The sequence below is a fragment of the Haemaphysalis longicornis genome, unplaced genomic scaffold, assembly GCF_048455015.1.
Source record: "Haemaphysalis longicornis isolate Haplotype H1 unplaced genomic scaffold, Haemaphysalis longicornis Haplotype H1 scaffold_12, whole genome shotgun sequence".
Classification (NCBI taxonomy): Eukaryota; Metazoa; Arthropoda; class Arachnida; order Ixodida; family Ixodidae; genus Haemaphysalis; species Haemaphysalis longicornis.
The window spans coordinates 97,796,615-97,940,793 of NW_027526225.1; the positions used below are offsets into that span (position 1 = coordinate 97,796,615).

The 144,179-nt window shown below is 47.7% G+C and overlaps 3 protein-coding genes across 8 annotated transcripts in view; 2 read left to right on the top strand and 1 right to left on the bottom strand.

Annotated features, from left to right (window-relative positions):
• Positions 1-9,190, top strand: part of LOC144163045 (gamma-aminobutyric acid type B receptor subunit 2-like) — a 376,861-nt gene extending 367,671 nt beyond the window's left edge. Inside the window, exon 20 of the mRNA XM_077693831.1 lies at positions 1-9,190. This exon is cut by the window's left edge and continues 3,943 nt beyond it. The gene's annotated coding sequence lies outside the window, so the exon portion shown is untranslated.
• A 25,011-nt stretch (positions 9,191-34,201) lies between these two features.
• LOC144163046 (UMP-CMP kinase 1-like) lies at positions 34,202-67,298 on the top strand. Of its 5 annotated transcripts, none has more exons than XM_077693834.1 (7): positions 34,202-34,352; positions 34,940-35,039; positions 44,398-44,544; positions 50,878-51,015; positions 57,425-57,504; positions 63,152-63,251; positions 66,889-67,298. In XM_077693834.1, the coding sequence occupies exons 2-7, from the start codon at positions 34,956-34,958 to the stop codon at positions 66,928-66,930; spliced, it is 591 nt and encodes a 196-aa protein (XP_077549960.1). In that variant the 5' UTR covers positions 34,202-34,352; positions 34,940-34,955; the 3' UTR covers positions 66,931-67,298. The 5 variants fall into 5 exon arrangements, with proteins under 5 accessions (XP_077549960.1, XP_077549962.1, XP_077549958.1 ...); XM_077693832.1 differs by lacking the exon at positions 34,202-34,352 and adding an exon at positions 34,466-34,627; XM_077693833.1 differs by lacking the exon at positions 34,202-34,352 and adding an exon at positions 34,603-34,718.
• A 104-nt stretch (positions 67,299-67,402) lies between these two features.
• On the bottom strand, positions 67,403-82,058 carry LOC144163048 (leptin receptor gene-related protein-like). Of its 2 annotated transcripts, none has more exons than XM_077693838.1 (4): positions 82,040-82,058; positions 81,229-81,303; positions 77,955-78,153; positions 67,403-74,417 (listed from the first exon to the last, which is right to left on the bottom strand). In XM_077693838.1, the coding sequence occupies exons 2-4, from the start codon at positions 81,267-81,269 to the stop codon at positions 74,304-74,306; spliced, it is 354 nt and encodes a 117-aa protein (XP_077549964.1). In that variant the 5' UTR covers positions 81,270-81,303; positions 82,040-82,058; the 3' UTR covers positions 67,403-74,303. The 2 variants fall into 2 exon arrangements, with proteins under 2 accessions (XP_077549964.1, XP_077549963.1); XM_077693837.1 differs by lacking the exon at positions 82,040-82,058 and adding an exon at positions 81,654-81,854.
• Between the last annotated feature and the right edge of the window lie 62,121 nt (positions 82,059-144,179).

The window sequence follows — 144,179 nt, forward strand, 5'->3', positions numbered from 1 at the left end:
ATGAAACTGGCACGTATGAGAGTAACAGTCATGAGAGTGAAAACAAATTGACACGTGGCACAGCACCCTCATGCTAACAGTCCGTGGAAGGAGGTTCTGATGTTACCTTCTGTATTTTTAAACTAATGTCGACGAACATTGTGGTGGGCCGAAGTGGCGGAACGTTGACTGAAACGATCCCCTAGTCTCCCACTGAAGAGTACGTCTGCCGGCTTGGTCTGGCATCAAAAGTCTTTCGAATTTTGACTTATTAAGCAAGAATTCCGCTCGAATAACACCACTGCGTCAACTATGTAGCCGTTTAGAAGCTACGATCAGCTGTATCTTTGATCAACTATTAGTTTGTCATAATGTGTCCTCCTCCTTGTGTGTACTTTTACAGAACCCCTTTCGTTGTATTATGAAATACATTACGATACAATACAACACAATAGATCAGCTATAGCTTTGATCAACTATTGGTTTGTCATAATATGTCTTCTTTACCTATGCTTTTACAGAACACATTCCTTTGTATTCTGAAATACATTACAATACAATAGATCAGCTATAGCTTTCATAAACTGTAATTTGTCATAATGAGTCTTCTTTACGTGTAGTTTTACAGAACACATTCCGTTCTATTCTGAAATACATTACATTGCAATACAAAACAATACAACACAATAGATCAGCTGTAGCTTTGGTCAACTATTTTTCATAATGTGTCTCCTTTACGTATAGTTTTACAGAACACGTTTCGTCGTATTCTGAAATACACTTTAATAGAACGCAATACAATGCAATACAACACAACCTTGCCTAATCAAAGTTGGATTCACCAACTCGAATCTCCTTTCTATGCGGGCAACATTGCATGTCACAAGTATACGTCAAACTGGTAGTTCAGTCAGTTGCAATTTATAGAATTGTTCAAGTGACCGGAAAAAAAGATTGAATTCAATTATATTAGAAAAGCACGGTAACACGGTTACGGTTTCAATACACACTACCCATACGCAATAGAAGGCTGGTGATTCTGCCCTTCCTGTGTGTTAAATTAAATGTTTTAATTGATGCTGACCATAGAACTACCCATGCCCACTTTTCGCCGCATCACAACTCACTCCCAGCCTCTGCAAGCAAGTGTTAAATATTTAAGAGAAACAGTTACGCATACTTGAATCGTCAGTTTAAAGCCACTATTATGTACTTTTATGGAAAACCCAGTATTCAAGTAGGTGCTTCGCGTTAAAAGATGAGCTCCCTAAGATAGGAAATGAGTCATAACTTCCGATAGTTGCTTAAGTAGTAGGCGTACTACGGCCGATTGCTTGGGGTAGCGTCCTGGCTCCGAGCCCCGGTACTAATCCACTGATCTCAATTAGGACACCGAGGAGAATGCGATAATATGAGACATTAGGCTCACTTATTTTATCACGAACGCGCAGTACATGAAAATAGAAAAAATCTTCGCGCCGTTTGTAGGAGCTAATTCCTGTATTGCCGTTTTATACTCTACGGGTCGTATATACGATGCGAAAGTCCGGCCATTTCCGTTATGTTCCGGTGGAAGTGTCTGCTATAAAGTGAAACTCGTTTAGTGGAAAAGGCTCCCCTTTTTTACGGCGGCATTGCATAAAGATGTGCTTGTGGAGTTTGGCTCCGTGATCGTTCGCGTCGACTGCGGTCCCAACATCGACGGCCGTCACTCTGTAACTGGGCGATCTTAGTACAGGAACAGGGCCGGATTAGGAAGCGTTTAGGCGTACGTATAGTCTCACACAGTCGGCGGATTGACTTCGAAAAAGCTATTCAAAATAACCCATTACTGCACGAAATTAGTGCTCGAAAGTGTGTACACGTGGCTACGTATATTTCTACAAGCCTCGCGCACTCGTATCGAACCATTAGAGTTAGTTAGCTAGCAGTGAACCACTTAAACCCGCCCTTGGCGTCACTAATAAAATAAATCATGAACAACCTGCCTTCAAGGTAATTAGCACTGCGGCTTTCTACGGCCCTCGAAAAAACTGTCGCTTTATGAAGGTATGCCCGAACCGGCTATGTGGTATTCGGGGCGACATTCAAATTTCGCGGGTTGTCTGATCGGCCAATCGGAGCTGGCCTCGGCAGCGAGCTTACACTCCGGCCCTGGTCCGCAGCCCTTCTTTCCCTTCCCGAAGTTGTCCTTCAGTGACAGATCGTGCGCTCGGTACCTGACAAGAGTCATGCGCTTGCCTCGACACGCCTCCTTCGTGCGGTGTTGGCGAGCGCCTTTAATTCCACGCGGCCACCTTCCCCCTCGACGGGTCACGTGACCGAGTGACGGCAACGCGGGCAAAGGCACGCGAGGGCGTCAGGGGCGAATGGGCGCATGAGCCGAAAAGGACGCGTCTGCGCACTCGTCTCCCGCTCCGAAAACCGGTTTGGGCTCCGGAAACGTGCCGCTCTCTGCGCATGAATTTCGCCCTTTACTCTATCGTTTGCACCAACCAAGCTGCAAGTAACCGGCGCGAAAGAGGCCGAAAAGATAAGATGGTCGCAGCAGAGCCTGCGTTGCTGATTATTGCCTGTCCAGCACTTACAACGCCTCCACTGTCAAAAGCTACTTACTAGTGCGATTGAAGCGGCTTCTCAATCAATGACGATTCGATACCCACGGTATAACTCGCTTGTAAGAGAAGTAGCAAATGTGTGAACGCGCGTAAATTTAAACGTAGTTAAAAGCCACAATTTGTCATCGTTTTTGATCCGCGCGCAATTTATTCTCAGTCAACCGACTTTCCAGTCGCTAGTGAGGAGTTGCACCTTACCATTAATTTACACCGGTTCTAAACCAACGCCCTTTGTGAGCACCGATCTCGTACGAGTAAAGGGGTCTACAATTCGACACAATCGTGGGGTCGATCCAGCTTCAGAGGCAGTTCAACCAACTTTCTCTATAGCGAGCAAATTGTCGTGCCGGTTGGCTGAAACAGCACTGGCTGCGAGCTACACTTAACTCCTGTGGCTAAAAGCGCACCTCGATGTCTACCATATTATTTCCACGCATCTGTCTTGGTAGCCTCTGATACTCAACTGCACCTGGCTAGAATGTCATGTTACTACCACTCTTAAAAGCGAGCGCGCCGTTTTTTCAGTGCGAAGTTAAAAACTCCTTCGGAAATGTGTGTGGGGATTCAGGAACAGTTAAAAATTAGAGAGAAAATAGATATATCGGGAGATAGAGAACTGATAAATTTAGAAAGGGGGGCAGGAAGCTCAGAAGCAGGATATCACCGCAACCTTACAGAGGTTCGCCAAACCGCGTACCTTCCAGATTTCTTTGGCGTGAGAGTGGACGCTCTTGCGTGCCTTTGCCCCGCGAGTCAAGGTGGTTATTCGCCGCATACGTGGCTCCGGTGTTTATTTTTTCTAAAGCGAGTAGTCGTGAAGCCGTTACACGTGGTTGATTACGTATAGTCAGAGTCCCCGCACCCCCGCCACGCATTGTCCCACCCGGTGAGCCCCTCGCGCGCTTCTCCATCCCCTTCCCATTCAGTAGCAGTGCGCGAATGCGGAGCGCTGACGAGCATCGAACATGGATCGATCCCCGTATCTCAGTGCGCTTCTTGAAAGGAGTGGATCTCAGTCGCACTGATGCACTCCTGTCCGCAGTATTCAGGCGGGCGCAATACGACAACTTTCTAAACTTGTCGAAAGCCTACCCGACGTTGCGTCTCGAAAAACAGCATCTACAACGTAGAAATTGAAAGTTTCGTTAACGAAAAACTTTGTTGTTGACCCCACGCAGACGAGAGAAAAACTATTTATACTCTGCGAGTCTTTTCCGTAGTATTTGTTCCAGCGTAGCTAATATAAAGAAACATGCAATGGTTGTAGTACTGCTCAAGTGATGCTATCCACTGACTGCAACTGAACACGCTGACGACTACGGGTCGCTAGTGATGACCAACGTTGGCTTATATCAAAGGAAGTCCGCTCAACAATCGCAGCCCGTTTTCTGCCGAGAAAAAGCCGCGTTTATCACAGGCTGCGTTCGTCATTAAAATGCATCTTTACAGTCGGGTCGTTGGCGGTTCTGCAGACTATGAGATGTCAATTCAAATTTCTTTTGTAACATCGTATAGGAAGAGGAGATTACGTGCTGTTGAAATTTCAAACTCGAGCATAAAAGATACACGCCTCTTCCAAGCCGTGTATTTGCCCCATTTCAGAGTCTAATTAAATCGCTAGTAACAAAAAAAAAACACACGCTTATTTAGAAAAAGTTATTTCAGGCTGAATTTTTTATTGTCGTGAAATTCACTTTTTTTTTTTTTTTCACTAGGCGGGACAAATCCTACTGGGTGTCGGAAAACTTCCGATGAGGTCGGTATCTGATATACCGTCTCACCTGATTGGCTGTGCGGGTTGAAACGTCACGAAAAACAGTGCGGGTAGATAATCACGCGATACCGCATGAAAAACATCCCCAGCGGGAGTTTTCCCGCACCCCGTAGGACTTTCGCCTTGGTTGCTATACTACTTCACTCAATGAACAAAGTTGCGCAATGAGCAGTTACCGCTGTTAAGTTGTGGTTCAAGCTCGTACATGGTTACGGAAACATTTTGAAAATCTAGGAGGCGCTAGAAATCCTCATTGTGTCTTATGACGAAGGCCCCCGGTCTTTAGCCGTCGGGATAATTGTCGTTAAGAAAACGGGAACCGCGCTGAGTGCTAGTGGCTGTACAACCATACTGAATACTCAGTAATATCATTCTCCTTCATGATTTTTTACATCAAGCTGAAAATAATGTCCAAGCCAACGGAGGAGGATATTTAGCGTGCGTTGAGAATGGCTCACTCGAAGTTTTTGCGTAAAAATATGTACAGACCTTTATAACGTTCGCAACTAAGGAATTTCTGAATTTGTCCATCACCCGCTTGATACGCTTGTACCACGGCTATCAATGCATGTCGGGCTACCCCTGATTAACGCAGACACTAAAAAGTTTTATAATATTGCGTATGTGTATACTGTTGACAATTATACTTTAAAATAGTAGCTCATACTGGCAAAGCTATGCGAGTTCCTTCGGTGAAGGTCAATCCCAACTGGTGACACATTTTAGCTCGTAAGAGCGGAAAGAAAGTCTTCCAGGTCGGTAGACGTACTCTCTAACTTGACAAGGTGTTGTTTAGAAACAGTAATTATCTTGTGTTCCACGTGACTAAGCCTAATCAGCCTGGGAAGTGCAAAAAGCCTCCAGAACTGTGCAGCAGGTAGGCTTTGCCTCAAGAGATGTGTCAGCGAGGTGAAACCATCGAGTCAGTGACCGATGTGTCGCGACGCCTGCTTCTGTAATTATCTCAATGAGAAATTGAGCATTCGCTAATTATTTTGCATTTACCTACGTCTTTATGGAAAAAAAGTGAATATTTCAAGGTCGTATCATTTTACACTCTGTGACAGTTTAGCTTAAAAACAAGTCAAGTCAAGTCAAGTCAAGCCAAGACAAGCTCTTTTATTTCCAAAAAAGGCTGCGTTCCAGTTCGCGGACAGCTTGGTAGGCAGCTTACGAAGCAGTCTAACTACACTTCTAAAGGAATAAGAATTGGAACGTCGCAGAGGTCCCGAACGCAACACCAACGCAGGCGGCAACCTCGTAGCAGACACGTTGAGAACGCAAGCCGCAGGTTTCGTAAATAACATTGCCGGTATAATTACAAACATTACGGGGTTTAAAAATTAAACAAAATCATCTTCACCACTAGTAAATCATACTAAATATTTCAATAAAAGAACAAGTGCTTTCTTTTACAACATTAATACTCAAAAAGGTGGCGCTGGCGTCAAATTTACAACAAAACGTTGTTCTGAACAGCGTACAACTGTAAAGATTTTCGCCAGAATTTGAGACGCTTGAAATATTCCCTCAAAGCTTTCTGGTAGAGCCACTGCATTTTTATCTCCCTCAAAACACAAGAATTTGATGTACTTTCACCGACGAAGTGCAGTAGGAAATATTTAAATGTGTTCCCACCAACCAACTTCAGGGGGCGAAAGGGGAGCAAAAGCGAAAGTAAAGGCAGCAATCGCACTCAGGCATTTAAGCGAGGCACATAGCAATAAATTCATACCTCAGACTTCTCAAACAAGGTTGTCAACGGAATGCAACTTTCCATTTTATCATCTCTGGTTACTCCTCACATTCATATGAAGGGGATGCTTTTTTTTTACTTTTTCGCAAGAAATCTTTTCGAAATTGCAAGGCGGGCAAGGATGACCGAGCGGAATCAATCATTTTCCTTTATTAAGCGAATAACACGACAATCTTCGCGAAAAAAACTCCATTCTCACTCATTCCAATCCATCTTTCCAATTCTCACGCACCGCGGAAGTCCACATTTAAAACTTTGGTGTAGGTGTGACGTCACTCGATTTCACCGTCTTTTGAAAAAGACAGCACTCATTCGTGACAGCAATTCTAGCACATGATTATAGCGTTCCGTAATCATCCGCAGTTATCGATCAGCTCTTGCAAGCCGCCTGTAACCGGAACCACCTCGAAGAGACGATGCCTCCGCACTCCTTGACGACTCGCTTGCGCCCCCATTGGTCCTTGCACGGAGGCGTTCGCTGGCACCCTTCCGAGTTATACTAGGGGCCTTCGCAAGTAGGCCTTCGCAAGTAGGTGGCGTTGGTGTAGCGTATAGTCATCGCCGAGGCAGTGCCCCCCGTCTCCCACCTCCTTTCTGAGCATGTACAAATTGTCAGGCATGGTCGCGTTATATAATTGTATATGAAGGGCATACTTATACACACGCAATGTGTATGCATATACATACAGACGGACGACCATATTGCTTTTTGATTTGTTTTGTTGCGTTTGGAAGGCTCGAGCCTGTGGTTGCGTAATGGTTCGCAAGTGTAGCGCGTACGGCGCGTTTCTCTATAGACGATAATACGGAAGCGCGTGATAAACCCGCGTTGTGTAAGAAGAGAGGGAGAGAGAAAAGAACGCAGCCACCCTGTACATACGACATGGCCCAAATGTTCAAGCGACGCCTTTGATACGGTGTACCACCACCTCGTCCGAACCTAGATCTCTAATCGTTCTTCGTAGTGCCGGCAGAGATAGGAAGCTGCAGCGAAAAGCGCAGTGCACGCGCATGGTATCGTTGCGTTAGTAGAGCGTTTTAGCTGAACGCGCATCCCGTTTTGCGAGCCCGCTGAGCGGAGCAGGAACGCATCTGCGCATGCGCGTCAGTCTTTCTACTCCCCTCCACGGGCAAGTGGAACGCAGATGCTAGGAGGGCAGCGTGTTTTACCCGGGTGTGTTTCGCGTCTCTCGTGCCGGCGGCTGAGTCGAGAAGCAAATGCGCATGCGTCGAAGTGGCGTCCTCGACATGCAAAGTGGCCCACGCCGTGCCGTAGTGTCGGCAGCGAGAGGCGGCACACGCTTAGCTGGAACAGTCCGTTAGCTTGTGTCATGAGCGTTGTGTATGCGACTGGAGGCAAGAGGGAGGCCATGACTTCACCCGCCCCTAGTCCAGTCGCGAAGTCTGTTGTGCGTTTAGACGCGCTCCGGATAAAAGTGGACTCGTGGAGATTTATGCGGCGTGTTGGAACCGCTGACCCCGATGCTCAGCTGTCCTGTGTTCCGTGCTGCATCCTCAAAGACTCAGGGCTTGTGGAGCAGTCATTGGAGTTTTTTTTCCTGTCTGTTTTCCTTTGCATCTGCAAAAGCAGCGACTGCGGTGCTTTCCGAAAGCCAGAAAGCTGTATCTTGCACTCTATGCGCTACACGCGATGGTAATTTGTTTCAGGCTTGGATCTGAATAACACGAAGAGTTCCAGTTGCTCTTTTATTGCACAAAAAAACTATCCATAATACGGGCAAACCTTCAGGAGACGTAAGGCTTATAGGCGCTAAGCCATCGTTAACGATTACGCCCTTCTGAGCGGTCAGAATCAAAACAGCGCTGAGGGTCCTGTACAGCCGGTAGCCTGACTAGACAAAGTAGGCACTGTTTTCAGGCCACCCTTTGTTGTACGCCTTGCATGTTATCACCGGCTGAACGCGGGGTCGACCACTCACTGTGGGGACTGTGCATTGCGGAAAAGCTGCACGACTTTCGGAAATATCGGTTTGCCTGCGTTGTTCGAATCACTCGGCGTACAGAACATGGAAGTGTACATTAAATTTGCTGAGCAGGAACGTCAAAATTCGCCAAAGTCTAGGAGAAATCAAAGCGCTTCTCGAGGGATTGGAGGCTACCTGCATATTGGGATGTGCGTGCTACCACGCGTCTTTACCCGGGTGCGTTTTGCGTCTCTCGTACCGGCGGCTGAGTCGAGAAGCAACTGCGCATGCGCCGAAGTGGCGTCCTCGACAGGCAAAGTGGCCCATACCGTGCCGAGCAAAAGTGTGTGTCGAAGCACCTTTCGCTCCATAACATGCACAGAGTCAGCTTTTGACTCTCGAAACGGGACTGCAAAGCATAACAGAAAGAACTGACAAATCTCTATTGCGAACACTGTTATTTCTTTTTATTTTTTTTTACGCGTCTCTGAGTAAGAGATAACTGCTGCCCTAGAATCTCACCAGCGACAGCATTAATAGGTGCGTTTAACTTCACAAGTATCGGCATCGTTTGTGATTCCGTAGCAGAGGAGCCTTGAAGAAACGGCGCCGGCGGTTCGACCTTGCTCGGGAAAGACCACAGCGGTATCTCAACAGCATTGCAGAAGCAATGCCCCACGACGTTAATCATAGGCATACAGCTCCAAGAGTAACGACGTTGTTCATGGACGCAGCCATAGTTTTCCAATGGCTTTCAGCGCCAAAACAAACGGTAATGATGTGTTCAACTTTGTCCACTGCTGCGTATAGGATCTGTCACCCTCCATTGTTCCCGACATTTGGTGGCGGGTGTTGTTTGTGTTGTTTGTGTTTAATCATTGCGAGACTCAGGATGAGAAACTTGCCTTGAGCGGTAGAGCGAGCTTTCATTACAGTACGAAAGTGTCTCGACACAGCCATTTGGGTTGTTTATTTGTGCTGTACACGAACGTCAATAAAGACTTGGTTGTTGCGACAAAACTGGCTGGAGGACAGCAGGAAGACTTGGGTGAGATCAAGTATCGTGTACCACTGTTAGCACAAAGTACGCGGGGAAGATAAATGTACATAGATAATAAACATCACGGAAGGTGACGGACCCGCCTGCTTTGTCCTTTGAATGCCTCTTGCGAAAAATAACGCTCCTCTGGTGCGTTTTTGTTTGGCAGAAGAGGAAGTACCGAAACTTACGTGAGTATTAAAAATTTCCGAGTAGGTCAGCGTGATGCGTACTCCAAAGCGGATGGAAAAATAGAAATACTTTCTGGTGACGTCTGCGCAGGTAAAGGTCGCAGCTTTCCTTGGTTGCGTCCTTCGCTTCTTGGGCACACGCCGACATATCTCAAGGATTCTTCACATTTCATTGAGCTTTTAGGAGGTGTCACTATCGACGACAGTGAGAGAGATGGAGATAACATTTTAATGAGCTCCAATGTGAGAGTGGAACCCTAGTCCGGGAATCCATGCCATAGCCGTTCTGGCCCGTGTCACCAGGAGAGTCTGGTCCTCAGGCTGACAGCTGGTCAACCATGTCTCACAGCTCATGAAAGGAACGGGTGAAGAGGGGTGGTAGGGAGGGGTTGTTAGCGCATTCCAGAATTGTATGCTGAAGGGTACCTAGCTGTGGACAAAATTTGCATAGAGCGGTGTACTGTGTGGGAAACAATCAATTCATTCGAACCGGGTGTACGTACGTCCCTGCTTGTAATTGTCGGAGTGTTCGATGGTGTTTTTGATGTGGAGTCAATGTTCACATGTGGGCCCGTCGATTACGCAGTGCGGTGTTGCAAGGATCGACTCGAGAACGACGCATCTGTGCCTTCACGTTCGCCAACTGAGACGCAAGACTTAGGTCGCCTCCTGGAATTCTGCATAAAGAACACACATTCTATTTTCAACGGACAATTTTGCAAGCAGCAGTTTGGAACAGCGATGGGAGCTTCTGTTTCCGTAGTCTGTGCAAATATTGCCTTAGAGGCACTAGAAAATTCTGCGCTACGCTCGTACAAGACGGCTCCAAAATTGTTTGTCCGCTACGTAGATGACTGTTTTTTGTGTGACCGACCGCCGAGACGTATACCCTTTCCTTGAGCTTGTAAGATCTTGAGTTCCAAGAAAATAATGGACAGATTGCCTTCCTCGGCGTACTATAAGACGGTCGGCCAAAGGATTTACAACCAGTGGGTATCGAAAGCCGACCCACACGGGTCGGATAACCTGGGGTTCCACTCTGCGCATCCTATAGGCCAAGAACGCTCCGTTCCCGCTTCACTCTTCTCACGCGCATCGTTAATCTGCTCTGAGCCTGGTCTGCTCAATCAAGAGCTAGCCGGGGTAAGGAAGGACCTTCGATGCAACGGCTACCCTTCAAAGCTTCTGAGGACTCAACAATGGCGGGCTTCAGTTGCTTGCTCTGAAGGGGTTCCTGAAGAAGACAGGCAAGAACGCGCTGCCGTCCCCTACACGCAAGGTAGCAGCGAAGCTCTTGCAAGGGTGTTTGGCACATATGGCGTTAAAATTGCACATGTGCCAACTAACAGGCTTAAGCAAAAGTTAGTATGCTTGAAGGACGTTTTCGAAAAATCAAGATTCCCAGGGGTTGTATACAAAATACCGTGCAAGGATTGCGACGAATCCTACATAAGTAAAACTGGAAATTTTAAAAGAATTCGGCGGCTCCAGAATGATGCCAAAAAAAGGCAATGCATGCTTGAATGCCTTGGCGGATCATCACCTGCTACTAACCACGTCATCGATTGGGATTCTGCAAGCAACATCGCATCAGAGAAGCGCCTATCGACACGACTACTTTTAGAAACCGTACATATTCAAACAACTAAAACACGATTAACCGGTCGATGGGTAATCTCCCCGAGATATAAATGCGCGCTCTGCGCCAACGAACTTATAAATAGTCGCGCTCTTTTACACCCCCTCTTCATTCTTAACAAAGGACCCTTAGGGGCCCCGAAACGTCTTTATTTGTTTTTTGTTGTTTTGGCAAAGTGAGTGCCGGTTCTTATTTCATCTCTGAGAACTCGTGACCATCTTGACTATTCTGTAAGTTTGCCCGTCTCGCTAAGTTCCGAAATGGAATATAAAGTGGCCTAAGAACGAAAATGTTCATGTAAGTACACCCCCCTACGAAATTAATGCATGCGGCAGACCGAACTAACAGCTCGTCTACACGTCTGAGTTTGTCCCAAACCCCCGCCGAGGTCGTTCAGTGAGTATGACGTTGTGCTGCTGAGCCCAAGGACGAGGGTTCGGTCCCGGTAGCGGTGGCTGCTGTTCAGATGGAGGCGATAGGCTAAAACGCCGGTGTCGAGATTTTGGCACACGTTGAAGAGCCCCAGGTGGTCAAAATTGATCCGGAGAGCTCCACTACAGCGCGCCTCATAGCCCAGGGGCGGTATTTTCGCGTTTTGTCCGTTTTGTGTCCGTTTCAAAAGTGACCATTTTAAGCAAGCCCTCATTGGCTCAAAGCGAACACCCGGATGTGGCGTCATGCAAGCAAGGCGGAGCAGCTATGAGCCGCGGCTTCTCGGAGCAGACGATTTGGAGGAGACGATTTTTCGTCGCCTTGTTGTTGGTTAGCTGGCGGAACAATAAACACGCAAAAGAGAGTTTAAAATAGGTTTAGTCGTTAAAAATGTGTTTACAGAAACAGTAGCGCAAAAGTCAACCCAAAGCGCGCCTACAACTGGGAGTACGTCACAATAAAACGGACGCAAAGCGGACGTTTTCAAAACGGACAAGCACGAGAATACTGCCCCTGGAGTAGCTTCGGTGCTTTAAAACCCACAATCGGTCTGTACCAAGCGATATTAGCGGCAGTTCTTGATGATATTCGAGCTTGTACACGCCGCTTCCAGAGTGGAAAGGCAGAGAGGAGCGACGTGGCGTATGCGCGCCAGCGTAGTACGCATCCGGGCTGGCCGGACGGCTGGACATACACGTCCGCTCAGCGCGGCCTGAGTCAACAGACCAAGCAGCAGCGCTGGGTTCGCCGCCGTCTGCTCGTTCCCAGACGCACATCAGTGCTACGACTGCTCTGTCGTCGGTCGGTCGGTCGGTGGCAGTACACTACGAGTGGTAACCGTATACGACCGCTACCTGCTCGCCAACTCAGCCGTACCCCGAGGACTCGGATTTCGTGAGGACCCTTCGTTATTCTCCATCTCCTTTGTTGGCGAAGCATTTGTCGCCAACCGGGTGGTTGTTTCGTTCATGCGCTTGCCCAAAGTTTGCATTGTTAGGCGTAAGAGATATCGCAGCAAAATCGTACCGTAAATAAGTTACTGATCACCCCAGTCGTACTGTATTCGACACCAGGGGTGGTATTCTCGAGTTTTGTCCCTTTTGCGTCCCTTTCAAAAGTGTTCCTTTTGGCGAGCCCTGATTGGCTAAAAGCAAACAACCGGACGTGACGTAACGCAAGCGCAACAAACTTACTGCAAACGCCCATTGCTTAACCGGAAGTACGTCACGATGAAAGGGACTCAAAAGGGACGTTTTCAAAAGGGACAGTTACGAGAATACCGCCCCAAGGTCGTTTTTATAAGTACCGCTTAAAGCAGCGGCCATATGTGCGGTCTCTTTGAGAATGCAGACAAGGATATTGCCAAGCTTGAGATTACAATCATGGCTAAGCGCGTTACGAATAAACTCACTTTTACCTATTGAGCGTTGAAGTGGCCGTACAGCAGTGTTCAATGGAATCCGAAACAGCGTTGGCAAAAGTGACAAGAAAGGGCAACGCATGGCTGTGTTGTCTGTTAAAACTGTTTTGAATTCTGGTGAATATACGCCAACAAGTCGTAATACCCGTTTTTTCCAAGCTTTTTTTTTTTTTCAATTGTTTCATTCTTTTCACTTCATTTCTTTCGCGCCTGCAAAAATTACGAAAGCTACAGCCATCGACAGCATAGAACGGCACTACTCGGTTATTTGGTCACCACAGGCGATGCATTTTTTTATTATGTGGCGTGCCGCAGTGGCCCAAGTGGCTAAGGCTTTGTGCTGTTGAGCCCAGGAACGCGAGTTCAAACCCGGACGGGGTGACCGCTTTTCAGATAGAGGCAAAAAGTAAAAACGCCTGTGTGTCGATATCTGCAGAAGGTCTGGCGCTCTTTGCCAAAGTTGGCCTTGTTGTGCCAGTAAAATCCAATCATCATCATCATCATCATCCTGTCCAGGAGGTAAGATTAATTCATAGCATCGCAGTACACCGCATCCATAGCCCAGGGGCGGTATTCTCGTGTTTGTCCGTTTTGAAAACGTCCGTTTTATTGTGACGTACTTCCAGTTCTAGGTGGGCTTTGGGTTAACTTTAACGCAACTGTTCGTGTAAACACATTTTAAACGACTAAACCTATTTGAAACTATCTTTTATGTGTTTGTTGTTCCTCCTGCGAACCAGCAACAAGGCGACGAAAAATCGTCTGCTCCTAATCGTCTGCTCCGAAAAGCCGCCGCTCATAGCTCCGCCGCGCTTGCATGGCGCCACATCTGGGTGTTCGCTTTTAGCCAATCAGGACTTGCTCAAAACGGACGCTTTTGAAACGGACACAAAACAGACAAAATACGATAATACCTCCCCAGGTGTAGTTTTGGCGCGTAAAATCCTCAAATTTTGAATTTTTAAAATCTCTGGTGTGTTTTGCTGGGACGATATCTTTGAAGCGGCTAACGACTTAACCCTGCAAATGTAAGGAACCCGACCGACATCAGCTGTATGGCTGCTGTAATGACACCGAAACCATTTGAAGAATTCGGGGAAGGAAGAAAAAAAATATCCCCACCCAGCCAAGAATGCTAATTGTGTTTTATTTTCTCGCAGTCGGCGTCCCATTTAAGTGCGTCTTCGCCTACGCTTATATACTTTTTTTTTTTGTTCAATACGCTTAAGCTGTGCTCATAGGCCCGGCATCAGGTTTAGATTAGGGCTGGAGGTTGGGTGAGGAGGTGTGAAAATAGAGCAGCCCACTTGCTCCTAAATGTCACAGTTCGAAAATAAAAAATGAAGTACTAAGCTCGCACTGACGCGTAAAACTTGAAGGTAGCGAAGCTGTACGGAGCCTTTATGATCATCACGACGGTTTAAGCCCCCGATTGCAGCCGATTTGCTTCTCCTTCGCTGACGCAACGACCTTTACTCCATCATTGTTGCTGTAAGTGTGAGCTTCTGTTATTTTTTTTTCGAAGTAATAATTATTTTACACTACATTGGAGGGGCGTACGCTATGACGTGTCTTTCTCGCTCCGAGCAAGGGTTGCCACGATTACGGCGAACCCTCTAGTTTTTTGTTGTTTTGTGTTTCAAATCTTGGCCAATCTCCCGAGGTGGATATGCTTGGCTGGACATACGTGCCCTAGGGATGCTGGGCTGTGGCCGCGAGGCACGAACACACAAGCTCTTGGCATTTACTTGGTTTTTGTTAACTGCCGAGCGGTCGCCGCAATCTTGACTAGCGTGCGCAGGGGTCGGTGGGTTTTGTTAACCGCCGGGTGGTCACCGTGAGGCCCGCGCTCACGGGCGCACGCTCGGGAATTTCTGGGCATTTTTAACTGCGGACACGAAAAATTGCGATTTGCTAAACAGCTTCGCTGTTAAAATAGGTACTTGAAAAATTGATGGTAGCGCCAAATTCGCGGAGTCTTCGCGTAGACATTCATGGCCCTATAGTTTTCTTTTAGTGAACATTGTTTGATTTTTATCGCGTTGTGAAGCGGTGGCGAGAGACATTCGCATTTTCTTGACATGATACGAGTTTTCTGGAACAAACAAAATTACTGAATATTCGTTCCAGCGATTTCACTGAAGAAAAGAAGGACAATGCAGTACATGAAAGGCAGGGAGGTTAGCCGGAGAGGAGTCCGGTTGGGTACCCTGCACATGTGAAGCGTGAAAGGACGGATTTAAAGAGAACTAAAGGGTTTATAAAAAAAGATGGGAAGTGGAGCTTGCGGAGCAAGAGAAGAACTAGTAAAGGTAAGTATACAAAGACAAAACCACGGTAGATAATAATGCCTAAAACTAAACAGGTAAACTGGCCAAATTAACGAATGAAAGACGGTACACACTGTCCCTCAACTGTTCAGACAAGCCTGTGGCCTTTTAACGGAATAAGGCTTTTGTGGCCTTTTGGGACTGCGATGGGCAACGCCTTCGACATAAAACTCTTGTCGAGCTTCCGGAGTGCGGTTGACAGGTGCTACCTGTGCGTTGCAGACCGGGCACAGCGGCCCAAGTGGTCTGTTGTTTCATCGTTCACAGGATTAGAACTGGGTCGGCAAGAACACCACACTTTCGCGCTACAAGATACGGCAGTCTATAGATGATTCCGAGGGTTAACGGTGCTCAGCCAATAACGACACTGCACGCATCCTGTGGGACTGCCCTCGCTTTGCCGACTGTCGACAACGAGCCTTCAAAAACGTAGGACTGGCAAGCCCAACCAGCCTTAATGGTTGGTTTCATCCAAGTCATGTCAATCAGAGCGAAGAACGGTGCCTGCTCACCGCTCTACGAAACTCCTTCGAGACATCTGGTCTCCACCATTTCCTTTAGTTTTGTACCCCATTGGATGTATTATACTTGTTCCCCAGCTCCCATTACCTACCCGCCGCGGTGGCTCAGTGGCTAAGGCGTTGCGCTGCTGAGCACGAGGACGCGGGTTCGATTCCCGGCCGCAGCGGCCGCTTTTCTGATGGAGGCGAAAAACAAAGCCGCCAGTGTGGACGAGATTTCGGCGCACGTTAAAGATCCTCAGGTGGTCAAGATTAATCCTGAGCCCTCCACTACGCCGTGCCTCATCGCCTGTTTGCATCGGCGCGTTAAACCCTACAAACAACATTACCTAACCCCTCTCCCCTAGGCACCAATATTCGCTAATCCGTAACATGGCATCTTTGTATCCCTTGTACAGAGGGCAACACACTTGTCTATAACACAGATTTCGTACTTATAGGCTTATCTTGCCTCGGCCGAGAAGCATTTGAAGAAAACTATTGTGTCATTTTGAAGTCTTAACCCTATATTTTGACCTCAAAATTTTTTTGTGAAAAGTTTGAGTCCGCAGTTTTGAGAGGTAGCTAGTTGAAGTTGAACTCAGTGTTATAGACAAGGGTGTTGCGCACTGTACATAAAATAAATGCGTGTTACCACCACCATCCGTGGTACACATGTTATAAGCAGGCCTGTCAACCATGCCGATAGTGAAGGAGTAAGCATAGGTGAAGCATAGCCACAACATAGCCACAGCATAGCCACAGGTATAGTAAGCATAGCCACAGGCAAGAGAGTATGGGCGTCCGAGCGCGGCATGTTTAATAGGTAAGTGGCGCTGCAGAGCGCCGTCGAGCGAGTACCAGCGCAGGTTTGAAAACTCCGGCGTATTTCAAAGAGCGAGCGTGATTTTGCGGGCGTCTGAAGACAGTGACCTGGCATAGTCAAGGTGCGATTAACTGGATTCAGGCCAATTTGCACTTTCGTGGGCATAATGAGCCGCTTTATCTGCACGTTCATTCCGGGAAATGCCGCAGTGGCTTATGTGAGCCATTGAAAAATAATAATTTGCTCATGTCTGACTAGGATGTCATACTCCCGACGGATCTCGGCCACAAGCTGTTCGCATAGGCCGCGGCAGACAGCAGACTGCAGGCTGTGAAGAGCTGACCTATAGTTGCGGAGGACAGCCCACTTTTATCCGTAGCATTCTTTGCTACGGATTAAAGTGGGCTGTCCCCCCCCCCCCCCCTTCAGCCAGGATCATGTAACGCTCTGCATTTCCACAAAAATGCAGATATGCAGACTTGCAATCGCTATAATAGCGTAAATGTAGGTAACTGGTCGGACGAAATTTTGAAAAACTAAAAAATAAGAAAACTATAAAATGATTACAGAAAATGGCGAACCGTGTGGCGCCCTGCATTTCCACAATGAGGCAGATTTCGCGACAGTTCCAAATGTATAATCGTTAGGTAACTTAAACGGAGATAATTGGTCGAACGAAATTTTGAAAAACTAAAAGAATAAGAAAAATATTAATCAATTACGGAAAATTGCAAACCGTATAACGCCCTGCATTTCCACAAATAATGCCGGCTTCGCGAATGTCCAACTTCTAATCGTTATAATAGCGCAAATGGAGATAATTGGTCGGAGAGGATTTAGAATACCCCAAAATCTGGCTATAAAAAACTCGCACTCAAATCAAGCGGCACAAGAATGCTACGCATTAGTAGATAATTCTCCGAATTTCTGCAGATTTTTTTCGGGCTGATCCTTGCTTGATGTACAGAAGAGCCTCGCGAATAAATGTGGGTTCAGATGCGGGTGACGTACTCCGACGACGGTGCCACCTCTCAATGCGCATGAAAGATGACGATAAGGTTTTTAGGAATCATTTTGCCCTAAGAGGTGTCCGGGACAATTTGTTCCGGGACCATTTGTTCCGAAACCATTTGTTCCGAGACCATAAGTTCCGGGACCATTTGTTCGTAGTTTGAAGTTCGGACCATTTGTTCCGGAACCATTTGTTCCGGGACCATTTGTTCCAGGACCATTTGTTCCGGAACCATAAGTTTCGGGGCCATTTGTTCCGGGACCATTTGTTCCTACAATTTCCAACTTCTCGTGCCTACGCAGAACGCAAATGACCGAACGTATACCGCGAATTTGAAAACTCAACAGGAGTCGGCGGGAGGCCCCCAGCCAGGAAATGGTTCTTTGGACAGCACAGACGCGGTGTTTAGCATTTGTCAATATGTGGCTTTCCTTTAGGGCATAGGCGGTGACTACGGGGAGGCTCGGGGGCCCGAGCCCCAGCCGGGATTTCCTGAGGGGGGACGGCGGGGGGGCTCTGCCCCTTCCTGGCAATGCTGACCTGCCCTTACACACCCCTTACTCTCCGAAGTGCCATTACGAATGCCATTACCAGTTGACATTTTTAAACAGTTGCCTCTACGTTTTCACTTGCAATTTTATTGGGGCTAAAGGTTACTGCATCATTGAATTGGCGCATACGTGGACGGCTTACTTTCAAACTTTTCATGTAGTCCTTCGACGTATCACCATAGGAAGACGCATTAGAGGCATGTATGCGTGCGTGCGTGTGTGTGCGCGTATACATATAATGTGTGTGTATACATATATGTGATGGGTGATTTCATCATCATCACCATCACGTGCTGCAAGTCTGGGAGGGGGCTAGCACCCCCTGGGAAAATGAAAACTCGCCGCCTATGCTTTAGGGAACGCTGTAGGGAACGTTTAAATTATCAGGCACGGTTGACCTGCGGGCCCAGCGAGGGAGAAGCCTTTCATATTTTTGTTTTCAAGCGACGTCCACCCAAGTAGGTACATAAAAAAGTGTCCCTGTAAAGACGCAGGCGTAGCCTGTTCGCGTGAGATAAGCCTTATAACGGGCCTCGTTGGGCGACCGTATTTTACTTGTTTGAGGAACCGGGCGTGTCCCCTCTAAATATGGATTGTTGCATATTAAGATATCCGCGTCGCATGGCCGCTACGATTGAGGCCAAGCGGGCTCGTTCAAAGGCACACACCGAACTCGCAAAAAATTGATCCCGGTTAGTTGCGGCAATAGAGATCCTCCGGTGCATCAATAACCGCGTCAGATTTTGGAAACCTGCTGGAACTCCCAATGGGGAATTGTCGTATAGTGAGTAAACATACTTTCCAGTCGCTAATCTCTGCACATACATGTCGACATGTTCAACGTGTCCGTGCAGAACTTTACAACTCGACGAACTCGAGAAGTCATCGTCGTTGCATAACTCAGTAATAAGATAATGTCATATACGTACCTCATATGACACCAATCATAAATGTAGACGATCGCTCATCTTCGGCATGAAGTTTGTTCAATGGTGGGTCAGCCCTGTGCCGTGGACCTCAGGAACAGCTGCTTGCCGAGATTAGACTATTGTACGAACGTGCCGCCCAAGCGGGTCATGACATTGCCTTCCAGTGGCGTCCCATTCATTGCAGCTTTGTCGGAAATGAAAGTTCGGACGCTGCCGCCCGCTTGGCACACAAAAAAACGGATACCATATCCATTCCGTTATCCAGGACGGACGCAGCTAGGACTCTCCGCAAACTTGCCCGGGAGACCACGCTACCCAAATGGACTACCGAAAAGTTCACGAGCGCTCTTATCATTGCCCTGGACCCGCATCTTCAGCGTCCCCTTCCATTAAATGCTTACTCCTATTTGATTGGAACGGCAGCCAGTGAGACGTGCGAAGTCTGTGACACATCAGAGACCATATATACGACATGTCCTATGCGAGTATACACGTTTTTCGTCGGAAAGAAGGCAACTCTTTTAAACTCTACGGAAGCTAGACTCTCGGTGCTCGTTGTCTAAGGAGAAAATTCTGGGCCACTGGCCTTCTCCGTCATCTACGCACAAGGCGACAAAAGCGCTCCTGTGTTTTCTAAAAGCGGCGGACTTGCACAGATGACCGTAACACAAAAGTCTACCCTCTATGAGTCTACCCTCCTGAACTGTTTTGTCTATGGTGTCCTACCGCTGGGCACACCACTCCACGCTCTGTCCGTACCTTTCCTCTTATTTTTCTATTTTCCTCTTTTTCCTCATTGTTCCCCTTTTCCCCGGGAAGGATAGCATACTAGGCCGTAGCCTGGTTAACACTCCTGCCTTTCCTTCACCTTTTCTCTCTCTCTAAATGTAGGACGTAGTTTCCCTTCCTTCCCTTTCTATTAACATCCCTTTCCCTTTCAAAAAGGAAAAAGAGAACGTAAAAAACGGTAAAGTAAACACAACAAGCTCAGAAAAAAAAAAAAAAAAACGAAGGAAGCTCTCACTAATGCGTAAGACTTCAAGGTAGCGAAGCTGTACAGAACCTTCGCGACCATCACGAAGGTTTAAGTCCATGATTGCAGTCAGTTTGCTTCTTCTTCGCTGCCTCAACGACCTTTACTTCATCATGGTTGTTACAAGTGCGAGTTTTTTTCATTTTTTTAAGTGATAATCATTGAACATCACCTTGGAGGTTTCAATGAAGTGTTGCCATGATTACGGCGAACGCTGGAGTCTTTCTCGTTCCGAGCCAGTGTTGCCACGATTACGGCGAACGCTGGAGATCCTTTTTTGCCAATCTTGGCCAATCTCCCTAACTGGGTATGCTTGGCTGGACAAACGTGCGCCGGGGACGCTGGGTGGTCGCCGCGAGGCACTCGCGCACGAGCGCTCGGCATTTTCTTGGTTTTGTTAACTGCCGGGCGGTCGCCGCGAGGCCCGCGCTCACGTGCTCGCACTCGCCAGTTTCTCAATATTTTTAACTGCGGACACGAAAAATTACGATTTGCTGAACAGCTTCGTTGTTAAAAGGCCCAAACAAAACATTTATTCGACTTTAAAAACATCGGAATGATGTTGTACCCGATGTGGCTTTTTGATTGTTTACTCAGTTTTTTTTTTTTTTTTGCCAGTGGCATTGCAAAACGGCTGATCGTCGTGGAAAGAACATAAACCAAAGCCGAGTATGCGTCAGGCGACACAAAAATAATTATTGGCACTCGATATTTAAAGGGGCCATGAAGACAGAACAGAACTCTGCTCCATATTAAAGGACTAGCCTTTAGCTAACCCGTCTCCATTTCAGCTACAAAAGGTGTTTTTAACCGAAAAACGGAAGATATGTTCAAAAATTTTCAATTTCGTGCTGCAGTGACGTGGTGACGTCACAGTGACGTCACAGATAAATATTCGGAAAGTGGATGGGAAGTCACCACTGGTTCATATTTTCCGTTAATACCTCCATTATTTTTGCGAAAATCGCGATAAAATTGGTGTCGTTGGTGCCGAGACGCAGCAGTCTGTCTGATGAAACACACTTGTATTTTGTCCTTATGTACCCAAAATGATAGGCACAGTTGGCGACCTCATCCTTTATACCCCCCCCCCGCTCGCCCTCACGTTCTCCATAATGAGGTGGAAATCAGAGGAGGAGCATATGATTCACGGACTCGTTCCTGCTCGTGCTATCGCGGAGCCGACCACTTGCCCAAGGCCGTAACTATGGTTACCAGTAAACCGGGGAGGCTAGAAGGGTTTTGTCGTTGTGGTAGCGCGAAGTGTGACAGCGGCCCAGCGCCACGAAAGAAGAATCGGTGGCATGTGAGCGCCGTAGAAAAATTTTCCCTGGGTGGGGCAGGAATTGGTCCCACCGTTCCACTTTTCGTCGGTATTTACTCTGGCTCCGGGTTTATGTGCGCAATAACAGGTAATAACGCCACCGGGCCCGATGCGGCGAGAGACGCACACGATGCGTGGATAAATCCACAGACTGCTTATTTCACACGGCGGACGTCGACATAGCGTCGGCCGCAGTGGCGGGTAACTGGCAACGGCGAATAACAGATCCTGGTGGCGGGATAACTCCAATCGAGAATACAATTTGAAGCCATCACAATAAAAATAAATCTACAGCTGCGGCAAAACTTCGTATCACAGCAGAGTGTAATCGTCGGTCATTTTTTTCCTTCCTCATTTACTGACTATGCGTTCTTTTCGTTCCTTTTCAGGACATCCGAGGCCACAGGGGAACCTGCGACTGGCAAGATGGTGGCATAGTTGTGTAGTTCTGAGCACCCAGCTGTGCTTCATCGAGCCAGTCCCCGGTCACCCAAGAGCACCGCCTCGCCTGCAGCAAACGTTGTAACGCAGCCGTGCCTGCCACACGGAGGACTCACCGTTGGCGCTTCACTTCGGATTTTGGGAAACGGAGAGAGAGAGAGAGAGAGAGAGAGAGAGATAGAGAGAGAGAGAGAGAGAGAGAGAGAGAGAGAATATTTTTATTAAAAGGGAAGGGGAAACGGGGTGGCGAGGGAGGGTAAGAGCCGTCTCGTTCCAGGCAGCTTGTGGTGTCCTTCATGATGAAGCCCGTCATGCTCCTCTGCTCCTCCAACTTGGTTAGTCAGCCCACGGCCGCTCGATGGGACCTAGTTCCCATCAAGCGGCCGTGGTCAGCCACTCTCTAGCGTGTTTTGCCCTAATTGGCTTGGTGTCTGGGCAGACCCACGGGATGGGGGTTTGATCCTGCGGTACCTTACAGCAGTGATTCTCAAATGGGGGTCCGCGGACTTCAGGGGGTCCGCGAGAGCATTTGAGGGGTCCGCGAAGCCTCCCTCGAAACTTTCCCCCCGCCATTCTTTTCTCGATTTTGCCAGCACCGGCTTGCAATTCAAAAAGGTGGCTTCGTCGCATTACATGTACGTTTAGTTTCTACACGTAGCACATATTTGAACACCTCATTTTTGCACAACTCACTAGCTATGAGAAGGAAAAAAATACAGACCGAGTAAAGGCAGCGTATAGGTATTTAGAAGAATTTAAATTCAAGAGGAAATTGTTTGACATTATGGCCCGCTTAGTCATTAAAGTCAAGCAGAAAAGGCGGGCATTGGATAAGTCTGTGGGCGACGTGAGCTGCAAGCGCAAATTGTTTGACATTATGACACCGATCAACGTATGCTCCATCGTATACGGTCCCCCATCACTTTCGGAAGACCGGAAGGGGTCCCCGGGGCAGTCATGGCTGAGAACCACTGCCTTACAGTATGCACAGTTTGGGAGGGGTGTGTCTTTGTGGTTTTTGTACAGGTGAGGTATACCTGCTGTGAGAAGCGTGTTTGTCTGGGCTTGTCAAAGGGTAACCTGCTCCTGCCTGGTCAGTCTGGGGTGAGGTGACGGCAGAAGTTTCTTATCGGGTAAATAGGTCTTCAGTGTGAGGGTAGGAGGACTAGAGTTCTGCCCTTGGTCACTGATATCGGGCGCCAGGAGAAGAAGTGTTGCGCGGGCGAGCAGATCAGCTCCTTCATTCCACGACATGCCAGTGTGCCCAGGGATCCAGGACGCCCTAACTGATCCTTTGATGGGAGAAAAAAATTCAGCAGAAATTCAGAGGATTATACCTACTAATGCGTAGCATTCTTATCCAGCTTGTCTTGAGTGGGTGTGTTTTACAGCCAGTGTTTTTGTTTTTTTCTAAATATTGTACGACCAATTATCTCCTTTACGCTATTATAGCGATTAGAAGTGGAACATTCGCAAAATTCGCATTATTGTGGAAATGCTTGGTGTTACACGCTTCGCCATTTGGCGTAATTATTTTATATTTTTGTTATTTTTTAGTTTTTCAAAATTTGGTCTGACCAATTATCTCGATTCACGTTACTATAACGATTACAGGTGAAGCTTTCGCGAAATCTGCATTATTGTGGAAATGCCATGCGTTATACGTTTTGCCATTCTCCGTAATTTTTTTAATTTCAAAATTTCGTCCGGCCAATTAAATCCATTTACGTTATTATGACGATTACATGTGGAGCTTTCGCGAAATCTACGTTATTGTGGAAATGCAGGGCGTTACACGGTCCTGGCTGTGGGGGTACTCGGCAAAGAAAGCTACGCATTAAAAAGGGTAACGCGCTTGGATGGCTGGTGTTGTGGCCCAAAAGAATGCATGCTTTTTTTTTAATAAGCGAGGGGGGGGGGGGATTTAATGCGAAAGCAATAAATGGTCCTGCAAGCTTAAAAGCTGTGCCGTGCGGCGTTCTAGTAGCGAAACGGTTCCTAAAGTGCAAAGAGAGCAAAAGTAGAGCGAATAAGTTATTATTCTTGTTTCAAAACGTTTCTTCTGAAAAGGGGGTGAGGAGGGGGAGAGACAAAGTTGTGAGCAGGGGGTGGCCATCCTAGTCCGGTAGGCCGCGAAACAAATGAGTTGAAAACAGACTTTCGGACTGGATGCGAGTCGACAATGCGCATTGTCGGCTCGCCCACTGTGGCTCCATGGTTCTAGCAGACTCAAAGGGGACATAGTGAATGCGTTGTGGCCTTCTACTTGGAAAACGTCTACAATCAGTACCCGCGGCTCGGCTTACGATGAGTCTGACGTTGCTTCGCACGTACTATTAGGCCTAACTTTAAAGTAACAGCCACACGTTAAGGCTGGATGTAGGCGTAAACAACGTACCCTCTCAGGTGGACTGGCCAGTGATGATGACCGCTGCCGTCAATGTAGCTAATGACCGGTTCACCAATTCTTATTTGGCTGGGTATACTACTGCCCCACACACTGCCCCTGTACTGCACCACACACACTACTGCCTCACACTGCTTCATACACTGCCCCACTATTGCCCCCCCCACACACACACACAGTTCTCATTTACCCACTCAAGGGGATTGGCCAATGGCAACGGTCGTCAGAAGCTCGCGGCCGATTCACCAATTTTCATTTGACTGCCACGTCAACCTAAGCGACAAAAAAATTTCTCGCACGGCATCGACTCAAGTGGATTGGCCAGTGAAGATGACAGTGACCTAAAAATGTTCACGTCCGACTCACCATTAGCTGCTATGTCAACATACCAACGTGTTCCCGTTCTTGTTTGCTACAGGATACGGTGGCGCATTTTCTCACCCCGTTCTTCCTGCCATAATCAACAAATTCAAATTTTGGTGGTTTTTTTTAACAGCAAAGCTGTTGTAGCTGGCCGTAATGTATGGTGCATAACGCGTCAAAAAAAAATACCAAGAAAATGGTGAGCGCTAGTGAGCGCATGCCTCGCGGCGACCGCAGAGCGTCCCCGGCTCGCGCAGTGCTTTTAGCGGAAAAAAAAAAGAAAAAAAAAACACTGGCCGGAACACCCAGGAGCTCCTCGCGTTGCTTAGCAACCAATAACGCCACAGCTGGCGCAACACCTGCTCGCGACTCCAGAAACGCCGCGCATGCGTCGTGCACGTACGCGCCGCCGTTGCGCCCCAGCTGCCGTCACGCGCTTCCGCGCATGTAATGCTTGGCATGATGAACGTGACGATATGGATACATATTACGATGCCTACTACTAGCACAGCGCAAAGCCGCAAAGCGACGACGGAACATATAAATAAAACAGTTTCAAACTTCTACAAATGTGTGGTCATGTGTCCTTTGGTGCTCACGTAGACAGAGCTCCGGCAGCTTCCCTATGGTGCAAGCCTTGCACGACGTAGTGCAAACTTCGCCAGTTAAATTTCGTTTTACGAATCTGAGCTGTGACACGAGCTGCTGTGGACCTCTACAGATTAATTTAGATCTAGCGATCACCAGGTGAGCATTAAAGAGCGCCGAAATATCGACGCACGGGAGTTTGTTTTTCACCTCCATCAGGAATTGATTGGTTGCAGGGTTTAATGCAGTGACGCAACGCAGGTGATGAGGGGCGCCGTAGTGGAGGGCTCCGGGTTAATTTTGACCACCTGGGGATCTTTAACGTGCGCCGAAATCTCGTACACGTGGACGTTTTTGCTTTTCGCCTCCATCAGAAAAGTGGCCGCCGCGGCCGGTGATCGAATGCGCGTCCTTGTACTCTGTAAAACAACGCCTTATCTACTGACACCTTGCTACATATATAGCTGACACTGGAACTCGTGTTGCGACGTGTGAGCGCCCTTTCAATCTTTTTTTATCACTTTTAAAGCCTCCTGGCATGACTGGGACGGATAAGAAATCCTCGAAAGAAATTTGTGTCACAGGTGTGACTGCGTAGGCCAGCTGCGAACTGTACGCGTTCTCATTCTATACTCGGTTACAACTCAAGAACGGCACCACGTCATGTAGTGTATCACTCCGCCAAAGCGCCGGACCCGTTACGTCAGTGCGCGCGCGTTTTGAAAGGGGTTTGCTATGAATGCGTGATATCGTCTGCCTTGCCTCACGCAGTTTGTTTGTCGTCACTGGAGTCGTTTATAAGCATATTAAGTCCAAAAAAATCATGGGAACGGCTCACGCCATGTTCAAAATATTCCCAGTAACGCCCTATACTTTCGCCGCGCGGAGAAACATCCGGCTACGGTGATAAGGCACAGCGGCAACTTCCGGTGCCGTTCTTATTAATTAAGTTGTCACCGAGTATAGTATATAGGGGGTACAACAGTGGTGTTTTATTCCTGTATTTTGGAGAGAAAACTAAGCGAGCTTATCAGCGCACTGCGACAGGGGAATTAAAGTATAATTTGCTGCTCAGTTCGCTCTGTATTTGCGCATTTTCTTTTTTTTTTTACCATTTCTCTTACCCCCCTAGTTTTGTTTCGGAATTGCACGATGACCTCAATTTTGTTACCACACGACACCCCTATGTTTCGCTATTTTTATTAGGCGATTTCAATTTTCCGTCAATTTCATGGACTGCTGTACCTCCGAAACGCACCCCGTCCTCTATTCAATGTACCGAATTTTTAGACCTGTTCTCTTTATTTTCGTTGTCCCAACTAATTTTCGAGCCAACAAGAGTCTCAAATGCAGTCGCTAACACCCTTTATCTAGTCCTGACTACTAACCCCGAACTCATTCCTGAAGTATCATACTTACCTGGACTTAGTGATCACCTGCTTATCTCATTTGAAGTTCGAACCTTTGTCACAAAAATTATCAGCAGAACCAAACAAATACGCGATTACCGCAATGCAAACTTTGACATTATTAACGCCGAGGTTTCACGATTTATTGGCCCTTTCTTAGATCACTTTGATGAAAGAACGATTAAAACGAATTGGAACGCTTTTAAATATAAAGTATACGAGCTGATAACCAGATACATTCCCTTGCGCAGTTTCCGTGCTAACCCAAATGCATCATGGTTGAACACCTACCTTAAACAGCGATCTAATCGTAAGAAACGTTTTTCAGGGCAGCTAAGCGCTTTCCTTGCGACCAGTGATGGGCTTTTTATAAACTCGCTAACAACGCCGACGAGTTAAAACGCCGTACAAAAAATAATTATCTTCAATATACATTGCCCTCTATGCTTCCTAACGATCCTAAAAATTTTTGGCGCATGAGTAATCCCCCAGAGCGTAACAGTATACAGCTAGTCGATTCCAGTGGCCTTTCTATACCGAATGTTGGCTGTCCATCCGTACTTGACGGTGTTTCTCCTAAAAATTTCGTCACCTCTGCTCGCGATTTACCTTCCTGTGAGACCGAATATCACTACCCGCCAATGAACCCTAATCATAATTGATCCACAAGGTGTTGCCAAAATTATTGAATCATTGAAAGTGTCTTCAAGTCCCCGCTCTGACCTTATCGCTGCAAAATTTCTTAAGAACACTGTACTGCATTCCTCTGGTTATTTTGGCTCATATTTTTCAGCAGTCACTAGACAGCCATACGGTCCCTGCTGACTGGAAGGTCGGGAAGGTGGTGCCCATCCATAAGTCCGGTAAAAAAGACTCGCCTAACAATTACCGACCCATATCGCTAACCAGCATCCCATGTAAAATCTTAGAACATATCTTGTACTCCCACTTAATAACTGTTCTTGAAACAAATTCTTTTTTCTCGCCTTATCAGCACGGTTTCAGGAAGGCTTTCTCTTGCGAAACGCAGTTACCTTGTTTCACTCATAAACTTCATATCATTCTTGACGCGGTTCATGCGCAGATTGCCTTTTTCTTGATTTTTCGAAAGCTTTCAATAAAGTATGCCATAAATCTCTTCTCTTCAATCTTAGCCAACTTAGCATAGACAGTAACACTTTTTTGTGGATAGAACAATTTCTTCTGAACCGCTCACATTACGTAACGTGCAATGACCAAGAATCACCTCCTAGCCCTGTTCACTCTGGGGTGCCGCAAGGCTCGGTATTAGGCCCGCTTCTTTTTTAATGATCTACGTGATTGTGTTTCATCTAGTAATAACTTATTTGCTGAGGATTGCGTTCTTTTTTTGCAAAATAAGTAACGATAACGACACTAACGTGCTTCAGAGTGGTATTGACGCGGTATCCGCATGGTGTAACAAGTGGCACATGTAACTAAACACTATTAAATGTAAAGCTATGCGTGTCTCACGGATTTCATCTTCTCCAGCCCTTTATCATATCAACAATGTACCGCTCGAAGCCGTAACGCAATATCGCTACTTCGGGGTTCCCATAACTTCGTCGCTTTTAAGGTCAATGCATATTGAACAAATAATTAACAACGCCAACCGCATGCTTGGATAGCTTCGCCGTAACTTTTTTATCTGCTCCTATTTCCCTTAGGACACTTTTGTACACATCCTTGGTAAGATCTAAATTAGAATACGCTGCACCAATATGGGATCCTGGCACTTAAATTTTAATCACATCTCTCGAACTCGTTCAAAACAACGCTGCGCGATTTATTACAGGCAATTACAGCAGAGCATCCAGTGTAACATTCATGAAAAATACTTTGCACTTGCCTCAGCTTACCCATCGTCGTCAGTAATTTCGTCTTTGTTTATTTCATAGAATATACTATCGCAATCCCTACTTGCGTTCCGTCTTGGTTTCTGCGCCTTCGTGTGTTTCTGCCCGCATTGATAACCGTCATAAAGTTGCAATCATGCGTCCTGCCGTACAAAATCTTGTTCTCAGTCTTTCATTCCTCGCACAGCATATGACTGGAATCACCTTCCCAGACCAATCGCCGCCATTGAAAACCATTAACAGTTTCGCATAACTTTAGCTAACATTGTTACTTCAGGAATCACATAGACCTGTTGTACACTGCCTTTTTGCGGCATTGTATGATCTGTTCTTTTTGTGTTTGTATACCCCACTACCCTCTGTAAGGCCTCTGGCCTTGAGGGTAAAATAAATGAAATGAAATAAAATGCGTGAGCGTCACTCATGGCTCAGTTGGCGAAAAACACGGCGTCTCCGTATCTGCGTACGCAAACTGCCCAGCCGGAAGGTTGTCAAAAAAAAAAAAAAAGCGTGACTGGACCATGTCGGCTGAATTTCGATCAAACTAAGCAAGTTCTTAGAGCTTTGATGTTGTGATATAAGACTGTTCATTGCCACTGAAAAAAATGGCCACGTATCTGCTCCTTTTGTTGCAAATGTCGCATAGTCGACTGGCGCCCCTGGCAAGTAAAGGCCTCCCTTCTGTTTCCTGCTCACCTCCCATGCTGTTCCTCTCCCGTCTCGTTCCTTCCCGAGATAACACGCTAAAGGTTTGATCAAGTCAATTTAAATGTCCGCGTTCCACTGCTCCAAGTGGGGTGCCTCTATGCCAGCGCTGCCGTACGGCTGTGACGCACGTGAATTGAGGCACCCTACTACAACGTTTATAGATCCACGTTGCCCTTTTCCACCAGCGTTCCAAGCGGAACGTGGATCCCACAACCTTTCGTTGCTATTGTCTTTTGACTTCTTAAATGCCGCCGAGAGGTACCACTGGCCAGAGCAGGCGACGGTTTTCTGCCGTTGATGTGGTATTTCATTTGCTATCGCAAAAACCAAGCATCCACGAATTTTTAAATAAAGGACCACTGCAAATATCACTCATTCGCGCAATGTCTTGTTCTTGCTCAACAATGTTGACAAGTATCATGTATGGACACTGACACTGGACTTATACGTTTAGATTTGGCTGTAAGTATATAAGAATATTGCGCAGCATTCGTTTCACTTTGGCCTGGTGGCTTAGTCGAGTCATACACAGACAGACCAAAATTTATGCGCGTAAGTAGCCCAAGAAAGTTTATAATCTTTAAAAAAAAAAAAAAAAAAAAACGTCTTCTCGACAATGCATTGGTGCAAAGTCGTGAAACCGACTTTAAAAGAGCTCGATGTAAAGTGTGGTCTCTGCAAAGCTTGCTTTTCCTCATTTTCTGTTGAATGGAGTTTATATTCATAAATAAACACTGAGTTCTTGCTTTGCACTCGGTAACCCTAAACTAAGCCGTATAGAAAGCACAGCGGCACTTAATTCAGCGACGTGGCTGAGCCAGAAGTGACGGTTACGCTAATCTCATAAGAGAAAGCTTAGGTGCAACCGTAGTTTTGCAACGAAAGCGTTAAATGGCCCATTTAGCCGCAAAGTCGCATAACGGCGTGCGTAATAGTGAAACAGTTGTAAAATGGCCCATGGGGCAGGAGAGTTGAAGTAAACAAGCAAATGAGTTGGAAAGCGAATTTGGGACTTTGCGGGAACCGAACCCAGTGCCTCCGGAATGCGAGTGGAGCGCACTTCCCAACACCAATTAATGCGGCTCCATGGAATGGGTATACGTTCGTGAGGGCTGTGCGGCAAGTCGCCTGTCTTCGACGGGAATGCCCGAAGTAGGATACTGCGGGCAGCGGCGTGAGCCGCTTCATTCCCTGGAACGGAGGCATGACCTGGGGTCTAAGCCATAGTTTTTTTCGCGCCGCGAGTGTATGTATGCGTCCGGTCGATCAATGGCGCGTGCCATAGTAAAATGAATATCCCTGTGTTGCACAGATAATCATCATCATCGACAGCCAACTAGGTCACTCAAATGGACCTTCAACCGCTTCTGTCCTGCGCTTCGAGTCCACAGTTTACTTCCGAGCAAAGTGCCGTATTTAATCCCTCCATCATGTTATTGCCCTCCCCCTTCTTATAGACCCATCTCTTGGTATATCCATTCCGTTACCCTAATCGGCCAACGGTCGTCGGTTCGTCTCACTACATGGCTAGCCCAAGTCCATTTCTTTTTATTTATTTGAACTATGATATTTTCTAGTCTGGTTCGTTCTCTGATCCAGGAAGCCCGTTTCCTCTCCCTTAACTTTAATCCTATCATTCTTCTTACCATGGCACGCTGGGCCGACCTAAGTTTGCTTTCAAAGTTGTTTAGTGAGGCGTCAAGTTTCCGCTCCTAATGTCATCACCTGCAGGACGCATTGGTTGTGTATAGTAGTTCTTTTCAGTTTTAGAAGTAGCTTACTTTTCATTATTTGGGAGTGTTTGCTGAGTGCACCCCAGCCCATATGCCTATTCTGTGCCGGCATTCTTTCTCGTGGTTGGAAGTTGGGATCAGCAGACAACCTGACCGAGGTACGAGGTATAATCTTCTACTTGTTATAGCGTTTCGTTGCATTGGCTGAACAGGGCACTTTCGGAATGTTTATTCGTCATTACTTTAGATTTATTCATATTTATTTTAAGCCCTACGTTCTTTCTGAATTTAGTTCCTCAAGCGCATTTTTTGCCGGTGTTGTGCAGACTCGCTTAGCAAGACTGGGTCGTCTACACAAACTAAAATGGTTCAGATTTTCTCTTTTTATTCCTAATCTCGTGTTTTCACGCAAAAAACGAGACACAGGTGGAGACGAGACGACAAGAGCAGCGCTGAACTTCCAGCTGGTTTTGTAGTGATTGAACACAAATATATACAAGCCGTCCAACCAGAGGCCATCTTCTGCGCATGCGTATAGATACCAACTCTTGGTCTAAGAGTGTGATGGAAGCCATGCGGACTGACAGACGCCTCCAAATGTGTTGAAATTCGTTCAAATTCTATGGATTCTTTAGTTTGACCAGGTTGTTAAAGCATTTAATTTTCTCAGAAGAAAAAAGGCGCTCGGACCAAAAAGAATGCAGATATACCAGAACATTACTGAATAATCGCTAAAACACACAAAAAAGGGCCCCGTTTGATATTTAACGCGAAAGTTTTGGCTAAACATAGAGAGAGAGAGAGAGAGAGAGAGAGAGAGAGAGAGAGAGAGAGAGAGAGAGAGAGAGAGAGAGAGAGAGAGAGAGAGAGAGAGAGAGAGAGAGAGAGAGAGAGAGAGAGAGAGAGAGAGAGAGAGAGAGAGAGAGAGAGAGAGAGAATAAACTTTAATTAATCCAGAACATGCTTGAGAGAGGCGTCCTCATTCCAGGATGCCTTGAGCTCGGGCCGCGTCGACAGCCCTTTCGATCAGGCGCAGCTGATCTTCGAGGCCGGAGCTGGCCAAGGCTCTCTCCCAAAGCTCTGTGGAAAGGTGGATGTTAGGGGGGTCTAGGGTGGACTTGTCGCAGCCGCCCACTATGTGTCTGAGAGTCCCAGGCTCTCCACAGAAGCGGCAAAGGGGAGAAACGTGTGTCCGGTCAAAGAGGTGTAGTCTGGTGGGATGCGGGAAGGTGTTGACCTGCAGGGCACGCAGTAACCTTTCCTGATCTCTCGGTAGCGATTTGTGTGGCGAAGAGTAGGTTTTACGGGACAGCCTATAGTGTTGCGTGATTTCCTGGTAGGTGACAAGAGGTTGCATGCGCTCGAGCTCGGCTTCACCAGCGCTGGCTCGGCGGGTCAAATCTCGAGCCACGAGGTTGGCGATCTCGTTGCCGGGGATTCCGCTATGAGCTGGTGCCCATACAATGCTCACTGGTCTCGTTGGTAGTCTCTGATTGATTAGTCGAAGTGTTGTGACCTGCAAGCGATCGTTGGCAAAGTTGCGGCACGCCTGCTGAGAGTCTGAGATTATAACTTTGGCGTCGCTTTGGCTAAGCGCAAGCGCTATCGCCGTTCCTCGGCTTGGAGAGGGTTGTGTCCGGGAATTGAGATGCTGCACCTGTGCTGCTTATTTAAAACGACGGCGGCTGCCATGGCTTCTCTTCCGGGGTAACAGGCTGCGTCTGTGTAGGCGGTAGATGGTGCATCTCCGTACAACCTAAATATTGCCCGGGCTCGGGTGCACAGGGTGCACATTGCGTGGTAAGACGGGCACTATGAAGTGTTTTCTAATGGAGTGGGGTTCGTTTCCAGTAAGGAGAGGTGGGTGGCTGAGTGGGGCCGACAGCGCCAGGCGTGAGAGGATGAACCTCCCCGTTTCGGTTGCTCCTAACCTCAATCTTTGGCTAGACAGGTGCGCCTCTATTAACTCCTCGGCCGAGTTGTGGATGCCAAGTCGGAGTAGTCGTTCGGTTGAGGTGTTTGCCGTGACACCCATGGCTTGCTTGTACGCTTTCCTTATCAGGATGTTTATTTTCTCGAGCTCTGTGGCTTTAAGCAGGGCGTAAGGTATAGCGTATGTAATCCTAGATACGACGAAGGCCTGAGGTATAGCGTATGTAATCCTAGATACGACGAAGGCCTGGACATAAAGAGCGTTATTAAAGAAATATCAGGGAAAGGCAAAAAACTACTGCGCGAGTTCCCCTACAAGCTGAACGTTACGTAAAATCGCCAGTTCATATCCTAATCCTAATCCACAAAAAGTGGGAAAGGAGTCTTTCTGCTCGCATTTAGGCTATGCATTCTCCGAAGCCACCGGAGGGCGATGGAAAGATGCGAAAGGACTGTTTCTGGACTGACAACAATAGCCCGGAAAAGACGGAGGGGGGAAGGGGGAGAGGTGAAGCACTCGTAATGTTTCGGGGGTTTTCTAGCTCCGAAACATATGCTCCCTGGATACGCCCCTGCACGATGAAGAATGAGGTAAACGTCGCTGCTGCCACGGTTGAAGTGAGCTCAAGTCAGTGAAATAATCAAACGATAAGATAAACAATCAGATATGAATTAGATGAGGAATTATGGTAGGAGTGATAGAAAGTATGCCCGTGCACACGAAATATATACCCGTTAACTTCATACGACCATCTTCTAATGAGTTCATGAGGGGGTTTATACACCCCCAAACACCCCCCCCCCCCAAAAAAAAATGATTCCACAACCACGAGCACCCCCCCCTCCCAGGAGGATTTCGACACCGCCCCGAAATCGAAATTCTAGATTCTAGATAAACCCATGAGTCCATGCACATGTTAACGAAAACCACAGTGCACACTAGGCGAAAACTATAATTTCAAAATGAAAGCAAGTTCATCTTATGCAAAAAAAAAAAAAACAAACACACACATAGCCTTCAAGATGAACAAATTTCATCACAATCAGGCAGATGGAAAACAGTAATTGTCCGAGACTGCGTAGTTCGGCTGCGCCTCCATAAAGATGTTCATTATCTCCCTTTTTACCAAGTACAAAACTAAAACTTTTGAAATATTTGTTGCTGAGGACTTCTAAAAATTGCTCACGCCCCACACCTGTAAGCAAAGGGAAGCCCCTTAGAGTAGTGCGGGGAGTGCTACCACTTATCTGCCGCATATATTTTTCAAATTACGCGCGCGTCAAGGAAATAATATAGAGATTTTTTTTTCTGACTAAACCTTGCTATTAGCTCTCAATAAAAATTTTGTTTGCTGAAAATTTATGTTCGTGCAGAATTTATATTTTATTTAAAATTAGTTTGTAATTATAGTTCTCAGTTTGGCCGCCAGACTTGTTACAATCGCATGTCGCTGGTGTCGATCACTCTTCAACTTTCGGTCTGTGAGTTTAGTTCATTACTGCACCACCTGTTTCGTTACACTTCACAGTCTTGCCTAACTGAATTTGCTAGACGTCGACCCTAACAATCTCCGATACGTCAAAGAACCTACACGTCGACATCTGTTGATTCATTCGTAAGTTTCAAGGCCGTTCTCAACGTCGATCATACCCTACACGACCGAATTTCCGTTCGTCTGTGTACCATGTATCTGTGTGCCGGTACCGGGCGCCTCTAGTGATTCGCGGTCACCGTCGCATGGCTCGATGAACGGATTCGCTCTTTTTCCCCGTCTTCCGTTCGTCTTGGGATGCGCGGTCCTATCACCTGCATCCAGCGCGCGCTGCACACCCCTCTGGCACATTTCATACGCTCGGCGGGATTGGTGACCACACGTGTCAGCGAGGCGTGGTTCGTATTCTCTTCCAGTTTCGTAAAACGTAGACATGTCAGCGCAGCCCTCCGGTCCCATGCGTTTTTCTGTCCAGCTTGACTTACAGATGTGAGCCGATTAACTTGCCGCGCGAATCTGCAGGGCTACGTATTTCGGCTTTTAGTGTAACAACGGACATTCCTCTGGTTTCTGTTCGCGCTGTGCGGACGAAGCGATACAGCGTGCTTTCTCGAAACGATCTTCAGCATCGCATGAATGGGAACTCTTAGCGAACATCGCCGTGCATTGGTTGCTCGCGCTCTATCTGCATTTCCTGTCTTGATTTGCAGGGCCGTCTCACGTTCAATGGCTGAATCCAAGCCGTCCGTGGTTTTCGTTCTTGGGCCGCCCGGTTCGGGCAAAGGGACGCAGTGCCAAAAGGTCGTTGAGGTATGCGACACTTCATGACACGGTTACTTTTGGGCCATGCCTTTAATGTTGGTTGTGAATACCCCCCTCACTTTTGCGCTCAGGCGTTGGTAGACATTAATTTTGTAGCGAGGGGAGGGGAGGGGCTGAGGTTGATAGAAACTGACCGATACATTGAACATGCAACATGCTTCATCGAATACAAAAAGGAAAGGAAAGCTTAATTTACGTGGCATTGCGAAGTGGAATATCGAAAATGCGCGGTATTTCCGCGAAAACTTTTCGGGGCCGGTAAAGTGCATACTGCTTTTGGAGAACACATGGCCCACTCACATTTACTCTTTGTAGGAGCAGGACACCAAGGCATGTTTGATTTCTTCAAAACCTGTTTTCCGACATTTTGTGCATGTGGTCAGCTCTGCCACTGTTGAACATGCTTGAAATCTTGCTATGCTTCCCACCTTGCTATGCTTGATGATCCGAGCGTGGAACTAAAGCCGAAAGCTGGTTGCTGAGTAAAGAATACGTAGTGCTAGCGAACATTGAACAAGACTAAGGGAAGAACAGACGAAACACACTATATCGCGGAACACGTGCGAAACCCATCTAGCGTGTGTTTCGTCTCTGCTTCACTAAGTCCTGTTTGATGTTTGCTAGCGCTATGAATACCTTAGTTATGAAGCATATGGGAATGCTAACTAGCTAGCAATTGCAGCTGAATAAAAAATTTGGAGAAATTTTGCTACAGAATTAACGCCAAGACCATTACTTAAAGGGACCCTGCAACACTCTTTGAGCAGTGCAAGTAAACCTGCGCGACGTTTAGATTACACTGCCAGAAATACCTGAGCCAGATATTACAAGTGCACGTGAAGCAGTGAGCACGCAAATCGCTGAAAGACGCGGAAAAACCAACCGCGCTCCCTTCAGTTTTCCTCATTATGCACCCCTGGCATGGCCTAACTGACGTCATTGTGGCCATGGTTATCCTATCGGCTGTTACTGGTCGACTTTGTGGCTTAATTCTCGCATTTCCTGAGATGATTTGCCGTCGTCGGCGCTGTGTACCAACCTCTTCTATGCCTGAACCTGTACGCGCAGTTCTGGCATTTCTTTCATACTTTGAGTGCGCGCGGAATTTGAGTGACAAACTCCATACTCCCCTTTTAATGAGACCACTCGACAACAAACATTTATTGCTTAAAAAACGCCTTACCTGCCTGAGCGCACGCTTGCGAGCCGGCAGCCATGCCTGGTTTTTTGTGGCACCAGAGTGGGAATAGACCCTTTCAGGTTGCGGAGAAAAGGAGAAAACACCCCGGCCTGTGATATATCGAAGGGCGCCGAAGAGAACGCCGTGAGCCACCCCCCTCTCCAAAAGAGATTACACACCTTTCGTCGCATTGTCCGCGGTCGAGTTGGAAGGGAACAATTATGTGCGACTTCTCGCCGCGCGTAGTTTCGGTGATAGGATTTTCATTATTCTTGCGAGAGGAGATTGCTGAGACAATAGACTTTATCTCAAAATGTATTCTGAGTAGTCAATGGTAAGTGCTGCTGGGTTCCTTTAAGGCAGCCGGCATTGACCATAAAGAGTTTGTGTGCTTTTGCTATTTATTATGTCAAAGTGTTTTCACATAAGAGGCACAGGAATTCAGTTGATTTCAGACCTGTCATTTGTAGTAGAGGATCTTTCTTATCAGTAATCCCTGTATCATTGTTTCACCGTATTTTCAATTGTGAGATTACTAATTATTAACCAAAATGTTTGCAGGATCACTGGGTAACAAAGTGTATGGTCAATTGTCTCTCATTGGAGATCGTGTAACGACCCAGCCTTTATGTGTACTTGCTTCATTCGAGTGACGGTTCGACTGTCGGGAACTAACCCCAAGGTGTTCAACACTGTTTACCAGACGAAATTTTGATTACATTTGTATTTTTCTAGTGCCCGAAGTGCTGCTAGGGTAGTTGCGGAATTACCTTGTGTGAGCCCACCCTGACCCGTCTAAATGCCATAAACTAAGAAAACCAACACAACCGCAAGATATCTATTCAACTAAAATACTTTTTCATTTTGCTGTCGTACCAAGTGTTCCTAGGAAACTTGGAAATTTATAGAAATAAGTCAATAAAATATACCTCTTGTGGAGCTAGTTAACTTGTAGATGCAAATCGTCCTCCAAATGTTTGCGAAGTAGCCAAACTTTAGGGAGAAAAATGAGTCGTGTCACTCTGCGAAGGTAATCCATACCAGAAACTGAAGAGGGGCAACCGCAACTTGTCTTGACGACAGTACCACTGCTTCGAAGGGCTGTAGGAAACTAGGCAAACAAACTCGTAAAACATCGACAAAAAAAAGTTCGTACGAATGTACACAAGGTGGACGCGGGTTTCAGAGCAGCTAATCTTTGAAAAACTATTAATATCTACCTCGGAGCGAACTGATTTTAAAAATAGTTCCTATTGATGACTAATCTACCCAAAATGCTTATCCGAGGGATGAGACACATAAGCTTGAGGTCTAAATGGTGTTCGGAATGGTGTAAGGTTTTAATTAGGACTACAGGCTAATAGCACGCAGACCAAAACATTCCTTTTCAAGCGCCTTGCGGTATAGAACGCCTCGTGCGCCAGACACTTGCCTATCTGTTTGCAGACGCAGAAAATGCAATGAACCCTAGCCATTTAAAGGTTCACTTTAAAACTGTTCTGGCCGTGGGACTCTTTGGCAGCGACATTAAAGGGGCCACGAAGACAAAATACAAGTTTGTTTCATTTGACAGATTTGGAATTTGATAGCACTTGTTGGGCACTAAAGAGTGCTTTATTCACTCAGGAGTTAATTTAAAATGGTAATTATACCGCTAAATTGTATGTTTCGTGACATCAGCGATGATGTATTCAGGGAAGGGCCTTAACACAGAAGTTAGTACAGTGGACTCTCGATAAACAGAACCTCAGGGGACCGAAAAAAATGAGTTCCACTTAACAGGAGTTTCGTTTACTGAGAGAGATGTGCAAAAGTGCAAATTTATGTGTGTGCACAGTCTTAAGGGCATGTCATGGAACTGTAAGCACTTGAAGGTAAATGTGGCTGATAGTTTTTCAGGAAGCAAGAAAAGTACAAGATTTTAAGACACAACATTCACAAAGTTAAGACACAACATTCGCAAAAACTAAAAAGCTGGAACCGGAAAAGGCTGATGCTATTGGCCGTAGGTTTGACAAGAAGTTCCATTTTCGGTTCCGTCTACACTGTGAGGCGGAAATTTTAGTTCCGATTACTGAAAGTATTTTTACTTTGTCTGAAAACAAAACCAACCAACATAGAGGCTACAGTTTTGTTTAAGCTGCAATCCCGTTTAATAAGAGATTTCCGTTTATCGAGATTGTACTGTATGGGTACCGTATTTTCACGCGTTTCTGCGTATAACCCACCCCTGCGTATAACCCGCACCCCCACTTTCTGTCGACAAATAAAAAAAAAATATATATATATATATATTTTTGCTTTTTTTTTGCGCCCTCCACTACGGCGCGCCTCATCGCCTGCGTTGCGTCGGCGCGTTAAACCCCACAATCAATCAATCAATCAAAAAAAAATATATGCCCGCGTATTGCCCGCATATTTTGTGCATAAAAGGGTGGGTCAAAACTACTACTCAAGCAACATCGCACATTTGTTTACGCAAAAGAACTTACCTAGCTGACTACGTAACTAGATTTCTTGCCGCTTACATTTTTTCAGGTTGGTATATTGTTAAGCTGTGGGTGCAAAATAAGCACGGTTAGTGGGATAACAGTGGCTTAGTCGCTGGTACTGCTGTAGGGGCATCATGGCCTAACGCGCATTGCGGGGAAGCTGCACCAAAGGAAATACCTCGCTTATAATCCGCACCCCTACTTCACCCCTGAAATTTTCGCATTTTTGGTGCGGGTTATACACGTGAAAATATGGTACTACGGCTGCTGTGAATGGGGTAACTGACAATTGTTGCCTTGTTTACCGTTTGCCTTCATGGATGGCGCGGTGATACTGATGATACTGCCCAAGGACCAGCCCGCAGTTGCTCTATTTTTGATTGGATTTGTATCTGGCTTGCTTTCATTACATTTTATAGAAATCATTCATGAACGATCGGGTATGCTAGGCAAAAAAAAGTCACGCAGGTGGCGAGGTCGCTTTTGCCAGTTGGGTAGTGGCATGTTCGACAGGTCCAACACACTCAGCAGCTGTGCAGCTTTGTGCAACTTCTATGTTTACGTGTTCGTTCGAACTCTGCTTGTGCCCATGATACGTCATAAGTTCAGTCCGGAAAAGTAGCAGGGGTGTCGCATGCCTATTCTGTCTTTTTCTCTATACAGTCGAGCCTTCCTATATGCCTCGAGCGCGGCCTGTAGGGGCGCCACTGAAATCCCCCTAGCGGCCCGTTTCGAAAGCAGGAGCGGGAGTCCCCGGCCCGCTCCCCCCTGTCGCCGTTGCTTTTGGGGCTCGTTCAAGACAGCGATTTACCGTTTGTCCCCGTTCGAAATACCGAATAACGTGGAGCAGGCACTCTGTTTGCAAGCCTGGTGGGTTCACGAGAGTATAAACGTTTATGACGCGATCTTAGAAAGATCTATATGAGCGCCGGGCGTGTGACAGGCCAGTGTCCCGAAGCGAGCATTTGCATGCAGCTGATTGCAATTCCGCTGCCCTGAAATTTAGTGGCAGTGTCTCTGTAAGCAGTGTTTCCTCCGATGGTCATGTTGCGGCCATACACACTATGATGTAAATCGACTTTGTGCACTACAAAATCTAGCGGAGCACTCATACCTGACAGCACGCAAGTTACGCCTGCCAATATCACATATCAGATATTGCTCAGTACCCTGAACAAGCCAATCCGGCATAAATTTCGCAAACATTGTACCAAAGAAGTACGATGGATAATGCAAAATTACACTCCGGAGTCAGCACACGACGACAAATTTAATGCTGAGTCGTCTTGTCCCGAGGTGAGCGCTCGCAAAGATTCATCTGTTACATTTATCCTCCACGAGAAGCGCGAAGATGGGCTTATACAGTAATCCGCGTCCGTGACCAAACTCTTCTTCGAAACACCGTCATATGAGTCATGACACAGGGAGACTGCAGAATCTAGCATAAACCGAAATCAGAGACCCTTATCAGATACCACACTCTTCCAACGAGCCCGTGTGTACGAGATTTCGGCGCGCGTTAAGGCTCTAGGTGGCCAAAATTAATCCGGAGCCCTCCACTACGGCGTGCCTCATCGTCTCCGTTGCGTCGGCGCGTTAAACCCTGCAATCAATCAATCAACTCTTCCAACGACACCTCGTATCGCTTGTGAACTGCCTACCCTGTATTCTTCAAAAAATGAGTCCACCGAGTGATCAGCCGTTTTTCAAGGCGAAAAACAAACGAAAAGTGAACACGCCGCTTGTGTGTGTGATTACTAAAACGTTCATTCGTTGATTTCGCTCCGCATTTGTAAACAACGATAGTTGAGCGTCCTCCTCCTCACCCCCCCCCCCATGTCTAGCCAAATATCAGAGCATTTCGCATCTAGTTGGTCTGGTGAATACTACCTTGCTCAAACAAACGTCTTCAGCATTTCAGAAGCTGCACTCGTTTTTTTTTTTTTTTTTTTTCATTCTCGTACGACTATTCTATTTATTCCTTACTTGCAGACCATTCATTTTCCCGTGGTTTCATTAACATATACCTTGGTTCTTACTATAAGGCATGAGTGGGCACATATCTGACTTAACATTTTCTTTTCTGTACTTAACCTTTTCGCGTGGCTTATATTAAGGCACAAGTTTTTGTCAGCTATTGGGTTATCACGTCCCCGAAACATATTTTTCTACAACGTACATATTCGAAGCAAAGCCGCATTTGTTGTCTGCGCTGCAAAACGAACCAACCTCTTACAGTGCCAATATCAGGTCTAAACGAGGCGACAATAAATAGAATTCACTTGTGCTGGCGTGTCCGAAGGTGACAGCGGTGATATGCTGCTGCCATCGCAGACGCCCGCAAGAGCGGCCAAGAAGCGCGCAGAACCGCCTCCCCGGGTAGCTCTTGTTGGCGTTAGAGCGCTCTACCAAGACGCAGCTGTTTTTTTTTTTAAGTGCCCTAAACGTGCAGTTAGCTTACAGACGTCACCATAACAAGTTGTTGAGAGCGCGGAAAGGCAAATAGAAGCGAAAGAAAACCAAAACACTGCATGACCACCTATCAGCCACGCAGCGCTAATCCCGCAAACGCCGCGGAGAAGCTGCGGCAGGCGGCGCAGCGATCGCGAATCTCGAGGCGTATAGAGTAATCCGCGACCGCGACCAAACGCTTCTTCGAAACATCGTCGTATGACACAGGGAGACTGCAGAATCTAGCATAAACCGAAATCAGAGACCCTTATCATATACGACACTCTTCAAACGAGCCCGTGTGTACGAGATTTCGGCGCACGTTAAGGATCTTCTGGTGGTCAAAATTAATCCGGAGCCCTCCACTACCGCGTGCCTCATCGTCTCCGTTGCGTCGGCGTGTTAAACCCTGCAATCAATCAATCAACTCTTTCAACGACACCTCGTATTTCTTGTGAACTGCCTACCCTGTATTCTTCGAAAAATGCGTCCGCCGAGTGATCAGCCGATCGTTGAAGGTGAAAAACAAACGAAAAGTGAACACGCAGTTTGTGTGTGTGATTACTGAAACGTTCATTCGTTGGTTTCGCTCCGCATTTGTAAACAAACGATAGTTGAGCGCCCTCCTCCTCACCCCCCCCCCCCCCCCCCCAATGTCTAGCGAAATATCAGTGCATTTCGCATCTAGTAAATACTACCTTGCTCAAACAAACGTCTTTAGCATTTCAGAAGCTGCTCTCGGCTTTTTTTCGTTTGTTTTTCATTCCCGTACGACTATTCTATTTATTCCTGACTTGCAGACCATTCATTTTCCCGTGGTTTCATTAACATATACCTTGGTTCTTACTATACGGCATGAGTGGGCACATATCTGACAATGCACAGCCTTTGAGTGTACTTAACATTTTCGCGTGGCTTATATTTCCATAAAAGGCACAAGTTTTTGTCAGCTATTGGGTTATCACATCCCCGAAATATATTTTTCTGCGACGTACATATTCGAAGCAAAGCCGCATTTGTTGTTTGCGCTGCAAAACGAACCAACCTCTTACAGTGCCAATGTCAGGTCTAAACGAGGTGACAATAAATAGAATTCACTTGTGCTGACGTGTTCGAAGGCGACAGCGGTGATATGCTGCTGCCGTCGCCGACGACCGCAAGAGCGGCCAAGAAGCGCGCAGAACCGCCTCCCCGGGTAGCTCTTGTTGGCGTTCGAGCGCTCTACCAAGACGCAGCTGTTTTTTTAAGCGCCCTAAACGTTCAGTTAGCTTACAGACGTCACCATAACAAGTTATTTAGTGCGCGGAAAGGCAAAGAGAAGCGAAAGAGAACCAAAACACTGCATGACCACCTATCAGCCACGCAGCGCTAATCCCGCAAACGCCGCGGAGAAGCAGCGGCAGGCGGCGCAGCGATCGCGAATCTCGAGGCGTATAACGAAGTAGTATCGGGGCAGTGAATTAGTTCGTTATATCCGATTTTCGTTGTAACTGTAGAGGTAAAAATCGGCTCTAATAAATCAGCAATCTGGCTCGCGCAACAATCCTAGATAAAAAAAACTCATCGTTCTAGGCTCCGAACCCTCTATAAACGAGGTAGTCCTTATCTGTCTCCTTGTGGCATTTCAAACTAAACAGACCGGGACGTGAGATTGGGAAATTACAACAGAACAAAGTTCGTTAGGCAACAAGGCCTGCGTCCTTTTTTACTTGAAGGGGGATGTGGCCTTCGCTGGGTGGCTTTTCGCAGTCTGAGCGGAATGAAGTTTTTCACACTGTCCATGCAATAAAGGGCCTTTTTTACTTCTGCAGTTTTTCAAGCTACTAAAAAGTGATTGTTTTGTCCCACTTTTTTTTTAGTATTTTGCTCTTAATATGCTAGCTGTTGAGTTTCGATCCTCGTGGAAACCAAATATTTCTTTGTTATAGCCGATATTGCGTGGCTCTTGAGGTTTCCATTTCGTTATAAAAAGAATAGGTGTCGTTGAAATGAAGCGTGACCTTGAACACTGTTGAATGCAGTAAGAAAAGCGGTTTCTTGATGCACCGCTTGGAACTAATTTTACAGCTTATTAAACTTTGGTGTTTGAAATGGGCATGCGAAATTGTTCCTTGCCATTGGTGCCACCAAAGTTTAACGAGCTGCAAAATTAATTCCGAGTGGTGCATCGAGAAACCGATTCTCTAATAGCAGTCACCAGGGTTCATAGTATTGGAAAACCTGAAGATTACAGTTTCTTAACTAACACTGTTTTGTCTGTTGTTCCTCCAAAAATGACTGATTACCTCTCATTATCTTGGTAACTGATGGACTGACTAAAAAAATAATGGCATATTTGAAATCAGTGGAAAAAAAAGCAGCGAGGCTGTCGAGTTTCACAGAGTTTACTTAACAATTAAGGGAAGCTGTTTTAAGAGCAGTGTCCCCCCTTAAAATTAAGTGCTGTTTCGCTTCAGGACGGAAAGGAACCAAAAACCACCATTTCCCAAATTTATACCCCTGTCACACGGCAAATCTAATGTCATTCAAAGTGAATGACATTAGCTGTTAATGACATTCGGTTTGGCCGTGCAGGTCTACACGGTAAAACAAATGTCATTTGATTGCGATGACGAGGATTGTTAGCGAGCTCACAAAGCCGCAAAATTATATTTCAAGTGCATCTAGAATGTTTTCGTACGTAATATCTTTTTAAAACATGACAAAGGATTATTTTCTAAACATAAAAATAAGACAATCGCCGGTTTAGGTGACATAAGTAGACATCGGAAGCCGAGACAAGTCTGCGAAAAAAAATCCATATTAGGGTAGCGCGCTCATTTGGGGCGAGATTTTCTTCTTTGTTAGTACTTGTTTGTCTTTCTTTATTTGAAGAACAACATGAAGAGAAAAATATGTTTTCCAGCAGTTTTTAGAAGCAGTATTCGTTGGTTTATTTCTTGTCTAGTGACGCGCCACTGCTGTCGAGGCTACTCATTTGGCCGCTAACTGATGTCCGGGACCCCAGTTAGCCGCTAAATGTTATTCGCCTCAAATGTCATTCGGTATTCTCGTGTAGCACCGAATTAACGACATTTAGAGCAAATGACATCTGCTCTAAATGTCATTAGATCTGCCGTGTGACAGTGGTATTAGAGTCGCAAGATGCCGCTGTAGAGGATGGGGGGTTTGCTTAGTTACGCTCATTTCTCAGTGCTGCGTGTTTTTTTTCCGCGCTGCGCAGAGGTTTGGCTACGAGCACCTGTCTGCGGGGGACCTTTTGCGGAAGGAGCAGAACACCGCGGGCTCCCAGTATGGCGACATCATTGCCGACCACATCAAAAACGGCACCATCGTGCCAGTTGAGATCACCTGCAGCCTACTGGAACGGGTAGGCCCCTACACTCCTTTTTAAGTGCAGAGCGCTTTAGGGGCTCGCCTTGTCACCGTAGCGCGCTCGCTGGACCCAAGTAGAGCCACACGGCGTTCCATCGTCGCGGCGTAACCCAGAGACTTCAAAAGTTCGAAATTTGTGAACTGCTGGCGTTTGTCATGCATCTCCCCGTTGTTTAGAGCAAAGAGAACTGCAGGTACATTTGAAGCAAAATGTGCATAAATAACCGGCAGCGCCCGCATTCATTCAGTCAGGAACGCTCAATGGGTTGGTTTTTTTAGATACCGTATTTTCCGGTGTATAGGTCGCGGTTTTTTTCTGAAATTTTCGTTGGTGCGTCTTATCCACCGGTGCGACTTATGTATGGAAGAATTCCGGTTCGCGGCGGCCGCGCGTGGGCAGCGCCCGTTAGGAGACACAGCTGTATGGTCAAAATGAATCCGAAGCCCACCGCTACTGTGTTTCTCATAGCCCATTGTGTTTCTCATAGCCCATATGTTGCTTCAGGACATAAATCAAATAATTAGCAGTTTATTCCAGTCTAAAACAATGATAATGGCTTGCGACAACCGCGCGCCACTTTCTGCCATGCGCAGTAACTACAGTTCAGAATAAATTCAAAGTAATATCAAACTGGGTAGCAAAAATAAAATGCAGCTTATAAATTATCACAGAGAGTTACTCTGAAGGAGGTAAACGTGCTGCTAATTTCTAAAATGACAGCTTGCTGATAAGTTTCGATTTTCAGGCCGCTTCCGGTCGCGTCACTTCCGTCCGCCATGACACCTTTATTGCGATGATTTACGACAGCACGCAAGAGACGCGCGACGTTTGGAGAGGTGGCCAAATGGGTCTCCGACTCTTGGGACTCCATTTCTACAAAAGCAGTTGTAGCCGGGTTCATAAAGGCCGGAATGATCCGTTCCGCGAGTGGTGACGATGTTGGCAAAGAAGATATCAGTGAGTCGGAGGGTGATAGCGATGTGCTGGCGGAACTCCCACTTGAAGTTGCTGAATTGTTTGTTAGCGAGTCTGAGGAAGAAGACTTCGATGGTTTTGCCTAACGCCGTTTGTAAGTACATGCCATCTTTGTGTATCAATAAACCATTTTTGAGAACTTTCTGTCAAGACTTCGGATGGGAGATGCACGTGTCTAGCCCTCCTCAGCGTGCGATGCGTTGATAGGCGGCGGCCGCCGCAACCATGTACTTTCGCCGCTCTTTCTAACGATCTGATTCACTGTGAGTTTACCTAATTAACAAGTGCGTCTTGTACACCGGTGCGTCTTATACACCGGTGCGACTTATATACGTTTTTTTCCGGAAAAACTGTCATTTTGAGGGGGGTGCGACTTATACAAAGGTGCGAATTATAGACCGGAAAATACGGTAGTAGACGAAAAAAAGTGGCAGTGCAACGCCGGCACGTGCGGGACGAAAAGCAAGCGCAGAAAGAACAGAACTCCTCCCACTGGCGCAGTTTCAGGCAGGGGGTGCACGAGCACTGCAAAGGCGGGAAATTTGAATTGCATTGGGTGGTAGCAGTGAACGGATAACGGCGTTACAGCCCATTAGGGCGAATCGCTGCTCTGCACTTTTGACGGCTTTTACGTTGAGTGGAACGCCTCTAATTTTTTAAACAGGAATCGGCCCTGAGTTCAGTTCATTGCAAACGGTCATGTACCCCTGAATATCTTTACAAACTCCATGATGCACCTCCATTGCGACTTACTGCCCCTTTACTCGACGATAGGTTGCACCTTATTAGGTGACCCGCCACAATGGCTCAGTGGCTAAGGCGTTGTGCCACTGAGCCCAAGGACTCTGGTTCGATCCTGGTTGCAGCGACCTTTTTTCAGATGGAGGCAAAATGCAAAAACACCCACATGTCGAGATTTCGGTGCGCGCTAAAGATCTCCAGGTAGTCAAAACTAATTCGGAAGCTGTCCACTACAATGCGCCTCATAACTAATGCACCTCATAGCTTATTTGAGCAAAGTGGGCGTTAAAGATGGTGTCAGTATGATTCTAACGAGGCAATCTTTCGAATGAACCAAACTTGTGTTTTGTCTGCATGGCCCCTTTAAATCCAGCTTACATAGTGGACTGTTCCCATGAACAGCTGGTGCACAGGCTTACTAATGGAGACCACTGCAGAAGGTTTTGATACCGTGTGCGTGCCATGTCCCAAGCACTATCAATGATAGCTAATGGCCGAGATGTGCGCAGGACTGTGGGTGCTTCTACAATTTTTGAGGCAGCTCATGACAAACTTGGAACAATTTGGGGGCCCATTTACAAACTGAGTGAAGAGCATTCTTTCTTTTTTTTTTTGCCGTAGAAGAGCATGTTTGCCTTTCCTAGATCCAAGCAATCATTTGTACGTGCATGGGTGCATCACAGTGTGCTGTCATTACCCGGTTGGGTCCCAGTCCTGCTTGTCATAGAAGGACTGGCCCTGTTCTGTTTAAAGGGGCCCTGAAATACCTTCCGCCAATGTGTGGATGTACATGTAACCAAATAAAGCAATGTATTAGCAATCTCCTCCCGCAAGAATTTTGTTGAAGCGATGAGTATTAGCTGAGAAATCGTAAATGAAAAACCGCTCATTATCGTCGCGCCGCGTTTCCTCGTCCTTTCAACTTACTCTCCGCTGTTGACGGCGAGCGAGCCTTCCCTCCCATGATGCTGCGCTCCTCCGCGGTGACGTACTTCCGCTATTGCGCTGCTCACACAGCCGTCTGCTACGGGCGAGCTTTGTTGACACCATGAATCCCGCACTCCGTTCAAGGCTGGAAAAGCGAACGAAAAATCTGGTCCCATGTGTGCGGCGGCCTGGCCTTGCCCTTTCGCGGTGTATGTTGCTGCAGAACTTTGCTACCGGCGGCACGCGACTTTTTATCGGCGGCGAACTCACAGCCGCATGGGGAGGATCCCGCGCTCGCTCCCTTGGATGCACAGCGCACTGCTTATCCAAAAAGCGCCGTATCAGATGTGGCCCCGCTGGTGCCGGGTCTTATTTTGTGGCGGTGGTAATTCCTGCCGGCGGCATGTGAAAAAGACATTTTAAACCGATACAGAACCCGTGCACAAAACGCCAGTTCAGCTTGGGGCGACGCGTGGTGGAGAGCGGCAATGTTGGCAAAGCATGCTCCGCCGCGGCTCTGAGCTTTCTAGCGCTGGAGCGAGCACCATTTCTTTGACAATATCAAACATCGGTTGCCCTGGCAACAAGGCACAAACCGCTCTGGAAGTCAGTTATGGTTGCGTGATCCCGGTTCAGCTCGGAGCCCCACCTCGCGGCATATGGGCACTGCAGGCATACTACTCACTCCCATTTGGAAGTGCGAGATGCGTTTGGCATTACAGGAGGCGATGGTGTGTGTGTTGTGGACGCCTTTGTTTCGCGATGAAATGCGACATTGTGCTTCTGCGACTGGATAGTGCTTCCCATGGTCTGGATTATCTTTCTCAAGCGGCGTACGACGCAACCTCGCATGGGGTATGGGCAGTGTGCATGGCTAAAAGCCATCTCGGCTTGTGCGCCAGAGTTAAGTGACTTGCTGTTCGTCCCCGCAAACCGCGCGCGATGTGAGTGCCGAATTTACGAGGGGCAGGAGGAGGCAACCCATCGTCTGTCAATCGCGGTTCGGACTTGCAACGCATGTTGTGACGTTGTGTTCGTTCGAAACGCATCTCTGGATTGTTTGGAAGTTGAATAAAATGTATGCGTCAAACCCGGGCATTCGGCTCAGGGCGTTCTCTGCGATTGCAAGAAAGAAGTGCCTCGGGGCTTCAACGCTTTCTTTATGACGTACTCAAGTAAGAGAATATCCATGTCGTGTTATGGCCCTGCTGCATTCAATACAAACGGTTAAGCGTTTGTTTACACTTGTTTCGTTTGTCGTAAAATGTCCAAGCACTCCGGCACTACGCTGGCAGATCAGCCGGCGAGCCGACGCTGAGCAGACGACTCATCTCTTTGCCGGAAGTGCGTGAAAAAGCCGCCCAATAGCAGGATGTCTAGCTCATGACGAACATCTGGGAATTGATGACGTAGACATGTGAAGATGGCGGCGTCCAAAAACACGAAGGGAAAGGTGAGAAAAAAGCGACAAACTTTTCAACAAAAGTGTGAGCTTTCCGCTGCGCGTAAAAGAATAATACTTGGCACAGATGATGTTGACGACCCAATCTAACGATTGCACTAGTCAATTAGTGTGCTCAAAACGCCTTTCAGGGCCCCTTTAAGGGGGCACATGGGTCTTTGGGACGGAAAAATTGCCCAGAAAAGCACTTTTTTAGGTACGTTTTCTCTCGATTTGCTGAGTTTTTCCTGCAAAACTTCCACACTGGGAACAGTACCAGTTACTGATAAAAGCCATGGAGGCCCGATCTCAACAAGAAAATAACAAATAATTCCTCACTTTTTTGCCGCGAGTGGTATTGCAGTGATAGTAAATGCTTGAGAAGTACATCCCAGCTTGTAGTGCAGCTATGAAGATCATTGCTTTTGCACTGTGAGGCTGAATGTTTAAACCACACAATGTGGGAAGCAGATTTTGTATTTTATGTTTAGGTAGTTGTTTATTTAGTGGTATTTTTGATTGGTTAGCAGGAGTGCTTCAAACCTAGAAGTTAAAATTGATGTAAACTTGTATGTGATTGCAAAACAAAACGAAAAAAAAAAACAGCTTCCCATATTTCATTTATGCCTTGCTGGTAATTTTTCGTTAAATCGTTTTTTCCCTATTGTTCTCAAGAACAATCAAGGAAGATTTTTAATTATCTCTGAAACTAATTACCTCAAATGAAAACTAATTGGATATTTGAAATCAGCTAAAAAAACCAAGCAAGGCCATGAAGTTCCATCAAAATTAATCGGAACGCAAAAAAAAAGCTTGTAAGACCAGTGTGCCCCTTTAAAGAAGCCACCCGCCGCGGTGGCTCAGTGGCTAAGGGCTGGTGAGCACGAGGTCGCAGGTTCGATTCCTGGCCGCGGCGGCCGCTTTTCTGATGGAGGTGAAAAGCAAAAACGCCTGTGTACGAGATTTTGGCGCAAGTTAAAGTTCCCCAGGTGGTCAAAATTATTTAGGAGCCCTCCACTACGGCACGCCTCATCGCCTGCGTTGCATCTGCGCGTTAAGCCCTGCAATCATTCAATCAACCCTTAAAGAAGCCATGAAGACAAACACAAGTTTGGTTCATTCAAAAGATTGCCTCGTTAGAATGGTACTGACACCACTTTTAACGCACACTTCGCTCGAATAAGCTATACAATTAGGAAAAAAGGGAAAGGCCATGCGACCCACTCGCACATTTCCCGCAACAGAACCTGTGATGTCATACCAGCCAGCTTGCGATTGGTGGAGGCCGGCAAAAGCAAATGCAAATTAGGCAGAGCTTATAAGCTTGCCGAACGGGCTATTTGCGCTTAAATTTATGCTACATTGTTTTTAAAAGCAGTAAGAATGGTGGGACCGACAGTCGAAGTTATGAAAGGACACGTAAACATAGAAGTACTAATGTGTACTGCTCTTGGTGCTGCGTGAACTATGCTTGGTTTAGCTGCACAGGACTGCGGGGCTTTGGGGTAGTTTTAGACGACACTTGCCAGTTGACGCAAGCAACGGTGTATTACGTGACCATATTTGTCGAGCGAGCACTCTGTTTCACGAAACGATTAATTTCTCCCTGAATAAAAACAAGCCAGGTTCAAATACGGTCAAAAACAAACCAGAGACAGAAAACGGCTTGCCACGGTATGGTGGCGCCATCTAGGTTCATGACTGTAAACAAGGCTTCCCAATCGGCTGCAGAGTGGTCGGTTCCTGTGATGTCATTGCAAACCACGAAAACACACGATTTAGTGGGAAAATCAAAATTTTAATGTAAATTGGTTAATTTCTCAGTGAATAAAACATCGTTTGCATCTGGACAAGCGCTGGGGACACTATTTATATATAAACACGAAATCTTTCAAATAAAACAAACTTGTATTTTGTCTTCATGGCTCAAGAGTGGAAGTGTTTGTCTCTTCTGTGAAGTAGCGTCACAGCCAACCTGCTCTTTTCTCGGGGCGCAGTGGCACATAATCCGCCCCACACATTAGTGAGAAGCGGACTGATATGTGAAACGTAGGCACACGTTTACGTGTGGTTGTCATCGTCACACTTCAAGGTCCCACCAGCATTTCTCAGAAGAGAAACTACAGCCCTGAATATCTCTCTGTGAGCGTTAGTCAAAGCTCATTGCCTGGTCCCTCCACTCCGACCTTGTCGTTAGAGAAGGATTGTGTGCATGTGGTTGACGGGTGTGTGCTTTCTTGCAGGCCATGAAGGAGAGCGCAAACAGCAACTTCCTGATCGACGGCTTCCCACGCAACCAGAACAACCTGGACGGCTGGAACAGAGAGATGTCGGACAAGGTTAACCTCCGCTTCGTGCTCTTCCTCGAGTGCCCAGAGGAGGTAGGTGGGGAAAACACGTTACAGCAGTTGCCCAGCACCGGCTGACCACTGCTGGGTATCGGCTCTGCTTCTCAGGGTCGCCCTAGGGCACCTGCCAAATCTTTCCGTGTGGCTGTGTGTCAGTAGTTCCAGTATAGCAAGCTCTAGCATTGCAAGCGGCATGGCTGAACGCTTTATGCTCTGCCGTATTTACTCGTGTAATGAACCCTCCCCTCCCCCCACTTGTCTTCTTCAGAATTTACTTTTTTCTCACTTTGAGTAAAAAATGCAGCAGGGCTATGTTATTATCTCAGCATGGTTGCTGACTTAGACCATCACAGTAACTTGATATCGCGCTACAGTACGCGCAGAAATGCTAAAAATGCATTCCGACAAAAAGAAACCTGAACAGTGGCAGGAGACGTGAGCGCGAATGTCGAGGCTCGCAATTTAAAAACTGCGCGCTTGCGGAGCGCCACCTGCTGAACGCAAAACAAACCTTCTTGCGCCGTAAAAACGTTCCTGCGTGCGAACACAGCACAAAACGTACTCCGCACACTCCTTCCCTGCTCTTTGCTGTTATGGCTGGTTCTGGCGGCGTGCGAACAAAGCACTAAGCGTACTCCATACTCCTCTGCTCTTGAGGTTCCGCGACTTCGCCATTACGCTCGTGGATTTGTTGTTGAGCTGTGTTTCGACCTTTTTTGTGCTCCTAGTGCGTGCCGTACGATGGGCTAGTACATGAGCTACACAGCCGGATTTGAACTGGTGGAGCATGCGTTGATGCACATGGAAACCGCGCGGCTGGGCAGCACTACGTGAACACTACGGGCGAAAATGACGTTTTTGGGTGGGGAACAGGGATCGCCGTGTGTATCGTGGGTCCAAAGAAGGGAAGTTTCCCGGTGTTGGAAAAGAAATTTTGGAGTGCCTTGATGGCACGCAAGACGGTGGGCTGTGGGCCGACAACAAATGTGAGGCGGCAAGCGACTTTACTAAGGAGGACAGCTCCATGGCGAGTAGGGGCCCTCTAGCATGTTGCGAATAAAAAAGAAACTTGATTACATAATTTACTACGTGTTTTTACGAAAATGGCAAGGCTCTGACAGTGCTTCTCTTTGCAACTTTATTGTATGAAATTTCAACCTTTAAAACTAGCAATTTTTTCCGGCATAATGAACCCTCCCCCCAAATTCATTGAAAAATTTCTGGAAAAAAAAGTGGGTTCATTACGCGAGTACCGTAATTACCCGATTCTAACGCGCACCCGATTTTCCTGGCAAAAAAACCGAAAAACTTGAAGCTCCAATTGTAACGCGCACGGAACTTTGTGCGCAAGAAAAACGAATGCGAGAGAAAAGGGCGATTTATTTCTCGAAGTAATCTCACTCATCTCACTCCTCGTCGCTCTCCGCTGACCACAACATCTCGTCCTTGGTGCTGTCAATCGCGTTCGCTATGCCACACTTCTGAACGAACGTTCAACCATGGTCGATGGGATCGTGGCCCACGCCTCGCACGCCCATCCCGCGAGCTTCTCCAGAGGCACACGGTTCAGCCGACCGCTCGTTTTGAACGTATGAGAGCCGCTGCTGCCATTGCTGTATCAAGCGCGCAAGTAGAACGATTTGACGATTTGTGTGAACGCCGATAGAAAAGCCTAGGCGTCTGTGCTTCCTGCGTCCGAAAACTCGTTGCTAAAAGCTTTGGCGCCATCTTGAGATGGCGATGGCGATGGGTGGGACGAAATTTCCGCTGTTTCGGCAGTTTCGGTTTCGTATCCGATTCTAACGCGCATGCGATTTTTCGACCTATTTTTCCGGAAAAAAAGTGCGCGTTAGAATCGGGTAAGTACGGTAAATACGGTATATTAAATGAAAGTAAGATGCTTTCAAAGGTAGCTTTGACTGCAAGAGGGCAAAGCCTCCTAAAGAAGCACCTGAGGCAGGTCCTATTTGTTCCCGAATATTTGGAGTTCTGCATAGAACTCCAAATATTCTGAAAACTACCGTATTTTCCGGTGTATAAGTCGCGGTTTTTTTCTGACATTTTCGTTGGTGCGTCTTATCCACCGGTGCGACTTATGTATGGAATAAATCCGGTTTGCGGCGGCCACGCCTGGCCAGCGCACGTTGAGACACAGCTCTATGGTCTAAATGAATACGAAGCCCACCGCTACGGCGTTTCTCATAGCCCATATGTTGCTTCAGGACGTTAAACCAGAGAATTTGCAACTTTTCTAGTCAAAAACAATCATAATGGCCTGCAACAACTGCGCGTCACTTTCTGTCATGCGCAGTAACTACATTGCAGAATAAATTCAAGGTAACATCAAACTTGGTTGCAAAAACAACATGCAGCTTGTAAATTATTACAAAGTTACTCTGAAGGAGGTAAACGTGCTGCCAATTTTTAAAATGACAGCTTGCTGATAAGTTTCGAATTTCGGGCTGCTTCCGTTCGCGTCACTTCTGTTCGCCATGACACCTTTATTGCGCGGATTTACAACAGCACGCAAGACCCGCGCGACGTTTGGAGAGGTGGCCAAGTGGGTCTCCGACTCTTGGGACTCCATTTCTATAAAAACAGTTGTAGCCGGGTTGATAAAGGCCAGAGTAACCTGGTCAGCGAGTGGTGACGATGTTGGCGAAGAAGACATCAGTGAGTCGGAGGGCGATAGCGATACGCTGGCGGAATTCCCACTTGAAGTTGCTGAATTATTTGTTAGCGAGTCTGCGGAAGAAGGCTTCGATGGTTTTGTCTAAACACCGTCTAAGTACACGCCATCTGTGTGTATCAATAAACCATTTTTGAGAAGTTAGTTCTGGCTAGACTTTGGACGGTATATGCACGTCTAGCCCTCCTTACCGAGGGGTGCGTTCACAGGCGGCGGCTGCAGCAACCATGTACTTTCGCCGCACTTTGTAACGATCTGATTCACTATGAGTTTACCTAATTAACAAGTGCGTCTTGTATACCGGTGCGTCTTATACACCGGTGCGACTTATATACGTTTTTTTCGGAAAAACTGTCATTTTGAGGGGGGTGCGACTTATACAAAGGTGCGACTTATAGACCGGAAAATACGGTAAAGTCATGCTTAATAACCCCGGGAGAGCACAGCGGCTTGAGATAGGTGGCGAGGCAGTGGAAGTGGTAAACGAATATGTCTTCTTAGGCCAAGTAGTGACCCCGGATGCCAACCATGAGGCAGAGGTAATTAGAAGGATAAGAGTGGGGTGGAGTGCATTCATGGTAGGCATTCTCAGATAATGAATGGCAGCCTACCATTGTCCCTGAGGAAGAAAGTGTATGGCAGCTGCATCTTGCCGGTACTCACTTACGGGGCAGAAACTTGAAGGCTCACTAAGAGGGTTCAACTGAAATTGAGCACGACTCAGCGAGCAATGGAACGGAAGGTGATGGATGTAACCACGGAGCAAGATAAACAGGAGCGCCGACTTTGCTCTCTCCGACGGGCCATTAATGTCCCTCGTTCACGGAGCACAATGTAGATGGCGCTAAAAATGGCGCAGCGATCCCCGTGCTCTGGAGCTGCTGAGTTCGCGGGCACGACGGCGAGGCGCATTCCGGCTGAATTTGTCGTCTGCTTCGGAGGCGGTTTGTCTGGCACAGCTTCGCGTCCGTTGCTAGCCTGATTATCTGGTTTGACAGCACTTCCTGGGTAACCGGTATCTGACAGAATTAAGCTTTTGTACGGCGAAGATACGTTACGGATTTGTTTGCAGAACAGGAATACGAAATGTAGCGACCCCATTCAGACATCTGGCCGCTAGAGAAACGCTTCCTTTTCCGCACTTCGGGCCACGAATGGCACTACATTCCGTAAATTGGCGAATAGGAATTCTAGAGCCAACTAGTTCTAACGTGCAAATAGCGATTCTATGCCCTCCACCTTCTCACCACTTGTAAACTAATCTTGCTGGCTCAAAATCTGAATGAATGCTAAACAGAGAGCTCACATGCCGAATTTTTTCAGTACCTCTGCTCGTATCACACGGGGATGCAGCCCCGAGCTTTTTTTCCTCTCCTTTGAGACTGCATACGACAGCACGCATTGCATTATGCCTACTGTTAGTACTGCATACCACGCTACTGTATAGCGCACGTCACTCCAGAGAATTCCATCCACACAGTCGAAAGCAGCTTGCTCCGTGGTGCAGAGCACACGTAAAACGCGGAGTGTTGCGTGAAAAATTATGATTGGGGCTAGGTGGTTTTGAAGGCAACACTGAGTTTCAAATCAACCTAATGGTTTGAACTGCATGAACAGCTGCTTCTTTCATTAATTCAGGCTAGTTGTGAGTAGTGCCAAAACAACCACGCCACGGGCACGCGGGGGACGCTTCGAGAAATGTTTCCGTATCACAACTCCACTTAGTACCAATATGTTCTGTACCACTACGCTTTTTCGACACACCACTTGCCTTCTCCCACCCTCTATAATTTCTGAATACTTGCGACCCCTCAACTGGTTGTGCAGCTGTTAATTACGACACGTAGATACGACATGCAGGGGCAGGTGTACATTCAGCACATGTTACAAATTTAATTTAATTTAAATTATTTTAAATTGAATGTAATTTTATAAAACACACAAGCACTTCTTATGAGGCAAGGTAGGTCATTATCCGGCTTCGCTCTTTATTCTAGAACAACTTTATTTTCACAAACCACATCATCAGAATACGTTGCTCAGCAATGCATCTGGCGGTATGCGCTGGCGGCATCGACAAGATTACACGACCGCACAGTGACAGTGAACACCGGGCCGTAAGTTACGACGCCGGTTGAAGCAAAGATAGCGTTCGAAATACCTTGCTCGCGCAATGACGCTGACAGCGCCTTTCCATATTCATGGCCAGGCGGCAGCCATAAATTTCTTGTGTGGAACTACATGCATCATTGCCGCATGCCTATGTCGACTGCGGACGTATAAACGTTGCGTGTGTGCAGTCTAAGAAGCATAAATCGTTAAGCGTGTGGCAGGGTAGCGGGCGACCAAGAAAGAGCGATTTTAGCGCTGTACCGCTTTACTGTAAGCTGAATCGGGCTACACTGCATATTGCAGTGTGCGATATTACTCTGGCTGATTTCTTGTGTGGTTCTTCTGAAATCGTCGTCGTACGATTTCATCTTAGATCTCCTGGGTTATATCGATATTCTTCAGTCCGCCTTGATTATTCCTGACTAAGCGTTCCCTGTTAGAGAACAAGCAGTCGTCACATATGTGGCGGTGTGCGATTACTCCGCCACTCATTGCGGCCTCGCACCGTGATTTAGATTTGCACGCGCGTCTCAGATGTGCCCACTGTTTGACATGTTAAAAGACGGATGTCGCGACGAAGGGAAACAAGCCGCTGCGGAAAGCAAGCTAGGGGAGAGCAACGTGCAAAGGCACAACGACGAGAGGGGCACGAAAGAGGAAGAGAGCAAAGTGAATGCTGGGCGCCCGGTGGCGTAGGGACATTATCGTCCCTCGCAAATGATTTTTTCTGGGCCTCAGTCGGCGCTCCTCTTTATCTTACTCCATGGATGTAACGTTAAGGGACAAGAAGAGAGCGGAGTGGGTCAGGGAACAAACGCGTGTTAAAAACTTATCAGTAGAAATTAAGAAGAAATGGGCTTGAGCAGGGCATTTAATGTGAAGGCTAGATAACCGTTGGTCACTAAGGGTAACAGAGTGGATCCCTAGAGAAGTCAAGTGTGGCAGGGGGTGGCAGAAATTTAGATGGGCGGATGATATCAGGAAGTTTGCGGGGATAAATTGGTCGCAGTTATCACAGGACCGGGATAATTGGAGATCCATGGGAGCGGCCTTTGCCCTGTAGTGCGCGTAGATAGGCTGATGAGATAATGATGATTTGGAGTTATGTCAACATAGAAATATAAACCGAACGGTGGCCGCTTTTCTGGTGGAGGCGAAAAGCAAGAACGCCCGTGTGTACGTGATTTCGGCGCATGTTAAAGATTCCCAGGGGGTCAAAATTAATCCGGAGCCGTCAACTACGGCACGCCTCATCACTTGCGTTGCGTCGACGTGCTAAACCCTACAATCAATCAAATATAAAACAGAACTGGTTGATAGCAGCACTAAGTCCAGGGAACCCTACTTTTATGAAGTGGAAATTAGAAATGAATTGCTATTCCACTTGCATTTGCCCTGCACCTAAAGAGCCACGTCTGTGCACCCTTTGTGCACAGCACCAAGATGTTGGTGCTGTGTTGGGGCCATTGGTCATGTACTGAAAGGGAGAAACAGTTCAAAACTGGCAGAGCTAATCATTGCACTCCACGCGTGAAGAAACGTAGAAGTAGTTCAGGAACACTCCAGGGTTTGTTGGTGCGTAGCTAGGTCGCACCTTGGATGAGATAATACTTACACTGTCAATGTTCGGTGCCTTTGCAGATCTGTGTGGAGAGATGCCTGCAGAGAGGTCAGGCCGGCAGCGGCCGTACTGATGACAACGTTGAAAGCCTTCGCAAAAGGTGAGTGAGAAAAGAGCCACGATTGATTCAATTTTCAAAGATTTGGTAAGAGCACAGTACTGTATGATGATTTCTCATGAGTGTATTCACACCTTCGCGTTATAAATACCGTATTTGCACGAAATAACACGAATTTTTTCCCCGCAGTTTGTGCCTCCAAAACGCCTCTCGCGGTGTCTTCGGACTTGAACATAGTGCAAGCTTTTTTTCACGCCTTTCATTCTTCAAGTACCTGCCACATAAGCCATGAACCCACTGCTCTGCCCCCGGATTTTTTCCACCGGGAGCTCGCTGCTCTTGGTGTCAACTTCGGCGCCAGCTTCTCCCGATAACGCCATTGGCTACGTTGTTAGTGGTCACATGACCAGGCAGTCTGGTCTGGAGGCGAGAGCTAACGCGTGTGCAGTGCAGCATTGGCTCCTCATTATGCTTTGTTTTGTTCGTACTTGCTTCCACCTTTTGAGCCGCTGCTATGAACAGGTGAAATTAGCACACTGCCACATTTAAGAAATGGGCGATCCTGCTGTCTGCAGAGCAGGGAAATTCAAGTGCGGCATGACATCTCGGACGAAGCGAGTTAACCATTCGTAGCATCTCGGTCGCCATGTACAGGTCAGTTGGGGTCTCATAATTTGTGCGGTTTGAGATAGGTGGCGAGGCAGTGGAAGTGGTAGTAGAATATATCCACTTAGGCCAAGTAGTGACCCCGGATCCCAATCATGAGGCAGAGGTAATTAGAAGGATAAGAATGGGGTGGAGTGCATTCGGCAGGCATTCTCAGATGATGAATGGCAGCCTACCATTGTCCCTGAAGAAGAAAGTGTGTGACAGCTGCATCTTACCGGTACTCACCTACGGGGCAGAAGCTTGGAGGCTCACTAAGAGGGTTCAACTTAAATTTATGACAATCGGCGAGCAATGGAACGGGAGGTGATGGATGTAACGTTAAAGGGACACTGAAGTGATATGTAAACATTGCGGGATTACTAGTGCAAATTGTAGTCCGGAGTCCCCAGGCCATGTTTCGACCACTCTAGGCGCGTTTATGCGATTTTATTTAGTAGAAAAACTAATTCGAAAATGCTGTCCTCCTCTCTTTACGCTCGCCCATTTTCTGTGGCGTTTTCGTGTGACGTCAGGAGGGGATAAGCTGGCAATTGGCTGCGTTACTGCACGGCTCCCCGGCCTTCAGACAGAGTCAGTCGGCCCAGCGTTTCGTCCGCCGGCCGCCGACGGGTCGTCGCAATTCATTCCCTCAGTTGAAACGAAGCCAGGACACGTTTGTGAATGGAAGAATGTGCCTTTCTTTACTTGGTTAGTTTGTACACTGTATCTAGCTCCAAGTCAAGGTCGCTTCACACAAGCGCACATGCGACGCTTCGCTGACTGGTACGCCAGTAGGAAAATATAAGGCCTCTTGAAGGCGGGAGAAGAGTCAGCGAAGTCAATATAGGTACTAAGGAAATAAAATCAACTGATATTTTTACCGTACAGCGTAAAACTAGGGCGCGGGAAGCACTTTTTTGCGCTGGGCGAACAAGCACAGCGGTCAGCAGCACGACTACGCATCTGCGAACGCTTTTCCGTCTACGAAATGCAATTGCTAGACGTGAGCTACTGTGGAAACTCGGGCGACGCTTACTGCACGAGCGCAGTACAACAAATAGTCACCTAAGCTGCTTGAAATGCCAAAACTAAATAAAAGTGTAAACCGGTTGTACAATATATACCCTATATTAGCAAGGCCTTCGCATCCCGCTTCGTGGCTCAGTGGTCTGGTGTGCTAGGTATGTCACCGCAAGTGTTTTGCGAGTCGCGAGTTCGAATCCCCGCGGGTACGTGCTTTTTTTTTTGTAACTCAACTTTTTTGTTTTCCGCCGATGTTTTCTATATTGAGTTCACCTTTTTTTGGGCCGCAACGTTCATGGCTACACGAACTAGTTCACAAAACGCGCGCAGGCTGGCACTGGCGCGCTAGCGAGTTCTCGTTGGCGTGCTGTTGCCATAAGCACCGACTGCTTGCAGGCAGTGGGCGCAGGCCAGAATGAACAGACCCTTGGCCTGGTGCGAACACGCTTTTTACGATACAGGCATGAGGGAGGCAAGCTCCAAATACGGGGGAAAAGCGCATGACATTTGGGCGTCTGCGGGTACGCGGAGGGCGTTCATGCACTGCGTAGGTATCGGCTAGTGAATGCTACGACTACAAGCCGTCCTGGGAGGCTTATCTTGTGCATTTTACAGCCGACAACATGGCAGAAGCGCGGTACGATGATTACTGAGATATTGAGAATGCCCATCCAACAACGCCATTGGTTATGTTTTACAGAACCGAAACCGAAACTTGTTTAATTGCTAACCTTGGGCATTGTCCAATCACGGCGCCCCTCCTCCTAACGTCAAGGCCTTAGTTGGTGCGGCCGCCGCAAACCGCGCATGGTAGTTTTTCTTCTTTCGCGCTTTGTAAAATAATTACCGATTTGTCAACCGGATAAACAATGAAAAGTGTGCTAATTTGAGCCAGTCTATGCAGTGCAAGCAAAAACGGGAGCTTGACAAATTCACTTCAGTGTCCCTTTAAGGGACAAAAAGAGAGTGGAGTGGGTCAGGGAACAAATGCATGTTCAGGACATACTAGTAGAAATTAAGAAGAAATAAACGTGGGCAGGGCATGTAATACGAAGGCAAGGTAGCTGTTGGTCATTAAGGGTAACAGAGCGGATCCCTAGAGAGGGCAAGCATGGTAGGGGGCAGCGGAAAGCTAGGTGGGCAGATGAGATGAAGAAGTTTGTGGGAATACATTAGTTGCAGTTAGCACAGGACTGGGATATAATCGGAGATCTATGAAAGAGGCCTTTGCGCTGCAGTGGGCGTAGACAGGCTGATGATGATGATGATGGTTTGTGGTCATATTGAGCAAAATGCAGTTGGTCGCATGCTTGCGGTAGCCCGACTAAAAGCTCGTGATAACCCCTTGCTTCAGGGTTTGCGCAATTGCCCTGCAGTCTGGTAGCAAGAAGCACAGTTCGATATTCTTGAGCACAGTGGCAGTGTGGCAGACCAGGCAGTTGTCCAGGACGAGGCAGATCTTTCAGTTCTGGTTGCCCAGCTGCTTGTCTCACTCCCGCAGCCGTTGCAGGAAAATTTCTGTAGTCTAAGCCTTGTGGTTGGACTACAGAACCAGCTGCAACCAGCCGGCACGCGCCACAAAATGACCGTTCTTCATGATTAGGGTTGTTCGTTTCCGGGAAAAAACCCGATTTTACCCGAATTTTACACTCGGAACATGTTTCAGGAATCGGGTTAACCCCAATTTCTCCCCAAATGGACCTTTTTAAAGTAGCAATCTGCACAATCGTGTGCTGACGGTTCGCCGCTTTTAACCAGCACTTGCTGGAAGCAAGCCCCGCAAACATGGCTTTTCAACTCATTGAGTATTGGCATGACTCTACCGCTTGCTACTGCAGGTTGGCAGATGTGGCACTGACATTGTTGTGCCTAGCTCATGGAAGCTGTGATGTCAAAAGAAATTTGTTCCGGCTGAGATACGTTCAACGATCGGACATGTCTCGAATGGAGACCAACATGTTGTGCGTACAGATGATAATGTATGTAAAGAAGGATGTGTACAAGGTCTATTGCCAGCTTTTAGTGAATGAACGGTCATCATTACTGATTCATTTCAAACAAATGCCAAATTTCAGAGGGTGTTTGCTAGAAAGCCCTGATGGGACCCTCTCCCCGATAACCAGCTTGAGACAAACACCAATTTTAACGCGTTAAAGTTAAGAAGCTCGTGATACCTTCTGATAAAATAAACAGAGGGTATTACTTAGTACTTCTCTAAATTCAACCCGGAAGAACCCAAATTTCGGAATAATTTTACAAAAAAAAAAAATTACGCCCACCTCCCCTTGCGGGAACCCTGGTGTGATGCGACGCTGAAGGGTGTTCCATTGGCGTCGCATCAAGCAATCGTCTGGTACGGCAAGAGAGCAAGCGCAAGCGCAAGCGCGGACGACCGTCGACTAAGAGACCGGCCGGAGCGCGGCTCTCCGCTTCTATGCGCAGCGCGCCCGAAGGAGAGGAGACCGCGGAGAGAGAGAGTACTGCACATGCGCACAGTGCGCAGCCGCGCGCAGCGCGACCGCAGATGTTGGGAGAGAGTGTTCGCTATCGGAGAGAGGAGAGGAGGCGAGCGGAGGAGAGACGCAGCTGTGCGGACGCGGACGACGGACGCACGCAGGACAGGGCCGCCGGCAAGAGATGCTCCTCTCAACGTCGCATCTAAAAGATTTCTCCCTGATTGCCAGTTTGAAAAATACCACCCCATTTTTACCCCCTGGTTTTAAAAAATATAAAACCCGACAACGAACAACCCTACTCATGACGCACACGAAATCCCTCCCTTTACGCTGCAACAGTGTTGCACTTACAGGAATGCCGCATGCTCGTGCATCCAAAAGCCACCTGATGACCGCCTTTTCTACATCTTCCAAGGCGGGGGCTCGCAGCTTCTTTCTGTCACCTTTCTGTTACGCCTGTGCAACAGCACCGGTGACAGCGTCTTTGCTGCTCAAAATCATCGGTAGTGTGCTCAACACTATGCTGAAACCTTCGACCACTTTTTTTTTGCACCACACTGTACGGCTTTCAGCATAGCCGCCTTCTGCTCGATTTATATCATTTTGCGCTTCTGTTTGTCGTTGCCGTCGGCCATCTCCTTTCTGGCAGCGGGAGCTCTCACGATCGAACCGATAGAAACAGTAACTTTATGCCCATGCAAGCAACGTCAAGCAACAACAAAGCTGCAGTCGGCGGCTTGGCACTCCCCACGCACACAGTGGGTCCATAAGAAAGGGGAGGTCGGGGGACGCGCACGCTCGCGGGTGTTGCCAGGTGCTTGTAGCCATTTCAGCACAATAGAGTTGGCGGCCCTTAGGGAATGCAAGTTTTTTGAATTGCCAACTCCGTGATGGGACGTAAACTGTGGTGTGCTATAAGACATTGATCTGACAGGTACCAAAATGGTTGTTCGTAAGTGCTCGTTGCGGGAAAAAAAAAAGTTCGTTATACCCACTGCGGGGAAATTTTACCTTCATTAGAACGAGGTCTTAAAGGCCAACTGCACTCAAAATTTCAACCTCTTAAAAACGTTATTTTCCTATAGTCTGCCTAAAAATACTGCAAAAAGCTCTGTGAAAGCGGGAAATTTGATTTGCATTGGGTGCTAGCAGTGAGCGGATAACAGTGCTACAGCCCATTATGGTGAGTCACTGCTCTGCACTCATTTCCGACATCTTTCACATTAAGTGGAACGGCTTTAATTTTTTTTATCTAAGTTTAGTTACACAGTAATCTCATAAACTGCAATGGTAATTCTTTTTATAACACTTGTAAGAAGCCTACTAAATTTTGAACAAAACACGTGTCGGCAATATTAATGTCACTTCCTGAATTGCCAGTGGCCAACACTACTGTGTGGTTGCATCGGGGAGCAAAAGCCAAGGCTTGAATCCTTGTCATGTCACTTTGACGTGTTGTCTACAAACAATATGGTTCATTTGGTTAGCTGCCTAACGAAGCCGGCCAGATAGACTGTCTGGTCTGAGTATTTGACGAAGATAGCCGGGGCTGTTGTGTGCAGGTTCCAGACGTACAGCGACGCAACGCTGCCGATTGTGTACTACTACAGCAAGCTCAAACTGGTCAGGACGGCCGACACGAGCTGCAACGACCCAGACGTGGTAGGCATGCCTCTAGTCTTGCTTGCCTAAGGAAAATGCGGAAAGTGCTTGCTAAACCAAAAAAATGTGGCTCTTCAGCAGTACAATACTACTTGGTGCGGGAAAGTGGGCAAAAAAGGGGCAGTTATTTTGTTGGTGTGTACGCGGTTAAGGGGGCACTGGATCTTTTATCAAAAACTTTATTTTTACAGTTATGTATGATGATGAAAATTGCGGGGCGCATGTAGTTTTTAATCTTGATTGTAGATATAAAATTTGTTTGTGTGTAAAATGGCAGAGTTCAAAGCTAATTGGGTTTTTATATTTGATTTTTTGACAGCCATTGTAAAAAAAACTGCCAGAGTGATGCAGCTGAACAAGGTAGTAGTGAACTGTGCACAAGTCAAGGAGTGCAATAAGACTAACGGTGTCATTCTATCTGATCTGTAGCAGAAGTTACGACTGTTTGAAGTTTGGGCTTGGAAGGCCGAACCGGTTTTTCTGGTTTCCACCTTTCAAGCCCAAACTTCAAATGGTTGTAACTTCTGCTACAGACCAGATAGAATGATAATGTTAGTCTCATTGCACTCCTTGATTTGTGCACATTTCACTGACACCTTGTACAGCTGCATCCTTCAAGCAGTTTTTTTAAATGCGAATGCATTTCTTAGTCGGGGGTTGTCGTGCTCCGTCGGCGTGCGCCTGCATTCCTCCAGCGCGAGCGCACGTGAGCGCGCGCCTCGTAGTTCTGCCTTCGTCGTCGTCGTCTCGGCGCGGCGGACCCGCGCCGCTACAGTCTTTAAATGCGAATGCATTTCTTAGTTGGGGGTTGTCTTGCTCCGTCGGCGTGCGCTCGCAGGTGTTATCTCTCCGCGCTCCTCCTCGCCCCTAGTAACAGCTGTGGCGCGCCTAGCAACCGGAGCAGGTGGTAGCTCGGGCGGGAGTAGCGGAGGGCAAGGGGAGAGGAGGAGCGCGCTCGGGCGTGTGAGGGCGCTCGCATCGCAGAGCTCGGCGGGAGAGAGAGCTCGCGCGCGGGGCGGGCGTGTTGCGCGGGTCTCTCTCTCCTCTCCGCGTACCCTCTCTACATAATAATTACTCGCACCGCACTCATCGGTGCACCCAATGCATTCGCATTTCCGCACGATCCCCTTCGGGGAGGTGGGGGGGATTTTTTTTACCAGAGCTGTCAAAAAATCAAATATAAAAATCCAAATAAATTTGAGCAGTAGTGTTTTACACAAATTTTATATCTGCATTCAGAATGAGAAACTATGTATGCCTCGCAATTTGCATCGCCATAACTGTAAAAATAAACTTTTGTGGGTTAAGACCAGTGTGCCCTCTTAAAGGAGCCATGAAGACAAAATACAAGTTGGGTTTATTAGAAATACTGCTTAGTCCCGGTAACAATGATACCAATATCATCGCAATCTTCGAACAAATAACGGAAATATTAAAGAAAACGTGTGAAGCAGTCGCAACCCCCTAGCCAATTTCCCGCAACTTTTCTATGATGTCACGGAACCTTGTTTGTGCGATTGGCGGCCACCTAACTGACTTGTCGCGACAACAAATGACTGTACGTCTGTAATGGGGCCTCTAGTTCCATTTGACCACATCACTTGAATGCTAACGTGCAGTTAACGCACTGAAAATTATGTTTTATTGTTGGCCCGTATGACGTCATTCTTGCTCATAACATGTCACTGTGGCGCAAAATTTGAGTTTTTAAATACTTCTCACTTTTTTCGTTAAAAAAACATCTTTTGTGGCTGTAATGGAGCTGAGTGAGATACTGAATCCTAGTTCTTTCATATTAAACGAAGTTGTATTTTCTCTTCGTGGCTTCTTAACCATGGCACTCATCAGTGATGGTGAAAGGTGGTGAAGGCTATCGGGTTTTGATGAAATTCGCAGTAGAGTGAACAGACACGCCGCCAATTTTTTCAAGATGTACTTTTATGGTAAAAGAGTGCTGCCAATGAACTGTCCGTGGTGAGTCCAGGATAGATAGTCAAAGAACTTCATTATTTCAGGTGTGTACCTAAACGGGTCACGAAGCTGCTTTTGGCACAGTCAGCTTCGCTGCTACACGTTGCACGTCAGTTATTAGACCACAAAAAAAATTATTAGGCTAAAAAAAATGCGGTTAGTTTTTCTCGGACTCTGGTCCTTGGGAAATTTGCGAGAAAAAGTGAAGGAACTTCGAGGTTTCACCAGTCTGTACAACGTGGCAGCCAATAGTGGGCTTGCACAGTGTCAAATACAGCTTCCCTTGTGGCCCCATAACAATCAATATTCCGCAGGTATTGCTTGTCATCAAAGTGGTAAAAGTTTGGATTTGTAGCATCGTCTGTTGGCCCCAAGTCCATCTTACACAGGGGGCTGTGAACATCGTTAAAGGGAATGGATTTGGAGGGGTTGGAAGTTTTGAATCCAATGAGGAGTAGAATCTAATGTTACTTCTGACCTGGCTGACAACAAAGAATTTGTAAGACTCTAAAAAGAGTCATAAGGGTTGCCTAATTACTTTAATAAATTGAAGTCAAGAGTGTGTGGACCATGATTTGAGTGTGTCCAGTTTACGAACTTTCTCTCTTTTTTATTTTCGTGGGAAAAGTTTATTCAGCAGTGCTGTCTTCCTTCCGTTATCTTTATGGTTAGCTTCACATTACAATAACGTCGGCTGTAACAGCATTATGGCTTGGCGGATTGTGACCACTTCTAACCTGTGTGAACTGTCCACAAACAAGTAGTTAAATGTTAACCAATACAGGTAAATGTGAAAATTCTACAGTAGCTACAATGGTGCAGGCTTTGTAAAGCTACTATGAGTACTCGATCATGGATAAAACCAAGAATGAGTACGGTCTCCGCAAGCCGTACTCGGAATTCTCACTTCTGTGCTCGCAGTCTCAGTCAGGTGGTTTATTTCTGAATTTTTATGGGCTCAACAACTTTCTCAGAGAAAGACTCGAACTATTGTGCTTTGTACAGGGTGGTACGATGATAATTGGAACACTTTAAACTTTTTCCCTGAGCGAACCGCCGCTCTGCTCGCACTCAAACTTCACACGAAATTCGCATTTTGCAGTCTGTTTTGTTTGACACTTGGAGGAATGGGGGTACTTACCTGTACCAATCACAATAAAATATTCCAACGGTTCATCATTACCAATAATTTGTTTCCTCACCAGCTTTCACATTTCCTGATCGTCTGCTACCTCATTTGGCTCCTTCCTGCCGTAAATCCCTATCGTCCGTTTCGCTCTGCATACCCCAGGGGGCGCCTCCGTTCCAAGAACAGCTTGCACTCGCTCGCACGTTCAGATGGGCCGCCATTTTCTCACAGGCGAAAATCGTTTTTATTCTTTTTTAGAATAAACAGGTAAGTACCTACTGTCGTTGTTCCCAGTGCCAAACAAAATAGACCACAAAATTCGACCTTCGTGTGAAGTCTGAGCGCGAACAGAGTGGCGGTTCGCTCAGGAAAAACGTTTGAAGCGTTTCAATTATCGTCGTACCACCCTGATACGCATATCCTTCAAAGTGTGTTACTGGCAAAGCAGAAGGCTGCACCCTTGTTTGAAACACTAATCGTTGAAACAATCCGTTGGAAGGCTGTGTTCAGTGAATAACTTCACTGTTCCCATTACAGGTCTTCGAAGGTGTCGCAAAGCACTTTGAAGATGCCAAGTGAGACGCTGACGCCTGTAGCTTACCGGTGAAGCTGCCATCGCTGCTGGCTTGCTTAACAGAGATTTTTTATTTGTATACATAAGACTACCGCAAAGTATTTTAGGTTCTTTTGGACAAGTCATGTGGCACTCCCAGTTAAGCCAGTGCGTGTGCATGCTTTAAAATAATACGTGGTGTCCAGTTCAGGGCTCATCTGCACTTTGTGTGTTTTTTTCCTCCTTTTTGGTGTGCTTTGCATTAACCCATGTGAGATTCTGTGAAGGACCAAACGAACATTGTCTGACGCCTCTTTCTTATCCGATGGCATTATTTGTACTTCGCAGTAACCAAAATAAAGAAGCTGAGAGGGCGGCAATGCTGGAAATATAAGCTATGTAATGGCTTGTGTTCCTTCTTTGCTAGTTAACCCCTTAATTAAGGGCTTATGACGACCTAGGCTCGTCATGAGTGGTCGCCACTTTTTTGCCCATGACGACATAAGATACGAAGTTTATTCGTCCAAATAAAAACATACATGTGCATATCCAGCCAGCATAAGCCCTGAGGCTTGTGTGCGAGGCTTGGCAGTATCGTCTGAAAGCAGTTAACCCAAAACCAGATAATCAACAGGCAAGAAATACAACCCAGTACATAAGCGTACAAGTACAAAAACCAGAAAACCAACAGGCAAGAAATACAACCTAGAAAATGAGCATACAAATACAGCCTAGAAAGGGAAATGTTCTTTCTTTCAGAGAACACAACAGAAAATAGTAAATTACAATCTGATCTTATACAGGAGACAACAAATTACTAACATTGAAAGGAGCAATCATTATTTAAACTACAGGCCATACAGTCATCCTACTTTCAGACTAGTCACACGTTTTCTTAGATATTTCTTTATGTCCGGAAATGACCTGTGGTCGTCATGGGCCTTTCGCAATGTTCCAAGAGGATTTTGGGCGAGCACAGCTCGTCGAATGGTGCTTTTTTATGCGAAGCATAGATGGCAGCACAGGTTTCGTCATTGGCACTTTTATCGGATGAGAATTTGCACACTAGATGGCAGAATGCGTGCCTTGTGTTTACCGTGCGTTAAAGAAACATGACCCTATCGGTGCTCGATTGTGGAGCGGCTTTCTCCTGCAAGCGTGAGTGATGAGGATGTCGGTGTCATGCTGGATTCAGGTGGAGACAGTGGTGAGGGTTTTACAGTGTCTGACTCTGAATTTATTGCGGAATACACCTCAAATGCCTTAAGTATGGGGCATTGCACATAGAGCGAGGAATGACCAATAAAACATTATTATGCGTCGTAAACCCTTTTCGCAGAGATTTCCGCTTTAGAGATGTTACTGAAGCATTTCACGCCATAACAAAATTTGGCAATATTGGTGCATAATTGTGCTAAAAGAAAGACTACCGCCTATCCTCTTTAAAAAGAACTCTTCCGATGGTTCGAATCGAACCTGTGTCTCTCGCGTTATGAAACCGGCGTCTATCCGGTTGAGTTATCATCGCATTCCGGGCGCACAGAATTTCCTTTGGGTTCATAGCGCGGGTGTTGGCTTTGGACTTGGCCGCGGATTTTAGCGGGTGCTAGCGTGGTCCACCTTGGGATAGATGTGAAAGCCTGTGGGCAGAACGATTTGGGCCTGCCAGTCTCGTGGAGAACGTTCAGCGGCAAGCTCGGAAATAAACGTGAGGTGATGACTTAAGGAGCGGAAACTTGCCGTAGCAAACGTAGGTCGGCTCAACGGGCCGAGGAACAAATAATGACTGGATAATCACTTAGAGGCAGGAAACGGGCCTCCTGGATCAGAGAAAAAACTAGGGTAGAAGATGGTTTTGGAAAAAAAAAGAAAAAGAAATGGACTTGGGCTGGCCACGTGGTCAGATGAAATGACAGTCAGTAGACTACCAGGGTGACAGTGGACACCGAAAAACAGGCCTAGAAAAAGAGGAAGGCCGATTACTCGATGGCGGGACAGAGTAAGGAAGAGTAAGGGACAGAGTAAGGAGCGGCACAAGGCAGGAGTGGTTGGAGGTCGATGGAAAAGGCCTTTGTCCTGCAGTGGACCTAGTGGGATGATGATGATGATGCAAGAGCATAGCCGGGTGGCGTGTTTCCAAACGCTTCGCTGCACAGAGCACCCACGTGACATGTGCGATGTCACTGCGCGCACTATTCTTTTGAGCGCCTGCTGACGCCTTGGGTTCGAGCCCCAGCAGGTCTGTCTCATTGCTTAATTTTTTTAACAAATTAAATTTTTTTTCTGAACTCAAACCTACGCGTCTTTTTTTGTTAATAATACTGATTTGGTATGTTTTGCATCGCTTTAGATTTGGGATGCAGCCAATGACCACGTTTAATTACCGTCTGCATCACACGAACAGACATGTCACGTGGATTCTCTGTGCAGCGAAGCGTTTGGAATTACGCAGCCGGGTCTCCGGCAGATGGAGAGAGGCCCCAACACTGCTGTTTCTCCAGCCTTGCACCACGAGTAAAAACTGCGCCAATTTTTTTTGTTTGAACTGTTCATTGATTGTATACGCCTCGAGCGCGGCCTGTAGGGGCGCCACTGAAATCCCCCAGCGGCCCGTTTCGAAAGCAGCCGCGGGAGTCGCCGGCCCACTCCCCACTGTCACCGTTGCTTTCGGGGCCCGTTCACGACTGAGATTTACCGTTTGTAGGCGTTGGAAATACATATTTATGTGGAGCAGTCACTCTGTTCGCAAATGTGGTGTGTTTAAGAGAGTGTAAATGTGTGTGACGCGATCTTAGTCTCGTAAAGTCGGTCTGTACAAGCGCCAAGTGTGCGTCACAGGTCGGCGTCGCAAAACCAGGATATGCATATGGAGATGATTGTGATTCCACTGCCCTGAAATTTACTAACAGTGTCTCCGTAAGCATAATATCCCCAGATGGTCATGCCATGGCTATACACTACGATGTAAATCAGTCTTGTGCGCTTATATAACCTAGTGGAGCGCTCATACCTGACAGAACGCCAGTTATGCTTGCCGATATCATACCTCAGATATTGATCACTACCCTGGACCTAAATTTCACAAACATTCTACGAAATAAGTACGATGGATAATCCAAAATTATACCCGGGATCACCGCACGACAAAAAAATAATCCTGGGGCGTCTTGCCGTGAGCTGAGCGCCCGCAAACGTTCATATGTTACATATATCCTCCGCGAGCAGGCCGGAGAAGGGCTTCTACAGTAGTGCCTGATCGCGACTAAACGTTTCTTCGAAGCATAGTCATATGACGCAGGTAGCCTGCAAATCTAGCACAAACAGAAATCAGAAGGCCTTATCAGATATCCCGCTCTTCTAACGAAACCTTTTATCAGTTTTGAACTTGTATACCTCAAAAAATGCGTTCGCCAAGGGATCAGCTGTTAGTTGAAGTCTAAAAACTAGAGTGACGTGAACGAGTAGCATGTGTGTGTGATTACTAAAACGTTCTTTCCTTGATTTCGCTCCGCAATCGTACACAACGATACGTAAGTGTCCCCCTCCCCTCCCCCCTCCCCATGTCTCGCGAAATAGCAGTGCATTTCGCACACTAGTTGGTCTTGTAAGTCCTACACGGCTTTAGTTTATACGAACGTCTTTAGCATTTCAGAAGCTGCACTGAGGTTTTTTTTTTTTTTTTTTTTTTTTTTTCCATTTCTGTCCGAGCTATTTTGTTTCTTCCGTACTTGCAGACCATTAATTTTTCAGTGGTTTAATTCACTTTTCTTGGTTCTTGCTATAAGGCACGAGTGTACATCTTTCACGACGCAGAGGCTTGGAATATACTTAACATTTTCGCCTGGCTTATATTCTTATAAAAGGCACAAGTTATCAGGTATTGAGTAATCGCATCCCCGAAATATATTTTTCTACGACGCATGTATTCGTAATGAGGCCCCATTCGTTGTCCGCGCTACAAAACAAAACACACCTCTCACTGTGCCAGTATCAGGTTTAAGCGAGGCGACAATAAAATTCACTTGTGCCGGACGTATTCGGAGGTGACAGTGGTGGTGTGCTGCTGCCGTCGCCGACACCCGTAACAGCGGCCGAGAAGGACACAGAGCCGCGTTCCCGGATAGCTATTGTTGATGTTTGAGCACCCTACCAAGACGCAGCGGCTTTTGGAGTGCCCAAAACATACTGTTTACTTACAGACGTCACCATAACAAATTTTGTAGTGCTTGGAAGGGCAAAAAGAAGCGAAAGAGAACCAAAACACTGCATGAGCCCCTATGGGCCGCACAGCGCTAATCCCGTCAACTCTGCGGAGAAGCGGCGGCAGGTGGCGCAGCGATCGCAAAGCTCGAGGCGTATAGGTGGCATTCAACTGAATTTACTGTTGTAACAGTTAAATGCCTTGGCCTCACCAGTTGCACATTTTTGTGCAGACGCAACACGTTACTTTTTTCATGTTGCGGACACATTTCGAAGGGGTGCTTTGTTTGCACATGTAAAACCAAAATTAGTAATTTTGTAGCCTAATTTGTATCCAGATTGGTAGAAATGCATGTCCATAGCAGAACATTTTACATTGACAAAGCACCCGCCGCGGTGGCTCAGTGGCTAAGGCGTTGCGCTGCTGAGCACGAGGTCGCGGGTTTGATTTCCGGCCACCGCGGCCGCTTTTCTGATGGAGGCGAAAAGCAAAAACGCCCGTGTGTACGAGATTTCGGCGCACGTTAAAGATCCCCCGGTGGATAAAATTAATCCGCAGCCCTCCACTACGGCGTGCCTCATCGCCTGCGTTGCGTCGGCACGTTAAACCCTACACTCAATCAATCAATACATTGACAAAGCAACATCGGTTGATGGTAAGAGGACTGGGAGAAGCTTCAACTGTATTCTTGCAGTACAACCAACAGTACAGACTGGCATGCACTGTTTAATGCATGTGTTGCAAGATTTTTGCATTTTGCGTTCAGGTTTCTGGCTGTCACTTGTATTGCATATTGTACCAAAGTGCTAATGGAGTGTAGCAAGGCTTTCTTACATCACTGACCTTTTTCTTTTTTTATTCTTTCGTTTGGCTACTCCAATAGCCGTCGTAATCGAGTGATTTGAGCCACACAATAAGCTAGGTACGGAGGCACGGGTCATACCTTTGAACGGCGAAGCTGTTCAGCAAATTGTAATTTTTCGTGTCTGCAGTTAAAAATAACCAAGAAATTGCTGAGCATGTGCACATGAGCGTGGACCTCACGGCGACCTCGCAACCGCCCAGCGTCCCCCGCTTGTTTGTCAAGCCAACCATATCCACTTAGGGAGATTGGCCAAGATTGCGGTGGCCGACCGGCAGGTAAAAAAACCAAGAAAATGCCAAGCGCTCGTGTGTATATGTGAGGACTCGTAACTCTGTGGCTTGGGCGTGAGCTGCTGAACAAAGGAATTAAGTTTGCTCTCTCTCTTGTGGCGACCGCCCAGCGTCCCCGGTGCACGTTTGCCAAGCCAAGCATACCCACTTAGGGAGATTGGCCAAGACTGGCCATAAATAAAAAACTCCAGCGTTTATTGCAATGATGCAAACACTTGCTCGGAACGAGAAAGACGCGTCATAGCGTACGCTCCTCCACTGTGATGTCCAGTGATTATCACTTCCAAAAAAATTGAAGGAAGCTCACACTTTTAGCAACAATGATGGAGTAAAGATCATTGCGGCAGCGAAGAAGCAAGTCGGCTGCAACCTTAAACCGTGGTGATGGTCGCAAAGGTTGCATATAGCTTCGCTACCTTCAAGTCTTGCACGTTAGTGTGAGCTTCCTTCGTATTTTTTTTTTTGTTACGAAATGAGCAGCCTTCCCCGAGTTTTCATTTTAAATTTTAATGTATCAGCAAAATAAAAACCCAAGAGCCACAGCCCAGTCTTGCGTCACAAGGACCATGCTTCCATCCCGAAGGATTAGTTTGTGGCTAGCATAGATAAGCAATGGACTGTAACACAAAAAATGCCTCCCTGGCCTGAGCGATAAATAATGAGCTGAGCAGTGTGCCCCTGGCATTTCAGTGCAGTGAATACTACTCTTGAATACAAGCCTCGTCGTTTACATGCACAAAATTTTATTAAACTAAACAACAGTACAAGTTGTGCATGTCTACAGCATGTTATAACGGGAGCACAAGTTGCTCCGAGAAAAATATGCTCATTAAATTATCAGACACAACTCGCAAAAACGAAACATCAAAAATGTTGGTGCCACCATGCGCATAGCAAATAAATGCTGATAAACAAAACTACTGGTGCTAAACTCCACTCAATAGCAACTACTTACACGTTGTAAAAACATTGTAGCATTTGCAAGCATTGCGACAGATTTGTAGCATAACTTCACAAAAAAGGATGTACAGTCGAGTCACAAATTCTAGAATTTGGAAGTTACTGAAATCACAGAACAACGGATATAATGGAACTTCATTGGTCAATTTGCAAGGGGAACTGGAAGAAGGAGATAAAGCATGTGACAAAACTCGTTCGGAACGTACTGGTTCTAACTAAAAAAAATTTAAAAAGTGAGCTCTGGCTGCTGGTAACAACCAGACAGACTCTGTTGTGGCAAATACGAAAAAATATTTTTACAGGTCTCGCCACATCAAAGCTGGTGTCGCACATGTTCGCAGCCATCTTGGCATTAGAGTTCGCGTACTTGAGACCAACTTCAGAAAGGAAGATTCAGATCTAATAGGGCATTTTTCGTGCTCTACAACTAAACCTTGGCAGTTACTTTGGTTCCAGTCACACACTTTCTTCTGCACAACAACACATTAACGTTATTTATCTTCTCTTCTCTGTCATCAGCCTGGTTAAAAAAAGTTTGCCAAACTGCACAAAAGCATCAGCGACCCATTTGCCTGGCTAAATTAACCCCCCCGCTTGCTTGGCCAATCCCCCTCAGTTTGCCAGAACAACTCGCGCCACTTATTTTTGGGCTATCATCATCACCACCATTCCGCAACATCCACTTTAGCAATGCTGTACAATTCCAACCAAATCAGTTCAGATACAGCGGCTTGAGATTGATTTAGGCACTATTTTTAAAAATCGGATGTTCGCGCCCTACCAGCCGTACAGCAATGTCAGCTTCAAGATGGAACAAACACGAGACATTGACACCACAGCAGAGATCACCACAGGACGAAATCCCAAGATAACAGCAACAACTCCCCGGACATACAACCGGCGTTGTTTCTTCCACGTCGTTCTTGTCCCATTGGGGCAAAACCGGGGGGCAGGTGCGTAGGGGGCCGATGGCAGGGATCAGAGGTGGGCGAATTTATTCATACACTATGTACAGCGTGCGCCACTCAAGTCCACTGGCACAGGCGCACTGGACAGTTCCGCCGTCGCAACGCCCTGCTCGCTTCACCACATGTTGTAGTCGACCTCGTCGTTGTCGAAGGCCAGGAAGAAACCGAGGATGGTGATGAAGACGACGACGTTGCCGGCCAGAACGAGGCCGCACGCACTCCACTGGATCTGTGCGGGGAAAGGGAAGAAACTCGGTGGCTAAGGCATCGTGCTGCCGAGCCCAAGGACGCCGGTTCTATCCCGGCCACGAAGGCGGAAGGCAAAAATTCACGTGTCGAGATTTTTTCGGCGCATGTTAAGGGGGGCCATGCAGACAAAACACAAGTTTGGTTCATTCGCAAGATTGCCTCGTGAGAATCATACTGACACCACTTTTAACACACACTTTGCTCAAATAAGCTATACGATTAGTAAAAAAAGGGAACGGCCATGCGACCCACCAGCTCATTTCCTACAACAGAACCTATGATGTCACATGCGCCCAGCTGCGCGATTGGCTGAGGCCGGCAAAAGCAAATGCAAATTAGGCAAGGCTTATTAGCTTGCCGAAGGAGCTATTTGTGCTTAAATGTACTGCATATTTATCTGACAGCGGTAAGAATGGTGGGGTAAACAATGAAAGTTACGAAAATACGCGTAAGTATAAAAGTATCGACGCGCACTGCTGTTGTTACTGGGTGCACTATGCTTGTTTTGGCTGCACAGCAGTCCGCCGCTTTAGAGTTGTCTTACACGACTCTGGCCGATTGGCGAAAGCGACGTTGTCTTGCGTGACCCTGTTTGTCGAGGATACCCCGTGTTTCACGAAACGATTACTTTCTGCTGTCACAAAAACAAGCCAGGTGCAAATACAGTCAAAAACAAAGCGACGGCAGACAACGGTCCATGGATCAGTATGGTAGTGCCACCTGGGAGGACTGACGGCAAGCAAGGCTGCAGAGCTGAATGACGCAGTGGAAGTTGGTTTGAATGCGCGCACTTAAGACTTCGCTGCTGACGTCCCGAAAACACACGATATGGCGGGAGAATTTGATTAATTTCTCAGTAAAGACGGCATCATTTGCTGCCGGACAAGTGTTATGGGCACTATAAAACACGAAATATTTCGACTAAAACAAACTTGTATTTTTTTTTGTATTTTGTTTGCATGGCCCCTTCCAAGATTCCCATACAGTCAAAATTAGTCCAAAGCCCTCCACTACAGCACACATCATAACCAAGGTGTAGCTTAGGAGTGTTAAATCCCAAAATTTCAATGATAAGTTGCACTGCGCAATAAAAGAGTAAACACGTGATCGAAGCAAAGTACAAGTCACGGCAGGTGGGTGTTGCACACCTCACTTCTGCTTCATAGTGTAATGCTCCAAAGCTACGGGCACGACTGGTGTTGGATGTTACGGCCAAATGGACCCCTTTCTTCAGTTGTAGCAGAGGTTAACTGCAAAAATAACTGGTTACAACTTTTTTTTTAACGGTATTTAAACATCCAAAACAAAAAAACAAGACACTGACCAGTCCAAAAAATTGTTCCTAACGTTTCAGTTTCTAGTATGGAAGCCTTGCTCACAATGTTTTCCCTTCCGCGACGGAAGCCACGACTTCAAGGAATAGGACGGGAAAAAATCGGGTTCTGTTGCGGGACATGAGCTGACGGGTCGCATGGCCATTCCCTTTTTTCCTAATTATGTGGCTTATTTGAGCAAAGTCTACGTTAAAAGTGGTGGGTGGGACTTGGCAAATTATGGAGCAATAAATTTGGTGTCGCCACAAAGGGCACTCCGCAGGGCTTGGTAATCTCACCATTACTCTTCAATTTATTAATTATAAACCTACCTAACCACCTAAATGCCAAAAACTTCAAGAACTATTTTTTTTTTTAAACTGGTCGGCATTCTTTTTTTTTTTTTTTCCTTCAAATATACACTTTTGGTTAGACGGAATTCTGTCACACTCTTCAATTCATTTGAGTGCTGTTATAAACTAGTTCGACTGCATAGCAATGCATACGTAGTTGGTACCCGAGTTACTTAATAGTATGCACCAGTTGTGAAACTTCCCCTAGGACCCATGTATCAAAAGCCAGTCGGCAATTGGCCCGTGCACTGAGGCAGCATGAAGCAAGTTGACTATCCTGTCATTTCTTGGCAGAAAGTTAAAGTAGTACTAAAGTGCTTCCAGCTGATGTTGTAAATCAAAGGAGGAGCCATGGAAGAAAGATTACCTAAATTCATCATCATCATCACCAGCCTATCATGCCCTCTGCAGGGCAAAGGCCTCTTTCATAGATCTCCAATTATCCCAGTCCTGTGCTAACTGCAACCGATGTATCCCCGCAAACTTCTTGATCTCATCTGCCCATCTAACTTTCTGCCGCCCCCTGCAACGCTTGCCGTCTCTAGGGATCCTGTTACCCTTAGTGACCAACGGTTATCGTGCCTTCGCATTACATGCCCTGCCCATGCCCATTTCTTCTTCTTAATTTCTACTACTATGACCCTAACATGTGTTTGTTCCCTGACCCGCTCCACTCTCTTCTTGTCCCTTAATCTTACATCTATCGCCTCCCGTTCCATTGCTCGCCGAGGCATCCTCGATATATCTTAAGTGAGCCTCCAAGTTTCTGCCCCGTAGGTGAGTACCGGGAAGATGCAGCTGTCATACACCTTCTTCTTCCGGGACAATGCTAGGCTAACCCTATTAATGTTTCCTAATTTGAAAAGCAAGCTTCATTTTATTGATTGCACCCACCACTATGGCTCATTGACTAAGATGTTGTGCTGCTGAGCCCAAGGACACAATTTCAATTCCTGGCCGCAGCAGCTGCTTTTCCGATGTAAACGCAAACGTCCATGTGCTTGAGATTTCGGCACCCGCTAAAGCTTCCCAGGTGGTCAAAATTAATCCGGAGCACTCCACTATGGTACGTTTCGTCCCCTGTGTAGCGTCACTGTGTTAAACCTCGTAATCAATCAATCAATCAATTTGCATTATTGAGTTGTGCTATTCAGTAAATGCTTCGCAACGTCCAGCTTTTGTCCCCTAGGTGTTGCAACAATGACCCTCAGCTTCAACAAAGCAGGGGCCCACACCGCCCCAATTCTTAAAGAAGCCATGAAGACAAAATACAAGTTGGGTTTATTAGAAAGACTGCGTAGTCCCGATAACAATGATACCAATATCATCGCAATCTTCGAACAAATAACGGAGATATGAAAGAAAACGTGTGAAGCAGTCGCGGCCCCCTAGCCAATTTCCCGCAACTTTTCTATGACGTTACGGAACCTTGTTTGCGCGATTGGCGGCCGCCTAACTGACCTGTCGCGACGACACATGACTGGACGTCTGTAATGGGGCCTCTAGTTCCATTTGATCGCATCACTAGAATGCTAACGTGCTGTTAACGCACTGAAAATTACGTTTTATTGTTGGCCCGTATGAAGTCATTCTTGCTCATAACACGTCACTGTGGCACAAAATTTGAAAGTTTTTAAATACTTCTTGCTTTTTTTTTTCATTAAAAAAACATATTTTGCGGCTGTAATGGAGCTGAGTGAGATACGGAATCCTAGTTCTTTCAAACTAAACGAAGTTGTATTTTCTCTTCGTGGCTCCTTCAAGTGCAGTGTCGCAACCGGCGTATAGTAAAGAACCCCGGGTGGTGCATGTTGCGCAATGCTTGTAGTGAAAGGAGGCTGTCGCTCTCACCACCGCGTGGGGTGCCGCCGGCGACCGTGCCAGCACCAGTGGCAGGCCAAAGGCCGAGATGACGATGCCCGTGGTGATGAAGTAGGCCAGCTCCTGCGCCGCGCTCGAGCTCGCCATGTCCTCCTTGTAGCGGCGAGCAATCAATGTCGGCAGCGGCGACAGCACGTAGAAGAGGACCACGAAGAAGGGGTACCAATTGCTGCACGCACGGCAACATGGACACACCAGGCCTCAGTTTCGCAAAGGGGGGGCACACATCATAGATCAACGTTTCAGGCTGTTTTTATCCACATTTACTCGATTCTAACCACCCCCTTTTTTCCCCAAGATCGCGATGCTCAAAGTGCTTAGATTCGAAAAACCAAAATTACCTGCCCCCCTCGCCCCTTTTTTTCCGTGGCCATTTCTGGACAAGACGGGCACAAGGAACAACGCTTTACTTGACCAATATTCAACCGAAAAATAGATACAGACAGTGAACCCACTGCTTAACGTCTGACACTCAGTCGCCACCCTCACTGCCACTCGAGTCCTTTGTGCAGCTTGGGCCGCCACTTTCACTATCCCCCAGCTGGTGATTTATCTTGTGATCCATTGAGGTTGTTTGTAATTGAAAGCTTAAAGGGACACTGAAGTGAATTTGTCAAGCTCCCGTTTTTGCTTGCACTGCGTAGACTGGCTCAAATTAGCACACTTTTCATCGTTTATCCGGTTGACAAATCGGTAATTATTTTACAAAGCGCGAAAGAAGAAAAACTACCATGCGCGGTTTGCGGCGGCCGCACCAACTAAGGCTGTGACGTTGAGAGGAGGGGCGCCGTGATTGGACGATGCCCAAGGTTAGCAATCACACAAGTTTCGGTTTCGGTTTCGGTTCTGTAAAACATAACCAAGGGCTTTGTTGGATGGGCATTCTCAATATCTCAGTAATCATCGTACCGCGCTTCTGCCATGTTGTCGGCTGTAAAATGCACAAGATAAGCCTCCCAGGACGGCTTGTAGTCGTAGCATTCACTAGCCGAGACCTACGCAGTGCATGAACGCCCTCCGCGTACCCGCAGACGCCCAAATGTCATGCGCTTTTCCCCCATATTTGGAGCTTGCCTCCCTCACGCCTGTATCGTAAAAAGCGTGTTCGCACCAGGCCAAGGGTCTGTTGATTCTGGCCTGTGCCCACTGCCTGCAAGCAGTCGGTGCTTATGGCAACAGCACGCCAACGAGAACTCGCTAGCGCGCCAGTGCCAGCCTGCGCGCGTTTTGTGAACTAGTTCGTGTAGCCATGAACGTTGCGGCCCCAAAAAAGGTGAACTCAATATAGAAAACATCGAGGGAAAACAAAAAAGTTAACTTACAAAGAAAAAAAAAAAAAGCACGTCCCCGCGGGGATTCGAACTAGTGACTCGCAAAAGATTTGCGGTGAATTCCTAGCGCCCCAGACTGCTAGACTACGGAGCGGGACGCGAAAGCATTGCTAATATAGGGTATATATTGTACAACCGGTTTACACTTTTATTTAGTTTTGGCATTTCAAGCCGCTTAGGTGACTATTTGTTGTACTGCGATCGTGCAGTAAGCGTCGCCCGAGTTTCCACAGTAGCTCACGTCTAGCAATTGCATTTCGTAGACGGAAAAGCGTTCGCAGATGCGTAGTCGTGCTGCTGACCGCTGTGCTTGTTCGCCCAGCGCAAAAAAGTGCTTCCCGCGCCCTAGTTTCACGCTGTATGGTAAAAATATCAGTTGATTTTATTTGCTTAGTACCTATATTGACTTCGCTGACTCTTCTCCCGCCTTCAAGAGGCCTTATATTTTCCTACTGGCGTACCAGTCAGCGAAGCGTCGCATGTGCAGCGCTTGTGTGAAGCGACCTTGACTTGGAGCTAGATACACTGTACAAACAAACCAAGTAAAGAAAGGCACATTCTTCCATTCACAAACGTGTCCTGGCTTCGTTTCAACTAAGCGAACGAATTGCGACCAAGCAATTTTTTTTTTTAACCTCCTTGATTGCGACGACCCGCCGGCGGCCGGCGGACGAAACGCTGGGCCGACTGACTCTGTCGGCCGGGGAGCCGTGCAGTAGCGCAGCCGTGGCGCAGCCAATTGCCAGCTCATCCCCTCCTGACGTCACACGAAAACGCCACAGAAAATGGGCGAGCGTAAAGAGAGGAGGACAGCGTTTTGAATTAGTTTTTCTACTAAATAAAATCGCGTAAACGCGCCTAGAGTGGTCGAAACATGGCCTGGGGACTCCGGACTACAATTTGCGCTAGTAATCCCGCAATGTTTACATATCACTTCAGTGTCCCTTTAATAAATGACTTGGCCACAACGTCAACTCGCGCCCGCTTCCACGCGTCTGAAATCCACCTTGCAATGGTTGCTTAGATTCGCATGCATTTTTTTTTTTTTTCCAAATTTTTCCCAAAGGCCGGGGAGGGTGCTTAGAATCAAGGGGTGCTCATAATCGAGTAAATATGTATTGCTTCCTAATGAACTTTCAGCTGTGAGTTCAGCGCTGTGCTGTTGTTCCTTCCTCTGTTGTCCTGTTTCCTTCCCGTTGCTTTTAAAATGTCGAACTTCAACCAACTAGCCAAACTTGTCGTCCTTCTATAGAGCACCTCAGAGATTTGTCAGTGCGGCCTTGTTGATGAAATAAAAGGAAAGTACAAACAGGCAAGGGGCGCAACAGAGGCGAGACAAGCAACTGCTGTAGTATCCCTTTGCCACATAGTTATCACCATGCTCTTTTCATTGAAAAGCTGTGCGATCTGGCTCCAGCAATGTTTCTGAAGTAACACCCGGTGTTGCTGCAACCTAGGGCCAGGCAGCAACCTGCCAGGTGTTTGCTAATTTAGCTGACGGGTGGCAGACAGAAGGGAAGCATGTGTAAGTGATCTAGTTGAGTTGCAGAAAGCTCCGCAACCTAACTAGCTTCGAGCTGAGAAATAGTCTCGTCACCTACAAGGCATTATTATGCAGGCCTGCAGAACGAGATTTAAATAAAATTTTAGTTCGTTGTGGAACCACAGCATCGCAGCAATACATTTTTATCGCGGTGGTTTTCTGCAGTGCCAAAATTCTGAGCTTTGTTTATTTCCCAGTGTAACTTTTTTAAGCGGTCCCTGATTGGCTGAAGGCAGATGAAAAGACCTGATAATAGGCAACCAAGGGTAGGTTTCTGCGCAAGCAGACGATTGGCAAGCGGAAGTACACCACCATTGAATACACATTTCGAAATATATTCTTTAAAAATGAAACTGGTCGTCTTGCTCACCTGGGCTGTGGCAGTGCACAACCCAGCACCAGTAGGGTCATCCCCACTGACCCCAGGAAGGCAAGGGCAACAAGTCTGGACAGAAGATGGAGAGGTCAGGGTTATTCACAGTTTGTCATGGACAACGGACAGCACAATGGTCACTTGAGGCTTAGTATAAACCTTATATATGTTCATTTGTAGCCAGCAGCATCACTTGCGAGCCTGCAGACAGCTAACTTACAAGCCACTTGACCTTTGTGGTGTACTCGCACTTAAATGGCCCTGTCGAACTCGAAGGTCCTCCACTTAAATTTAATGCAAAAACGCCTTAAATTAAATTAAATTAAATTTAACGCCTTAGCCTCGGGACCATGTACACCACTCTGCTAAAATAAACTACAAACTTCTATACTTTCGGGCGTCCAATTAAGCTCAGCACCAACCTTATCCATACTTCCATCTTCCAACGCCCACTGGTCGTACTGTTCGCTGCTTACGGGTTTGAAATTTACTGTAATCCGTGCCTCCCTACGCTGCGACTGAACTTATGGGCACTTTGCAAATTGTCCGTAGAAACACCACTTTTCCTTCCTTACTGATAGCAACGCAACGCACAACGACAACGGCACGCCTACAGTTAAAACACGCCGCGGCTTCGGAGGCAACGATTTACTATTTTTCTTTTCCAAGAGCTTAAGGTGTATGCGTAGATAGATAAGGTGCCCGGCCAAAAAGAAAAAAATAAGTGCGCACTGTGTCTGAAAAGCAACGTCAAAAATGCGTGTGACTCATCGAATTATTACGGTAAAAAAGATAGAAAGTGACTTACGCTGTCGGTTGCACCCAGTAGAGCGAATGCAAATGAAAGGCAAAACGGGAGAAAAAGTTTCAGTTAGCAATTTGTCATATGAAACTAGAAAAGGCGAGCAGTTTGGGGGTAACAGCAGTTCACCTGTCAGGCGACAACCTGCCCGCAACATGGCCCCAAAACGCGATATAACAACAAAATAACAGAAAAAATAATGAGATTTGGAGCCTTCGTCCTCAATCAGCGATAATAAATCAGGCTCATGTGAAGCAACGCATTATTTTTCTTCGAATGTTTGACACCAAAACAAGCATCGCGTTATTGATCTGCCTTACAGAAAGCGCTACGGCGCCAGGCAAATATTTCCCGTATTCTTACGAGTTTTATCTTAAAATGCGGTGATCTCAAAAAGATAAGCGTGCAGCATTGTTCTACTCTGGCGTATGCACTGATAAGAAGACAGGAAAATCGCAAAACGAAAGCGCTTGCAACTCACGCTACCTTTGATGCCCGCCATGGAGGAAAAAAAAGCTTTTCTTTCCTCCATGATGCCCGCCATGATGGTAACTGGCTTCGATCGGCGCTCCGCAGTTCGTAATTAAACAGTTTCAGAAATTAAACTTTTTAATGACGCAAATTCAAACCTTGTTATTTTTATTTTTATATTAATGTCACTTACTTAATATTTTGATAACTGCCGCACATTTTGTCCTAAATTTGCAATGCCATTGGTGTCGAGGCATTTAGTGCCGCGCGCCATCATACGGCCAAGGCAGCAAATACATTCTGCGCCGTGATTAGTGACACAGCGGCAGGCTCAAACAGATGGTAGAGGTCCTACTGCTTTTCCAGCCTATGCGTCGGGTTGGAAAGTAGGAAATCGTGCAGAGGTTGTTGTAGTCCAAAAGTTTGCGGGATGCTGTGCACTTGCTGTCCTAAATTTGATTGGGATGAAGCAAGTTTGCGAAGAGATTCTGTGGTTCAACTCAGTGGCGCACCTACGGGGGGCCCACCGAGTCGACAGCCGAAGCTGAACGGGCGAAGATTGTTGTCCCGGAAGCTCTTAGTTCAATATCAAAAAATATTTTATTTCACTGGCATTAAGAAATAAAAGAAAAAAACAGGAGTATAAAAGCATTTATGACTGCGCTGATCAACTTGCGCATAACTTGAAGTAGTTTAAGAAAAAGAACGAGAAAACTTATCAGCCACAGAAAAAGTGTCTGTGGGTGGGAATCCCTGGGAGGTTTAAAATAATCAGTAGCTTCCCCTCCCCACGGCGCACAATTGTAGGGCCACATTACACCGCTTTCTGAACTTTTTTGCGCAACTGCAGTCACGAGATTTGAATCATTCGTCGACAAAAAAGAGAGAAAGAAAGGACAATTAAATTTTATGTAGGTTGGGACCAAGCTATTATTGTCGAGCTTGCTGCCATCTGACCTCAAAACAAATAAGAAGATCAAATCGATTTTATTTTATTTTATATCTAAAACAACTGTTTTCTTTTTTTCAATACTGATTCATTTGTGTTTTATATTTATCCTTGTCAATTTGCCCTGTGTGTCGTACATATGTTAATGCCAACATCATATCCTATCCCCCCTATACCCCCTATATCCTATATCATATACCCTATATCCTATCCCCCTCTGGCTCTGACGTCAGCTTAGGGATTCGCGCCGCTGTCGTCTACTACACTCCGCTTGTGCGGAGCAGCAGCGCCTGTGCTCAGAATCGCCGGCTTTTATGCTTTAGTGCATTAAAGAGCGTACTTCCAGTAATGCACTTTTTTTTTTTTTTGCCAGCTTCTGGCATCTCTGAATAATTTCAAGCTGTATAGCGCACAAGTTCGCAACACACAAGGAGAGAGAGAACAATTTTCTTCAGAGCATCGGGGAGACGATCGTTTTCAATTCGTCTTTTCTAGCTTATTTACGAGGTTCAGTGCTCAAAGCTTCTAGATAAGTATTCAAAATGCGTAGGCTTCCCTAAAGTATGTTTGAGATGCGCTTATGAAGACTCAACGGTCTAATGCTACGCACTAAACAGGAGTCCCCTACACGCTGATCACACGGCAGGAAATAAAGCGGCTGTCTTCTATTTCTTTCATTGTTGTTGGCTTGTATCAGATGAATGTTTTTTTTTTGTCCAATGCTTCTATTTTTCTGCACCGCCACAAACGCCTTATTAGGAAGTTTGGGGAGATTTTGAAGGCTCATAAAGTTTGTGGGAATATTTTCTTCAGGCTGTACCCATACATAACGTTCTTCACAAATTGGCTTTCGTTACGCGGTGGCGTGCTAGAAGGTGTCTATCCGCAGCGTGTGTTTATTTGCATGCAAGTAGAATGAGGAAGTTTAATTGTGCTACGCCACCGCGAAACGGCGCAGACAACGTTGTCCAGAGTACTCCAAGGCGGCTTTTGTGCCCCGAATTTCAATACTAACCATCATTATCATAACGAACTATTACGGTGTTGACGGCTTCATATACTCGCTCACAAACGCAATAAATAGTATAGGTGCCGGTTTCCACTATAAAAATAATCGAAACCGATAAGTATGTCCAAGCAGCTCTTCATTGTTTTCCAACCCTTCCAGGCGTAAAGAACAAATCCTGGACTACTCTGGAGGGCATGCTATGAATTGAGGAAAATTACTGTTACTCTCTTGTCCTGGACTGAGGACCCCGACCACTAACCAGCTAGATTTCACCGTTAAAAAGTTTTCTCCTACCTCTCCTCCTTCTCCTCCTCCTCTTCTTGGGTGCAGTTTTACTATACGATCTGAATATTGAAAAGATATGACTCTGGGAAATGTACCGAAATATCCCTCCAGGTCTGACTAACATAGTCTTACTGCATTTTTACCGTAGAAATCCTCCATACTGATTAGAAGCCTGGTATAAAGTCAGCACGCGTTTATACGCACAGTAGGTTATTTGGAATTCAACCTACCGTTTTGGCGGCCCATAATGCGTGTCGGCATACTTTCATGCAGTGACAACATAAAGTGATGTGATACAATACTTTCGAGCTTTCGGTAAGGATGCGAAAACTATTTTACTTTACATGCGATTAAATGCCTTCTGCCAAAGCCGAAAGCCCCGAAGGGCTGGAATTTGCTTTGGTCTTGAATTTCAGCTGTTGTCGGTTATTAGCAGCTGGCTGTTCCCTTTGTTCCAAAGATTGCTGAATACATAAGCTGACGCCTAGCTCCGACCCTTCGCGCTCCGCATAGGACCAGCTTCGCAAGGAATGGGGCGACGCCGGCAATATTTCTTCCGCAGCGGTATCTAAAACTACAAATCACGCCTTGAGCTAGTGTATGCGATTTTAAGTCTACTGTTATGATAAAAAGTAATGCATACGCAAAGTGTGCTGCGGACAAGCATCAGACGTACACCGCGCGCAAAGAAACCGCAGGGAGAGCGAGCCCGAGTGAAGCAGACGACAAATGCGATAATCCCTAAGCCGACGTCACGGAGGCGCGCTTCGCAGCGCCGCCCGTGGTCGCGCTCACCGCCAATAGCCCGTGTTCTAGATGTTCTAGATGTGCTCCTGGTTCCTTTGAGCGACTCGCAGAAATTATTCCAGTTTTGTCCGGATAGTTGGTCTCCCCATTCCTTTGCTTGTCTCGTGATTTCTTTGATTCTTTGTTTGAGTTTCCTGTTTTTCTTTTGATTCCATCTTTTCTTGGGGCTTCTCCTTGCATCCCACAGGTGAGCTAACTAAATGGTTGTCTGTGTTTGGGGTCAGTTCAGTTCTCTGTATGTTCTTTGTGGAGTTCTTGTGTTTATTTTTAAGGTTGTTACACGAGCTGCTAATTTCCTCAATTTTCGTTTTGTTTTCTTCCATTTGCATGGAGTCTCTTCTCTATTTTGTAGCGTAAGCTATACTGGCTGAGGTTGAGCAGTTTCGCGTGGATATTGAAGGGCCGCTGTGTGCAAGCGCGAGGAGCATTGGATTTGATCGAATTGGCTTGGATTTGGATTGGATTGGATTGGATTGGATTTGCAATTCAATTGGAGTACGGGTGCGTAGAGAATTGAGTCTGCACATTCGCCAGTCTGCGCATTCCAGAGGAGTGACGTCGTAGCCGTGGCGGACGCACTGGCGCCGGCGCGTGCCCAGCTGTGAGCCTCCGTTGCGCAGTAGCCAAGTCTGACGCTGCGCCGGAGCCGCTTGACAGCCGTTTCGCGTGGCTCCTGGAGAGCCGTGCTAGAGTGTACTAGAATAGCCTAGGTCACTCTAGCCGTGCAGCGGGAGGAGCCATGCGCGAGGAGCAGTGACTGGACTGGACTGGACTGGACCGAACCGGACTCGACTGGCTGGACTGGACTGGATTGGATTGGTTTGGAAATCGTTTTAGCAACAGTAAGCATGATAATCAGCTAATCCTAGACAACCAGAAACCTAAGAATAACCAGCTGAACCTTAGCTCACGCTACGTATATCTTGGCATATCCGGGCTAAGCCATTGCTATTTTTTTTTTTTTGCGCGGCCGCTTTTCCCGCTTACTCTCGTAAAAAACTACCCTATGAGCGTTCCTAACTAAATGAACGCGGGCTGCCGGTTATATACGCAGACTTTGCCTGAAATGTACCTGCAGTTTTCTTTGCGCTAAACAACGGGGAGATGTATGACAAGCGCCAGTGTTCACGAGGTTCGAAAGGTTATGACTATTTATAGGGGCTACGCCCACCTCCCATCGCGGGAACCCTGGTGTGATGCGACGCTGAGGGGGGTTCAAGCGCAACGGAGAGCAACCGTCGACCGAAAGGCCGCCGGAGAGCGGCACACCGGTGCGCAGCGCGCCCGAAGGAGAGGAGACCGCGGAGAGAGAGAGTACTGCGCATGCGCAGCACCGCGCGCAGCGCCGCCCACCGGCGGAGTGAGAGCGCGCTGGGCCGCACACCCGCATATGTTGAGAGAGAGTGTTCGCGTCGGCGCCTCTCATCCAGCGGCCGTGCCAGGGTTCCCGCGAGGGGAGGTGGGCGTAATTTTTTTATTTACATTGGACGCGAAAACGCGCCGGAGACACGAAAAGCCCACTGAGCGAGCCGCACGGCCGCTGTGCAGGCGGCGGCCACGGCCGCGAAGTGGCCCAGGCCGGCGCAGGTAGCTCGAGTGATAGCTTGTTACCGCTGCACGAAATTGTACCCAAGTTCCTTTCATGGCAGCTTATATGAGAAAGGAGTTAATGATGCGATGGCGGGTTGCATTAAAAATTGTCATCTTCACCGCTTACGAGAGCGGCAATCGAATATCCGCCGCAGTGCTAAGCCGAACACATCTGTAGGCGGACGTGTAGGCAGACCGGCCGGCTGCTCCCAGCGCGCGTCTGCCACCCACTGCTTCGAGCGTCGCGCGTCGTTATTTAGCCGCGGCAGCATTCGCACTCGCAGCGCCAGCGTCACGTCCACGGTCGCTCTTTAATTAAGCGGCTCATGAGATCAGTACGTGGGGGCATTCGCAGAAACTGCCGGCGATACGGATTCGACAGTACTACGGCAGCTCTGCTTTGTGATATCACTCCGACGGTCACGTTGTCAGCTTAGTTCACACAAAATCCATCGGTTTGTGGCACCCGTTGAAACCGAAACTGCGACTGGCCGCATTGAAAATGCCTCTAATTAAACAACCGTCGCACGCTGAAGCAAATGAGGTTTCTACAGGTGATAAGTAGGTCACTAGCTACTTATCGCAACAACAAAAAACAAGATGCAAAATTTTTGTGTCAGTGCCCCTTTAAACCGCGTTGTTTTCGAAGCCTCAGCATGACTCTCTGACGACGGCTCACCAGGCTGTACTTGGGTCCGTTATCTCGCCGCGCCGCCTGATTCCGGCCGTCGCTTGACATCGAGCGTTAGCGAGCCCATAAAGTCGACAGCACTTAAAAAGCGTTACCGGGGTCATTTAACAGTCATCACGACTGGGAGGAAGCTCTGCACAGCAGCCGCCGGGAGACCCAGCTGCGGCTGGTCCGCCGGCCCCTGGACGCGCGGACACAGGTCATCATCATCAAAATCAGGATATCTACGCCCACTGCAGAGCAAAGGCCAATCCCGGTCCTGTGCTAACTGCGACCAATTTATCCCCGCAAACTTCTTGATCTCATCTGCTCACCTAACCATCTGCCGCGCCCTGCCCTGCTTGCCTTCTCTAGGGATACACTATGTTGCCATTAATGACCAACGTTTATCTAGCCTTCACATTAAATGCCCTGCTCAAGCCCATTTCTTCTTAATTTCTACTGATATGTTTTTAACACGCGTGTGTTCCCCGGCCCACTCCGCTGTCTTCCTGTCCCTTGACGTTACACCTATCTTTTTCCGTTCCATTGCTCGCTGAGTCGCCATCAATTCAAGCTGAACCCTTTTAGTGATCCTCCAAGCTTCTGCCTCGTAGGTGAGTACTGGTAAAATGCAGCTGTTGTACACTTGCTTCTTCAGGGACAATCGTATACACTGTCATTCATAATTTAAGGATGCCTGCCGAATGCACTCCACCCCTTGTTAGGGCGGGAACCGGTAGCCCGCCCTCACAAGGGTCGCTGAGTTTAGGCAGCTGGCAACAGGGGCACCGACTGAAGCGCACCGCTGAGACTCCAACGCCTTGGGTGCTGGGCGTCCCACAAAGGGCTCAACAACACAAAAGTACGCCTATCTCTCTCTCTCTCTCTCTCTCTCTCTCTCTCTCTCTCTCTCTCTCTCTCTCTCTCTCTCTCTCTCTCTCTCTCTCTCTCTCTCTCTCTCTCTCTCTCTCTCTCTCTCTCTCTCTCTCTCTATCTCTCCCTCTCTCTCTCTCTCTCTCTCTTTCTCTCTCTCTCTCTCTCTCTCTCTCTCTCTCTCTCTCTCGTTCCGCCGTGTTCGCATTTTTTTCTTCATGAGTATGCTTCACTGCGCGAGACAGAATTTGGGAAACCCAGCTTAATTTACAAAGCCCATCCTAACATCGATCTCCTTAAAGTCGGCTTCACCTATAAACGCGCCTATTTGGACGAAGACGTCTTTATAGGCATCTTACGGCGAAATAGGAAGTGTCGGCGGTGAACATGTTTCCGAAGAGAGAAAGTGTGTCAGCTGTGTGCCACAGGCCGGATTAGAATCCAAGAAATCCACATACCTCGTTTGGTTCTTTTCCGACTCATCCCGCCTTGGCATGCATGGATGCTACCCTCTAACCCAGGAGGCAGGCCCACATTGAAGGTCTTTGTGCACCTCCGCCAAGCCCGCCACCGCCGGAAGACCGTGAAACACCCTCTTCCTCCGAGGACTGATAACTCCGCGGCTCGGACTTGAGCTTCTTAATAAAGTGTGCTCTCCTGGCTCTCTCTCTCTCCCCCCCCCCCACTCTCTCTCTCTCTTAGCAGCCACACCCATTCCGTGTATTGATTTGATTGATTGTAGGGTTTAACGCGCCAACGCAACGCAGGCGATGGGGCGCGCCGTAGTGGAGGGCTACGGATTAATTTTGACCACGTGGGGATCTTTAACGTGCGCTAAAATCTCGTACACACGGGCGTTTTTGCTTTTCGCTTCCATCAGCAAAGCGGCCGCCGCGGCCGGGAAATGAACCCGCGACCTCGTGCTCAGTAGCGCTATTCTAGTTCACTCTAGTAGCGCGACGCCTTAGCCACTGAGACACCGCGGCGGGTAGCCATTCCGAGTAAAGAGCAGCGCACCGGCACATCAGTGGACCAAGCCAATCCCCTTCTCGCAGAGGAAGCGGCTGTTGCTTTGACGGTCAGCGAAATTAAAGTTGACACCACGGTTACTCTCACCATGCTTGTCGCAGCTTCTCCTCCTCAAGACCACTCTTGAAATCCTGTAGCGGAAACCGCTAGCAAGACTCGTCATGATGTGGGCGACCGCACTTTTTAAAATCCAAGTTAACGCGAGGCTGCCCATCTCACAAGCAAAAGGAGTGCGTCGGCTCCCTCTGTTTTCGCACGGAGAGATTACCGTGAACTATAGACTACAAAGATATTGTAGGAAAGGGAGCCGTGGACTCGGTGATGCTGCGGTTCTCCTACATTTATTCACGTGCGTAAGGCCCGGCCGGAGCTTAGAGTGGCGATGGCATACGACCGCCCCTGGAGCGCATCCGTGTTCGATCTCTGTGTCGCGTGGAACCGCTGACGCCGCCGGGCAAGCACCGCTGATGATGATGGTAGGAAGCTGTTCATGATGAGGACAGTGGCGCTGCAATCAGATGATGATGATGTGCCACTACAATATCAACCCGGAAATCCCCCCACCCCCGAAACAAACAACCGCCCAATAGCATTGAGGAAGTCCTTCGCAACCTACAAATTAATTTATTACAGGTTCCTACACCGCCCGTAGGGCATTATTGTAGGGGGTTCATTTCGAACAGTATACCGTACATAATTGTGTCAGTGTGAGACAAATAACAAATTAATACTTATCCACACCCTGAACGATATAATTATGTAGCCGGCACTCTCCATCGCATTATCTGTCCCTCTATTGGGGAGCTCAAGACTCTCTCTCACATGGTGGGTTGCTGCGCACTAAGTCCACTTGAACCCACGCCCCTCCCCTTCACAATTCTTTCCCACTCATGAGCCGTGGGACAGCTCCTTGGCTAGCCCTTCCCCTGACGCGTCTAGCGCAAGCTTCGAGAGAGGGCCAGGAGAAGGGACTCGTGCCAATGGACACTTGGAATGAGGAGGCCTCCCTAAAGACTCTTTCCCAGGTGTCAATAAACATGTTTATTCTCTCAACACAAACGCAGCGGAGACAAAATAAAGGCAGGAAAAAAAGAAACAAAACGGAATGAAAAGACCAGCAGTAAAAAAGTGGAAAGCCACGTGGAGTCAAAGAACGAAGGCGTGCACACGGGGAGAGCAGAGGAGGAACCTCACTTCAAGAGGGGGTTCTTGTAGACAGTATTGGGAACCCCGTCAATTTCCAGCTGCTCGTAGACCCAGTTGCGGTTGCGGCGGCACTCGACGCCACACTTTGCAGAACCGCACTTGGCGCAGGGGAAGTGGCAGCCCGGGCAGTCGACCTGCAGGCAGTCGCAGGCGTCCTTGTTGGAAGCGATGTGAACGCCTTGGTCTGTGTAGAGGGCAGCAGACCGATCCACCGAAGTCCCGGTGACGTCCTTGGTCTTCTTCTTGACTTCGCGCTTCTCGCGGTGTCCCGAACCAAGGAAGTCGTTGAGCTTGGGATCATCCACGCGCAAATGGCGCAGCTCCCGCTCCACCGCAGTAAGGTTGCTCTTCTTCCGTTTCCTCCTCCCCAGACGGTCGTACTCGACTGCAGAACTGCTCTCTCCCTGCACCAGAGCATTCTCTGCATCCGAACCCTGCTGATGCTCGGCGTTACCTTCCTTCTCTGCGCCTTCAGTTGTGGTTGCGAGTTTCTCCTGTGTCGCACGCTCGTCCTCGTTGTAGAAGGCTTCGATTTCCGGGTACTTGTTGCAGAAGCCTTTCAGGCACTGTAAGCACACCGTACGGCCAGGCTTTATTGGATACTTGCCGCGGCATGCCAGCGCAAATTGCCGTGGAACGAGCCATTTCGGCGACGAGGTGCCTCGCTTGCTGTGCTTGTTGTGTGGGTCAAAGCAAGGCGTGCCGTAACCCTCAAGGTAGAGGTTCTCGTGATATGCGCAGATGTTGTCAAACGCTCGGCCCAGGGAGGACACCAGGTCCTTTGCGGTGGACAGCGGCAGCGCACTGAACGCTCTGATGGAGTTTTCAAATGGCTCCGAAGGGATGTGGCACAGGGAACGTGTCATGATACCCACAGAGCAGCGGGTCACCACGTCATTCATTCTTTTGGCCCGCTCCTGGTACTTCTTGGAGCAAAGAACGCGGGTGAAGGAATTGCCCTTCGACGCCCCATCATGAGACGAACCTTGCCGTTTCTTGATTTCATCGACGCACAGCTGGCAGAGACGCTCGCCTTCTTCCAGGGTGACAACGTCGCGGCACGATTCGGCCAAGAGGCTCGTCACCTTGACCAGGCCTGTCGGCGCCGATTCGGACCCGTGTAGGTGAAACCGGTCCAGGCATCCCTGCTTGTGCCTCTCCGTGTACAGGTAGAACTTCTGGTGGTGGCAGCAGATAGTTCGCAACGCGCCGGTGCCTAGGTGAGCCGCGATCGAGTTCTGCTCGTCGGCGGGGAGATCGCTAAAACTCTTGATTCCGCTCTCGGCCGTAAGAATCGACTGATGGCACTCGGTGTTGGTAAGCAGCCCCACAGTGCACCACGAATCGGGATCTTCTTTGTCAATGTACAACGCCGGAGGGGCGTTTCTGGAGGACGCCATATCGGTGGTCTTGTCTGGGGACGCTGTCGACGGCCGGCAGCCGCAGCTGAGCTTGCGCTGTTGTCCAAAAAAAAAGACGTTTCCCACTCACTTGATGCCGGCTTGTCTCTGCCTGGACTCTAGGGTAGATGTGCTTCTTTTGCAGAAACAACGGGCGAAGGGCCGGTATCAAAAATCAAGATGGCACCGAGCTGAGCAGTCGTTCCTGTCTCGAACCAGGCGACGGCAACGCTACTGTTCTTGGTGAAGACACGTCACCTTGTCTTCTGCGCCGGCTTCCACACTGGCTTCCACGCTGGCTTCCAGAATGGCATGATCTTGCTGACGCTGGCGATGCCGTGTCCGCTGCAGAATCTCCCGTATCCACGTCTCGTGCCTGACTAGCGGTCGATTTTCCTACGCCACCCTCAAGATCCCTTTCCCTCCATAATTAACGAAGAGCAGTGGGAGGGAGCGCTGGGCAGCTCGGACCCAGAGGTCCAGATACGTGTGGTCACCCGCGCTTAGAACGTCGCCGCTGACCTCAAACCGACGGCCACACCTCTACCAACAAACCCGCTTAATCCTCAATAAAGTGATTCCTCTGTCTTCCTACGTCACTAAGTATGGCACGTGACCAACGTTAGTGGCCCTTACTAGCGTTGCTCGTATTCAGGGGTCGTGATTAGCGTTTAGTAGCGGTGATTACCTAACGCGCAACTAAGGAAATTTAGTCGTGCTTGGGGCTGTTTTGGCAGTGAATAAATATGTCTTCCACTTGTGAGTACCACAGGGCTATATACTTCGGCCAAATTTTAAGCGAATATCCGCGCCGCAACGCGGATGTTCGCTATATCAATCTAAATCTTCAAACAGCGGCACGTATAAACGCCCCTGCGGGCTAAGACAACCACGAACAAAGTACATTTCGAGGCCGAAGCGCCGCGGCAATAAGCGATGGAACATACGTATTTTTTGGCGTGCACACTACAACCCAAAGTATTAATTCAGGTGTCGCGCGCAATGCGTCGTTGCCTTGGGCGAAGGTAAAGCAACTTGTGCAGTTTTCAATCAACCGGTGAGTTCAAGAGAATGTGTCGTGTGCGCCGCTATAGTACGATGGAACGGCTTTAACTCCCACATGCCAATAAAAATCGAGAAAATCAACGCGAATCCTTATATTTATAGTTCCCAGGAGAAAACCCATAAACGATCAGGTAAGAGCTCTGACAATCTTAGTGTGAGAAATGCGCTATGGGATGGTAGGAAACCCTTTTTATTGCTTTATTTGGGTCATCAGCAATGCACACGGATTAGGGAAGAATAATATAGAAGCACAAAACACAAATCACAAAGAACTCTACTTCAAACGCAAACGAAGTTTCCTCGTCATCATGGCAAATTTATTCCCCACTGCGTTTTCACTAAATTTTGCCCGCACGCTGTCTAACGTTACATATACAGAATGCTATAGCAAAGTGAAAAATGGAGCGAAATCTTCCATACAAAGTGACTGTTACCACCTACCAAGAAAGACCGCGCTACCGTCATGAGTTCGACTTAAAACTATTTATTTACGGCGGCAGTTAAGTTGGCCACCGACAAAGAAGACCTTCGGCGCTCCACACGCGCACTTATTTTACCGTGTGGATCAAACCTCCCTGGTGGGCTCACCCGCCGTGAGGTGGTGGCGCTACGAAGGATTCGCGTCGGGGCTGCTCTTACGCCAGCTGTCACCCACACCTGGCCCCCGAATCGACGGGCTCCGTTTGGCCGGACATGTCCATTTTGCACCACGTCGGCATCGACCGCAGACATTCATCATCTTCTGTGGACTTGCCGTGGCCTCCAACGCTCCCGACAGCAAGTACTAGACTCAACCCAGGCCGGCCTCCCGACTACAGACGTTGGCTCTTTGGGCCGTATCACCGGAGCCTTTTAGACTTTCTCAGTGAAAACTTCCTGTTTACGTACATTTAAACACACTCGCCTCCACCGTTTTATGCTGCAGAGCAAACTTTCGCAAAAAAAAAAAAAAAGGTAGTATACGGAGACAATACTTGAAAACAACACAAAAGCTTTTCACGTTACTTTTCACCAACCTGAATGTTCGCGTAAGTATCCAAGTAATCCACGCATTGACGTCGAGCTCCGAATATGCTGTCAAGAGAAGGCTATTTTCACAGCAACGTGAGTCACCCGCAGCACTCCATCCGCACCCAGGGTAAACGAGAAATTTCCATCGTCCGCAATGAAGTCTTCGTCGGTTTACGCTTGATTCATTTATACGAACAGGGGCTGGGAGATGCGCCTTTGCCGCCACGGTCATTACCTCCAAACAACTGGCTCACACTGACAGCAAAAAACACAAGCTGAAGAAACAGAGCCACACTGATCATCGCAGTAAAATAAGGCAATGGGAGTGCTAAACGTAACCGCACAGAAGAACCGAAAAACTGTCTCTCTTGCGACAGCCGCACGGCTCTAACGGTCGCCCCGTACGGATCCATCTGGACCGTCCCTGCTGCTGCAAAAGCAGGCAAAAACGGAGGCTCATTCCACATCTGTATGGTTAGGTGGTGTTAGGCTTAGTATTAAACTCTATGGTGTTAGGTTATCCAAATTTTCGTACCCGCGCGAGCCAAGCCTAAGACAACCTCCATGACGTCGCCGCCGTACAGGGCGGAGACAACCTTTGAACGGTTCCGTGCCGCCGCTATTGGGTCAAAGTGCTCAACGCGTTGTTCTTTTCGTTTCCTACAAGACCCAGCTATGCCTGAGCACGAGGTCGCGGGTTCGATTCCCGGCCGCGGTGGCCGCTTTTCTGATGGAGGCGAAAAGCAAAAACGCCCGTGTGTACGAGATTTCGGCGCACGTTAAAGATCCCCAGGTGGTCAAAATTAATCCGGAGCCCTCCACTACGGCGCGCCTCATCGCCTGCGTTGCGTCGGAGCGTTAAACCCTACAATAAATCAATCAAAGACCCAGCTACGCGAAACCAGTGAGATGATTCAAAGTTCGCGAGTGAACGGCGTTGCCGCGATAATTTGAGCGTGGTTTTGATATAATACTTTGCTGCGGTGGCGAGCGAGTGACCCAAAATGGCGGCGTCAGCGTATACATTTCTCCACCCTGTAAAGCGTCTGAGCGTGATTCGAAGCACCCTAGTTAAACGTCGGTTCAGTGTTCCTCCTGGTTTGTTTGGGCCGACTGCTTGCCGCGGTGCACAGAGCAGACGCCGAACGCCAGCCAATTCACGGCGAATTTGAGCGCTATATGAGATATTCGAATGGTTTACCAGCTTCGTAAACTGCCACTCCGTGCCGAGCATTGTGGCGACGACAGGGGGCACAAAAAGCCACAGGCATGCAAACACACTGATTAGAGTAGGAGTAGACGTGAAGCAGCTGACGAGGAAGGGAACGAAACCGAAACAAAAAGATGTTGGATGGTCAGGCACATATTTAGCCGTAGCCACAGCCACTGTCCCGTGGCAAAGGGGAATCCACTATGGGGAAATCTAGAAACCGAATGCGCAGCGTTTGCTGATACTATAGTGAACTAGAATACTTGGGTAGTGGAAAAAGCGGCCGCCTCCGAGCGTGGCTGGCCCAAGGAGGTTGTATAAAACTTCTGGAGTGGAGGCCGCCCATAGCGGGCAACGCGGGGAGGTGAAGCTGGGCGAACCGTTCGGCGGCCATATTGCCGTGGGTAGAAAAGGCGCTGCGCCGGCAGGGACGCTGAAGTGCGGTCGCGTTTTTTTTTGGCATTACATGGGAGAAAACGATGGTAAGCTAGTATATCGATTATGATATTTGAGGGCAGACTGAATTTTGCCTTACGCGTAAGGTTTTGACGTAAGATATGGTTCAAACAGCGAGTTCGCCTGTGTATATCTTACGGTGGTCAACAGAGCAGTCGATGCGGGAAAACGCGCAGCGCTATGCTAAAGGCACCACCCCTGATTTTATTTCAATAAACGTTTATTCGGTATAGCTAAGGCGATAGACCGCCCCCTTAACATTAAAATTACCTCATGTTGCGCGCCATGGCAAGAGATTCCGCGTTATAATGTTACTATTAGCCGTGATTCCACGCTGTAAGTGCGGGACACGCGAAAGCGCGCTTATTTGACGCTTGTTTCTTTTAGCGGCGTGGCTAGGATTAATGAATGCTTATTCATTAATGATTAATAAATAATAATGCAGTAGCGGTTCGAATGGTTTTTAAGCAGTACTGCAAGAATCATATCCATCAGGATATTGCAATCTTTATATGTAGTGCAAATGCACGTTTTCTGGTTTAAAAAACATGCCCAGTTTTGCCCTTGCCGAAGACCAAATTAAGCACGAGCTTTTGATTGATTGATTGGTTGATTTATTGATTCATTGTGGGGTTTAACGCGCTGACGCAACGCAGGCGATGAGGCGCGCCGTAGTGGAGGGCTCCGGATTAATTTTGACCACCTGGGGAATCTTTAACGTGTACCGAAATCTCGTTCACACAGTAGTTTTCGCTTTTCGCCTTCACCAGAAAAGCGGCTGCCGCGGCAGGGAATCGAACCCGCGTTCTAAGGATGAGCAGCACAGTGCATTAGCCACTGAGCCAACGCGGCGGGTCTATTTCCAGCTTTTCAATCGTATTTTGCGAAATGGATTTGGCACACATTGAAGCACATTAAAGCAGATTTTTTTTATTATTATTCGGTGTGCACTTTACAGAAGGCATGGGACTCGCATTGACTTTATTTTTCAAATCCAGATGGTTACTTAATTGGATGCACGACTACATTAACCGCGCACGTTGGTACGATAGTAGCGTGCTATTGATAAGAAAACTACTCGCAGGAGGTTACTCAATCACATTCACAACCTCGTTGACCGCGCAAGTTCGGACGCGAGCAGCGTGCTATTGATAAGAAAATCGTGTGGACGAAGAACGCGGAAGAGCATTGCGGTGCATCAAAAACTTCTACGAAACAGCGCTAACGAGAAACGTCAGTGTATTCACGTATGGCCGGATGTAAAGGAAATATATTAAACAAGAGTGCCTTGATTTTTGGCGGTAACTGCCTTAGCAATACTCTGCATTTAAATTAGTGCGGAAAAACAATTTGCACCCCACATATTTACAAACATGTGATTTCGCGCAGCCAAGCGACTACATGACCACCACAACTACGAGCGAAAACATTCGCATATCCGCGTAAACAAGCGCGTACGGTATGCTCAGTAAGCGGACGGCAGGTGCTACGGAAAATTTTCCCTTTACATCACGCACAAACGGCGGGCAAATGTGCACTCATAACGTTATAATACTAATAATGCCCTCGAAACCCAAAACAAACAGATACCCTCCGTACTTACAGATGAAAGGTGATCCCCGACGCTTTCTTCGCGCGATTAGCGCAGCCGAACGCGACGAACGAGCAGACCATTTCTGCTTTCTACACCTTTGGAGCATCCATCCGCGAACGAGGATCGAACGAACACGAGTTCTACTCTTTGGCAAGAGAGAACTCGGAAGAACGACACATGGGGCAGAAAAAAAAGTCATTGTGTGTACTGTTTATTTTAGTTGTTAGCGTCCAAGAATGTAAATAATTACCAGATGTATGCGACCCCGGCGCACGCACAGGCGACTTGCGAAGCGCTTAACTAGAAACACGGAGAGGGGAGCATAACCGAAACCACATGCGGCGAAATGAACGCGCGCAAGAAAAGCTCGGTGCGCTTGAAGGTAGCCGCATGAGAGAATAAACTTGCAAAACAAAGCAAAAGAAAACAAAAAAAAGAACGGAAGCAAAAATATAACGTAACCCCCCGCAAAAACAAGTACATTATGCGACGAATGCAATGCGTCTGCTACCGCGGAACGAGTTTTCTACCCACGGCAAGATGCCGGCCGTCGGCGTCAGTTTTCGAGCACCATCTCCACTCCAGAAGTTCTATACAACCTCCTTGGGCTGGCCTCCGCGATTTGCTGCCGGCGGCGCGCCGTCTGGCGCCGTTGCTCCGGCCGTCCCATTCGGCGCGGAAGCAAGGGGAGCGGTGTAATCACGGCCTCCGCGATCGGCTTCCGGCGGCGCGCCGTTGCTCCGGCCGTCCCAATCGCCCGGAGAGAGCGTAATTCCGAAGAGGCCGTTTTGCCGTTTTCCGCCGCACCGCGGCGCGCGGAGCCGATGGTTGAAACGAAATGCGTGTATGCTGCAGCGCTCCTCGAAATGGCGTTTAGTCAGCTTTCGCGCGTTGTATCGGAATAAAAACAAAGTATACCTGATGTCATGGATGCAAAACGACTCATAGAACCTGAAAATGCATTTATTTTAGGTAGGATTGCAGCTATACGACTTCTTTAATTTGTGCCGCATGACGCCCTCGACACACGGACAATATTCGCTGCTGCCAATAGAAAATTTCTGGCGCCTAAATAAAGTTCAGTTCGCTTTATAACGTACTTAACGCGTTATAACGAATGACGTACTTTATATAATCTGCATGGTCAATGCAGTTCATTAGAGCGTCATACCCGTGACGAATTGTTGTGCTTTTATCTAGCCTTTGAATTAATGGCTGTTGGGTAGCAGGACCCATCCCATTTTTAGGATTAACACGTTTAAGGAGTGTTACCATGCGCGATAGCCTCAAGGATGCGGCAATCTGTTTTACACATGCGCGTTAAGCAAGTTACGGTTTCAATTTCAGTCGCAACAAATAAAAAACTTGAAGTCAGATGTACCCCAATTTTATTGTATCTTTAAACCAAATTCGGTGGCCACAGGCAAGCCCAAAAAGAAGCTGCAGCTGTTTTCAAAGAGGCCCGTTCTTCCTCCATGACATAGACTAGTCCGTATGAAAAAAAAAAAATGCTGGCGAGAACAGTGTTTGCAAGATCATTTTAGTTTGACAGCACAACCTACATAAAACTCCTCCTAAGATTTTCTGCGTTGTGGGGTGCAACCGAATGCCTGTAAAGCTGCTTTCTTTGGATAGTGACAGTGCACCTTTTATTTAGAGAAAACTGAATAAAGAATTATGAATCTTACCATCGTAAACGGCGGCTAATTGGCTTAGCTGAGTTGCATGCCGCAAAAAAACGAATATAAATTAAAATCTTGTAGTAAATTTAAAAAAGCATGAGCGCAAGAACATAATCAGTAGGTTGCATAGCAGGTGTACCCTGAACGAGGTATCAAACAAAAATATATAAATTGTCAATTTCTAAAAATAACTGGCAAAATTCAAACACGGCGTCAATATAAAAATGCAATGACTGCTCTCGATTGTTGTCTATAACCCACCCTATGCGGGAAAAAGATAACGGCTGTTCCAACAAGCAAGCACCGGATGAATCTGTCGCCGAAAAGTTTCCGCACCCAAATGTCCGCGCACCGAAATGTCCGCACCGAAACGTCCTGCTCCGAAATGTCCTGCACCGATCAAATCAAGCCCAACAAGCAAAACGCGATTAACTTTTCGCCGTGAAGGGACATATCTTGGTTTCCGAGCTATTCCTCGAAGCTTCTGAGACAAGCGGACTTCATGACCTGATCGTTTGGTTGGTCAGCTCAGCAAAAATAAAGCTTCAACACAGTTACGCGATTCCGGCAGCGAAAACACGCAGCAACTCAGGCCCCGCAAAGCCGTGGAGAGGAGTGGGTGCAAGCTGCCAAACCATCGGCTAACACCGCCACCGCGCGGCGCGTTGCGGAGTAAGCCAAATTACAGGTTTTTGCTGGGGGACGCGCCGAATGGGACGGCCGGAGCAACGGCGCGCCGCCGGCAGCCGATCACGGAGGCCATGGTGTAATTTTGCTAACTCCGACACACGCCGCGAGGCGGCGCCGTTACCCTAAGGTTGAAGCGAGGCTCGTCTGACCGACGCTGCCTGCGCTTTGAGTTGTAAATCAGCCTTCGTTGTCGTGTCTTCGGGATAGAAAACTCTCAATATATGGTCTATGTATTTTGACTCGATCCTACAAGTACAAAGTTGTTTAACGTACATTGTTTAACACCCACGATTGCCTTTGCACGCAGCTTTAGTGGTCGTTTGCTTGAAAGGCGAATGCCATAGCCAAGGGTTACACGTATACACGTATGAATGGTATAGGTTACGTCTAACAAGGGTCGCTATTGTTAAGGGTTGCAGGCTGGTTTATCCTTCCCATAGTACGGTTTTTACCCTGATAGTTTGGTCAGGCACCCCCTTTCCTGCAGGCATATGACCTTTGCTGTATACGAACTGCCGTGAGTTCCCCCGTTTGGGGTGGTACCCACGGCAATTCCACTGCCAGATTATATACTTTGGTTATTCAGTGCCATATTTCTATGCTCGGAACGAGAGTGAGAGAGTGCTTTATTGATATAGAAAGTGGAAACGAGTTGGCGACTGCCAAGGGCACGTACGCCCCATCGTCTGCTAGATGAGCGTAGCATTAAAGCCTTTCGTCCTGCACGATTCTTCCGTCACGTTCCCTCGTGCGTCAGAAAATTGTCCCGCTATCGTAACTACCAACTAGACCCCAGTGGTGCTGTGGAGAGTAACACACGTTAGCCGAAATAAACTGATAGCGATAACGCAGGCGCTGAGATTAGCCACCACCATTCTTCGCATCAGCAAAGTTGCGCATGCGCAGACCGGGTCTTTTTTGCTTCAGTCGCCCTTACCGTGCTGGTCGTGAATATCGTGCTGCTGTATGCTCCGTTTAGTTTTGTACGCGCCTGTAGATTTCGGAAAGCCCCGAGCAGCTTGAGGGGACGTCTTGTCAGCGACCGGCGGAGTGTGACCATGACTCGGACGGGGTGCTCAACGAACGAACCTCCCGCTGGACTCTGGGGGTTAGGATGCAAGGCGGCTTACGCGAGACAAAGTGCATCGGCAGTGCTCTGTGGAAATAGGCGCCTGTGCAGTGTGCATTCGGCAACCATCGGCAGTGGAACTGGAAACATCTGTGGCGGCCGCCGTGACATCCTGTCGTTAACCGAGGACACCCAAAGCACCGCAGTCTTCAGGCTTCCAGGTAGGTGATGCCTTTTAGCGCACACACAATTCCCACAAGAGATGTTTCTTTTAAGCAACTGTGCACCCATACGCGTTGCGCGCGCCTTAAAGGCTATTCCGTGGCATGATTTTATGCGCGCTAGATTCGTCAGCGTCCCCTCAGGGGGACCTTGAGTAATCTTGGCGACGGTATTGGCGACACCACGGACCCCGAGCACCCAAACATAGGTTGTAATTACGACGTGTTTAGAAGTGGAGGGTAAGGAAACCACGAATGATGGCGGCCGGATTCGTGGTCAAGCTCGGGCCGATGAGCTCCCTGTCTGTTGACAAAGCAGGGAGTTCCCGGACCTCTTCAGCTACTAGGGTGAGGCTGCTGAATAAAGTACCCCCGTTTCCTGGTCTATACTATAGGGGATGGTACTTTCTAACACCTCCCCCCCCCCCCCCCCAAACGCAATCGGTTCCTGAAAAGGAGCTGCACCGAAGTATCTTTTCCCCCTTTGTCAACCTATATCTTTCCTGAAGTGGATAATTACTCTGTATTTCATGTCATAGAATCCCTCAATCCCTCTTGCATCGAAGTCAGTCTTCTTGATCGCAAATTATCTTGAAGCTATAATTGAAACATCGTATAAGGCTAAAAATCAAAGTAATGATGAAGTCCTTGTCGGGGTAAACGACAAACAGCAGGCCATAAAGCTCCTAGCTGAAACTCGAATGTTTGATCTGGACATCAGGGTCACACCCCACCGGAGCCTCAACAGCTCGCAGGGTGTGATCTCTGAGCCAGGTCTGCTGAAAGAAACGGACGCGGATCTCCTTGAGGGCTTGAAGGATCAGGGTGTCACGGCCGTGAGGAGCATCACCATCTGCTGAGACTACAAGGAAATTCCCACCCAGCACATCATCCTGACCTTTGACAGCTTGGCACTTCCACAATATATAAATTATGCAGGATTTATCCGGTGCTCGATCTGTCCTTACATGCCGAACCCACGGCAGTGCCAGTGGTTTGGGCACCGTAGAAACTCCTGCCGTGACCGAGCAACCTGCGCAAAATGCGCGGGCGGCACAAGATCAGCCCACTGACAATTGTCCATCCGACACTCCTTTTTGTGTGAACTGCCGGGGACCGCATGCGTCATACACCCGCACTCCTGAAAAATTACAATTTGAAAAAAAAAAAAAGATTTAACTTCAAGATCACCGAGAACATCACCTTCCCAGAGGCATGAAAGAGGTTCGCCTTTTTCCCTCCGGGGAAGTACGCCGACGCAGCTTGCCGGGGGGTAGAGCGGCGTCTGGTTTCGGCGACGACCCAGGTCAGCGTGTCTGATCTGGGCCCGCCCCTGCCCGCTGCTGGGTTGTCTACTTCAGCCCAAGCAGTCACCACACCACTTCCTGAGTCAGCAGCGGGTTTTGAGGCAACAGTATCTGTCGGGACCGATGCCGCTCCTGTCCCTGCTTCCCGGCCTCCAGTACACTGGATGCTGCCGAGGAAATGGGCACTGGGGGCCCCGCATGGGCTCCTACCCCCGCCGCACCACCCGTGCCACCTGTGGCGTTCCTGAGCCCTCGGCGGGTGCGGCTCCAGCAAAGGGCACATTAAAGGGGCTAAATACAAGGGGCCCGGTCCGTCGGGCACCGCTAGGACATCCTACGACGAGATGGACGTTGGACCGTTCTTGCCTGCGTCGCAGCGGAAGGAACGGGTCCCTTCGTCAAAACCCACAGAGAAGCCAGAAAAACCCACTGCGTGAATAACAGCCCCGAAAGACCTTACGTAAATTATGCCGCTCCAGTAACTTTGAACACTTAATAATGGGAAGAGAAAATATTGTTCAATGGAACTGCAGAAGCCTTCTTAATATTCTTGACTATGTGTACGAGACTTTGCATGCTAATCAGCCAAGTGTTATGCGTGTCCAAGAAACACATCATAATTCCAATAAGACAAATTTTTTTGAATAGTTATATGGTATTCAGAAAGGACAGGGATGGCTGCACACACTCTTCGGGCGGTGTGCAATAATCGCCAGGAAATCCTTGGCATGCCACCGTATCACTTTGAAAACTCTCCTTGAGGCTGTAGAAATTTGCACAATATTTATTAGGTTGATAACGGTAAGCTCCATTTACGTTCCTCCTGATTTTTTTTTTCGAGCTCTGACTTTGAGACGCTGGTTGACCAGCTTCCCAAGCCATACATCCTCACATGCGTCCTGAATGTGCACAATTCTCTTTGGGGTTCTTCTCGCACGGATGCCCGAGGTCGCCTGATAGAGAAGTTTCTATCTTCTGGAGCATGTCATTCCAAGAAGAAACAGCCTACATACCATAACATAGGACACAACACATACTCATATCTTAACTTGGCTAGTGGTTCCGCAGTTCTTTCCTTGTCGCGAGTGGGGCGTGGGCACGAACTCACACGGTAGTGACCACTTCCCCACTTCACTAACATATATAGGTAAAGGCACAAGCAGGTCATCTTCCCGTAATAGGTTCAATAAAGCAAGAGCAGTCTGGAATACATTTACAGAAACATCCAAAGTACACCACACATCCATAAAACACCTACACGTGGGAGAAGTTATCCAACTCATGATGGCGCACATCCTCGACGCCGCCGAAAAGTACATTCCCCACGACTATGGCGCCCCGCGCAAACAAAGGATTCCGTGGTGGAATGAGGACTCTAGGATGGGGCGAAAGGCCCAGAACAAGGCCTCTGGTACCCTTCGTCGGTACCCCACGTGGTATAACCTCCCGCTGTTCAAAAGAGCAAAGGCGTTTGTAAAACGTGTGCGCCGTGAGGAAAAACGAGATAGTTGATGCTTATACACAGACACGCAAGGTATGGACACGAATACGTAAACTTAAAGGACAACAAACACACAGCCTGCCTCTGGTGAACACAACAGGGGATACACTCGAATAACAAGCTGACACACTTGCACAACACTTCCAACACGTGTCCAGTTCAGCACATTAGGCAAATACTTTCATAAAACACGATCAGCCCAAAGGGATCCTTTACTTGATAACGACAGGTCAAAAAATTCTTATAACTCAGAATTTTTGCTGCATGAGCTGAGGGCTGCGCTGAGCACGTGTAAACCCTGAGCTCATGGCGCATACAACATCACATTACAGTGATACAGCCCGTACACGCAGACACACTTGAAACACTCCTACACCTATACAATAAAATGTCCTTCGGGGCTCATTCCACAATCTTGGAGGGAGGCCATATTAGTGGATTTCTTGAAAGATGGAAAGGACACGTCGGCCCCCTCAAGGAACCGTCCCATAGCCCTGACAAGCTGCCTGTGCAAGCTCCTCGAGATTATAAACCGCAGGCTCGTGTACGTCCTTGAGTACAATGGTCTTCTCGAGGGCTGCCAGGCAGGCTTCAGGGTGTGGCGATCGACGAACGATCAACTTGCCGCACTTTACTCCTACATCAAGGATGCCTTCACGCATGAACAGTATTGTGTAAGTGTTCTTCGACCTCGAGAAAGCCTACGACACCCCTTGGTGTTATGGGAACCTCAGTGACCTCAAGTCATTCGGTGTTTCGGGTAACGTGTTAAACAATCTTGTTAGTTACTTGTCGGAGAGAACCTTTCGAGTGAGAGTTGGTTGCGCACTCTCAAAGGTTCACGTACACGAAAATGGCGTGCCGCAAGGTAGAGTGTTGAGCTGTATTTTTTTCATAGTTAAGATGAACTCTCTTGGAAAGGCATAGCCACCTACAATTTCTTATTCAATGTATGTAGACGACGTCCAGATATCTTTTAACTCAAGTAATATGTTAATCTGTGACCGCCAAGCCTAGTTTGCGGTGAAGGAACTTGCCAGCTGGGAAGGCAAGACTGGTTTTAAACTTAACCCTGGTTGTGTTGTGTTGGCCAGAACGCGTGGGGTTCATCCCGACCCAGACATTTCTCTTAATGGCGTGTCTATTCCTGTGTGCAAGGAGCACAAGTATTTAGGTGTTTTGTTTGATCACAAGCTCGCATTCAATCCTCACATCAAGGAACTTAAGCATAATAAAGGTCTGAAAACAAGGAATATCCCTAAGGTTCTCTCCCACCAATTATATGGTGCCGACAAAGAACTCCTCCTGCGCTTGTATACTGCTTGAGCTGGGTATCGATTTGACTATGGCTGCGTGGCGTATGGGTCGGTGACTAAAATCGCATTGCGAATGCTTGACCCAGTGCTACACTTGGGTCTTCGTCTTGCGTCGGGTGCTTTCCGCACTCGACTGTTCCAAAGTTTGTATGTTTAGCGTAAGAAGTGGTGCCTTGAGGACCAACGGACGTACATGCACCTGCTTTATGCTTTTAAAATCTCATCGCTGAAAACACCGCCCTGTTTATCCTGTCTTTAATAATACATCTACATCTCTGCTGTTTGTAAATCGCCCATCCGTTCCTCTGCCCTTCTCGTTTAGAGAGAGAGCGAGCTTCGGATCTCAGCTTAGCGAGCTTCGGACCGGCGAACACAATAAATTATAGTTCTGATTGGCAGTTTACCATGCACGTGGCAGAAGATTGTAAAACATTTCTCTCCCCTTCCGCCAAGGTAACACAAGAGATAAAGTCAAAGACTCAGAAAAACAAAGTGCAGCCGCCTGGTGCGAGTGCAGAGGTCGAAAGAGGACCTCTCCACAAGCAACGCACTCTTATGCGAAGGATGAGGGCGGGTTGAAGTAGGCATGAGAGAGGAAAAAGACGCGGGAAGAAACATTCATTCGCAAAACGACACAAACGCAGCTTGGAGGCCGTAAGCTGTTAGCAGAATCCGTCGCCTGGGCCGGTCGCACAGATGTTCCATGAGGGACACGCGGCCCGCGGCTCCGCGGCGTCGCTTTGTCTGGAACGGCTGCCGGCATCGCCACGGTGTCGGCACGCTGGCTTGGAGTCGCCGTCAACCAAAATAAATGGCTCAGCTACGGCGCACATGCGTGGGCTCCGCACCCGTCATTATGCCCCTGCACCGAACCGAACCCCACTGAAGCACGGGACTCTCCACTCAGGAAAGCGAGCTGTGAGCCAAAAAGGCCGAAGTAAGGCAGGCGAGATTTGTTGCCCTTCGGTTGCTGAATTGATGTCCCCACAGCTCCATTGCTTTCGTCCAAAGTTAGAACAATGACGCCTTCATGTTTCTATGTTGGTAAAGTAACAACAGATATCACCCAGCGAAATCCTTCTCTTCACGTGCGGATAAACGGATTTCCGTCGATGGAAACCAAAGTTAGATCGAGGGACGTGTCGTAAGCGATAACTGGCGGTTGAAATTATTTTTTAACAGGTATAATTACTCCTCCTTCTCTTTCACAAGGAGCGAGCTGTCCTCGCGAAAAACTGCAAATTGCGCAGAAAAGTCAAGTTCAGTGTTGAAACTGACTTTCGAGAGCCACGTTTCCGTGCCGATTAAAATGTCCGCTGAAAATGAATACAAGGAGGCCCTTAAGTTATCTGGCTTATTAAAAATTCTCTTGAAATTTGTTAGGAGCATCGATGGCTCGGACTGGAGCTGCGATTACAAGAGATAGTTTGTGAATCCGCAGGAGGTTGGTGTGACGAGGATACAATCGGCACTGTCTTGTGGTTTCGTTGCATCGAGACTGGGAGGTGAGTTCATGTCTTGTGGTTACCTCTACAATGCCGTCAGGGACGGAATGCTGTCGAAACACTCGATTAAAAACGTGCAAGCAGTTAAAGCGAAACGAAGACATTCGCTTTCTTTGTGGTTATGTTATGCGAAGTCCCTCAGCCTTATACGGGCTATCTACACACATGGCAAAAAATCTTTATGAATACATACTTTTGGGAACTCGAAGTTCTTCAGTTTCGGGACATTCCGCAAGAGAGGAATTTGACTGTATACAGTGAAAGCTTGTTAATTCGAACTTCAATAATTTGTATTTATGGGTAATTGGAACTGCATGATTTGGTCCGGCCGAGCTCCCTTAGAAGTATATGTACAATACTGCCCGTTGATTCGAACGCGCGTAGGTTCCGCCACGAATAATTCGAATTACGCGCCACCGCGACGGCAGCATGGTGCCTCGCCCCCGGCTAGAGAAACGCTCCCGCTGCCTTCACACGAGGCTGCATCGCCTCTGGAAAGGAGAGAAGAACGGAACGAGAGGCTGAATCGAGCAAAAGCAATCTAAAACACCAATAGCGGACATTTTTGTGAGAAGTTTCTTTCAGGACTACGTCGAAGTGGACGCGAGATCAGGGTGCTGATGGATGGGTTAGACGCGCTAAACCTGTCGCTGCCAAAGATCACGGGGAAGGGGCGAATTATACGTGAAAAGGAGGCGTTACACTACATTCATCTGTTACACACACAAAAAAAGTGCTGGCTTATGCATTCAAAGATTAGAGGCAGGCTGTTCAATCGCTGACTTTTTCACGCCACTAATTGCTGACATGCTCTACTGCACCTCCATGGTATTGCGCAATTTCTGTGCTACACTCGCGTTAGTTCGAACTTTCATTAGTTCGAACTTAGGTGGCGACCTCTTGCAGTTTGAATTAACGAGCTCTTACTGTGATTGTTTTATCAGAATCTGGGCAGTCTTACCTACGCGGAGGATGCGTTCCATGTCACCGGCTTGTACCTGGAGGTGCGTGGAAAAAATTCTTGAACTGTATCTCCTAGCTTTCCTTGTCGGTGTATAGAGGGCGATTAACTATTAGGTTGTTTCTCGTCATCCTGTTATCGGTGTAATCTACTACATGAACAAGTTCTTCATTTATGGGAACGTAAAATCGCAATCACCGACCAAATCAGAATAAAATGTTCGACGTTCCGTAGCTCCTACAAAGAACCCGTAGGGGCTCCGATACGTCACATTTTAGGGGCGAAGCTCCTCTTGCTCGGTCCCTGTCCCGTCCCTCGTTGCTGCTGTACACGGCACCACGATGATGATTGTGGCAGGATCCCCCTAGGGATTGGCCAACCAAAGATTGGCCGAAGAGGTCAAAACGTTCATCACGTTCGTTGCTACCCAACAAGGAGGAGAGGAAGAAGAACAGGTTCTCGTTCGTCGCCTGCGAGCGCAAGACACGTACCGGGGGTACGCGACACAAGACGCTCTGCAGGAGGCGACGGCCAAGGGGGATAAAATTTCACACACCGAATTCGCCAACTTACCCATGGAGATTTTCATCGTCCCAAACAAGCCCTACATGGCGGCGCCCGGCGTGGCGGCGCCCGGTTTCGATCCCTTGACTCTCTGGCCGCGACGGGAGTGCGCTACAAACCTAGAAGCGAGCATGGCTACGAACGCACCTTATGTCCTTCATTCATTCAGATGGTGCGCGCCGTCAAGAAGACCTATAACAATAATTCACGGTTTCACCGATAAGCATTTTAGCTTCGCCCCTCTCATCATCATTCACTTCGTGGAGATGGCGGGATTTTTTTTTTATTTTGACTTGGTCATTGGCTATGACTTTACACTCCCAAATATGACCCGTAACTAGACGAAGTTTCGTCGAACACTTGACTAACACAACTAGAGACAGCTGGGATACGCGGCCAGCAGTATGCAAAAGATACAGTTCGAAAAAGATGGAAAGGCTTAATTCCTACCTAGACCTAGAAACAGGACTTAGCAATGCCCACATGGTATGAATGAAGGTTTCCTTCAAGCCACGTGCTGGGAGGAGGGAATTAAGTGCTGTCTGGCACGACAGGGCAAAGTGTTTCTTTGAATGAGGCCCCACAAGCGTTATTCAGACTGAAAGAGCGTCGGATGAGCCGGGGGGAATATGCGAACGGCCAGGAGATTATGCGCAGTTATTTCCTTAAAGCGAAACAAGCTGTCTCGGGCCGATCGGGCTTCGTGTAAGGGGACGGGGCTTGGGCCTGCTCGGACAGTGAGCTCTCGGACTGCTTTTTTCGCTGCCTGCTTGCCCCCAGCCCAGTACGGGCAGAAGTGCCGACCAGCTCGACGGAGTCGATCGGTAGGCGATTTTCAAGAAGAATTTGGAGCACCTAAGGAGAGATGTCCCCTCTGAGAATGATTTTATGGGTGTTTTCGAATGAGAGATCACGATTGGGATGAGGCGGGGTTGCAGCTGCTTTAGTGCTAGGGCGATTGCCCTGCCTCCGCTGTCTGGATGCGTATTGTGAGGGGGGCGGAGTCCATGCTCGTTCATCCCTCCGTGATTGGTTGTGCATACTGCAGGGAAGAGGAGGGCGGGTGAGGGAGACTTTAGGATCACTTATCAGTGGATCACACAGATTTAATGCATGCACAACCTGTCGACCAGTAGGTGTGATAGGCGTTTAAGTTGAACGAGTCTATGGGGCTCTGTTAATTCTTCTGCAGTGTTGTATATGCCCAGGTGTTCTAATCTAACAGTGGGAGGAGTGTGTGAACTAACGCCCACCCGATGCTTGTTTAGAGCAACAACCATGTTGTCGGCCTTCAGCCAATCAGGGGTCCCTCGGAGGGGCCACAACTCGGAGTGCCGCTACATGATAGTACCACTTTCTAGTTTTCTGTCTGTGGCCTACCGTTCTGTCGGTTTATCCCCGTGAGTTGTCGGTCAGATGCCCTCACTCCTTGTCCTGTCTTGTGAGATACACATCTCAGTGGCAGTAGTACTACCTCATACTAGCTCAGGGGCCGTATTTAATTCTCTCCCGGTTTCATTTATTTAACATTTCTATCGTAAAAAGCATTGTGTATGGCCTGTGAACTATGCAGCAGGGGCCGTATTGTTTTGTTGCAGGGTCTTGCAGACATTTGCCCGACCCACGTCCGCTGCCCCGCCCCGTGGTCACCGGAATGGTCCTGGAGCTCCAGCTTCGGCATGGTATAGATGTAGTGGAGATCGACATCCCCGAGCCTTTCTGGGTGCACTCAAGCACTGACCGCCATCCTCAGTGGAACACAGCCTGTGTACTCCCCGAGAAGGCCATACACCTCTGCCCACTGCTGAAACGTTACTTACCAGCCAAGCGTTCCCCGGTTGTCAAGCATCGCGCTGTTTCATTAATGGTTCATTCACACTCATGTAAATAGGAATCTATGGGAGGAAAACGGACAGTCTCATGATGGACTAGAAAAATAAAAACGTGTATATTCGTCAAACCATGTGTGTGATGTGTGTTTTCACGTATATGCTGGACCTTTCATTTTGCTTTCAATTTACTGTAGAATTCAATACACGTCTGTGCATACTCACGGCTGTTAACTGGAACCTTTCCAAGAAGCTCCTTTTATTTCACTGTACTGCTAGCTACCACTGTACGCTACCAGGCAGCTTTCATTTCCTAGAAACACCTTTCATTCCACTCTGCCAGGTATATAATTTAGCTTTGCTTTCATTCTGCCAGCTAGCTAGCTTTAGCTTTCGACGTTCAGGCTGCTAACACGAAGACAAGCTAGCTTGCTTTCCTTTCATTCTACTAGCTAGCTAGCTTGCATTCTACCAGCTTTGATTTTGCTCTGGCAGCTGCCTAGCGAATCTTTCGACGTTAAGGCTGTGAACACGAAGACAAGAACAAATTATCACTGAACATTTCATCTTTTATTTCAAATCCAAAATTCGCCGGCGATCCGTCCAGGTGTAGTCAGGAAGCCCAGGAACACAGCGGCACTGCGAATTGTGACAAAAATTCATAACGTAAGCATTCCTTGCTGAGTACTGCAACGCAACAGAATAAATACACAAAATGACAAGGTAATACAGTCGTAACCTAGCAGAGGAAATGGTCGTCCTAGGTGCTCTAAGCATGCAGGTGTACGAGGAAAACTACGCACTGCCAGCAGCAGGCGGAAAGGCTGGCGAGCGGGGAAGTGCAGGAACGAGCAATAGAGCTGTCTCGACGTTATAAGCACACGCAATAAACAGGCGGCGTTGGCCCACCGCTTTGACGTCACTCGCTTGAGCCGTGCGCACGCGCTTTCTGCGAACTCTGCCTGCCTCCTTTCCACAAGCTGTTCACCTCACCCAGCTGGCCGAGTGGCAAGCACGTTGGACCGAGCCGCCCGAATGGTCGAACGGGTAGCGTGCCGAGCTAGAGAGATGGGTTCGATCCCCATGGGTTTTCACCCGATGCCCATACCTGTACAGAAGAAAGAGCCGCGAGTTCGTCTGTTTCCTTAGTTAAGGAAACAGACGTTAAGGAAATACGTTAAGGACTCATACGAGGGAGGGGAGAGCAGTCACTCCAGAGTCATTTCCTCGCATGCACAACAAGAGGAACGGACCTCATGTGCCGGCAACATCGCTTCCTATCAAAGTCTAGGCGCCAACCAAGGTAGCTGGGACGGAGCCTACATAGCCACGTCGCCCACGGCAGTGCATCGAGGCGAGGTCAGCGACCACAGGGTGTGCTGGGCCATAGCCTCCTTTTTTATGGCTGGGCAGAGACGGTCTCCCGTTCGAACACTCAGTGAGGTGTAAAAAAATTACCCCCACCTCCCCTCACGGGAACCCTGGTGTGATGCGACGCTCAAGGGGGTTCCATTGGCGTTTCCGTTGGGTCGATTATCGAATTGCGTGAAACGCGTAGTGAACGTGAATTGCGTTTCAGTCACATCGCTGGGTTTCCGCGAGGGGAGGTGGAGGGGAGACCGCGGAGAGAGAGAGAGTACTGCACATGCGCACAGTGCGCAGCGCGCCCGCAGATGTTGGGAGAGAGTGTTCGCTATCGGAGAGAGCAGAGGAGGCGAGCGGAGGAGAGACGCAGCTGTGCGGACGCTCGCAGGACAGGGCCGCCGGCAAGAGATGCTTCTCTCAGCGTCGCATCTAAAAACGATGGTCAGGGACCCGCCAAAGGTCAAGACAATAACGCCAGGCTCGAAGAGGAGCTTACGCGTATTCAACAGATGTTGGAGAAGGTTACGCGCGAAAATGTAGCCTTAAATAAACAAATAGCCCGTATAAAGCACAAACACGCCGACAAAGCGCTTGAACAACAGCTGAATTCGCTAAAATGTTCCGTAAAACATTACACATCGTCAAAGTTCAACGCTTCCCAAACGGCGTGGGGTTACGCTAAAGAAATACCGAAGGGCAGGCAATTATGGATCGCTGCGCAACAAGAACGTTTGACTCTTATTACAGACCAGGCCTTTCCCACGCGCGTCGGCAACAGCGTTACCGCACATACCACACCGGATCTGGCTTTTTTTTTTTTTGGGGGGGGGGGGGGGCTGCAACAATACGCAGGAAAGTGTGGGCAGCGACCACTACATCGTTCCTACGAACCTAAAGGCTTTTTATATTCGCGATATAGAGGTGGGACCGTCACATGCCCCCCCCCCCCGCGCGAGGGACTCGAGTAAATGCAGAGCATTGGGGGTGGTCACGTGGCGTAGGTTGTGGTCCTACCTTTATTATTATCCTTTTCTTTTCTTTCTTATTATCCCTCTCGGGAGGGCAGTCGGGGAGGCGTGTTGCTTCCGCGCGTTGACGGTGGGGAATGCCTCTGGATTTAGTCGGGTCCCTCTCCGTGGGCACTCGGGGGAGGAATGCCTTGGAATCGTTGTAGTAGTAGTAGTAGTAGTAGTAGACGTCGCTTCAGTGCACGCAGAGGACGACCGCCTTGTGGTCGCTGAAGTGGACGGTCAAGGGGTCCGGGAGTAGGGGTTGGACGCACAAGTGCCGTAGCGCGCTTATATTCGTAGCGCGCGCAGTAGAGGGAGAGGAGGTAGCACCTGCTGCTGCAACGCCTCTTTCAGCACCGGAGCACGCGCATGCGCGCCCGCACCTGTTGTTGAGCGAGGAGCAGCGGGGGAGGGGCGCACGTGCTGGCTGGCTGCGGACGCTGATCGCCAACGGACGGGTGACATTGTGAGTTAAAGAAATGCTCTGCATTTCAAAATTCAGGCGGGACCGTCCAAACTAACAACAACAAAAAAAGAATAACGAATTGGGACGTGCTTCGCGCCCTTCGGCATACATAACAAGGAACAGGAGACGATGTAACGGAAATCGCATAGGCGAATGGACGGCCCTTCACCTAGTGCACGAGCACAAAGGTACGGAGGCAGAAATACTTACAGCAATCAAGGACAGGTACGTTGGGACGAACCCTATGATTCAACTCAAACATTACTCGGGAATAGCCAACCCAACACTACACCTCCCAAACACCACTTTCGAGGTTCGCGCTGCAAACACGACTTCCCCACTTTGTCCTGACGGCGTAACGGTTCGCACTGCAATACACGACTTCCGCACCTTGTCCTGATGGCGTAACGACTCAAAAGCGATTCGAAATCTAGACGACGCATCTATCGAGGCACCAACCAAACATGTGAACGGCTGTTGGGAGACAAGCCGCATACCACACCAATGGAACGCGGCTAAAATAGTCATGATACCGAAGCCTGGAAAAAAGCATGTGGTGTTAATTAGAATAAATGTCTACACGCACGAAAACGGCCTGTACCCTGAGACGATGACAGGTTTTCGTGCGAAATTATCGACACAGGACGTCATATTACGGAAAGGCTGGCGAGCGGGGAAGGGCAGGAGAGAGCAAAAGGGAAAGGCCTGCTTAGCCGTTCTAAGCACGCGCGATAGACCGGCGGTGTTCGCCCACCGCTTTGAAGTCACTCACTTGTACCGTGATTACCAGATTTCCTCCCTCCTTTCCACAAGCTGTGCACCTCACCCAGCTAATGGGTTTTCGCGCACTCTTTACCGAGCCGCCCGGATGGTCGAGTGGGTAGCGTGCCGAGCTCGCTCGCACGCAGGCAGCGCTAGAGAGATGGGTTCGATCCCAGCTGCCGCCTGCTTGGCTGTTCGGGTGTGGCGGACAAGGAATAATGCGTGCAGTGGGGAGGGCCTTGTTTGGCCCTCCCCGTTTGCACTATTATTTCTCGCTGTCCGCCCGGTCATCCAGCGGCCGGATGGCTGTCCCCCCCGCGGGGGTTTCCACCCGATGCCCGTATCTGTTCGGAACAAAGCCCTCGTCCACCGCGTTGCTGTGGCTTTAGTTCTCGCATCCAACGCTTTCCGCAACACACGGCTGCATGTTTGTATCTGCAAAGAACCGCGAATTCATTTGTTTTCTTGGTTCACATACTCGTGACACGGCCGTGCGTTTGAGCAAATGCGACGTCTAGGCATCGCTCCAGGTGAATCGTAAGACCGCGTCAGGAGTACGTAAATTTGACGCGGTCTTACGATTCACCTGGAGCGATGCCTAGACGTCGCATTTGCTGAAGCGCACGGCCGTGTCACGAGTATCGTGAACCAAGAAAACCGGCGAACTCGTGGCTCTTGTTTCGCTTCCAAAAGCAGCTAACCTGTCTCAAAATGCGATACCATCACCTCATACCTTCATTTTTTTTTTCTTTCCAACATCGCATGTCACCCTGTACTCGAACAAGCTTGCCGCACTACCGGGCATCCGATGTCACCTTTTCGAGACCGTCGTCCGGCATGTTATGCGAATCACAGCTCAAACGCCAGCTGGCTAACTGCTCGAGACGCACGGCATTTAGCGCGCGCAACAAGTGCTAGAACCTAGACTCGGGAAGTCGGTCAAGGACAGGGAACGGCGGTCGATACACGGCCTAGACACTTATAAACTCCAGACCACAATTGGCGCTAGTAACCCAGCAATGGTTACAGATCACTTCAGTATCCCTTCAGTATCCAGCAAGTGGAGGACAGGTAATCGCGCATACTGTTGATGTGACGCGTAGTATAACGTAGACTCCACTTTTAGGGGTGAAGCTCCTTAGGGGCTAGGGTTGTTGGCATCTCCGATCGTCGTCATCGCCGTAAGTGTCGCCGTAATCGTCGTTTCATGTAGTCACGGTACTAAAACACCGGGAAACCAGTTTACGCCTCGCGTTGAAACGTAACGCGCACTAAAAAACACCGAGATACTCGCTTACGCTTCGCGCTAGAGCGCTTCGTAACTCATCCTAAAAAACACAGGGACACTCGTTTACTCTTCGCGCTAGCGAGCTTTGTGCTTCAAAGCCAACAGACTTTTACAAGAAAGATGCATTCCTCTACCCCCCCGGTTTCATCACCGTTGGCAAAAACGCCAAGGCACCACGAGTACACTCATACAGTGCTTGCTTCGCCACTCCCTATGTCTCACATCAGTGGAAATGGCACAAGATTTTTTTTTGTTGCCACCATCTCCTTTATCACATCCCTCTCATCCTCCCTGGTCTTTCAACGCCTCTTCCCGCTCCCCCCGCGCTGGGTTTTATGCAGGTGTGCTCCCCACTGAGCTCAATAATATCTCCAGTGTACTTTGTTTTCTTCTTTTCCAAGGAATCACTTCTCTCTCACGGCGCACTCGGGCGAATGTCGCGCCCCTGACTGCTTTTCTGTGACGAGAGACACGCCAGCGGGAAGCTGAACGCGTTCACGCATTCCGGTCTTTGCTAGGGACTGTGCCTCTCGCGTTCCACAAGCTGACCTCGTCGTAACGCAACCGTCTGCCGTACACGCTTTCACATGTGGACAGGCGTTCACATTTTTTCAGGAAGCTTCTTTTTTCCTTTTTGTCGCTTTCCTTAGAAATGTTTACTTGCTGTATTCACCAAAACATAAAAGAACGAACCTTAAGTTTAGTAGTATACATTTGTGGTAGGAATAAAGCTCTTGGATGGCAATGTCCCCCTGAGGGGCGCGCGGTGTCAGGACTTATTTATCTTAAACGTTTTCGTGGTAAATATTTGATGGAAGTTTCAAGCGTAGCGCATATCCGCCCGCCCGCTAAATTTTGCCATGCCCTTGTTTGATTCCAATTTACTTGTTACTTTTCTTCGCATACATTTTTGTTGCTACAGAGATTTATTAAAGTCTTCTAATATGATACTCCTTGTTACAAAACCAGCTGCGTCCTTTGAAGGAAACTTCGAAAGTGCACGAAATCTTTTATTTTTACGAAACAAAATTCTCTCGAAATTGTTTTGTCCCTTTACGTAACATTCACATCTTGCAGAAGCAGAAAACTAAGGAATGCGGGAGTAGGCTGTACCACAAACTAGGAAAAAGAAGGAGTGGGAAGAAAGCGAACATGAGAGGGGTATTTGGGAGAACAGGGATATAAGAAGGCATATAAGAAGAAAGACAGAAGACAGATATAAGACGGCAGACGTGGGGAAGGAGGTAGAATACATCGAGGAAAAGGTGGGAAGAGTAAAGGTCGAATGATGCACACAACTACTTATTACTTTATATAATTAATGCGAGAGCAAGAGGGGAGTGGAGGGGGGAGCATTTATTCAGTTTTTGTTCTCTCATCTCGCTAACTTACGTAGCAAAGGCGGCCGCGTGCTTCCGCTGTTCTGGCAGTTTTCTGAATCAGGCTTTGTTGTTCCTTGACGTCCGATCTGCTCAGCAAAAATTTTAACAGCCCACCTGAGCATTTTGTTGTTTCAGTTAGATAGCAGTTCCGCTTCGGGAGCTAGACTGACACTAGCGTTAAAGCACTACGTTTTACCCGCTATATCACCGCGCCCGGCTGATCTCTAATGACATCAAAATGGAGCGTGGCCCGCACAATACAGTAAGTATCATGAACCTTTTGTACACTCTGAGCATATCGGTTGCACAAAAGCATCTAATGATCAATATGGCGGCTAAATTATCTACCGGGGAGAAAATCGCTTATGTGTTAATAAAGTCTCCTCTCGAATCTGTTTTAAGTCCACCCACGAGACTGATATGCGAAGTTAACGCCGACTTCTACTGTTTCGTGTCTTCTATAAATAATTTACTGATTTTTTAGGATTTCGCAGTCCATTACGGGTGTAGAACAGTCATCTTAATGGGTTTGTTTACAAACAGCAATGGAATGGAATGGATGACTTTATTATAGGAGACAAACAGCAAAAAAAAAAATATATCTTTCGTATGACCGCTGCACCTATGCCCAATGTTCACGTATGACCTACTGGATAGGCGTGACAACTGCCCTTGCGGGTTCAGAAAGACTGTTACGAACAATTGGTACAGCAAAGAATGCGGCAGGAATGCAGCCTTGTTTTACGAAAGCTTGACTGCATTAAAGCAGCGTTTAATGGAAAGCTAACTTAAAGGGGTCCTGCAACACCTTCCGCCGACGCATGGATGCACATGTAACCAAATAAGACAACGTATTAGCAATCTCCTCCCGCAAGAATTTTGTTAAAGCGATGAGTATTAGCTGAGAAATCGTAAATAAAAAACCGCGCATTATCGTCGCTCCGCGTTTCCTCCTCCTTTCAACTTACTCTCCGCTGTTGACGGCGCGCGAGCCTTGCCTCCCATGATGCTGCGCTCCGCAGCGGTGACGTACTTCCGCTATTGCGCTGCTCAGACTGTCGTCTGCTACGGGCAAGCTTTGTTGACACCATGAATCCCGCACTCCGCTCAAGGCTGGAAAAGCGAACGAAAAATCTGGCCGCATGTATGCGACGGCCTGGCCTTGCCCTTTCGCGGTGTACGTTGCTGGCGGCACATGACTTTTTATCGGCGGCGAACTCGCAGCCGCACGGGGAGGGTCGTGCGCTCGTTCCCTTGATGCACCGCGCACTGTTTATCCAAAAAGCGCCGTATCAGATGTGGCCCCGCTGGTGCCGGGTCTTATTTTGTGGCGGTGGTAATTCCTGCCGGCGGCATGTGAAAAAGACATTTTAAGCCGATACTGAACCCGTTCACAAAACGCCAGTTCAGCTTGGGGTGACGCGTGGTGGAGAGCGGCAACGTTGGCAAAACATGCTCCGCTGCGGCTCTGAGCTTTCTAGCGCGCTGGAGCGAGCACCATTTCTTTGACAATATCAAACATCGGTTGCCCTGGCAACAAGGCACAAACCGCTCTAGAAGTCAGTTACGGTTGCGTGATCCCGGTTCAGCTTGGGGCGACACCTCGCGACATATGGGCACTGTGGGCATACTACTCACTCCCATTTGGAAGTGCGAGATGCGTTTGGCATTACAGGAGGCGATGGTGTGTGCGTTGTGGACGCCTTTGTCGCCTTCGTTTCGCAGAAGTACAACGTCGCGATGCGACGTTGTGCTTCTGCGGGTGGATAGTGCTTCGCATGGTCTGGATTATCTTTCTCGAGCGACGTACGACTCAACCTCGCATGGGGTATGTGCAGTGTGCGTGGCTAAAATCCATCTCGGCTTGTGCGCCAGAGTTAACCCAGGCGGCACAGAAAGTGTGCCCGAAGACCGGCCCGTCTATGGCCGCTTTCTGGCATTTTCGGCCAGCATCCAGGTTCTGGCAGCCACTGATCATGCGTTGAACGGCCAACATTCGGCAACCAGCGCTTCGGTATTTTTCCGTCCGCCCGTGTACGGACGCACAACGGCAGCTAACCGGCTGCCAGATATTCAGTTCTCTTACGGCTGCCGATGTTGAGAAAGAGAACGGCCGAAGTACGGCCTTAGGGCATCCGTTTTTTCTTCGGGAAGCGGTAATCGGCCGAAGCACGGCAAGCGACCGGCCACAGAATATGCGTATTCTTTCGGCAGTTGGTGTTCGAAAGGAGACCGGCCGGAGCGCGGCTGCCGTGCATTCGTTGTTTCAACGGTGAACCGCGCGTCCGGCGGTAGAATATCCGGCAACCAGTGTTATGAAGGATACCGGCCGACGTACGGCCCCAGAATATACGTTTTTCATTCGGTTAGCTGTCCTCGGCCGAATTACGGCAAGCAAATGGCCACAGAATATTTGGCAACCGGTGTTCAAGAGGAGACCGGCCTACGTAAGGTATCTGGTTATACGTCATTTTTTCGGCAAACGCCATACAGCCGAACAACGGCACGCGCCTGGGCGCCGAGAATTCATGCACAAAGGAGACCGACCGGTTTTTTCCTGGGGGGAGAAAAAGCCGTTAGTGAGCCGAACGACGGGGACGCGTTTTTCATCCGCTCCGTGTTTCTACGTTTTAAATGAACGAAAATCGTTTGTCAAACAGTAATGACAACTGACCACACTAAACTGACAACTGACTAAACTAAACTGACTAAACTAAACTGACAACTGACAGGACAACTGACCACAATAAAATGAACACCGATCATAAAAACTCGATACAATGAAAGGTGTGAACGTGTCGTCCGTTTTGTTAAGTTTTCCCAGTAGGTTTCCATTTTAGTTCTGGTTTCGAAACACCATGCCTGTGACGGGTCATTACGCGTTGGCCTACTCGAACTTCAACGCGTCTCTGCTCAAATGTTATTTAATTTTATTTCACTTTATTACACAGCCTGCCGTGCAAAAGGCTTCGTGCCAGGAAGCCAGGGTATACAGACGTGGTAGTACACTAGTGGGCTCAAAAAATCTACAGACAGAAAAATTAAAGAAACCGAAAATTATCCAAGAGGTACTCGTGCAATTTTCAACGTTTTTACAAACTACCGTAAGAACATGCCCGACTGGACGCCAACAATAATGTGCGGCAGATAGCTCATGTCCTTGTAGCGGCAGTAAATATGTTAAATGAGACTGCTCGACACTAAATTTAGCGCTATTTTTTTTTTACAGAAAGCAAACTGCCAATACAAATTTACACATTTCTGGCGCGACGTCTGAGCTTCTAACAATCTCAGCTACTTCAGTTTGAATGTGTAGCATTAACATTGTAAGCGTAGTATTTTCTTAATGAACTAAACTATTTGGCGAAAACACGTAGGCGATATTTTGCTCGCATTCAAGCACTGAACAGAAGCTTGCAATGAGGTGACCAACACTGCATAGGTATATTCCAAATGTGGCCTGATATTTGAAAAGTAGCTCTTTTCAATCTTTTCTGCACTTTATAAATAAAGAGTTACAAATATATGTATTCTAAATATCTCATACAGGCAGTGAACAGTATGCGAATTACGCGTGAGCACTGACGACAAAAACGTGACCGTGTATTTGCTCACTTCGCTGAAAATGTCGTTGAAAGACGATAGTCTTCTGATTCCCCCTGCCACGCAAATGCATGCCTTCTCTCCCCGCCTCCCCCCCACACACACACTCTTCCCACTCCCGCTGCGACCCTACCGCGAAAAACACGGAAACAATTTACTAAATTCAATTAAATTTTCCCACATTTGACTGATCGCGTGCCATCCTGCGGAACCTTTCCTTACTGTAGAACATGGAACGTCGTCGAGGTTCAAGCTCGCTTTGTACTTTTGGAACAAAATATTGCTTTCAGCGCGTAGTGTTTTTATCTATCAGCCACTTGTTTTTAACTTAAAAATTAAAGCCGTTCCATTCAACGTGAAAGGTGTCGGTATGCAGAGCAGTGATTCGCCATAATGGGCTGAAGTTCCGCTTTCCGCTCACTGCTACCACCCACTGCAATTCGAATTCCCCGCCTTCGCAGTGTTCCCGTGCGCCCTGCTTGAAACTGCGCAAGAGGGAGTTCTGTTCTTTTTGTGCTTGCTTTTCCTCCCGCATCTGCCGGCGTTACACTGCTACTTTTTTTTTCTTAACAACACAGCCCAACAGAAACAAAGGTGTCTGAGTAGGACAGGTGTCTGAACACGAAGCTCAGAGACCACAATAACAACGTCCACAAAAGTGTGAGAGGGCACTTAAGCATATACTGCCGAGACTGCAAGGGCACCACCGGAAAACGCACCCCGAAATTTGACGGACTTCAAGTCATTCAGCGTCATTGTGACCAGATGACAAGGGAAATTGTGAAGGCTGCGGAAATCTCTAGGCTACGCGGAGATTGTGCAAGCACTCCTCCCAATGCACTGTCCACAAAGGAACTCGATTATCTACACGTGCGAAGCGAAGCAACATAGCTAGCCATCTCAATGTGCACACACGTGGTTAGTGCGAGGGGGGTGGTAATCGTTTCGGGGTTGGTTTGCATCTCACGACCGCGATCCAGTTGATTTAGATTACTTATCGAGTCGAATGTTTTATCGTAGGTGAGTGCATGCGTGTTTATAAATATGGCTTGTTTCCGTAATAAAAGTTCAGTTGGAAGTCAGCGCTCGTCGTGTGTGCCTCAGCTTAAGTCTTTGTTTATCTTGCGCTGTGTTGTTAAGATGAATCACCAACTCGCCCAATACTACACTCTGCTCCATTTTTTTTTTCTCTAACAATCGTAAAACCCAACCCAACGAGTGTTACGACCTAAATGAACGCGAGCGCTGCCGGTAAATTACGTATATTTTGCCTCAAATGTACCTACAATTTTCTTTGCGCTAAACAATGGAAAGACCTATGACAACCGCCAGCGGTTCACGAGTTTCTAACGCTTATGGCTATACAAACCGCTTGGCTTTCGAAGCTTCTGGGTTACGCCGCGACGACAGAACGGCGTGAGTAGATCTACTTGGGTCCAGCGAGCGAGCTACGACGACAAGGCGAGCGCCTAAAGTGCTCTTCACTTAATAAAGCTGCAGATACCATTTATTTTTTAGTGTTTTGCCTCAAATATAGCTATTGTTTTTTTCTTTTCTGCAGAGTATTGACATGTATGAGTCGCATTTCCATATTTTTTTGGTTTGGAAAAGTTTTGTCTATATAAACTCCTACTTCAAGATTTCCTTTTAACTTTTCCCCGTCTAGCTGAATCGAGGAACAGACCGAAAAACTTATATACAGACCGAAATTTCTGCGTTTAGGTAGCCCAGGAAGGAGTATCGTCTGATACATCCATAATCATTCTTTTGAGCCATTTTGAAAGTGGTTTCCACTTGCCTGTAAAGCGTGCTTTGTCTGCACGACCTCAGTGTAGGGGAAGAAGATAACTTGTGTGGGCAGATAAAAAAAAAAGGACGGGCAGTTAACTGGAGTACTTCGTTACTGGAGCTTTTTCTCCTTCTATCTTGTCTTGGCAGACCACAGCAAGTGTATAGCCTCAACTTTCGGCGTCGACGTTTTTTCATGCGGCGTTTTCATGGCCCGACGCAAAATCATTTCTGCCTTGTCAAACAGCGTGAACACGAAAAACAACACAGAGCATAAGTAGATAAAAGAGCATTACACCGTTGTTTAGTAACCTTTCCGTAGAAGTGGTTTATAAAAAATTAATTAGGAATACGGGTTACGAAATGACGCCAAGACATGCGTAATAAAAGCGCAACAAAAAAAATTGGCAAAGCTGGCACGAACTCGCGCATGGCTTGAACCATAGCGAAGCTGGATGATGTCTTTCTATGTAAGCACTGAAGGACACAACAGCATGCATTGTATTAGGTTTTAAATTGTCTGTTAACATGTTCTGTCGTCGCTTTTCACTGTGGTAGCTGTGGTAATCGTCATATCCATCCATATCGTCGTCTTCCGTAGGCGTTACTGGCGGGACCGGATAGTTTTGTCCGCATGCTTTCACATTTCTCCCAAAGTGGAACGCGTCAGCACTTCGCGAACTGGGAGAGTTATTAGCGCGAGCTGTCTGGTGCTCGCACTTTGAGGCGCGGACATACGGGACCTCTTTTCTTCGTGTTTTTTTTTTTTTTGCGACGGTCACGCGCAAACCTAAACGACGCTCACGTTCGTGGTACACAGCGGTAGTAACTATTACACGGGGTTTCCTTATGATGCCGCACACCGCACACATTACGGCCAGCAGCAACAGATTTGCTGTTGAAAGAAAAGATCAAGGAGAAGAACGCCTCGTGATGGCATGAGTGGAGCGCATCGCAAAAAGAACAAAACAAAAAATTGGCCGGAAATGTTTTTGCTTAGTATTCCGCCGATAGTCTTCTGTCACCTCTGCCACGTAACACCCTCTCCTCTTCCGCCACCCTCTTCCGTTCTTCACTCTCTTTCCCTCCATCTCGCTCGTCCAATGATGAAAGCGATGGCGGCACGTTCAATTCAATTCAATTCTCCCGGGTTCCCATTGCTCATGCAGCATCTGTTGGGGCAGCGCACGACTTTTCTGTTTTGTTTCTTCTTTTTGGGACGTCACAAGTTGTAGCTCTTTTGTTTTATTGTTACTTTTATCTCGCTTCTCTTTGACATCAATTTTAACGCGTTGTTTTTTGTTTGTTTTGCGATGGTAAAAACCGGTTCGACGTGTCATTTTAATCAAAAGAGCACTGGTGGTTGGAGTTACGTACTAACATGTTGCCTCAAGTGTTCCTGAGACCTTCTCTGCGCTAAATAATCTAGACACATATGATCCTCGCCAGTATAGTTTTATTTGTTCGGAACGGTACTTGCCATGTATACTTCGTTTTTTATCATTCTTTCACATTGTCCGGGTAACTGAATCGAATGACAGACAGATATACGGTGACTAGAAACTTCACGTTTAGGTAGACTAAAAATATTATCGGCTTAGATAAAAGGATGCTGTCGACTTGTTGATTCCTCAAGACTCATGCAAAAAAGACCGTCAAACTCCCCTGTACAGTTCACATCCTCATTCTGTATTTCTTGCCCTTCCTGCTCGCAGGTTCCGGAGTGCTATGGAACGTCTTCGCCACAACCTCTCTCGGCCACCTTACACAGGAGTGCCCCCTTCCAGACTACTCCTCTTCATTCCCCATCAGTCAACGTGTCTTCAGCGCTACTCAACCCGGGAGTACCGCCCTGCCCAGATACGCTCGCGGGCGCCGTTTACGAACAGAACAGTGCTTCACGACGTGGTAGTGCAACGAACTTGCTTTGTGCGCGAAAAGCGCGAAGGCTTAAGCTTGCGCATTTCCAGCCAACCAACACAACTCTGCCACACATGTCAACCTGTGAACAAATGCACCAATAAAACCATCTCAGTATTTTTATCTCTCCAATGGATGGTCGAAGCACGTAATCAGGCACCTCCAAAGGCCCTTGCTTACATACACAATTTCTGAGCAAGCCGTAAGCCTTTGAGCAGTATCCTTCTTCTGCGAAGTACGCGATATAACTGGTTTTAAGGGGAAAGGGAAGGAGGGGGTCGAAAACAGGTCGCAAAGAGAGCACTGTCTTCAACAGCTGAGCACGAAAGGCAAAGTGCGCACCAGGGTTAACGTTCCGCCATACGGTTTGTAGTTGACACAACTGCTTTTCTTTTTTATGTTCAAGAGAGTTTATTCGGGTATTTCTTAGGGGGTAACTGTACGGAGTACGCGGCCCCAAACGGGGTCGCGTTCACTCGAAATTGCAGTAAACGCGCAGATGTTTCTGGAAGCGTTTGCACATGCAGGGTAGGGTCAAAGTGCACACAAGGTCATGTGGCTGCGGCCACGTCTGGCTGAAGCACTCCTTCAACAGGATGACATCTCTAACAGCCCAACGGAGGTGGAAATTTATATTTTTTTATTGTATGGTTTAACGTGCCGACGCAACGCACGCGATGAGGCGCGCCGTAGTGGAGGGCTCCGCATTAATTTTGACCACCCCGGTATCTTTAACGTGCGCTGAAATCTTATACACACGGCGTTTTTGCTTTTCGCCTCCATCAGAAAAGCGACCGCCGCTGCTGGGAATCGAACCCACGGCCTCGTGCTCCGCAGCACAACGCCTTGGCCACTGAGCCACCACGGCGGGTTTGGGTGGAAATGGCAACAATCGTTAAACGTGAAACTATATATACCGAGACCTTCCCTACACTTGCGGTGACGCTCAATTCCATCGATAGGAATGAGTTGAATGCAGCGGACCGGTCATCGATATCTACGCTTCGCCTAAAATCTATTACTGCTCTCGCCACAGTAAAGCGCGGTCCAGAACCCCCAGCTTTGAAATGATGTTGATGAAACTCGTACAACAGGGCTGCCAAGAGATGTGAAACGTTTGTAGAGCGAAGGTTAAAAAAAAGCCACTCAGTATTGCACAGTGCTAAAAAAACACACTCAGATCAACAAGTGTGTACGATTAAGCGGAACCAAGGAGCCAGTTTTCCAAGTATCTAAGGAAAACAGGGGCAGACGCAGAAGGTATTCCCTCGCGCGATCGAAGAAGCCACTTTTTGGCCGAAAACTTTGACAAAGGTGGAGGAGAGAGAGAGAGAGAGAGAGAGAGAGAGAGAGAGAGAGAGAGAGAGAGAGAGAGAGAGAGAGAGAGAGAGAGAGAGCAAAAATTTATTTAAAAAACCGGGTTAGCGAGGGGGGGGGGGTGACGGAGGGAAGCTCACTCCTTCGCCAAGGCTTTGACTGCATCCTTTTCTCCGGTTATGCAAAGCTTCTTTGACACGAGCTATATGAGCTGCCGTTTCATGAACGCTACATGGTAAGTAAGTAAGTTTATTCGTGTACTGTGAATTACAGACATTCCTAATTCTGCGCCGCTTAAGCACTAGCGTGCTTGAGTGCTTGAGTAAAACAATGTAACCTTATATAAAGTGGAGGACGAAGGTAAGTTCATTGTCTACAGGTGAGACCAAGACTACTCCTTGTTTAAACGGGGTAACCTCACAGCAGGCTTTTGTGTTCAAAGACTTTGTTCCATGTCTTTATCCCTGTCCTGAAAGCTTCGTTGAATTTTTAGGATTATTTAGGGGCACTTTACCTTTCTTAATGGGCACTGCATCACAACAAGAAACTTTTTTTATTTTTTATGACGGACAGTTTATAACGGACACAAGACTATGTGAATCTAGGGGATTTTCCACGAATAGTCTTAAAGAGCGTTGATCGGGCGGAGCAATTTCCGGTACACCGTGCAAGGCTATGTCCGCTCGTTTTACCATAACAGCAACAGCGACCTAAAAAGGATAAGAAATCATGGGATAAGTTGAAATCGGTAAGTGTATTTTTTTTATTAGCATAACTGTGCGCACCTCCACTTCAATTGCCCTGTTCAATTGCGAGTCACAGAGCTTCCTCTTCTGTTGATTTTATTTTATTCGTTTTCAGTGCTCCAGAAGACAGATGTTGTTCCTTGCAGTTCGGAAGACAACATACAGCCTGAATTTTGTCTGCTTCCCCTTTCCCACCTTTTCGTTCGTTTCCCGAGTTTATGTACAGGAAAATAATAGTGCAAGTCTCTTCGGCAAAAGGAACGTTGCGAATGGCTGCCCACGTAAAGCGGGGTGTCCAGGAGTGCAGAGAGGGTGATAGGCCCGCCTTCACATCATCACGCTCTATTGCTGCAGGAGTGAGGAGACGGCGCACGGGAACGACCGCTGAAAAGGCCATTCGCGCAACGCATAAATGCAAATAGCCCAACCAAGGCCACATTTGCGATTATGGAAATTTTCCGTGTTGATGCAACTGCGGAGAAAGCAAAAAAGAGAACAAAACAGTAGAAAAAAAAAGGACACACTGATCCATTTTGTGAAACTATAAAAGGGACATCAAAATAAAAGTGCGGGAAAAAAAAGGACACACTGATCCATTCTGTGAATGTATAAACGGGACATCAAAATAAAAGTGCGGGAAAGTAAGAAAAAAGAAACGAAATGTCATACTCCGGGGTGGTTACGCAATAGAAGGTTAATAACACGGGAGAAGTGTTTCACCCGTCGTTACGCATACCTCGTGACGATCCGTTCTTTCACCTATAATTTTCCGCGGATATTTTAAATGATGGGTAGCCCTGTCGGGTAGCTTCCACACCTTTCCCACTCATCATCTCTTCTTTCAAATATTCGCTCAGGCGTATCCTTTTTCCTGTCCGTTTCAAGTCGACCCACAGAGCTGTCTTTCCCTTGTAGCGGTAACAGCGGGTATTGGCAGGGTGTCTAATTCGATCGCGTCACACGGCCCTACTCATACGAGACGCTGGCTTCGCTCGACTGACGTGATAGCCAAATAAAAGGAGGAGGCACGAAGGGCAGAATAAGGCACGAGAAAAGGAGGCACAGTTAAGCGGGAAGAGACGGAAGAAGGACCGTATGCACCGTCTCAAAGCTGCCAAATTTCTTGGTACGTCGGCCAAGTGCCGGGAGCACCGTGGCGTTGCAAAAAAAAAAAAAAAAAAAAAGAGTTCCAGGAAGCGCAAAAATGGTGTTTACACCGTTATGAGACTCCTGCGATGTAAAGAAGTACGAGGCGAGGAAAAGAAAACGATCGTGTAAAAGAACAGAGAAAGAACACAGAAACGCGAGGGAGAATAAGCGAAACAAAGATTACGAAATACAAAGTGGAGTGAATGACGCCGGATATCTCGAAATAATAAAGACGGCTGGAGAGCGAGGAAAAGGGCGCGGGCCAGCGAATCGTCGCGGATAATAAAAACGCGCCGGGGGACCACGGTGGAGGCTCCTCAGGAAATGCGGGATTGTGGGAATGAGGGGAGCGGGAACAAGGGATAGACGAATAGGGAGAGGAAGGTGTATTGAGTAGCGAATGATGGAGCAATGGAGAGAGAGAGAGAGAGAGAGAGAGAGAGAGAGAGAGAGAGAGGAGAGAGAGAGAGAGAGAGAGAGAGAGAGAGAGAGAGAGAGAGAGAGAGAGAGAGAAGAGAGAGAGGAGAGAGAGAGAGAGAGAGAGAGAAGAGAGAGAGAGAGAGAGAGAGAGAGAGAGAGAATGCGGTCCAGAAGAGCGAGAACGAAAGCAGGAGGAGAAGAGAAGTCGGAGGGGGGGGGGGTGAAAAAAGAAAAACGACAACGCGGGCGCGGCAATCTCTTTTACAACTCGACGCGAATGCATCCACCACTTGTTGAGTCGTCGTCATCCTGCTCGGGGCGATCCGCCCATTCGTTTCTTTCAACTCTTTTATTATTCGCCCGTGGGGTCTCTTTCTCTCTCGTTTCATTTTCACGCCACGAGAATGTGTGAGCCCTTCGCGTGTTCCTCGCTGCGTTCGCGACGTGTTTAGTGCTGCGCAGCTCTTTCATTCTTCCTTTTTTTTTCTTTCTTTATTCGCTTTGCTTCGAATTCCGTTTCTTGCCGAAGTCGTTTTTGGGCTCCCTGGTTCCCAGGCGTTCTGTTGGCGAAGCGAGAATGATATGAAATCATAACTTAAAAGGACACAGTCGGTCGGAAGTATGTTTGTTCGCCTTGTCGGCTTTTGAGATCGCCTTCTTGCGTACTGGAGGCATATGAGGCTGTCGTATCTGCTTTATACATTCTCGCGCACTGGTTCGGCCTCCGCTTCACGGCCTCCCATTTTTATCACGTATGTGTTTATTAAACACTGGTCTTTTACGCGTCGTTGTGGCCAATAGCTTTCTTAAAGGATCGGACATTTGTAGCATCCTCGTGCACTCCTTTGAATGGCCCGAACGCGGGGTCCAGAAAAATTCGCATTACATAAGTTGGTGTTCTGAAGCTGCGTTTCGCCCCACCGCAGCTGTTTGTATGTGTGTTTATTCGATCTATATAGTAAGCCCCCATGCATGACTCAGTATAGTTATCCATCAATACTGCTCCGCTGCTCTTTCATTGTCACAGCAGTGGAGGGGCCCTAATTTTAAACAACACAGCTGTTTAGTCTTGAGCTTGGTCCGGTGGCGTCAGCAAAAATGTACCAAGGCAAAAAACTCCTCCGGCGCGAAACGGCCGGAACGACCTTCTCGCAGCTGCTTAGGCGGAGCCAAGTCTCGCCTCGGTATGACGCCACTGCGTTGACGCGACGACGTCACCGCGCGCGACAGCACCGCTCGACCTACGAGAACACTCTACCCAGCGTTCGTGACGTGATCTCTCGCGTGCTCTTCTCCTCGACAGTTCACGTTCGTTCATGCCTCGAGTGGAAAGCACAGAACGAATGCGACGACGTCCGTCCAATCCCGAATATCGCGCCGATGAACCGGCGGCGTAACGTCAGCGGATCTGCACAAGATCCGGAGTTACGAGCTCGCGTACATTATACGTACCTTAACGACCGAGTGTTCACTGCTCTTTGAGGGGCTACCGACGACACCACGCAGAAAACGACCTAGTCTCGAAGCATAACCACGCATAAACTTGACCGATCCAAGAATAAGCTAGGTGGGGCCGCTAGCTTCGCTGCTCGTCCAGTCTAAGCGCCACTAGCGCAAAGCTGCACCCCCCCCCCCGCTTTTTTTTACTTCTGGTGTTGTATTATTGTGTCAGGAAAATAGGGGCAGGTATTAAGCATAGCCCGAGTGATAATAATCTCGACTTTCGCTTTGAATACAGATACGAATCCCGAATGGTCGCCATCAGATTTATGTTTGTGCAACTTCATTTTACGCATTTTAACGTCGGATGCGTACACTGAAGGCAAAGCAGACACCGTGAAACAAGGTCAGGAGAAATTTCAAGACGTTGTATCAAAATCTCCCGCTTCGAGGCTGAAGCCGAAGACAATCATCCGGGCTTCAACCTACGCGTACGGCAAGATCACGGTGCTCTTCCATCTATAACAGGCACACAATGAAGATACTCTCCATTGAAATCGCCAGCAACGTTGCACAGAACTTCGACAGGAGGTGTACGAAGGTGTGGCGCCAACAAACTAAGGACAAGCATTGCGCCGAGAGTGCAGTCGGAAACGCGACGCTCGAAGAGGTAGGTATGCGGCCGAGGTGCCTGAAGGAACGCGGGAGCGGCGCTGGGACCTTCAGAGACGGAAGGGAAACTGACGCCTGCGGAAGTGCGGGGAAAGTAAGAAAGCGAAGCGAGACAGGTGGCGCAGAGTGCCTGAGATGCCGCCGGAACTCAGCTGCGCTCCGAGAAAATATGTGCCCCGCGCGTAAGTGTCTGTCTGTCCGAGTGCCGAGTTACACGATATGTGGCAAGCACGCGAGGGTGAGAGGGAGTGGGAGAGCACGGAAGGCCGGAAGCTGCCCAATCCATTCTACGCGCAGCCGATCGTCCAGACTTATTCTCTCAGCCGTGAGGCAGCTCTTCCGAATCTGGCACGCACGCTCTGCGACGCCGGTTTGGAGATGCCGTCGCGACGAGTGGGCACGGCGGAGCTCCGGCCAGCTACAATCGGCACCCGACATCGTGAACCGTTGACGGCTTCGCCTCCACTGAAAGCGGAAAAGCGACTTCTCGTGAATGGCTTGCGCCGAAATTTCCCCGCCTCAAACAAACGTAACCCAATCACAAAAAATCTTGCGAGGTGGTTCATCAAGCCGCATTCCTTGAACGTGCTGCTGAAGGGGAAATACTTTAATGGCACTAACTTTAACAGTGTCCGGACGCACGCCATTGAAGTAAAAAATTATGCCAAAAAACGCAACTCTTGCGACGGACAAACGACGCGTCTCTTTGTTGAGTTTATGAAGCAAATTTTGCAAATGGACGTCATGTTCGGCCTTGTCCTTTCCATAGACCAGAATGTCATCCATGTAGTTCAGCACGCCGCCAAGGCCTTCCGAAATCTGTGAACTTTCCCCGAAAAATCCCGACCATCTCCACCAACGTGAATCCTGGGGAGGGGCGAAGCATACAGTGTACACGTGTATTCTTGGCGCCTAGGCGTTTGTGCCAACGGATATGAAACTCTTGGAGGGTAGTGGTATACACCATTGCTTTAAAAGTATCTTGCCTTCGACGCACGCAGCTCCCTAGCGCGAGGCGTAAACGAGTGTTCCGGTGTTTTTTTAGCACGCGTTACGAAGCGCTCCATCGCGAGGCGTAAACGAGTGTCCCGGTGTTTTAGTGCCGTTTTAGTTACTTATTAAGACGAGTAAAACACCCAGTATTTTGGTACGACGATTACGGCGGCGACAGGAGACGCTAACAGCCCCAGTTCCTAAGCGGCTTCGCCCCTAAAAATCAGCGAATAAAATGAATTAAGGAATTACAAATGTCGGTTACCACAAGGTGGTATTGTTCACAACAGAGTTTGGAGGGTAGATCGAGGTTATGAGGCGTAGCGTAAAGAGGGTTTCCCAGCACACATGCAACGTGTTAGGAGGCATACCTCGTTCATTATCAAACCACTTTTAGCTCGGTTTACAGCAACGGTTTAATACGTGTAGACGAGAAATTGTATCGGGTGTTTTCCTCTGTCGTGAGCTCAATTCGTTATGAGTAAGCATGGAAGGCTCAAACGTGTCTGATCTGTTTGTCGTGATGGTCGAAGCCCCCAGATCGGGCTGCCGCGTATGCGCAGAAGAAAAGCGTGATGTCAGCGGCGGAGCACTGGCACGCGGTCCTCAAAAAGCAAGCGCACCATGGGAAAACCCATAACACCGAATGGCGCGCGTGGCGAGTTCTAGTCCCCGTGTCGGCACGTCGGGTGACGTCCCATAAAAAGAAATCGAGGCGTCTCAAAAGAAGCATCTAACCAAACTAAGGTGTCCCAGCATAATAACAAGAAAAATATAATAAGCAAATCAAGGAGTTCTTAGACTAACACCAAGAATGGATCCGTCCTTACGCATCTGTAACGAATCTTAAACAGTACATCTTTTTTTTTTTCACAGATGAGGTCCTAAATATCTCAAATAAGGATAAGGCACGGCCAGCCTGCTCACCTGTAAAAGCTGCGCACTCTGTATCTAAAAGAATAAAATTTCAAGCGAAAATCTGCAGGTATAACCGTTCTTCCCTGCCAATTTACTGGGATCTGCGTGAAACTGGGAAAATTTTAGAGAAGTTACCGCCATTGTAAATTTATCGCGTTGTGATGAACTATCTTTACCACTTTGGAAGGCTCCTAATTACGCACCTTTATACATGTCGCCTAAATGCTTTGCATGTGGAGGGTTCGCAACAATCCGGTCCGGTGTGTCTGCCACTGTGCATGTACGCACATTGATTCTACGTGACACCAAAAGCTTTTTATATATCATGTATGTGGTGGTATTAGTGGTTAGTCCTTGGAACTCGCGCTGCAAAAATGAAGCCAGCGCTTGAGAAGTACGTATGGATCGACACGAACATTTATCAAAACGGGACGAGTTAACGAGACGGACGTTAGTGACAAACAGAATGCGATAATTAACTCTATCCTAAGGACACAATGTCCGGCTAGGGCGGGAAATAAGTATTATCAGTTCTCAGTTCAGATTAGACACATGCCGGGAATGGATGAAACGGCTCCCGTGGTCTGGCGCAGTCGATGCTGAGGCGTTGAAAAGTTGTGGTTGTCGGTGGCCTCTTGGTAGTTGACACGGGGTGCACCTCGCCGGACAGTCGATGCCGGCGATTCAATGCGCGGTCGACGACCAGCTAGTAGACAGGGATGGCACTCCAGCCTGACTGGGTTTCCGGGTGACCTGACGACGTCCTCTGGAGACCACGGCTACCGCATCTTGCAAGAAGCCATCAGAACTCTTGCTCCTTCAATTCCACCCTGCTTCGTCACCAGTCACGTTCCCTCTTCTTCTTCTTTTCCCGTCACATTTATGCTTCCAGCTATTCTGCCCATCCCTCTGTGGTGAGATCTGGCATGAAACGTACCCCCACATGGGCGATTGTCCACTTTCGGCCATTTCATGACGGTGTAACAACCGCGCAGCCCGTTTTAGTTTTGTGCTCGCATGTCTTCGTGCCCCACTGTAAATACTCGACCCTATGATCGCTTCTCTTAACTGTGTGTGCGTGTGTGTGTAGAGGGGGATGCCTATGCATCCCCAGGCGGCACAGAAAGTGTGCCCCAAGACCGGCCCGTCTATGGCCGCTTTCTGGCATGTCCGGCCAGCATCCAGGTTCTGGCAGCCACTGATCATGCGTTGAACGGCCAGCATTCGGCAACCAGCGCTTCGGTATTTTTCCGTCCGCCCGTGTACGGACGCACAACGGCAGCTAACCGGCTGCCAGTTATTCAGTTCTCTTACGGCTGCCGATGTTGAGAAAGAGAACGGCCGAAGTACGGCCTTAGGGCATCCGTTTTTTTTTTCGGGAAGCGGTAATCGGCCGAAGCACGGCAAGCGACCGGCCACAGAATATGCGTATTCTTGCGGCAGTTGGTGTTCGAAAGGAGACCGGCCGGAGCGCGGCTGCCGTGCATTCGTTATTTCAACGGTGAACCGCGCGTCCGGCGGTAGAATATTCGTTTTCTTCGGGCAACCAGTGTTATGAAGGATACCGGCCGACGTACGGCCCCAGAATATACGTTTTTCGTTCGGTTAGCTGTCCTCGGCCGAATTACGGCAAGCGAATGGCCACAGAATATTTGGCAACCAGTGTTCAAGAGGAGACCGGCCTACGTAAGGTATCTGGTTATACGTAATTTTTTCGGCAAACGGCATACAGCCGAACAACGGCACGCGCCTGGGCGCCGAGAATTCATGCACAGACGTGTTTGGAAGGAGACCGACCGTTTTTTTTCCTGGGCGGAGAAAAAGCCGTTAGGGAGCCGAACGACGGGGACGCGTTTTTCATCCGCTCCGTGTTTCTACGTTTTAAATGAACGAACATCGTTTGTCAAACAGTAATGAGTGTTCTCGGTGAACGGGCCAGGTGCAAGGACTCACTGGACATTAGCAGGGAACCTTTTAGGCCATCGAAATGTCATTTATTGCCACAAGAAGACTGTGCCACACAGACGGGTGAGCTAAGCCTCGCCAGTCATCGCCGCTACCACGCCTCTGCCGCCGGCTTCGTCGACGCATCAACTCGAGGCTATTCGCCCCCTCAAGAAATGGAGAGCATTGGAGACATCGACCCGGCAGAGATGTCCGATCCGAGATGGAGATGGTTCACCAGAATAACTGGCCTTCAAGGGCGTCGAGCAAGTGGCCACCACGCAGGAGCTAAACCGCCACCATGTCAAGGACTCCCCACCAAAGAAAGGCAAGTGCGAGCAAAAGCGCAAGTTAGTCTGCTTACAATTAAACTGCGACAAGCAATGTTGCACTATGTTGTTGGTGATAAACGTAGAAGAGACTCGCTCGTGCATTGGTAGGATCAACTTCATGCCTTGCACAATGTTACTTCATGGGATTTTACGACTGCCTATTTAGAAAAAAAAATTACTTTAAATTTGCGATAACAACAGAGCCTTGTCACTGACGAAGCCTAGCTTTTGATTTAGTTCCGATGTTTGAAGGTGAGCTCAGCTACTCTTGGGATATGACTCATTTGATTAAACATAATCGCCAGCATCCTAGGAAACATGGATTTTGTCAGGATTTTCTTGCTCAACGCAGATTGTTGAGTTCACGTACGATTTGGCTCTTGCAATAGATAAGCTTAAAGTGGTTGACTGTATATTCTTGGACTGCAAAAAAGCAAATGATGGTGTCACAAACTCGAGCGTACGACGTCTAAAAGTACCTTATAAATTTTTCATTTCATTTGTACAGCGCCTAATTCTTCTTGCAGTCGTTCCATTCATTCAGTTCGGTTCCATTCGCCCCGAGACAATATGGAGCTCTCTCGAACGAAGAGACGGTAACACGATCACTCGCCGGCTCGCCGGCGAGAAAACAACAAAAATAAAATCTCCGCCGCTCCGGTTTCGTCGAAGCTTCCAGTACTTTCGAGGAGGTGCGCGTGGCCTTGCCAGTGCTAAAGAGCGTCGATGATTCTAGAAATGAGAAGAGTGAAGTTATTCGCTGACGGCGGCGGGCGCGTTGTGTGTTGTGCATCGAGCGGCCGTGGTTGTGCCACGGCCGCTCGATGGAAACTAGGTCTAGTTTCCATCGAGCGGCCGTGGTTGTGCTCTCCATCTCCGCGCCGGCACGGTTATAAAAAGAGAAGCCGCGCCTAAGCAAACCAGCTACGTTTGGCAGTCGTGATGTGACAACGGCACCTGTCAGTTTCTGCATCACACCATCGGCGACCCGCGCCCTAGAGGACTCCAACGTACTCCCGGGCCTCGAATCACCGTGATCGTCCCGGACGGCCTGGCCTACAACGAAGCCGCGCTTCCCAGGTAGCCGAATCGCCTCCGACAGCGGTGCATCGTCCGGCCCGGTCGGTGAATATGCTGGGACTCTGTCTCTCATAAGTATCGAACTGTTCGTTTTCTTTTTTTGTTAACTGCTACGCTTCGTAATATTCATTTGTTAGCGCTCCTGTTTGTATCATTTTGTCGAATTGGACTGTTTCTTGTATTTGAATTACATCTAAGTTGTCTGTCATTATCGATCCGTTACCTCGGGCTTGTGTTTGTAACTTGCCTGTCTAAATATAAGTCTTTGTGCTGTTTTTCGTTCAGGGCTCTTGCTCATTCTTGCCGCTCTGGTCGGCGAAAGCCGCACATCAGACGGCCACCCCCTTTGTCACCTGTGCCCTGTGGATTCGGTGGGGTTTGTTGACTCTCTGGAGTCGACTCCCCATATCTTCCGACAGTGCACCCTAATTTAAGGAAACGGGTGACAGATGGTGTTCCATATCACCTTCTGCGTAGTACATTTCATCCTATGAACTGAATGAATCGGTTTTTGCATTGTTATTACTATTGGCCCTATAGCTTTGTTCAAAAGTACTGTGTAGTTTACCGGACTATAGCGAATGAACGTGATTCCGTATACCTGCAGCTTTATTCGAATTTAATAATATCCTGGTGTGCTGATTCAGAAAAGTTTTTGGATGTTAAACAGTGTGTTAACGGCACCTTTACAAGAAAACCTTCATTCCAATTGAATAAGTATATCGTAAATTATGCTGCTGTGACAACGGCCGAGGAATATAAATACCTAGGAGTTTATTTAGGGAGTGGTTAGAGGTTAAATAGGCAGGTTCACACCATAAAAGTTACGGCTGCATATGTTTTTGGCTTTCTGAAACGAAATTTCAGTGAACCTCCATCTAACTGAAAAGAACAACCGTATTTCACTCATGTGCGCTCAATCTTGGAGTACGCATGTGTTTTCGTGGATCCCTACACCAAAGAGCTGGTTGATACGCTCGAAAACATACAGAATATGTCAGTGCGATTCGTATTAGGTAATTGGCACGCTCAACTTAGCATGAGAGAAAGTAAAAGTAAACTGATATGGCAGGACGTGGAAGATCACAGACGAAATCACAGGTTGAACTTTTTCGTAATATCTATCATTCGAAAACTGGAGTAGAAGGGGATAAGTATGTCCAAGCGCCATTCTACATATCGCAAAGTGGGACCGCTAGCTTAAAGCAAATTATTAACTTTCCTGTAAAGGTGATGCCTTGCGCGATTCATTTTATTTTACATCAATACTGCAGTGTAATTATCTTCCACGTATGATTGCATTAACTGTTTATATTGACGATTTTCAGCGCGCTTTGTAGAATTATTTTGTTATTTTGTCTCATATTTAATGCTTAGTGTTATTTATCTCCCTTCTGTAATGCATGCAAAGGCAAGCAGGCATCAAATAAATAAATAAATAAATAAATAAATAAATAAATAAATAAATAAATAAATAAATAAATAAATAAATAAATAAATAAATAAATAAATAAATAAATAAATAAATAAAACAATGAATGAATAAATGAATAAAAATAAGTAAATACATAAATAAAAATAAAAAATAAAGAAATAAACTCCCAGAGGCGCAAGTCTGCCTCCGATAGGTTGAGAACCCTACGCATTCAACCTTGACCAATAAAATATTTATTGCCCTATTTGTTGCAGTATGCAAGGTTACCTGTATGCATGCTACCATTGCTGTTATTGGTTTGAAACAAATTATGTAACTCTAATTTTACGCCTTTCCTTGCGTGAATACAGAGGGATGCAAGTGCAGCCGCCTGAAGCAGGGCGTCATTCGCAACGCGTCTAGAATTTTCGGAACGTAGTATGACATTAGAAGAAAATTAAGTTCTTTTGTACTATTAAGTGGTCTGGACGTAACTCATGAAAACAACATTAAAATAGATTGAAAATGAAAGTACCTGTTCGCTCCTTCTTAGGATCAGCCCTGCGCAAGATCATCAGAAAAGTTGATCGAGTAGAAAATGTCTTTGCAAGAAAAATGGGCAAAAAATGGACATACTTTTTTGTGAAGGAGTTATATTAAATGCTCCTGAGTGTTTTGTTGAGAACCAAAACGCTTCGTAAAGGCATTCACACCGGTTTTATATACATCAAAATTGGTCAAGCAACTGTTATAAAATAGTTTATGTAGTCATAGCATGAAAGTGTTCCGGAATATTGCCCTCAAAGAAATTGGCTAAAAGCGGCGCAATTTATCTCTCTGAAATTCAACCCACTAAAGTATGCGCCCTCCGCCGCCCCCCCCCCCCCCCCCCCCCCCTCCACCTCCTCTTTCACCGTTTATTACAGGTAAGCCGCCCCACAGAGGATATCAGGACCTGGACAATACATCTATTCAAGCTATACAAAGAACAGAATATTTTCTGTGTTCGGCAGTAAAAGAGGCACAGCAATTAAAGGAACGACAATTTGTGGGCACTGTTTAATAAACGAATTTTGCTGTCAACTTAGACTGGTAATTAAGCAAGGCTGCGCTGAAAGCTTGACGGCTGGTGGTTGCGCGCGAGCTCACTTTGATGTGGCTGCATTGGACCCAAAATGCTGGGTTTGTGCTGCTTCTGCACTGCGCGAATGAGCCATCTGCTTGCGCGACATGCAGTGACCGGCCTCAGTACAGTTAACGTACTCTGGCTGAACTCCAATGCCCGTAGCACGGCCGTATTTCCGGCAGCTTTAGTCCGGCTGGAGTCCGACGACCGTATCTCGGCTGTCCTCCGGCGGCCGTACTTCGGCCGTACACGGGTGGCTTTGGAATGGCCGGAGCCCTACGGCTGGAATCTGGCCGTATGGCCGTACGCCGGTCGACTGGCCGACGGACACTGGCCGTTGGACAGCCATGGGAGTACGGCCGTATACGGCCAAAAGGCCCACATTTGGCCATGGGCCGAACATGGCTGCCGGAAAACGGCCGGACAGAAAATCACCGGTCAAAGTACACCGGCCTGTTTTCGGCCGAACAGTCCTGTGCTGCCTGGGAAGTGACTTGCTGTTCGTCCCCGCAAACCGCGCGCGAGGTGAGTGTCAAATTTACGACGGGCAGGAGGAGGCAACCTATCGCCTGTCAATCGCGGTTCGGTTCAGACTTGCAACGCATGTTGTGACGTTGTGTTCGTTAGAAACGCAGCTCTGGATTGTTTTGAAGTTGAATAAAATGTATGCGTCAAACCCGGGCATTCGGCTCAGGCCGTTCTCTGCGATTGCACGAAAGAAGTGCCACGGGGCTTCAACGCTTTCTTTATGGAACGTACTCAGGTAACAGAATGTCCATGTCGTGTTATGGCCGTGTTGCATTCAATACAAACGGTTAAGCGTTTGTTTTACACTTGTTTCGTTTGTCGTAAAATGCCCAAGCACTCCGGCACTTCCCTGGCAGATCAGCCGGCGAGCCGACGCTTAGCAGACGACTCATCTCTTTGCCGGAAGTGCGTGAAAAAGCCGCCCAATAGCAGGATGTCTAGCTCATGACGAACATCTGGGAATCGATGATGTAGACATGTGAAGATGGCGGCGTCCAAAAACACGAAGGGAAGGGTGAGAAAAAAACGACAAACTTTGCAACAAAAGTGTGAGCTTTCCGCTGCGCGTAAAAGAGTAATACTTGGCCCAGATGACCTTGACGACCCAATATAACGGTTGCGCTAGTTCATTTAGTGTGCTCAAAATGCCTTTCAGGGCCCCTTTAAGAGAATAAAAGTGCTACTGGGGAAACTTACGGAACAGAACACAAGGTCCACCGCACCAACGGCACGGGAGCTAATATAGTCATAGCCGTTCGAAGCTCCTCAACCACTGGCATTTGTCATATCACCTCCCCATTATTTACCTCAAGGACAACAACAGCCGGTACATTTGAAGCAACAGCTGTGAAATAAATCGGCAGCCCCCCGTACATTTAGTTAGAAACGCTCCTTGAGTTGGTTTTTCCGATAGTAAGAGGAAAGAGTGGTCGCGGAAGACAAAGCCCGCGCAACACTTCTCCGTGCCGGGCGCTTGCGGAAGGGGGTGTGGTTTGACCTCTAGCTCTCAAGGTGCAAATTGGTCACCCTGCGAACACTGCCAGAGGTAGCGTAGATTTCACTACAAAAAACTTCGCCGTAAGGCGCACGTGCGAGATGAACGAGCCGAAGCTACATATCGAGATTATGAGGCGCGTCATAGTTGAGGGCTCCGGATGAATATTGAACATTTGCGGATCTTTGGCGTGCGGCAAAATCTCCACGTGTTGACGTTTGAGATCTTCATCTCCACCAGAAAAGCAGGCATCAGCGCCGGCGTCAGCCCCTAATCCTTTGGCTCGATCAGTTTCAGTTAGCGGCGAGTCAGTCCATACATGGGGCAATCTGGCAACACTTATAAACGCCAGAATGGCCGCGGTTGCTGACTTGCGGGACTCTAATATAGTACAAGCTGGTTAATTCGCATTAACCACAAAGGAGGCAAGGTCGATAGAAACGAATAAACGAAACGATAATTCCAAGGGCAGTACTTTGATTTTTCATGCTACAGCAGTTTCCTTGGGTACTAGGAGCTTGAGGCGGGCTTTTAGGGTGTGCGGCTGCATCTGTGCAGACTACTGTGGCCAGAGATCCATATGTTTTGTCCAGAGCTTTGGCTCTTGCTTCTCGCCTATCCTGATCGTGAACAGGAAGCATACACTTCGGCAGTGCAGGGTTATGATGTGGTTACGGCATTTCCTTTGTTGATACAGCGTTTTTCGGTTTCTCTCTCCTTCAGAACTGCATACGGCACTGAGTAAGTTATTCCTGAGAGGATGAAAGCCTGGACGAGATGACGTGTGACTTTCTCTTTCATGCCTCTGTGCCGGTTGGTGACTCTTCTGATGATGTGTAGAACCTGTTAGGATGTTTTTGTGCGTCGCTGAATCATTTGGTCGTTCTTTGCGTACGATTGTATCAGAAGGCCTAGAATTCTTAGGGATGGACAGGGTTCGATGACCCGTTTTTCAAGGCTGACCTGGATGCCATCTTCTCCTTCGCGGCGGCGGCGAACCACAAGAAGTGTCTACATTTGGGGTGAGCAAGCCAATCCGCATTCCTTCGCATACTGGTTGACCGTATCGCCGACGAGTTTCAGAGTGTCCTGCAGACCCCCCAATGAATCGGTCCCCGTCCACAGTATTACATCGTCTGCATAGAGGGCGTGTCTTAGGTTCCGTGCAGTGTCCAGACGCCCCGGGAGGCCCAAGAGCGCATGGGAGCTAAGAATAATTCTTACGTGTTTCGCATAGCTTCAGATCTAAGTAGTTTTACACTGTTCATAGGCCGCAGGGGTCAGCAGCAGCGCTCTATAATAACACCACACACCTGTTGGCGCAGGCGATATCCCGCCAGTTCGGCAGCGGTGCTCCTAGAGCGAACAACTGAAGTAGCCTTGCTGTATTTTTCACGCAAGTGAGCTTCCTTTTGTTGTAAAAAAAATATATATTGCTTGCTGCACCGCTGCCGAACATTTCAAGTGCCCCTTCTTTTTTGCTTTGTTGTTGTTCGCTTGTTACTTTTTTGATGACATTTTGATTTAACCATGCCAAAGGGGAACAACGAGATGGCAAAGCTGTTGGAAGAGTTTAAGAGTGAACTCCGTCAGGATATTCGCACTCTTACGGAGAGCGTTAAATATTGCTCAGATACATGTGACGGTGTAAATGAAATCCAAAAGGACATGAAGGAGCTGAAGCTGGAAATCAGGAGGCTTGTCGATAAAAACCTTGATCTCGAAAAGGAAAACAAGAACCTTCGTGACCGGTTAGACGAACTTGAACAACACCACAGGCTAAACAATCTTGTGCTTAACAGAAACCAGGTACGCAGATGCCAGCGATGTGTATTTGCTTGATGGCTATTCCTATGTCGGGTTGTTTAGAGCTGAAAAGCGAGGTGGTGGTGTTTCAGTTTACGCCAAAGCTGGGTTAAAATGTGACCTAATAGATGAGTATTCTGCCATCACTAGTGATTTTGAAGTGATCACGATACGCTGCTGTAGCGTTTGTATAGTGCATCTTTCCCCTATTTGGAAAGATGCACTATACAAACTATTTGGACAAAACATTAGCCCATGTATCGTCTTCAAGTCTATGTGCGATACTCGTAGGTGATGCAAATATTGATCTATTAACACGTAGTAATGCCCAATGTGAATTTTTTTCGACTGTGTACTGTTATGATTTTCAAAATCTTGTGAATTGTGCTACTAGAGTCACTGCAACTTCGGAAACTTTACTTGATGTTTGTTTTACGAACTATCGTACTGGAAGACTGATTTCTGGTGGGCTTTGTGCGGACGTGAGTAAACACTTGGCTGTGTTTTGTGCTCTAGAAATTCATGTTGGTAGAACGAAAGCACCTACTTACAAAACAAGGGTAATAAATGATACTACTGTAGAAGCGTTTGTGGAACATGTTAGACAGGCAGATTTTTCCGATGTATTGAACGAGTAGAGTTCGAGTACAAGCTTCACAATGTTCTATAGTAAAATTAAAGACATATACTATAAGGCTTTTTCGGAGTATTCTCTGCGGAAACACAAAAAAAGCGAGAAAGCCTTGGATATGTGCCACACTTTATAACAAAATTCAAGAAAGAAATCGTTTATTTCAGCTTTGACTCAGGCAAAGCTGAAATAAACGATAAAATAAAACGAAAAACGCAAATAAAACGATAAAATAAAACGAAAAACACTCAGAGATGATACCAAATTTAAGGAATTTCGAGCTCTTCGTAATAAAGGAAATGCCGAAATAAAAAGAGCGAGGGATATGTACTACCGGCGTAAGTTTGAACAAGTTGATCAACCACATAAATTTCGTAAACAGTATGTAATGCTCGGTGAATATGCATCACGATATCAAAATATCACGAAAGGCGTCCCACAAGGTTCCATTTTAGGACCTCTCCTTTTTTTACTATATATAAATGATATATGCAATATACCGCAAACGCAAGATATTATACTATATGCAGACGACACTAACGTGTTTTTTTACCGGGGATAACATGGGAGATCTTGAAATAGTAGCGAACGCTTGGCTTAAGGAACTCTCCGCTTGGCTATTGACAAATGATCTGGAGCTAAATACAAAAAAAAAAAACCAAGTGCGTAATTCTCAGAGCTAGAAAAACTCCTTCAGATAAGAATCCTGAACTCTATTTTTCAAATGAAGGTATTAAATCTGTGAACAGTATCAAATTTCTTGGCGTATATTTTGATGAATTTCTTACGTGGAACGAGCATACTAATCAGCTATTACTGAAGCTATCTAAGGTTACTGGCGCACTATGGAAACTCCGTGATAAAATTCCCAAGAGTTTCAGACTAACTGTGTATTATGCAATGTTCCAATCACAATTAAATTACTGCCTTTTAGTCTGGGGCTTAACAAATCGTTCTAATATTTTAAAGCTAACTATAACGCAGAAAAAAGCTATTCGGGCTCTAGAAAATCTAGGTTCCCGACACAGTACCAGACAGTTTATAAAAGCCACATGAAATACTGAATATACAACAGCTACATATGTACAACTTAGCATTATATGTCTACAAGGAAATGCGCATAAATCGTCATAAATTTCAGCAAACATATCTATCAATGAATGATAGTTTTCAATTCAGAAAAATAAACTACAGGTTACCCCGTATTAGAACAAACTATGGCTTAAAGACCATGCACTATCTCATTCCTAAATGATAATGCAGATATCGGTGAGATTATGGAAACATGTCCTCCAAATTCCTTTCAACGAATATTACGAGAATACTATTTTGACTTATTTTATAAGTAAATTTAGCTATTGGCATCCTGTGTTGTATTTGTACCTCTCTTTTTTGTATAAATAATTCCCTGTGAATTTCCGTTCTTTGTAAGTTTATATATATGTTATTGTGTGATGATATGTGTTATGCTCACACTGTTACGCGAAGTGTTGCGAGTGCTCGGTTTGCTCGGTTACCAGTTGTACTGATTTTTTTTTTCTCTCGTCTTGTAACTTTGTGCTGCTGCTGATGTCTCAAAGGGAGCAGGGACCAGGTCAGGTACTTATGTGTACCTTTTGTCCCCGTACCCTTAGTCTTTGTTTTTGAAAATAAAGAGTTTTTACACTGAAAAAAAAAAAAGTGGCCTGGTACCAACATCCGGCCCACGTGCAGCGCGCGTCTCTCAGCGGGAAGAATACAACAAATGTCGGGGCGCAATTCCAAATCTTTAGTGATGCTTTTTTTTCTTCCACATGAACATTCGAGAGACTGCGCTGTAGTTTCTTCAACCCCGTTAATTGAAGTTATTGATACGCCTATATCCGGCTGGACCTTGTCTCGCAGCTCGCAGTGACGGCTGGTGCTAGCGATCTTCATGACTGCAGAATTACGATGCGCGTCGTAGAAAAAGACCGCTATTCGTTTATGCTTCCCTGCATCAATAGTTTGGTTTGCACGTAAAAGTAATCTCTGAACTCTTTTTCCACAGCCGCAGTATTTATTTTTGCTGTTCACAGCGGCCACTGGCAACGTAGACTGCCTCTTGAGCGGCGGCAGCTCGCAAGTAGCAGACGACGCGCTGCCGCCTGATGACGCGATGCGCGCGACGAGATCTGTACTCTCCTCTCCCGCGCATGCGCGCTGTTTCCGCGAAGGATGCTCTAGTAGTAGGTCACGCCACGAGCTCCCGTGTTCCTATTAAGTGTGACCGCCACAGTACACTGGTGAGCTCGCTTAGGGCGAACACGGGAGCGTGTCGCCTCCGGTACTTTCAGAGCAGCCTACCGCGGGCTGCGCGAAGCATCACGCATGCGCTGTGCGTGTCAAGCTAGAATTTGCTTTCAACGCGCGCGTCGCGTCATCGCAGCGCCTGCACGTCCTTCGCTATGTTGCCCGTCGTCAGCTAATGGTGTCTCGCTTTGAACCTCGATCCTTCTATGAACATGCCTACTAAAAATCACGAAGTGCTTCTACACCATAAATTGAACATCTAGGTTGCAGTGCCCGAGCTGACTTCAACCTCTCCATTTATTTCTGATAAACATTGTGCGCATGTGTTCCTTCGATTTCTGTGGCAAACACTTAAAAATATGTAGTGCTGTTGAAATGAGCGTCACCTATTTATCAAGTTTCCTTGAAGCAAGCTGGCGAGTTAAAGGGACACTGAAGTGATATGTAAACATTGCGGGATTACTTGCGCAAATTGTAGTCCGGGGTCCCCAGGCCATGTTACGACCAC

Excerpts from the sequence above, each read along its gene's own strand:
- LOC144163046 (XM_077693832.1), top strand. The coding sequence starts at position 34,527 with ATGCGCGGTCCTATCACCTGCATCCAGCGCGCGCTGCACACCCCTCTG. Across the intron at positions 57,505-63,151 it reads GTTGAAAGCCTTCGCAAAAG|GTTCCAGACGTACAGCGACG; the intron begins GTGAGTGAGAAA and ends TGTTGTGTGCAG. Across the intron at positions 63,252-66,888 it reads GCTGCAACGACCCAGACGTG|GTCTTCGAAGGTGTCGCAAA; the intron begins GTAGGCATGCCT and ends TTCCCATTACAG.
- LOC144163048 (XM_077693837.1), bottom strand. Across the intron at positions 78,154-81,228 it reads TGTGCACTGCCACAGCCCAG|CAATTGGTACCCCTTCTTCG; the intron begins GTGAGCAAGACG and ends CCGTGCGTGCAG. Across the intron at positions 74,418-77,954 it reads CGGCGGCACCCCACGCGGTG|ATCCAGTGGAGTGCGTGCGG; the intron begins GTGAGAGCGACA and ends TTCCCCGCACAG.